This window comes from Ixodes scapularis, unplaced genomic scaffold (genome assembly GCF_016920785.2).
Source record: "Ixodes scapularis isolate PalLabHiFi unplaced genomic scaffold, ASM1692078v2 PGA_scaffold9__187_contigs__length_104089568, whole genome shotgun sequence".
Classification (NCBI taxonomy): domain Eukaryota; kingdom Metazoa; phylum Arthropoda; class Arachnida; order Ixodida; family Ixodidae; genus Ixodes; species Ixodes scapularis.
Window position 1 is genome coordinate 82,621,244 of NW_024609884.1, and position 129,878 is coordinate 82,751,121.

General features: G+C 46.2%; 2 protein-coding genes and 1 long non-coding RNA gene across 3 annotated transcripts; 1 reads left to right on the top strand and 2 right to left on the bottom strand.

The window, feature by feature from the left end:
- Window positions 1–1,697: 1,697 nt before the first annotated feature.
- On the bottom strand, window positions 1,698–3,856 carry LOC115315262. Its single transcript, XR_003917696.2, has 3 exons — window positions 3,820–3,856; window positions 3,465–3,612; window positions 1,698–2,698 (listed from the first exon to the last, which is right to left on the bottom strand). It is a non-coding gene; the product is annotated as an uncharacterized LOC115315262 (long non-coding RNA).
- Window positions 3,857–16,880: 13,024 nt separating this feature from the next.
- LOC115315266 (angiopoietin-related protein 7-like) lies at window positions 16,881–118,411 on the top strand. The gene is made up of 5 exons (XM_040220360.1): window positions 16,881–17,061; window positions 32,604–32,734; window positions 111,016–111,121; window positions 112,149–112,319; window positions 118,089–118,411. The coding sequence occupies exons 1-5, from the start codon at window positions 16,884–16,886 to the stop codon at window positions 118,409–118,411; spliced, it is 909 nt and encodes a 302-aa protein (XP_040076294.1). The 5' UTR covers window positions 16,881–16,883.
- A 1,413-nt stretch (window positions 118,412–119,824) lies between these two features.
- On the bottom strand, window positions 119,825–121,228 carry LOC121833808 (the record flags this gene model as incomplete). The annotated part of the gene is made up of 2 exons (XM_042287454.1): window positions 121,219–121,228; window positions 119,825–121,065 (listed from the first exon to the last, which is right to left on the bottom strand). Coding segments are annotated over exons 1-2 (1,251 nt in total), but the record flags the coding sequence as incomplete, so codon positions are not given.
- Window positions 121,229–129,878: the final 8,650 nt, after the last annotated feature.

A 129,878-nucleotide genomic window follows, 5' to 3' on the forward strand; every position in this document is an offset into this window, starting at 1 on the left:
TCGAATATTTCAGGAAGCTTCATCACATTCAACAAAATCTAAAAAATCCACTCTCTATAACGTCTGGAAGCACAGTTAAAAAGCTCGCCTGCTCCCAGACATTCCTTTCGGTGATGAATGAAGATCCTTGCATCAACATTTTAAAAATAGTGCTTCGTTATTTTTCAAAAAGACCGCATTTGAGGCTTAAAATCTGATCGAACACTAAAAAGCCTCACTAAGGGAATAAAAAAAAAGGTACATGCACTAACACTGTCTCAATCCCTGGTAGTATGTTGTGCGTGCTGATCGAATTTCGCGAATATATATTGCTTTGAACTTAGTGAAAACCTATGACTTTGAGGTATTTGAACACCTATTTCTCGTAAGAGGAACATTTATTTCTCTTTTTTATATTTATGTTTTATTAGTTTAAAATCACTGGTATGAATTACCCACAAAAGTCAAGTCGGCGCGCAGAGAGGTTGTTGCAAACAACACATGTCCAAATTGTGTGTCACCGGCAGACCTGCACGGTACGTATTAGAAGTAATCAAGTTACTTGTAGTCAATTACATTTTGAAGTTATTTTTTATCATTTGAATAAATTTATCAAGAAGTAAATACAAGTATCATTTGATTACTTTTAGAAGTACTAGTTTTACTTGCAACCGTCGCTATTTTACCCTCCCCTTTCTAATGGGGAAATGTGTTTTTACAAGATTTCTTCCAAGGAACCTTCAAATCAAGTCTCCGACAGGACGACTTTTTGCCGAATTAGTGGATTAAAAAGATGAGTAGTTTAGAGTTCGGTGCTTATAATACAATAATGGACAGTACGAAGACCCGTCTTCAAACCGGCAAACATATCTGTAGTTTTGAAGTTTTCAAGAAATCACAAAAGTAACGGTGCTTCTTCATGTAACGCCAATTAGCCTCTTTAAGTAAGCAAGTGATCTAATTCAATACATCTTAAGCAACAGCTATTGCAATTGTAAGCCATTACGTTTTTCGAGTAATTTGTACAAGGCTGAGCACCGGAAACCATTGAGCATGTTCTTGTCTCTTGTGTTGTCGCGCGTACCTTATTCTACTCTGGTGGGATCGCGGGCTTTCGGCGTGCACTTTCACGCGCAGCGACGTACGCCGTACGTGTAACCGTTTAACAATGCTTTCTGCAACCCTTGTGCGGCAGGTGTTAGGGCAGTTTCGCAACAGGGCACTTGTACAGCGCCGGCGCCTCAGAACCCTCTTCTTGATGGTAAAACGTTCGCGAGAGCGGAATGCGGACTTCCTTGCAAATGAACTGTGGACACGGGACATGAAGAGCTAATGAGACGGTGACACTCCTGTTTCATTATTTTGGGTGAACGTGCGTCCAAGCACATTTTTTTTTTTTTTTTAATTAAGGTGTAAAGAGTCTCTGTGGGGCCTGCGTGCCACGAAACCGATGCGTTTATATACGTATGTAAATATGTAAATGAATTTTTCTGTCTCCTTGCCAAGCTCCGCCCATTGGTTGAAGTATAAAGTGGTTTGGCTGTGGTGTCTGTGTGAAGAGGCCTTCATCTTTGAACCCAGTTTTCCAGCAGGTGGCGCCAGATGTATTGGAAATGACGTATTCCGGTTTTGCGTAAGCTGCTGTGCGGCGCTTGCACCCGTACTGGCAGAGCGGGAGTCGCCTTCTCGAAATGAAGGATCGTGACTCTCGTGGCTTCCAAGAAAATAAGAAAACATAAGAAGCAATAGAATCTATTGTTATCAGCTTTTCTTTCGAGACCAGTGAAACGGCATGACTCCAGATCCATGTCGCAATCTAGCGTTTGCTGCAGTTACGCCACGAAGCTTGAAAAGGCATGTGTACTCAGCGCCAGCTGCTTGAAGAAACAACTGAAATATCTTCAAAAGCTGCATTTTTGTATTGTCTAAGACGTCTTAGGACGGCGCCGCATAACCAAGAAACAAAGTCCCTGTTCCAATCCATTGTTTGAAGTGAGAACACGTCTTTCCAAAGTCGGCGACTCCTTTCAACGTTGCCGAGTACGCATTTCTTACCCGTATACGTAATCATCTCCGGACTAAAGTGCACCGTAAAGAAAACTATAGGTTTCGCAAGTTACATTTCGGATATACTTACTATAGTGAATTGCCTGGAGGTGTTTTACAGCTCTGTGAATACACTACGTCGCTTTTATCGAAATATTTTCAGAGTGTTAAAAGTATAGTATAATGAGAACTAATGAGGGGTTAGAGCTGCGAGATCATATTCCACCAGCTGAAGGCTCGCTCAGTTTGCCCTATGGCCTCAGCTTCGCTGTCTTCTCCCTACACTTTCCCGGGGAGGGTAAAGGGCCGATCCACCTGCCATCACATGTTCACTCGTGAGGTCCGTTAAAAGGTTTGTTACGTGAGACATGGACAACGTCAAGTGACACTCGCGTGGCGACCTTGACAAAGTGCGACTGGTTGCACCTCGTAGCTTGTAGAAAAATGATGGCGGAGAAGACGAAAGGGGAAACGTAGTTTCAAAGCAGTTTTTCACGTGTGCCGACCTTACGAAGTGGGGTTGCTAGAAGATCTTCGTCCCCAGCGTCGTAAGATTCTTCCGCACGAGTCTGTCTGTGACGGAGTTGTTGTTTCTGCTGCTATCGTAGAGCTTGAAAGCGTGCAAGATGTACAGCATACCCCGCGCCGCAGATAAACTCTGAGGGTGGCACATCTGAAATTCATGAAAAGATGGCTATATGGTATCAAAAGTGGTAAGGGGTTAAAGGGTGTAGAATAGGTAATACGGCGAGAAGTGCGTCTTGGCCTGGCCCGTGGTATTATAATGAAACGTCAGATATGGTACGATAACATCCCAGTTTGTATGGTTTCGTGCATGGACATCATTTCTGCTAAAGTGAAGTTCCGTGAGCCCGTTAGTTTGGGGGTGGTAGGCGCTGGATACGTTGTGCATTCTGTTAGCCAGACGCAAACGTTCCTCGAGTAGTTTCGCAATAAAACGAGTGCCTCGATTGCTTTTTTATGACTGGGGACGTAATCTCCACTGCGAGGCCAAGGGACCGGAAAATCGCCGCCTGCTCCGATTGGTCGGCGGGGCGGCGCTGACCAATCACAGCAGGCGTTGATGTCCCGGTTCCTTAATCCCGCTGTGTAGATTAGGGCCCCTCACCTGCTCCGTGTTGCATAAAAGTACTGCGAAAATAAACAAAGCACGTGCAAGGTTTTGGGCTGTGGCGGCTGGAACAAATGCTGTCTCGGCGTACATTGTGAGGCAATTTACGGAAACAATTACCCATCTTTTTTTTTTTTTTTTTTTTGCAGACAAAGGAAAAGGGCCGAAGAAATTGATTTCGATAGTCTTGAAGGTCGTTCGAGAATTCGTGGATTTCAAAGGGCCGGAAAACTGGGCGGTTCGGGTCTTGTGCAGTTGACATTAGTGAAATGCGCAAATGTATATTTGCCGATGTTGCGGTACATACCGTTCCAGAAGCATCGTAAGCGGAAGTATGTCTTTGCAAAATTAAGTTGTCCTGCGTTATGGTTGCCGTGGTATGCTTGCGTGATGTTTTCTAAAGCTTCAAAGGAACAACAAGTAGCCAGGGCCACCCATTTGGGTCGTTGTTCCATCTATAGAACAGAAACATCACGATAAGTAAATAAACTAGAGCGTAGTACGGCGTGACAAATCAAGAAAGTCACATCAAGCATTGTATCAATGACCGCATCCTCTGATAGGACACTTGAGCCGCTGCGATGTCAAATGTGTCTAATTTCTTATATTGATACTAGATCTCCTGGTGAAGATTTTGTAGGCGTGGTAAAAAAAAAAAATACCGTATCTCCATGTGGTGAATTATGTTGATTGGGGCGAAGCTCTGGTGGTGCTGATGATACTGATTTTATTGTCCATAGGTAGTGCTGATGGTGCTGATTTTTTATTGTTCATAGGTAGTGCTGAGTTCCGGGTTGAATTTCGACTTCATTATTACTCCTTTATGGTCGATGAAATGCAAAGCCAGTGGTTCTTCTAGCGGATCAGCTTGGATCCGCTAGAAGCCGTGGGAACGCATCTCCACCGCTTAAGTCAACGGTCCATGTCAGAAAGAGAATATGTGGTATGGATCGTGGTTATATACGCATTTGAGCATTTGACCGCAGCGCCCTCTCGCCTATAAACGTTGAGCCAATGCATGCAAAGTTTAACGCGATTATATACGCATTTGACTGCAGCGCCCTCTCCTGTTAGACGTTGAGCGGCTAGGGAGCGGAACTTGCTTTTCCCGCTCCCTTTACTCGAAGGAGTGCCTCTAGCACGTAGACATCTGCTTTGTTTCGTCACAGCGAAAACCCAACCCCAAAGTTGTGCTTGACTTGAGATAACTACACTGATGAAAAAAACAAAAAAACAAAAACGATTCAGGGATTTTTGGACAATGAACAGTCTAACTTACGAAATTTTTTGGTGGGATTTTCGTCGTTAAACCTTTCGTCTTGTTATTGTGTAATTACACTTCTCCGAGCCTCTAGATACGAGACTGAGTAACACGTCAGGGTGCTTTTGAATATCTCGAGGAGCTTCACCATATTAAACAAAATCTAAGAAATCTACTCCCCATCACCTTAAGAAGCACAGAAAAAGAGTTCGGCTGCTCCAGGAGCATTAATTTTGATCGTAAACGAAGATACTTTAACGAAGATACGTTATTTTTTAGAACGACCGCCTTTAAGGCGCAAAATTTGAATGAACACTGAAGGGCCTCAGTAAGGGGATGAAAAACGTCTATGCACCCACACTGACTCAATCCCTGGTAGTATATTGTGCGTGCTGATAGAATTTTGCGAATACACATTGCTTTGAATTGAGTAAAAACCTAAAAATTTAGTCAAAACGGCAACCCAAGCTTCAAGGAGAATGCAAGCAATGTTGTTCCACGCGCCGCACACGCACGTATTCCCCGTATAAAAGATTCGAAGTAAATAACCAAAATAAAGCGTTGACGAACGCGCGTGCGAGATGCCATTTGTTTTAAGCTTTTGCTTTAGAACAATTATTGCTGCAGACGCCGGCACGTTCAGCACGTGGGTGCATAGAGTTATAATGTACGCTAGAGGTTCACCTGGCGCTAGTGTCTATGCGACTTCCGTGACGCAAATTGAAGCAGACAGCAACCAGTCTACTTTTGCGGTGCTCCTGTGCATTCCTATGGGAAAACGAGCGTGCATTTTGTCTGTTCGCCCTAAAATAACATGGAACACTTTGGTTATTTCGGTCGTACCGAATATTATGTGTCTTAATTAACATTGTAAAAGTGTAATTGCTTTAGTTAGGGCATTTTTCTTCATCAGTGAGCGATGTTGAACTTCGCTGCATTTCAGTCCCAAACGTGTGTTCCGCAGCAGGTGTGTAAAAACAAGCGACGATTCAAAGCAAAATTACGATCAAAACGAATATAGAGTGTGTTCAAGGCTCGCCGGCATTCCGGTGACGCTTGTCTATTGATATGCCAGTCCTGTCACCATATGAAAATGATCCCGTTGTGCATGAGCGGATAAAAACCTTCAACGTAGAGAATAAAGTCCGTGGGATATGAAAGGTGTCTCTTCGTATCGTTTTCTCTGCCGGGCAGCTTTTATCGCGCACTTGTTCTCAAAGATGTCTAGCACGCGGGTGATATTTTGAACGTAGAACACGCAGCTTCGCTCAGGACAGAAAGAATAAAGCGGTACTCACTTATTTAAAATCGGAATAGATTACGTGGCCTTCAATTTATTTTGATCGTACATGCGCTGCGAGTTACTGATCCGGTGTTGCTGCTTAGTTCTTGCCGCCGCTCTTGATTTTCCAGATGTCCTTCGTTCGTTTGGCATGTATATCCCCCATGCTGGAAATCGCCGACGCCGCGTTCGCGCTAATAGTGTCCGACAGTGCACATAAATACACGTGCGAAGCCGTTTTAGCACCGTTTTTAGTGCGATGAATTCGAGAGAACAACGCCGTAACTGACCAATTCTTTCGTCGGCCTGACTGAGAAATGTTCCAAACTACCTAGTACGTACGAATTATTTGGGATATTTGCTCTTATGATCGAGCGCAGGGAGAAAATGCACTCACTTTTTCCCATAGAAATGCATTACCGGAAGTCAATTTTCGACTGGTTGCTGTCTGCTTCAATTTGCGTCAGCACACTAGCGCCACTTGAACCTCTAGCGTACATTATAATAACTCTATGCGTGGGTGTGGTGCGGCGCGTGGGTGCGGTGCGAGCGTAGAGTTTTTGGTCACGCATGCGAAAAATCCACGGGACCATAGCCATAAACAGCTTTGCCGTAAAATGACTGAATATATATATACTTCAATTTGAAATTTAATATTTAGCTAATTATCACATTACACAACACGCGTAGCCAAGAAATCTCAACATGCATAGTGCCGACACTCTAAGCGTAGCTCATTTAGTGGCTCTTGATCCTTCTGATCACCAAAGGGATATCTACAGACGCTTTGCAACAGCTGTGCATGAGCGCCGTCATAAACGACCTTTCGTTTTTGTTTCCTTTGATTCTGTTCACTTAACTTCATCATTACCACAGAAGGACCGGTTATTTTTATTTTAGTTCTCACTGTGCCTTTCTCACTAGCATTTTTCTTTGTGGAGCCTCGTCAACGCCCTCTTCAGTGACTCAACATCTCGTTAAGACAAGTGAAGATCAACAATGCCGGCTGTAATCTGGCGCGTTTGCAAAGCGTCTATACATTTACGCAAGAACATATTACCAGGTTGCACGTCCAAGGTTTCGTCAATTTCAGTTATATAAAAAAGTTTAAATATTTTTTTTAGATACTTTTAGTGTCCACCACATTCAGCCATTATTTAAAGAAAATTCAACATAGTTTTCGAATTGTAAAACACGCGTTTAATAAATCGAGAAAACAGCGCATGAAACACAAAGACGAGTAGAAGATGTGGACGGGACAAGCGTTGACTGACAACTCAAAGTTTTTGGTGAAACACCTAAAAACCAGCCACAGCAACCACCTCTAAAAATTATAAAAACAAAGCACTTAAGAACAACAAGATAGAAGCCTTAAGGCAGCACGCGGGAATGACAAGGTAAAATAAAAAGAAGTAGCACAAGGCCTTAGGGTCACGGAAGACTGAGGAACTCGTGAAGAATCTGTAAGTGCGCAGGCGAGCTGGTGATAGCTAATCATGTCGTGTAAAGGCCCGTTCACACTCTTGCGACTGACTTCGACCGAGAGAGACCAGACCGGTTTTTAAGCCTTTTACAACTTCTTAGGACCGGATGCGCTACAGCGGAGCTGGTCCTAAGAGATCGTAAGAGGTTTAAAAACCGGTCTGGTCTCTCTCGGTCGAAGTCAGTCGCAAGAATGTGAACGGGTCTTTACACGCGAGACTGTAGTTCAGAAAAGGAAAACACTTTGAGTGAAAGGAACAGACACAGCCGGAACGTCTCTAAAAAGAGACATTCCCTTCTGTGTTTGTTCCTTCGACTACGTGTGTTTTCTTTTTCTGCACCACAGCCTCAGGCGTTAAACGACATGGTTAAGGAACTCGATATTCTTTGAGTGGAAATGAACAGACGCCTGGTTGACGCAGTTATCTGTACTTGTATTTCAAAGGCCTCAAGCGATTTGTGTGCAGTCTCATCATACCTCCTGCCAATGACTTAAATAGTAATAAATCTGCCTGGTTTTGAGCTCAATGATCACTGTCTGGCTTGCAATTCAATGTCGGTTGTGGATATCCTCAGTAAGGATTCACCAAGTGAAAAAGTGGCGTTCAGTATGGATATAGATGACTTTTGTTTACTCGGCTCCCTGGGGGTTGCTTGATGGTAGCTATGGGTGAGTGCATTGAACGAAACGAAGCGGTTAGTTTTCAGAATGCTTGTGGTGTGGTGTGGATGATTTTATTGAGATCTTAAATTTCTACTTGCGGTCTATCTTTGTTTCGTTTGAAGGGAATTACTACGTGCAGAAGGAAGGTGTCTGAATTGGCTCCAGCGTTGCCCCTGTCCTTCGTGACATTTATTTAGCCTAGTCTGGCCGGACAATTTTCTTGGACATTAATGTTCTTAGACTATTTGAGTGATTCTGAATACCACTGTTGGTGTGCCTGTTGGTGATGTCGTGCTGGATGTTTTGAATTTCTTTCGATTCTTCTGCTCGTCTCTATGTTTGTTGCGCTGTTTTCTCCATTTAGTCACGAACCAACTCGCCTGCATCGCCACCTGAACACACGTTTAATGCCTGAACCATGTCTCAGTATGCTGATTCAAGTCAAATCCAAAATTATTAAAAATAAAACCAAGCCAGCATTTTTATTTCGAGCCCATCGCAGGTTTAAATTCCTCTGGCGTCACATCGACCCCAGATCGACTATGACGCCAAAAAAAAAAAAAAAAAAAACGTATATAAACGCCCCCCCCCCCCCCGTTCTATCAAAATAATATACAACATACCAGGATAGGAAATCGCACTACGGGAGTACGACTACACGATGTATTTCAGCAATACGGCTGCGAAACATTTGTATCGCGATCCTGGCCATCCGTGCAGCACACTGCACTGCGCTTGGAGTCTTCCGTACGGGAATCGAAACGGGAATGTTGATAAGTCTCAATATCCGATCAGCATAAAGAGTGTATGCTCTTCACACGGAATGTGCTTGTGGGCTGCACATTATAAAAAAGTGTAACACTCGGCTGTGACCAAAAAGCGGCACACAAGGGTCACTCTAATATAAGGGATGATCGTAGCAGTCCTTTCACAAGAATTAACGCATATGGAAGTCATAACTATTGTTATAATAATTTATACACAATCAGAACTAGGAACAAACAACCGACAGCAGATAAGTTCATCAAGGAGCTGAGCGGTAATCAAAGCCCGGACCATTAAATCAGCTGTCTGACATTTTTGCTTGGCGCCACGCCTGGTAGATGAACGAAGACGCAAGCAACTGGTTTAATTATAACTTGCCACCAAAAGTCGCCTGCGGTAGCCCGCGACTGTCGGCGGCGAGTGATGCTTAGTCCAGCATACTTAGTACGCAATCGACCATCGGCGCCCAGTAATACTAAGTCTAGCATACAAAGTTCGCAGGCTACAGTAGTTGGCTTTATTTAGTCCAGCAGCATACTTATTCCGCAGGTGACCATCGGCTGCGAGTCATACTTAGTCCAGCATACTTAGTGTGCTGGAAGGTATATTGGTGGCGATTCGTACTTAGTTTAGCATACTTTGCCCGGAGGCGTTACCGTCGGAGGCGAGTTATACTTAGTCCACAGGCGACAGTCGCCGGCGTGTTATATTTATGGTGAATTTCGCTCGCAGGTCTCGAGCGCTCGAAAAGCGCTCCATTTGGAGCGCGCATATTCCGCTCGCATATCTGGCTCGAGTTGGTCATCTTCCGCTCGTAGATCTCTGGCAGCGCCCGCTCCACGGAACGCCTCAAACCCTACTGAACTTGCTCTTCGGGATTTCACAGATCTTTCCGGAAGTTGACAGAGCGGCCCCCGTGATTTCCTTCTAAATCGGCAGTGCGCATGCGCGCCGAGGTTGGAGAGGTCGGCGGGCCGGTCGGGTCGTCGAGTTGGATCTGTTCGGGTGCGTCGGTTGTTTACGTGGGATTGTGACGGCTCGAACGCTTCTACCTCGCATAGATCAGGGATACAAAGCCGGGACTGTGGAGCGTGGTAAATCGTAAGCGCTGACATCTGTGATCGTGAGAGGAAGAACGAGAAAAAGAACGACAGAAAAGCCGGAGGCAGACGCAAGGTTAGGCCTGTTCCTTCCGCAGCCAATGATTCTTTACCTTTTTACACTGCATTCCGCCGGTATTTACCCGTGCAATAAAGCACGAAGGGATTGGGCAACGAGCGTGCAAGTGATGGTTTGTTACCTCTGTGTTTATTAAAGTCGTACCAGAAATCTGAACTCCACCGCTGGCAATCGCTGTCCGTGCCCCGCCGCTTCGAGGCGGCCGAAAGGTACGCATGTGACGGTGCCGAATGCGGACGTCTTCGTTATTTGTGACATGGGCGCCGTGGTACGTATAATTTCGCCCGGCCTGTGTCGCGTGTTATTTCTCCAGCTAAGCAGTGACAGTTGTCACTGGTCGTCGGAAAGATCAGTCGGCTGAGGCGTTGGAGGGCTTGTCAAGTTCGAGCAGCGGCCATTTTGAACGGCGGACGGGGAAGCGGTGGGGAGGGGTGTGAGGAAGGTCGCTCCAAAAATGCAAGTTTATCTTCCCCTCATTGATTCGGAGCGGGATTTTGCCTCCTTCGCGGATTTTGGAAAGTGTTCCGGATCTACGAGTGGAGTTCACCATTAGTCTGCAGATGACCGTCGACGGCGAGTAAACTTTGTCCAGCAAACATTGTCCGCAGGCGACCGTCGGCGGCCTGTCCCGGGAGACGCATTTATTCGTCCCTTGTAGGAGAGGAGGTGGTATTTCCCGTTTTTTGGCCAGCTCGGATCGTACGGCGTTTGCGGAAAGCAGGTGAAAAGAAAGGGGTGACAAGAGGGAGGGAGCAAAACCGTCGGGGGCGGATGGCATATTTACACTGTTTCATTGAAAAAGGCCGAGGAAGAATTGGGAGAGGGCTACCGGCTCGCTTTCCTCCTTGCTGAACTTTGCGAAGCGACGAAAGCCTTCGGATGTGCCCCTTGGATGCGTGCGATGCCCGACGGTTGCTTGATTCTTCCAAAGTTTCCTCTTCGTTTATGATTCCCTCGATTAAATTAAAGCTACTAGACTTCATGCCACCTTCTTCCCCCCCCCCCCCCCCCCCCCCCCCCCCCCCCAGTCATCAAAGTACCATTGCTCGGTTGTGGGTTGTGAGACCAACCAGCGAAAACGTAAAATAAGGTAGTGGGGCTGCTGAGGCGCCATCATGCTACACGGAAAGCCTCCTCTAAAGAAGAACATCACCTGCAACGTGGTTTGCGCCGGCGTCTCATGGAGCCAAAGGATCACGGCTGGATTGCCTGAAGCCGCAAATCCTCATGCCGGGCACCCCACGGACAAGTTACCACTTCGCCATGTTTCTCACGACTCTTATTGGGCCGTGAAGTGAAGATACTGCGTTGGCCGATGGCCACATTTGCATCTCAGAGGTTCAAGCAATTGAGGCGCATAAGTGCGCGCTCGATGGCTTGAAGCTGTTTCTCACGACTCTTTTTGGGCCGTGAAATGAAGATACTGCGTTGGCCGATGGCCACATTTGCATCTCAGAGCTTCAAGCCATTGAGGCGCATAAGTGCGCGCTCGATGGCTTGAAGCTGTTTCTCACGACTCTTATTGGGCCGTGAAGTGAAGATACTGCGTTGGCCGATGGCCACATTTGCATCTCAGAGCTTCAAGCCATTGAGGCGCATAAGTGCGCGCTCGATGGCTTGAAGCTGTTTCTCACGACTCTTTTTGGGCCGTGAAATGAAGATACTGCGTTGGCCGATGGCCACATTTGCATCTCAGAGCTTCAAGCCATTGAGGCGCATAAGTGCGCGCTCGATGGCTTGAAGCTGTTTCTCACGACTCTTATTGGGCCGTGAAGTGAAGATACTGCGTTGGCCGATGGCCACATTTGCATCTCAGAGCTTCAAGCCATTGAGGCGCATAAGTGCGCGCTCGATGGCTTGAAGCTGTTTCTCACGACTCTTTTTGGGCCGTGAAATGAAGATACTGCGTTGGCCGATGGCCACCATCTCAGAGCTTCAAGCCATCGAGGCGCGGAAGTGCGCGTTGGACTTGAATGCTCTTCTGACTGTCGTTGTGGCCATTCGGTGGGCCATGAGCAGCAATGTTAACAGAACGTTCTATCTTCTCCTGGATTTTGGCCATACCGATGCATTTCATTTTCTGTGTTTATTTCCGAAATGTGCAAATGTGCAGTGATGTTTTGCACCGATACGATTCGTGCCGGCATCAGAGTTCTGATCAGACATGTCACCAGGGGTGACGAAAACAGAAGGTAGCGGCGGCCATGTGACGACTCCGCGCATAAACTTCAAAAAGCGCCCAACTGTAGGATTTTGGTCTTTCGGAGGAACTGTGACGTTGGCGTGAGATTAATTCGTGAGCGTGCAGACGAGCATCGGAGCATCGGCAACGACACTTGCGAAAAGAACTGTCCATCTTTAATGGAACGTGTCGGGGAAGGGGGGGGGCGGGGGGTAGAAGAATAAACCACAACCCTAGAAAGGAACATCCCTAAAAAAACTCAGAAGGAAAATGAGAATATAATCTTGGGAGCGTATTGGTTATTGGACAAAGACGGTAGAAAGAATAACAAACTTAAGACAAAGGGATAACAGACACTTCGTCTTGGTCTTGCGGTGCTGCTGAGGCGGTTGGCAGAACCCACCGAGGACGACGACGACGCGCGCAGACGGCACGAGGTCGACTCTCGATCTGTTCTAATCTTGATCAAATGAAAAATTGGGCGAAATGGGGATTCCTATCTTAAGGTAACAGTGTAAGATCAACCACACAAAACGACACACAGGAGGAAAAACACACGCGCTGACTTACAACTCTTTTTATTATTATTATTATTAATTCGGAACAAAAAATGCAAGAGAGGTTAGCCAGAAAATGCATTCCAGCTGGCTACTCCGCATGGGAAGGGGGAAGGGAAAAAAGATAGCACAAGAAGGCATACGTCATGGGTCGCTAGACAAAAGTCAAAGTTCCGTTGTAGGACATTTGAGACACAAAACAAGACTTGTACAGTAACAGGAGAGGCCACCGCACCGGAAGGCTCTAATCGCACTGTACGTTCAACACATTCAGTCTTAACATAAATCGTAGAAATAATGAACAGATTCCTTATAGAGTCTGTGCATTGAAAAAGTAAATGAATGCGTGTTCATATTTCTACCGAGGTCAGCACTTACAACTTTGAGTTCTGCTACTTCATTGTTCTCCTCATTGGGCTGACTCCCGAAGGTTTCATGACCAGCAAAGTAGCACGAATACATGAAACACTTATAAATATACTTCGGTGGCGCTATTTTTTTTTTTAACTTAAATATAATTAATGTTTAAACATTTGTGATTATTTATATTTATTCCTCATATCCTCTCCCTATAAATAGAATCGTGCGAGTTCAACTGCCATTAAAAGAAAAAGAAGCCTAGAACTAGTTTTTGTCGCGGAGGGCTTATTTGCTGTGGGTGGTAACGAGGCCCCGGTGGCCTCGACCACGGAGTGTTATCGCGTGCCTTACTCCGGTGCCCTTATTTGGTCGCGGGGGCCGCAGCCTCCACCGTTCGTCAAGTTATCGTGAAACGGAGCATAGGCTTCACGAATGAATATGACCACGTGGCTTGTTCTAGGCAAAGACTGGAAGCGTGGTGAAAAGTGCGGCGGTGATGTGCGCACCTAGAAGTTAGCGCCTATCGATTGAATCACTGTGATCGTGTCGCTATTACCCTTCGCCCACCAGGGCTCACCTGTGACAGATGGTTGTCCTGACGACCTCCCCCCATCCCCATTCTTTTTTTCTTTCTTTTTTCATCTTTTTTCGCGCGTCGAACTTAGACTATTGTTTAAAAAAGACCTAGCCGCAGGATACATTAAAATACAATGCAATACTGCATTAAACGGAGGCCATAGGCCCTTTCCAAATTCCCTGCAATCTTGTGCCTCAAATGACAGTTCGCGTTTTGCCGTATTAATGGCGGCAATCGACCTGCGGTCTTTCGTGTTTTGCCGGGCACCATATCTCTCGTTTTCGTCACAAACGAGAATGGTTTTTTTTTTTTTATTATTTTTTTTAGTTAACTTTTTATGGATCTCTAAATTTCGACTATGACAAACATATAAGCGAAAAGAACGTGGCCTCAAAACTAACACTTACGCTGTGATAATATTTTATATATCAAGGGAATTTAGCGCCTATTATCGGCCGCTAATAGATTGACTGGACCCGATTTAGAAAGAGACGCTTCCGAGACTTTTGTATTCCATTCCTGCGTCGCATCGTAGTAACGTCTCGTATGTATAGGCCCCGCTTCAACCGCTCGGAGCACATTCAAGAAGTTTGAACAACAGTTAACACAAGGCCGCCAGTAGGACGGCACATATGCCATTCCTCAGATGATGATAGTGATCAAAGTGGCCAGACTGAATATCGGAAAAAGTCTATTACGCACAGAAAGTACGCTTCGATTCTGCGCTTTTCTTTTATGCGTTTGGTCTAGCCGTTGTTAAAAAAAAAGTGAAAGCCGTTTACAAGTTCCTGTAACGCCGAATGGGAGCGCAGCTCTTGAGGAGAAGGAGTGGAGGGTATATTCCTCCTCCTCTCTCGTGATCATGCCTGCTAGTCCTCCTCCCCTCCTGCTCCCCCTCCCTCTCCTTTACCACCTCCTCGTCCTTCAAGCTCCTCCCTTCCCCTCGCCTCCGCCTCCTCGTCTCTCCTCCCCCCTCCTCCACCTTCGTACTGCTTTCCTCCTTGCCGCTCAAGCCGGAAAGGGTCGCGTAAGAGCTGTGCTCTTACGCGACCCTTTCCCCCCCGAACCATACTAGACAATGAGGGGAGGAGGAGGAGGGGGAGGAGGAGGAGGGCAGAGGCCCGGGGGGTCACGTGACCTCGAGGGGACGGGATCACATGACCTTGGGCGGGCCGTCACGTGACCGGCGGGGGGAGGGGAGTCACCCCCCGGGGTCACGTGACCTTGGCGGGGGAGGAGGGGGGAGGAGGAGGAGGGGGAGGGGCGACGCCGACGCCGACGCCAACGCCAACGCCAACGCCGACGCCGCACAGGCTGGAAACGGGTCATGTGACCCCCTCCCCCCGAGGTCACGTGACCCGCCCGGACCATACTACACAATGAGGGGAGGAGGAGAAAAAGGGGGAGGAAGAGGAGGAGGAGGGGAGGAGGAGGAGAGGGAGGGGCGCGGTTACGCCGACGCCGACGCCGACGGCGACGGCGACGCCGACGGCGACGCCAACGGCGACGCCGACGCCGCTCAGGCTGGAAACGGGCCCCTAAGAGCTGCGCTCTAAAAAATGAAAGACGTTTACAACACCCTGTAACGCCGAATTGGAGCGCAGCTCTTGAGGAGAAGGGAAGAGAACTGAGGGGAGGTATACCCCTCCTCCCTCCTTCCCTCCTCCTTCAAGCTCCTCCCCTCTCCTCCCCTCCTCCTCCTCCTCCACCTCCCCCTCCTCTTCCTCTCCCCTCCCCCTCGTCCTCTCCCTCCTTCTCCCCCTCCTCTTCCTCTCCCCCTCCCTCCTCCTCCCCCCCCGCGCGGTGCATTATGGGACATTTTCCATAATGCACCGCGCGGTTACGCCGACGGCGACGCCGCTCAAGCCGGAAACTGGCGCCTCAGAACTGCGCTCTAAAAAAAAAAACACAAGGACAACGATCACCGTGACGATGTCCATTAGTGCGGCTTGACTGGTTTCATTTGATCCTTGCGCCGGCTGCATTCGGACTTAAAGAGAAACCGTGTTCGTATTACGGTTGCCGTATGACGTACTTCGGTTAGGCAACAAAAAAAAATATAGTTAAATCACAACTACAATTAAAAAAAAAAGTATATCACCATGAAAAAAAGGTTGAACTATTGGCACGAACCCCGAGAATTCTAGCGACTTCCAATCGGCAAATTAAGTGATCTGCTATTTGCCCCATATCAGCTACATTAAGGAGTCAACGTGGCGTCCGGCACAAAAAAAAAAAAAAAAAGAAAAAAAGAGGTCTATTTTCGATTCCAGCAACCTATAGGAGATTCACTATCGGGCAAATATGGCAGTCTAAAACAGATCGTGCCGTGCCCAAGAGCCAGAGCAACGCACATCGCTGGGGCATCGTCAAGCACGCGTCAGACTCAAAATGGTTTGCCCCGCTTTTTATCCTCCACGTTTCGAACCTGCGGCGATGTGTTGGCGTCAGCGAGCTTGCAGAGGCTTGACGTTTTTTCGAGGAAGCGACGAAAGGACTGCCTTCTTTCCTTCCAAGGTGCTGATGAACGTCGATAAACGCGGAATGTCTAGTTCACGCGGTTGCGTGGGTTGCCTTCAGAGCTACCTGAGTAACCACACTCTTAAAAAAGCCCGTGCGTCTACTTTCCCGCACAACTTACTGAGGCAGCTCCTCGAATGACGATGCGGAAACATGTTTAGACCAAAAAATGCAGTCTGAGTTGTGACATTAAGCAATGCAAAACGTCACGCTTGCAATGCTTAATGTCAGAACTCAGACTGCGTTTTTTTTTTTTTTTTTTGGTCTAAACAGATGTTTCGGCATCGTCATTCGCTGAGCTGTCTCCGTAAGTTGCGGTGATTGGCTCGCCGAGTGCTGTGCGGGAAAGTAGACGCACGGGCTTTTTTTAGAGTGCAGTTGATATCACAGTTACGACACACTTACCGAGACAACTGTTCTATCGCGCAAACCACCGACACCATGTAATCATGGAAGCCATTAGAGACGAGCAGAAATCTCGAATTGACCTGTATCGGCCAGTTACGTGTTTTCCCGATAGGTGTCGTCCGTTTTTGCTGGAGTCGCGTATAGACCTTTCCAAATCTCACCTTCTGGGCTCTACCATCCTTCCCTACCGGGCTGTGGAATGCGTTTTGAGCCTGGGCAGTAGCCATCTTCCACGATATAGAAAGCCTGCTTTAAAATCACAGCGGGCGCGCACTCGGAGCGCTGCCTCGTCTACCGTAGCAAACGTTAGTGATCTGATGAAACTTTCCATGGTGTCTTAACACGACGTACATCATCAAAGGCATTCTTCAAGTAAATTTTTTGTTGTACCTTTTTAGATGACAGAAGTGTGCATTTTATTTTCCCCCTGTTACGCTCTCAAGCTATATAAGACGGAAGGAACCGGGCTAAAAGCGTTAGTTACGACTTATGAGACCCTCTGAACCGCTGACAGGAATTCTCAACATGTTCGTAGCGGTCATTTTTATACCGGTTGTAGCCGCAAACGCCTTTACAGAAAGCAGATCGAAGCGAGTTCCGGAAATAAGCGAAAGATATACGCCGGTAAAAACCTACATGATATTTGACCCCTGCAATACCAACAAACGTAAGACCACTTTTTATATCGAACCACGTAAAACGAACAGTGTGTAGTAAGCAGCTCCATGGTTAATTGGAGCGTCAGATCGGGCGTGATGTCCCCAGTAGCACCCATTATTGTGCCGATGTTGGCGTCAGATCGAAAAGACTGTGCCAGTGTCTTAGGGACTGTGAACGTTTTTCTGCAACGGCCGTATTATTCGTCGGAGTCTAGGCCATTATTTTGCTGCCTTTTTACTCCGTTCAACCTCCAGCTGACATTACAGCCAAAGCTACAAGCACAAGCTAGCCCGCGCTTCTGATTTTGAGACATGCCTTTCTAACGCGAACACTCGTTCTGCATGCAGAAGAACCTTTCAAAGCCATGTCTCGTGTTCTCATGCTTGCGGCAGTGGCTGCAGTCTGAGCTTAAGGTGCAACCCCACGCTTGGTTAGGCCGATTCTGAACCAACAGATGGCGATGGGATCGCCTTCCAGACCTGTACATCAATGCAACAAATCGCGTGTGGTGGCGCTTCATTAAAGTGTAGTATAGAGTGACTTCATGCACACGCGCGCTTTTGCTTGAGTGGTGACATCTCAGCCATTTTTCCGCCCAATCGTTTTTTTTTTAATTTTTTTTATGCGTCTTGAAGTGCGTGCAATCCGATGTAGCTCAGCTCGAGCGCTTAGCTTTTGCTTTGGCCATTTTACCGCCCAAGTCACGCACCGAGTGCGCGAGATCGTCACGCGCTGGAGCATTCAGGGCACCAATGGATGTCTTCACCCTGAGACAGACATACATGTAGGCACCCTAGTGTAGTATTTGTCTATATCCTGAAATTGACACCCCTGGTCATTTGCTTGTCTTCTCTGCGCGAGCTTTCTGTGGAACGCGCAAGGATGCGCCAGTTCTCGTGCAACTGAGCCAGTTGCCTACGCTCCGAGCTCTCGTCTCCAACAAGTGTGATCAGAACAAAACGAGCAAATGGTTCTGAGCTAATGGTGAGACACGTACACGACAAAACAACCGACGCGTGAAAACTATAAGATTTCTTGTGCGTAATTAATACACCGCGGATTTCGGAGGCCAATTCCACATATTTCGATGTGATTAAATTTACATAACGGGCCGGCCCTTTTGTCGTGCTTGTGTTTGGCTCTTTATGAATCTCCAGAAAAACGTGATGACGTGATAGACGCGGGTTTCCAGAATATTAGCTTGAGGAATTAAATACCACAAAAATTAAATCAATAAACTATTTTTTAGGGGGTCGGGTGTCTCATTTAGTTAACTTGATCTTTATTTTGACCAAACCATATAAGATTAGAAAACAAAAAAATGACAATCAGGTGTATGTATTGTTTGATAAACACAAAGTAGGACTGGTGCGGGAGTCTTGCACTTAATAAAGTAATGCCAAGGTTAAGAATTCACTGAAAGCATTGAGTGATAAGAATTAATTTTTATATCAGTACAGTAATAAATTCAGTAACTGGCCAGGCAAAGATTCTGTGTCTGTGGCTAGCTTTTGCACAGAGTTTAAGTAATGTAACAGTCTTATCTTCGTGATTTTTGCGCCTGAGCAGTGGTGTGCAAAAATTAAAATATGAAAAAGGTGGAGTGTGTCGTTGTATTAAATATGGTGTAAGTGCGCAGATCACACGCTGATTGAGACTGAAACTGCGCTACATATTTCAATAACTTTGAGCGTACCGAAGCTAAGGATGAATCGAAAATTAAAGTTTGTTACACATATACTGCTCAGGCCGTGATGTTTCAATGTTCATAATACTTCATTACCTTTAGATTTTGTCCTTATTCCTTACAACAGAAAGAAGGAAATATTATAACTCTGAGCTGATAGAAAACGTCCTCCTACTAAAGGCTATCAATCATCTCGGCGCCGATTATAAGTATTCACTGCTTGCCAAAGGTCGTGTGCTGACAACAAGTTTTTTTCCACGCGTCATTTCATACAATCCAGTTGTTATTGACACACAACATTGTTTACCCACGCAAGCGACCACATGGGTGATTTGCAATCTGTGAAATATATTGCTCCTGGGTTACCTTGGTCGCTGATGCATGTTGCACACAGAAGAGCATGAGCTAGATTGAAGATGAAAACGAAAACAACAATGATAAGCAAGTGTGTAGTGATGTGAAAACTGAAGAATTGCACATATGCAAAAGGTACGCTTTGTTCCACCAATTACTTTACCAGTAAAGTATTTCGTTTTACCGTGCGCGCGAAGGCGGAACCTACAAACGGGAGCATGAATTACTCTTCCATTGAACAAGCGCACGTGCTCGATAGAGCCGTTCAAAGCAGAGCTCGCTTTTGCAGCGTTTGGTACGCTCAGACCTGAATTCACTAAGGCGTGAAGTGCTTTCGCCAAATTTAGAAGGCAATTGTAATCAATCATATTATTGCCTTTTTCAAAAAAGAGTGAGCCCATCTGTTCTCTTCTTTTTTTTTTTTTTGTTGCGTTAACGTGTTATTTTCTTATTCATATAATATTTTCTTTCTCAAGTCCGACAACTATACTCTGTTTCATCATAAGTAATTACCGCATAATCAAAGGTAAAAAAAAAAAAAAGAAACGCGCAAACACGCGAGCTTAAGCAAAAAGCAAATTGTTGTGTGTACGTTTATACAGCCGGAAGTTAGTCTGCCTCAGAGGGCGTCTGGTGTCTCAGCTGTAGATGAGCAATTTAGCCAGTGCGGTACAATTGATAGCTTGGGGTCTTTAACGTGCACCACGCAGTAGTGATACACGACCACACGCCGGTACGACGCTCATTCAGATCCAAACGGGCAGGGGTGGGGCTCACATTAAACATGAAATGTCACGGCGCATTCAAAATTAGTCGTTTGTTATCAGACAGCAGGAGTTTTGTACCGCTACATTGTTACCCGTTGTATATTATAAATTTACCCACTGCAGTACAAGCGTTAGCTCGGGTCTTTAACGTGCATCGCGCAGTAGTGATATACGATCGCACGCCGGTAAAATGCAGATGGGCGATTGAACCCGGAGTCCCTGCAGGTTCTGTAGCGTGAGCTCCGTGCTTTGAATTGAACTCGCACTCGCGCATTTCTCCACGTGCTTTGATCTGCGGCGCGCCGACATAAGCCTGGTTCACATGCAGCGGTTTTGGCCCTAGAGCGGCGCGATTTCTGCCGTCGCGGCGCTCTGGCCAGCACTAGGGTGCCTACATGTTTCCGCTCCGCTTTAGGGTGGCGCCAACTTCTTGTTACCCTTTCCCAGATCCTCTCCCACCGCCATTTTGACCCACTTCTTATTTCGCTAAACGTACACAACGTTGAGTTTTCGTAGTTTCGACACACCGGCAACACTGTGAGGCCACTTCCGTTTCCGTTTATAAGAGGAGTCGGACGAGTCGGAGGCTCAGCGGGATGGCGGTCGTCGTGGCTGTCGCTCTCTTTATTCGGGTGTTTCATACTTTGAAGTTGCGAGCAGGAAGTATGCGTTGCGTTTAACGAAACGTGAGTCCCCTCGACAAAATAGAACGCAACAGAGCGGCATTGCACGCCGAAACCTCGCCGTCGGAACGAGAGCGGTGGGCGCTCCCTCGCCCTAACGAGGATTAGCGGAGTAGCGCGAGCGCACGACTGGCAAGTGTGACAAAATGGTCGACGAAACAGCGGAGGTTGCCATGGTAACGAGGTAGGCAACACTGGTTTGTCGGCAACAGGTATCACAAACGTTGTCGCCACCCTAAACAGCGGAGCGGCGGAAACATGTAGGCACCCTAGCCAGCACCAGCGGTTGAGCGGCACGAGCGCCGCGACGGCAGAAATCGCGCCGCTCTAGGGCCAAAATCGCTGCATGTGAAACCCGCTATACTCGGCCAATGATCCCCTACCGCACTTGGTTTATCCTACAGCCACTAAATGAAATATGCTTAAAGTATCGGGACTCTTTTTCCCGATATTGTTGTGGGCACCGCCATATTTGTGCTTAGTACAAAGCAGACATAACTACCGATCGCCATGATTCAAAAGTGTGACTTCCCCAGCATTAGTTTTATTGTTGGAAGGCTCATGTAAGCATATTGCTTTGCTTCGCTGTGAACTGTTCAAAAATTTGTAGAGGACGGAAAAGAGTTTCCTGGTGATTTCAGATACAGCTTCAAATAACTGACAACCATGAATTTCAGCACCAATATCCGGAGCTGTTATTACTGTGAAGCGTAGCTTATTTAGTGGCTCTAGTTTAGCGCGACTGCACGGGCTTAAAAAGAGAACGAACCGCATGACCTTGCGCTCTTGGCACTACTTCAGTGGCTTCACAGTCCTTAACGTAGCGTTTTCTGCGCTCTGATCTAAGGTAAAGCGAAGCAAATATTCAGATCTTAGGTTTTTACAAGCCAACCTAGCAAAAATCAATTCGCACCCCCCCCCCCCCCCTAAAAAAAATAATAAACAAAAAAAAAATAATATTGGGGGTTTATTTTGACTAAATCGAGATCTTTTGACGTGCAACTGAAATCTCAGATCGACCTCCGTCAGATTCTATGCACTTCCGTCAGTATTCAAACCCGACAAATAGGGATTCATAGGCGAGCGCGTTGGATCAAAACCACTGAGACGTTTTAATGTTCTGTTTGAGTATCGCTGCCACCCAAACGCCACAAAGGTGGTTGTGAAACAAAATATTGTCGAACCACTCTGACAAGTACAGTTCGATTGCTAAAATGATTTCTGCAATTGATCAAAACAAAACAAGAAAAAGAAAACATTCACCTGTCTTTGCATACGTGGCGGAATCCCAACTGTCAGAATCGCTTTCATGGCACCCATTTCATTTGGATCACGTTAGGCACATGTACGGACGCACAGTAGAACGCGCGCAAAAGCAGCTGTGGTGCACCCGCAGTCTCGCGCTTGTTGTTCTGACATCTCTGGCTCGCCCACTACGGGCATCCAGGCATCTGACACCCTAACACAAGGTGCTCTTTCTGTCTTTCAGTGGTGTTCCTAGCGGCACACGACGGCAAATGCACATCAAGCTATCCTTGAACACGTGTCGCCATTTGCATTTTATATTAAAAAACTGAAACTTGCCTTAACTGAATGTTGAAAGTTTCAGATCTAATAATATTCTTCATGTGTGATATGGAAGTTCTGGAAAATTTAATATTGAAGGATGCTTCGTAATTTAATGTATCGTAATTTTGATTAGTTGATATGATTTCGTTTCATAAAACCGTAAAATATTACCATTTTAAACTTCATTTTTTATTTTAAAATGTACATTATTTGTACAGTTCGTTGCTTAATTTTTTAAACTCATTATATCCAACCAAACGCTCACGTTAACTATCGTGGACGATGGGACGTTATTTATTTATTTATTTATTTGTTACCTACGTTACCTACATTTCGCCCAGGGGGCATTGTTGTGGGGGGGGGGGGGGGGGTTAACTTACATATAAACGCAATAAATACACAAATGGAAATGCAAAACATATCAATACATGGTGACATCTGCTACAAGTAATACAATACGCAATCACACAAAAAAAGAAAAACCTGAACACGGCATACACGTATCTACTATAAGCTGCTAACATCAGCACAAAGAAAAACAATACATTAGTCATTGATTAATCTCGTGTAAGTAATGACTTGAAAGAGACAATCAAAAGTTTCATTCGAAGCCGGAACCACAGCTTCCGGGAGGCTATTCCAGTGATTTATTGTGCGTGGGAAAAATGACGCTTGAAAAAACGATGTGCGGCACGCTATTTATCGTATTTTCTTCGTGTGGTCTACTCTTTGGGGAACAAAAGTAGGGGGTTTCAGGTACATGTTCCCATAGGCATAGACTTCGGGGGAAGGGGGGGGGGGGTTAAAGCCCCCCCCGGGAAATGGAAAGTCTACGCCGCTGCATCTTCCTATCAATGCCGGTACGTTCACGAATCACTTTATTCAGAAAAGAGTACCTTGATTGATAACCTCCGGCGACGTTCGAGCGAGTCCCATGATAATGACTTCTTTAATGCCGTGACACTGATATCATAATGTTAAGAGTTGATAAAAAAACGGACAGAGAGATTTTGGATGGCCTCAAGTTTATTAATTATAAGGTCTTAGTGTCGGAATCCCATACTACACCGCATATTTCAAGAGGAAACGTACGTTAGAAACGTGTAGTATTTCTTTGACGTCACGAGGTGCGTGTTCAAAGTTTCTCTTTATAAATTTAACTACACGTTTTGCTTTCATTGTTATAGATTAAACATGACTATCCCATGTTAGGTTAGATGAAAAAAGTAACACCCAAATACTTCACATCTTTCGTCAAGGTAATCTGATCCGCATCTAGATCCGCCTGTATGGTTAGACGCTTTCTGCTAAAGCTGATACAATTACACTTTACAAGATTTAGTTTCATTTTCCATTTGTTGCACCATGAGAGTATTTGATCAAGAACAGTCTGTAAAGCGGCAGCATCGTTCTGGTTATTTATATCTTTGAATAACACACAATCATCTGCATATAATCTTATTTTTGAGGTCGTTCCGTAGCCTATATCATTTAAATAGGTTAAAAACAGAAGCGGACCAAGTACGGACCTTTGGGGAACACCCGACATTACTGAAATATAGTAAGATTTTGAGCCATTCATGACTACTTTTTGGGAGCAACCGATTAGATAGTCTGCTATCCAGCCAAGGACAGAATGAGGTAGACCTAAAGTTGCGAGTTTTAAAAGCAATAAAGAGTGTGGCGCGGTATCAGAGGCCTTACTAAATTCTAACATTATACAATGAACTTACTTCCCAGAATCAAAAGAAGAAAACACATCATACGAAAATTTGACCAACTAAGTGACGCAAGAGAAGCCTGCCCTAAAGCCATGTTGAAACTGGACAAAAAATATTTGTTTGGAAGTGATGAAACATGTTCGAGTAATACCTCTTTCAGACGGGCACCTAAAAGGACCTTTACGCCAAAGGCCTTTAGGATTTTCAAATGACCTTTACGTTTTGCCGTGCCAGACAGCACAAGTAAATGTCATTTAGACGATGTTTACAACGATTGAAGTCTCGTAGCTTGGTTCAAACGCATAAATCATCTTCACGCCAGAAAAAAATATTATTTTGGCGATATAAATATGTTTTAAGTTTTTCTGAAGCAAGCAATCTATTAAAAAAAGACAGAATGACGGGTTTAGTCGAGTGATTATAACAAAGTCCACTTCAAGCCCTAGCAAAGTGTTTTTTTGGCGATTAGCGGCAACCCTGGGAGTCTCCCGCTTTAGTCCTAACTAGGGACGCTAGTCCTAACGTGCTAACGTTGCTCAGTGCTCCCGCTCCTTTCCGTGCTTCTGCTACGCTTTTGCCCTGCCTTGTTCGGTTCAGCGTCGTGCTCGCGCTTGAGGTTCATCGCACCCGTCGGAGGTCCTCCAGACGATGCTCCCAAAGTCATACCAGCACCCAGGTCGCCTCAACGAACCAATGGAAGCGCGGCGACCCCTTCCTACTCGTGGACGCTCCTCTGTCGTTCGACGTATCGCACGACGCGAGAGTGAGATACAGAAATATATATGTTCAAAAAAACATTAAATATACACCAACTCATGTTTACAAACAAACCGGAGCGCCCGGAGCGCCTCTAGCGGACGCCACCGGCGCCGCGCATGCGCGATGGGGGTGTGGGCAAGAAGCGCGCCGTCGCCCATAAACAAACCATTGAAATGCGATGTTGTCGGCGTTGGTGTGAGTCCCCGCGCCCTTTTTCGCGTTCGAATTGTTGATTCTAAGTCTTCCTGGCGATGGCTGACTACTTGAGCGGCGTCAGCGAAATTAACGAGGCTCGTTACACCGCGAAATTCCGCGTGAATACTCAGACATCCGGCGATTCATTCCGCGTGGACGCCGCAGAATATACGCTAAAGCCTGATTCACATGATGAGATTTCGCTCGCAATTTTCAGGAGCGACGTCGCTCGGACTGCAAAAGCGTGAACCGTAGCTGAGGTGGTCGACGTCGATACTGAAAATCGCAAGCTGAATCTAACCAAGTGAATCAGGCATAACAAGTCGGTGATGGCCACTGGTAACAATGATCAACATCTTCTTGTATTTACTGTTTACGTCGGGCCTGCTTACCGACCTTCAAACTTAAATCTTTTGAGGCCTGTACTTCTTATTGCAAGTACCGGGCCCACGTTCGGTCTACAGGCCGGTGTCCTCTAAAAGAGCAGACGACAAGCAGAAACGGTTGAAAGAGCAGACGACAGTTCAAACGATCAGGCGACTGTTTGAACTTGAAGACGCACTGAACGTAGTCCGCAGGTGGTCCATACAACTTGACGGTTTTCCGGCGTTCATTTTGGAACAAAACAAATAAATCTGATGTCCAGAAGTATCAAACCCAAAATGCTTCCCGCCCGAGCAATCGTGGTCCGACGGCGTCTGGTTTTCCCTTTTCACGGCACATATCCACGTTCTCGGACGAACCGAGCGCATGAAAACTGACCTTCAAACCTTTCTTGACTATTTTGGTACAGCCCCAGTCGCAGCATTTTGACGAGAAGGCAGGTTTTTTGTCTGTTTCCTTTCAAAACAACACAGGAATACACATCTCACATGGGCACTTCCGCCCACAGCCCCGGACCGGAAGTGCGTCCGACGCGCCACCACCGCGCCGTGACGTAACAGAGATGAGTTCGTGTATATACAGTACTGATATTTATATAAGTAGAGAAATAAAAGCTAGATAACTATGGTAAGAAAAATCGAGAGGAGGAAAACCGAAATACCGAAGCGGACGACGCGAGCAGGCGACGACGAGGCCTACAAGATAGCTGGGGCCGTGAGTACAGAAAACTATTAGTAGAGCGAGGTTTGTACATAATATACGTGAAACACGCTCTTTTTCAATAATAAAAATGCGAACACATTGATTTTAGATATCGGCACGATGTTTTATTTCAATTCGCTTCTCTAGTGTATACCGCTGCTGACGAGAGTATAGGCCTTTTTGCAGCCGTAAAGGAGTTGCGGGAACTCAGGTTCACGAAAAGGACCTTTACGCTAAATGCCATTTGATTTGCCGTGTGACACTGCCTAAATGACATTTACACTAAAGGTCCTTTGGCGTAAAAGTCCTTTTAGGTGCCCGTCTGACAGGGGTATAAATTATCAGTTCAAGAGTCTTGCAACACACGCTGGTTAGTGAAATAGGTCTATAGTTGGAAACCGGAGAACGGGCACCACTCTTATGCACAAGAAAAAAATTCGCGAATTTCCATTCCTGAGGCAGCTTCTTTGACGATAGAGATAGATTGAACAAGACAACCAAAAACTTGGCAATAATGGGTGCAGAAGATTTCAAAACAAAACAAAGTATATGATCTGGCTCAGTGGAAGAGTTAGTGTTTAGCTCAGAAAGAAGTTTCAAAACTCCATCATACAATGATATCTGACAGCCTCAAAATTGCAAAAAGCTGGTTCCGAAAGTATGTTTCTTGTAGATACCACATAAACTGATTGAAAATAATAATTAAAACAGTTCGTTTTGTTGCCATCATTAATGACATAACCTTGTTCAGGTATCTTTGCCATTAGATTTTACAAACTTCCACATCTCCTTTGGACTACGCCCAAACTTTTCACCTAGAGAGGAATAAAAGGGATCTTAGGCACTTCTTATTTTCAGCATGATTTCTTTCCACAGAATATCTAGCTTGTTAAACATTTCATCCGTCCTCTGGCTTAGGTACCTCCGAAAGAGGCGACATCTTCGATTCAGTAAGCGCTTGATCTGAACCACGGCTTGCTGTGTCCTTTTTTACCGGAAACTATTTTTGACGGTTTGTGACAATCAATAAGCGGTAGTAATTTTTTTTTTAAATAGATTCCAAAGACCTTCAACACTGGACGTGTCTCTGATCGCCACAAACTCCTCAAATGTATCTTCCAGATTATACGTAATCAAGCCGCAATTACCTTCATCGAAAATGTACACCCTTCGAGGAGGGGAAAGCCCGACCATCGATCGTCCAAAAGAAACTTTAGCTAGGATACCGTCATGGTCACTTATACCAGAATCGGTAAGACAGATCGTACTAAGCTGGTGGAATTAGAAAAAAGCAAGTCAAGCGTTGATGCACAGTCCCCTGCAGGACGTGTGTGGATATGAACAAACTGATAAAGACCGTTAGTGGCGATCATAGTGCTAAATTCAAAGGGAAGTGCAGAGCGGCAAGTAAGCACGGGTGAATTGTTAGTCCACTGTATATCAGGCATATTGAAATCACCGCCCAATAAAAAAAATCGTATTTCAACTCAACATTGTATCAGAAAGTGATTTCAAGGGAGAAAGGCTGCTCCCACTGAGGCTACGATAAAAGGCACCAAACGAGATATGTTCACCATTGTGAAACATGACCTTGCACCACACAGTCTCACAATCAGCATCGGTTTCTACAGGTGCGCTTGGGAAGGATTTAACAACGAGTAGGATAACGCCACCACCATGGGTGTCCCGGTCGCGTTTGTACACTTGAAATGTGGAAGGGAAACCTTCAGCATCACTGACACTATCATCCAGCCAGGATTCAATGCCAATGATATAATGTGTGCTTCTACCGAGTCGATAACTCGAGAAATATATATATATATATATATATATATATATATATATATATATATATATATATATATATATATATATATATATATATATTAGTATTAGAGAGTGCGGTCTGTTAAAAGCTGAATAAGAAATTAAGGACTCAGAATAGTTGCAGTATTGAGACATTAAATATTGTTGAAAACAGTGATTTCATTTGACATTGACTTTATGACTAGGATACATAGAAACAAAGTTATAAACCGTCAAAAAACGGACCAAAACGTCATGCACGGTAGGGTTGCACCTTAAAAATAAGCTGAAACACTTTTTTGAAAAAAAAAAAAAAATCGGTTAGAGGTGAATTTGGTCGAATTTTTATCTCTTGAATTTATACATCACGTTCGTGTTCTCAGAAGATGCAACTAGTCACCAGAAGACACAAAAACCTCCGACCAGTTGTGACGTCCTATTAGTATCTTTGTTGCGCAAGGCCAAGCGTGTGTCGCTCGTGTGGGCAGCGCGTTGCAATTGCGAGCTTACCAGGTATATTTCCCCGCACTGACACCAGTCGTGACGTCTCTCTCTGATCTTGTTTTGAAAATAGCGAGAGTGCGTGTGTATAGCTTTGGTAGGCGCTGAAAATGTGCTCGAGAGGGGAGATTCCGAGAAATCCTAGTATGAAGTCAAGCCCCGGGAACAGAGAAGGGGGGGGGGGGGGGGGGGGGGGGGGGGCTTCAGAGGTGCTTTGAAAAATGAATTCCTGCAGCCTCCGTGCACAAAATTGAGAATTGAGAAATAATCTCGACCTTCGTGATCCTGGAAGCAAAACGGAAACGATTTATGCGTGTCTCGTCATATACAGAACCGCTTCAGTTTCCCTTTACATGAAAACAGAGCAAAAGGGCAGCGACCGCCGAAGTTTCCACACCAGGGCCTCTTATCTGTGCACTTGGTGAACAAGTCATCGAAGAATTCGTCTGCCGTGAATGGCTGACGCCCCGCTTGACCATGGCGCCAGCCAATCACGGTGGCCTAATTCCTCGTCGACGTTTTGCCAAGTGTCCAGATGAGAGCCCAAATAACTACTAACATAACTAAGGACCGGGCTAAATCTTGCCCCGTCACGCAGCCGGCGCTTCAAAAAGTACGGTACCTGTAAAAAGGGCTCCCCTTGTCGCCACACAGGCCGAACGGTGCTTTATAGGGATACTGAACCGAAATGTGAAGTTTCAAAACTAACGCCCAAACGGGCTTCCCGGGCTGTTACAGCGCCCAAATACGGGAATCATATGGATAAATGGTGATCGGATTGTTGTATTTCTTTGAACGAAGTTCTCTGATCGCGCCGATCGGACGAGCCGTCGTTCCGGAAGCAAACTGTGCGAGCGAGGCATTCTGGGAGTAGCCGTGTCGGAGCTGACGCATAATCTCTTGCTCCCTTTCTCTCTCTCTCTCTCTCTCTCCCTCTCCCGATCTTCACGGGACGCTATATTAGTTTTACTAGACCAAGTTTCCCCCACCGCTAACCCACCTCAACGAAGAAACCGCCACTGCGCCTGCGTGTCGGTGGCCTTGGCTGTGGAGTTCCGGGTAGCGAAGGGGTTTACGGAGGGGGAAACACGGTCTACTAAAACTCCCTATTGTTGGATGCTAGTTGCAGCGCGTGCTCAAAGCTAGCTCCAATTGAGGAACAACGATTCTGATTGTGTCAAATGGACGTTGATCGGAACCTGAACTTGTCTGTAGGTCTCGTGACGTCAGTGACATCAATTTTCCCGCCAAATTTAGCGTGGAAACTGAATAGGTGCATTGGTCACGTGACATCGATTCTCCCGCCAAATTTAGGGGGGAACTGAATTGGGGCATAGTTCACGTGATGTTAATGTTTCTGCTAAATGTAGCGGGAAATTTGAATTGTGTGAGGGTCATGTGACGTGCATTTAGCCACAAAATTTAGAGGGGAACCTCAAGTTTTTTATAGTTCCCGTGACGTCAGTTCATGGGGCATTAATTTTCCGGCCAAACTTAGCAGGTAAACTTTTCATTTACGCTCACGCCATAGCGAAACCGGGGAGCAGGCCCCTAAAAACTGCCGCAGGAAAAAAAAAAAAAAAAAAAAATATATATATATATATATACACATATAGGTGATTTCATCTCAAATCGGGCAGGCTAAAAGTGTCTCATTTTTAATCTTCACGAAAAAAATATATGTTTTGGGGGTATTTCTCAAATGAAGGAGGGCGCAAACCGCATGTTCTCCCGATTTTTTCTTCTCGAATTACGAGCCGTAGAAGCCGCAGTGGCAGAAACTATAGTGTTTCGCCTGCCGTCGCAGGTTGCGTGTTTGACACCCTCTGCTGACGCTGTTGTTTTCTCTACACCCTTTTAAATTTCCCCCCTAATGAATTATAAAGATACCTTGATGTATTCAAATATTTTGAGAAATTTGATTCTTTTCTAAAACACATGTCAAACTCGTCACTCCGATCGCTTTTCGATCAAATTTGACAGGTCATTACTTTGTCTGTACTTAAGGTAAATTTTCTTTCTTTGGCTCTACAGAAAGCCCAAAGCAAGCCCATTATAGATATAATAATATCATTATGATCTGTCGACTAGCCGCTCCGCCACCTTCACGTAAACGTTGTAAGAAATGACAAATGTTGAAAGTTTGAGGTCGATTTTCTCAAAAACCCCATTTTTGTAAATTTTTATTTTTTAAATTCTTTTAGACATATTAGTCGACTACAAGAAAAAACAGTCTAGAAATGTAATATTTTGGTTGTATGTCCTCTGTTTGAGCCGCAATCGCGTGAAATGTGTGAACATTTGTTATTTTTCACAACGTTTACGTGAAGGTAGCGGAGCGGCTATTCGGCAGATAATAATTATATTATTATATCTATAATGGGCTTGCTTTGGGCTTTCTGTAGAGCCAAATAAAGAAAATTTACCTTAAGTACAGACAAAGTAATGACCTGTCAAATTTGACCGAAAAGCGACCGGAGTGACGAGTTTGACATGTTTTTTAGAAAACAATCAAATTCCTAAAACTATTTGAATACATCAAGGTATCTTTTAATACCTATTAAATGAGGGGGAAAAGTTAAAAGGGTGTAGAGAAAACAATAGCGCCAGCAGAGGGTGTCAAACACGCGACCTGCGACGGCAGGCAAAAACACTAGTTTCTGCCACTGCGGCTTCTACGCTTCGTAACTCGAGAACAAAAAAATTGGGGAACTTGCGGTATGCGCTGTCATTCATTTGAGAAATGCCCCTAAAACATAAATTTTTTTCGTGAAAATTAAAAGCTGGACCCTTTCAGCCTGCCCGATATGGGAAATTTCATCTCAAATCAGGCAGATTAAAAAAGTATTAATTTTAATTTTCACGAAAAAAATATATGTTTTAGGGGCATTTCTCAAATGAATGACAGCGCAAACCGCAACTTCCCCAAATTTGTTGTTCTCGAGTTACGAAGCGTAGAAGCCGCAGTGGCAGAAACTAGTGTTTTTGCCTGCCGTCGCAGGTCGCGTGTTTGACACCCTCTGCTGGCGCTATTGTTTTCTCTACACCCTTTTAACTTTTCCCCCTCATTTAATAGGTATTATAAAGATACCTTGATGTATTCAAAATAGTTTTAGAAATTTGATTGTTTTCTAAAAAACATGGCAAACTCGTCACTCCGGTCGCTTTTCGGTCAATTTTGACAGGTCATTACTTTGTCTGTACTTAAGGTAAATTTTCTTTATTTGGCTCTACAGAAAGCCCAAAGCAAGCCCATTATAGATATAATAATATCATTATTATCTGCCAAGTAGCCGCTCCGCTACTTTCACGTAAACGTTGTGAAAAATAACAAATGTTCACATATTTCACGCGATTGCGGCTCAAACAGAGGACATACAACCAAAATATTACATTTCTAGACTGTGTTTTCTTGTAGTCGACTATATGTCTAAAAGAATTTAAAAAATAAAAATTTACAAAAATGGGTTTTTTGAGAAAATCGATCTCAAACTTTCAACATTTGTTATTTCTTACAACGTTTACGTGAAGGTAGCGGAGCGGCTAGTCGACAGATCATAATAATATTATGATATCTATAATGGGCTTGCTTTGGGCTTTCTGTAGAGCCAAAGAAAGAAAATTTACCTTAAGTACAGACAAAGTAATGACCTGTTAAATTTAACCGAAAAGCGACCGGAGTGACGAGTTTGACCTGTGTTTTAGAAAACAATCAAATTCCTAAAAATATTTGAATACATCAAGGTATTTTTATAATACCTATTAAATGATGGGGAAAAGTTAGAAGGGTGTAGAGAATACAATAACGTCAGCAGAGGGTGTCAAACACGCGACCTGCGACGGCAGGCAAAAACACTAGTTTCTGCCACTGCGGCTTCTACGGCTCGTAACTCGAGAACAAAAAATCGGGAGAACATGCGGTTTGCGCGCTCCATCATTTGAGAAATACCCCAAAAACATATATTTTTTTCGTGAAAATTAAAAATTAGACCCTTTTAGCCTGCCCGATTTGAGATGAAATCACCCATATATATATATATATATATATTCCTCCCCCTCTGCCTTACCGACCTGGAGGAAGAGGAAGAGGATATTAAGCCGGGTGTCTATGCTGATCATTTGTTTTCCAAAAATAAAAATTTTTAAAGTCGTTATTACGCGCTGTTGAGGCGTTTGAGAACATTGAAAGTAATGATGTTGGGGTTGCCAGTGGCCCTTTTCAAGGCGAAACAAAGTATAGGATGAGCTTTTCTTTTTAGTAAGAGTAAAAAGCACTGTGGTGTCTTTTGCCTTGCAGCTCTGACCACTTGAGACTAAGAATTCCTGGGGAGCATCAATGGACGCTCCCGGCAGTTTCTGCTACAGTTGCTCTGTTTGCAAAATTTATAAGGAACGTCTGCTTCACGCTTTTTTCTTTGCAGCTGGCAACCGAACAGTAAGCTGTGCCCAGTTACGACGGAAGGGATATAAAATTTCCGGAGATTATGTTATCAGTCTTCACACAAATTTCTATGTGAGTTGTGACATGGACACCGATGGCGGAGGATGGACAGTAAGTTTCAGCACTTATTTGGGAAGGTATACACATTCAAAGCCAGCACAAAGCGCGATTTCGTTCTTCATTTTAAAAGAAAATGACTATTAATGAGGCAATGCCACAATTTCGCAATCGCATGGAGCAGCAGCGCGTTACTTTTATTCCTTTTATTGTAGCGAAGGCGGTGCGTTTTTCTTTTTGTCTAGACACGTATGGCGATCAAATCAGTAGAACAAAAATCTTTATTTCTGTGCACCCCCTCCCTCCTTTTCCCCAACTGAAAAATACTTCAAACGCCCCTGGTTTTAATTTTCAAATAATTTGCGATGTGATTAGAACTTTCAAGGTCGGCCCTCACAATCATGGTTCCACGGAGTGCTTTAGTGATAGCAACTCGCCGGAGCAGGTGTAGAACTTTGTGGCCTATATATGATGCAAAGTCATCTATGCGCGACGCACATTCAAACGTTTAACCCGGCGTCGATTTTTGCTCGGTATCCAAGCGTACAAAGGCAGAGAGACTCAGCACTTCGGAGTGCTAAAGAAGCTTTAATCACACCGGGGCGAGACGGGCGAGACTTGTGTTCGACGTGTTGTGCCTTTTTTTCTGCGATGGTGCGCTTTCGTAAAAATTTTCACGTGTTCTCAAAGGGAAAAAAAAACAACTTCCGCGAATGACGACGAACGAGGAGAAAACATGTCCTCAGCACGCTGCCACCCAGCCTCTGCACCGCTCCAGTTAGTCGATTTTGGTACCTGCAAGATGGTCGTCCCGTAGCCTCACTCGCACAACTAGTTCGGCCAACTAGACTTCAGCCACATGACTCAGCTTGCGCACGACACGTCATGGTCGAACTTGTCAACAAACTATGATTTGTGGTGCGATTTTATCTTCACCATACAGAAAGAATGTGTTCCTAGATCTCTGTGCTCATCAAGACACGAAACTGTTCACCATGGATTTTTTGGGGGATATTTATCAGAGCCGCCCGTCCCAAGCGACTGCTTTTCCGGAAAGCACGCCGTTCACAATGTCCGGAAGCACGGCACGTGAAAACGAACCACAGAACAAGCCCTGAAGACAGCTATGTACTGCATGTGCTCAACAAAAAATATATAAGCGACATCGTAGCTAAGGTCAAAAGTGACCTCATAGGTTTTTGGCCTACGTGAGCCGCCTACGCTCAACATTTCAGCCACGCTGCTTAAAGGTGAACGGAAGTGTTGTCCACTCACGCCGCGGATGTCGCCGGACTTTATGCGGACTGCTTTTCGCTCATAAAGTATACTTCTTTCGATAGGGACACTCTCTTTCAGGGCCGTCTGACCGGCAACCAAGAGAAGCCCTGACTCTGCAACTAGCGACCAAAGATGAAAGTAGCGAGCATAACCAGCCTGAACTCTCATCAGTAACCTACAGCGACATCAAAATAACCTTCAAACCAGTAACCTTCAAAATAAAGAATTACCGTTGCGGGGCCAGACGGCGCCGCACCTAAATTTTTCAAGATGTTATCTTCGAACTTGCTACCAGCCACTCGCCGTTTGCTGAAGAGACTTTTCGATAGTGTAGTTGTCCCAAAGGAGAGGCGCCATGTTCTGATCATCCTCTGCAGAATAGAAAAGGGAAATCTGCAGACGAGCATCATTCCCTTGTTTCGACCACCTCGACTGTGCCCGTACATTTGAGCGTCTTATCAGGAAGCTCTCCTCAAATTCCTGGAGACGCCTGGCAGCCTGTTCGCTTCTCACAGTGGTTTCCGCCACAACCGTAGTTGTGAGACGACTCTGGCTACTGTGACATATTTTGTGAGCAAGTACATGGACGAACGCATTCCTAAGGACCTCATTCAACTCCATCTCAGTAACGTACTCGACACACAAGAAATAGAACTTCTCGCTTTGAAGCTTGCCCAGACCGGCTTCCAGGGCCCTATTCTTGTCGGACTCTCATGATTTCTCCGCGGTAACAACTGGCAAGTTGTCTACAGAGGAGCGCGTTCTGCACCGTTAATGGTCGAGTCTGCAGTTCCACAGGGCTCGGTACTTGATCCGACCCTGTTTCTGCTGTACTTTAACGACATTCCTAGGCACGACGTATGTCTTCTACTTCAGTATATATGCTGACGACACGCCTCTGCTGGCACCCATCCCATCGCCTACGGACTCATACTACCTGCAGATCTACTTGTCGGAAATATAGGGATGGATAGAAGCGCAGTACCTTCAAATAAGTTATCCAAGAGCGTGATCATCCTCTTCACGAATACCCAAACAAGGAAGGATAAGCCATTCTACATTTTAGCTGGTTCCGCAGTTTCTGTCAGTATGGGTAAGTACAGTGCTAATCACACTTGTCTATAACGCGCGAGCGTGTGGCTTTTTCCGGGGAGCGCTAGACTGGTGGCATTCGCGGAAACTAAGCTAGTCACGTGGTGCAACATGGAACGGCCCGCTCCAGGGGTGTCCTACGCACTCTATCAGCTGGCGGCGAATGCGGAAGGCTGCTCGCACGCTTTTTACAAACATCATTGCTCGAACAATAAACAAGCTAAAGCATGAAGGCGTATCAACGTTGTCGTCATCAAAAAACAAGAATATATCATAGACCACTTTACTTTTATCGCTTATCAAGCTGATAGAGTGGGCACGACACCCCTCGAGCGGGCCGTTCCATGTTGCGCCACGTGACTAGCCTAGTTTCCGCGAATGCCACCAGTCTAGCGCTCCCCGGAGAAAGCCGCACGCTCGCGCGTTATAGACAAGTGTGATTAGCACTGTACTTTAAGTTCATTGTACTTAAAGTACTAGTTAAGTGGGTTCAGAAAACTTGTACTTTACTTGAAGTACATTCTCTAAGTATGTCTCGTACTTTACTTAATGTATTTATTTCTAGTACATTCAGAGGGTACAACTCCCGACTTCAAAGTACATTACCCAATTCGATCTTGGTGAAATTAACCTCTTTTGGCCACTCGTGGTGTTTCGTTCCTTTTGGATAAATGTCTACTTCGTTATAGTGGCATGAATGGCTGACGATAAAGCAGTAGAAAACGGAACAAACTAAAGATTTATTGGGCGGCGAACTTGTTCCAGAAACGAGAAATAAGAACACACGTCGAGATGGCAGCAGAGAGCGCCGACGACGGCAGCAGCCAGCGACGGTGCGCCGGCTTAAAACCGCGTTCACACTTGCGAAGAGCCCTCTTGTCGCCGACCGAATTTACTGGGCGAGAAAACATGGCACCGTTCACATTTGTTGCCACCCGCCGCGTTCGCGCGGCTCCGGTCTCTCGCGGATATCAGAGCAGACTGCCCATAGCTCGAGTGGTCGAAAATAAGTCCCGGCGATAAGAGACGGCAATAGCTTCAGTTTCAACGACCGTCCACCCCATGGCGCTGCGTGTCCGGAGAATGGGAGCCTGGTCGACGCGCGCCAGCCAATGGGACCGAAGTGTGAAAGGTGCCGTTGGCTAGCTTTGCGCGTGTTTTCATAGCTGGGAGCTGGCTTGACTTGGAGAAGGATTTAAGAGCCGTTTGGCGCGGTTTCAAAGCTGATGACGTCGGCTCGCTCTATGAGACAGTTAATGCTTTCGCATTAAAAATAACGAGCAAACGGAGACAACGTGCGCCAATTTTACTCCACAGATCTCCTTTAAGGGCGCTGTCTTCGTTGCTCAGAGGTCTCTTATCGAACAGAGTTGAATACTTGAGTCTCGATCAGCATTTCTGCCAACACAACGATACCAGCGAGGCGGCGCCATTTGCATAACTTGGGAACTCCGATAACTTCGGCGGCAACTCCAACAACTCGGGCGGCTAGGCTGGCTCAGCCATGGTGTGACGCCGGCAAGCGCCATTTCCTCCTTGCATTCCGATTGGCTGCCGCGGATTGAAAACTTTTCTGCGCGGGAAGAATCCGCCCTGGACCAGTTGCTCCTGCGTACGAATATTCCATCGCCGGCGAAGGGATTCCCCACGGCGTCAATTTCTTCGCAGACCCGCCTGCTAATCCGCAAGTGTGAACGAGCCATATCAGCTGGTTATCGCGAGAGAGAATCTGTGATTTAATTGGGTTCATTACGGCACTCGGCTCTTTATCTACTCTGCTCGTCGTCTCGAATATTCGACCTAGAATGTTCGGGAAAGAATTAGAGCGGGACTGACTGGACAAGGTCACTTTGGCATCCTTATTGTTTACGGTCTGTGTAAGAGTAGGCGAATCTTCTAGATGAATGGAGAAGAGTATATTCTCGATCATGCACGCGGCATTACTCCCCCTTTAAAAGCGTACCACCCCCGATGCAACATATGATAAAACAAAACAAATTATTGGTAAGCTACAGTCTTCTGGAAAACGAAAAGTCTTCAGTGCTACCGAGCATAGAACGGCTTAGGTCTAATGACCTGAACCACCTCGGGTCGTAGTCGGCATTGTGATGATGTTTGTACTTCATTGGGCACCACTTCGTAGTTGAGCACCAGGGCGACGAAGTACCTTGTACGGTTCGAAGTACCGTTTGAACAGTTTTGCGCTGAAGTCGTGGCGACGAATGGCTGTCCACATCCACACCCTGTCTCCGGGCTGGAAGTGAACGTCCCAACGACGAAGGTTGCAACCTTCGTCGTTGGGACGTTCACTTCCAGCCCGGAGACGCTGGCCGCTACATGCAGCGGCCAGCGTCGACACGCTGCTGGTTTTGAATCCGGAGTCGGGCGAGCTGGAGGACTTCTTGGGCCCGTTGAGCAACCATCTGGGCGTCGTCGCTCCAATCGTCACCCGGCTCGTGGGGCAGCATAGTGTCCAGCATGGTCGTTACTTTTCGACCATGTACCAGCCTGAAAGATGTAACTCCAGTGCGTCTCTTGAACTGCCGTGTTGTAGGCAACACGGCAGTTCCTGCGTGTGCTCCATGTCGACATACATAGCGATCATGTCGGCGATGGTCTTGTTTAGACGTTCCGTCAGCCCGTTCGTCTGCGGATGGTACGCCGTCGAAGATGGCTGGTGTGGCTGAGCCGGAGGATCTCCTGAGTTTGCTGTGCCAAAAACAACGACCCTCAGTCTGTAATCAGTACATCGGGGCATCGTGCCTGAGGACGACAGCCTCGACGAAGAACTTGGAAACTTCCACAGCGGATCCCGACGGGAGCGCTTTTGTCTCGGCGTACCCTGTGAGGTAATTGGTCGCTACGATGATCCACACCGGTTTGCTTGCGTCGATGGTGGGAACGTTTCAAGCAAGTCCATTCCAATCTGCTTGAACGGTGTAGTCGGGGGAGTGATCGGCTGCAGGAGTCCTGCCGGCTTTGTCGGTGGTTTCTTGCGTCGTTGGCATCCGCGGCAGGATCGGGCGTAGAGGTGGACAGCCTTCGGGAGTCTGGGTTAGTAGTATATTTTCTGAAGTCGTGCAAGTTTTTGCTGTAGCCCAGATGCCCCGCCGTCGAATTGTCATGGGACGCTTGGAAGACTTCCGCTCGAAGACTCGCAGAGATAATCAGCAGCTACGTCAAATTAATGCTGCGAAAGTTCTTTTTTTCTATTTTTATTGTACCGTACACTTTACTGAACAGCAAGGTTTGTCAGGGATTGTGCAAAGACACGTAGAACTGCACTCCCTGGTCCCTCCAGATGTTCGATGAGTTCACGCAGCTCTGGATCATCACATCAAAGTGCTGCCATGTTGTCCACGGTCACCGCGCTGACAATAACGTCGTCTTCGTCGCTGTCGTCGGTGCGCTCAGACGCCAACTTGACTGGTGCCCTCGACAAACAATCGGCGTCGCTGTGCTTGCGGCAGAACTTGTAGACCACACTCACGTCGAATTCTGAAAGTCGAAGACTCCACTGTGCGAGATTTCCTGAGGGATCCTTCAGGTTTGCGAGCAAACAAAGCAAGTGGCTGTCTGGGACCACTCGACACGGCCTTCCGTTCAGGTACGGGCAATATTTCGTTATGGCCAAGACGATGGCAAGACAATCCTTCTCGGTCGTCGTGTAATTTCGTTCCGCGTTCAACAACGTCCCACTAGTGTAAGCGATCACGTGCTCAGTACCCTTTGTCGTTCGACCAGCACAGCGCCGAGTCCTGTATAGCTGGCGTTCGTGTGAACTTTTGTTTCGGCTGATTTGTTGAAGTGGCCAAGAACCGGTGGTGACTGCAGTCATTGCTTTAGCTCATCAAATGCCTGTTGTTCTTCTTCACCCCATTTGAAGTTCACGGCGTCGTGAGGCGCACGAGCGGCGAAGGAAGTTGGGCGAAATCCCGAACGCACCGCCGGTACTACGCGCAAAGTCACAGGAATCTTCGGACGGCCCTCTTGTCGGTGGGCGGAGGAAATGCCGCTACGGCGAGAGTCTTCTCAGGGTTAGGACGAACACCTTCGTCGCTCACAACGTGACCTAGAAACTTCAGTTCGCCGTAGGCGAACCAGGACTTTGTCGGCTTGACGGTGAGTCTGGCGGTCCTGATTGTTTGAAGAACGGCCCGAAGGCGTCGAAACTGCTCGTTGCAGTTGGCATAGAATAAAACGGCGTCGTCGAGGAAAAACAAGACAGCTCTGCCATTTAAGGTTTGCCTGTACGGTGTCCCTGACACGCTGGAAAGTTGGCGGCGCTGTGCACAGTCCGAAGGGCATCACCTTGAACCGATACAGTCCATCGGGCGTGACCAAGGCAGTCTTCTTTCGGTCCCGTTCATCGACTTCGATCTGCCAGTCGCTACTCTTCAGGTCCATCGACGAAAACTATCGGAAGTGGCGCAGCCGGTCCAGTGTGTCGTCGGTGCGAGGGAGTGGATACACGTCTTGCTTGGTCACCGCGTTCAGCCATCGATAGTCAACGTAGAATCGAAGCGTTGCGTCCTTTTTTTTTTCACCAGTACGACTGGAGAGGCCCACGGGCTGCTTGGCGGCTGGATGATGTCGTCGTTGAGGATTTCTTGCACTTGTTCATGAAGGGCCTTACTTTCCTTTGGGGAGACATGGTGCGGCGGCCGATGCACAGGGAGCTCATCCTCGTCGATAACGATGCGGGGTTTCGCAACTGTTGTCTGGAGTACTTTCGACGTCGACACAAAGCAGTCGCTGAATTCGGCGAGGAGGCCTCTGAGCTTTCGTCGTTCCCTGGCCCTAAGCTTGTATTAAAGTCGAGCTGCGTCGGTGGTGCACTGTACGGCTGAGATGCGAGGGTTCATCGGAGATAACGGCGATCTCGGCGGCGTTCCGGAGTTCATCGACGGGGCCTACAGCGGCCCCTTTCGTGAGGTACGTGCAGCGCCTCGTGTCAAAAATGTGTCACCAGGACCGCAGTGCGGCTCTACTGCAGTTCTGTTACGCCCCTTGCGACGCGTGTTCCTCTTCCGAGAAGCAGTTGGACGTCGCCTTCCAGAAATACTTCCCCGCTGGCGACTGCATTGGTCACTACGGGCACAAGAACACTCGTCCGCTGCGGCAGGTTCACGTGGTCTGCAAGGCGTCGGAGGGCGGCTACGTTATTTTGCCATCCCTCCGAAGGTAGGACGGGTTTTCGCAGCGTCAACCTATTCGCTTCAAGGTCGATTACAGCGCCGTAATCACACTGAAAGTCCATGCCAGAGATTACATCTCTCGCATAGTCCTGAAGGACGACGAATATGGCTGGACAGGTCTCCTCGGGAATTTCGACGCGAGCAGTGCACGTCCCGACAGGCGTGATGAGGTGTCCTCCGGCGGTACGTATTTGCGGGCCGCTCCAAGGAAGCGTGACTTTCTGAAGGAGGCGAGAGAGCTTCCCACTCAAAACGAAGTAATCTACTCTGGTTTCCACAAGCGCTGACGCGTCCATGACAATGTTGAGGTTGTTGGGCACCGTTGCAGAATCGCGGTTCCGATGCTTGTCACGACCAGAGCGGGGGCCCTATATGAGGTACTTGGAGGATCTTTCAGACGGTCGTCCTTGGCACCTCCACCTCGAAGGGTTGCCGGGCTTAGTTTCCCCGACGAGATTGGGGAGACAGGCATTCTCGGCGAGACCTACAAAGTGACGACGCCGGAAGTCGCGTTGAAAGCGAGCGATATCCTCGGCGGGGAGACAGCTCAGGAGATGTCCAGCGCCGTAGGTAGTGTTCGATGTCCCGAGTTCGCTCCCCAAGGCGTGGTCGAGGGTCATTGGGAGCAAACCCTCGCGGGCCCAGCTGTTGGTAGGTGCATCGTCGGTAAACTTGATCGGCTTCCTCGCCATGGTAGAACAGGAGGCGTTGGTCAGCCGTGAGACAAACGTGCGTCTTCCTTGGCGCCGGGAGTTCGGCTCGGACGTATGGAGCTTGTTCCTCAGTGCGTTGAGCGTAATGCAGCGTACGGACTTTTAGTCGAGGGTGCGCCGGGTGCTGCTACTCGCATGTTGCTGGCGGCGGTCATCGGCCCATGGCGGCGTAGCTCAGGGTTGGTTCCTCGGGTACCGCGATGCAGACGGGGACATCTGGTTGGAGCGCCCGTTGAACCTTCTCTCGGACTGCTTCGGTGACGGAGAGCGAAGCAGGACATTCGGCAGCCGGGTGTAACTTCTTCAGCTCCTCCCGATAGACGTCGCGGATCATCTCTCAGATATACGTGAGGCTGGAGCCGACGTTGATGCTAGAGAGCGCAGGAACAGCGACGTTCGGCAGTGGACGGCACGGGCTTGGAGGACACGCTCCATATTCTATGCTTTCTTTAGGAAAACATCGACGGTGGTAGGTGGGTTTCGTACAAGGCCACCAAAAATCTTTTTTTTTTTTTTTTTTGCTTTACGCCTAATGATTTTCAGTTGTTTTTTCTTCCGTCGCCTGGGGATCCGCGCGGTTGAATAACCGAAGAACGTCCTCGACAGGGCTCACCCTGCTTTCGTTTGGTCCTTGAGCTCTCGACAGTAGTTTCTTTTTGGTGCGTTTTCGTCGTTAATGGTTTGCGAAGCTCCGACGCAGCTCTGGCTTGAGGAAGTCCCAGTTTGTAAGCGACGCTTCATGATTTTCGAACCAGCGTCGCGCGGTTCCTTCGAGGAAAAAACAGACGTTCTGTAAACGCAGTTCAGGAGTCCACTGGTTGTGCAGGGTCACCCTTTCGTATTGCTGCAACCAGGATTGGACGTCTTCGTAGATCTCGCCCTGGAAGGTCGTCGGAATTCGAGTGGTGACTGGCAGGTAAATGACGGGAGGACGGAGGTGGGAGTCTGCGACGATTAGCTGCTCATCGTCGGCTTCGCCGACCACAACAGGTCTCCTTCGACAGTAGACCGAATTCCGGGGAAAACCTTGACCACGGCGGCTTCCTCGGGTCTCGGTCGTTTCCATGGGCGGTCTAGTTGAGCCGGGCACTGGGCTTGCGGTGCGAGACCTCAGGGAGGTAGGCTTCATGGGCTGCGTTACCTCTCACCTCCACCACAAATGTCACGAATGACAGGCGACGAGGCAGGAGAAAACAGAATGAACTAAAAGATTTAATGAGGGGCGAACTTGTGCCAGAAACGAAAAAGAAGAACACACGTCGAGAATGCAGCCGTGAGCGTCAACGGCGGCAGCGGAAAGCGAAGGTAGTACGTCGGCCTAACAGCAGGCTATTGTGAGAGAGAAGCAGTGAATTAATCTGCAATACGGCGCTCGGCTCTTTATATACCATGCTCGTCGTCTCGATTATTCAGCCTAGAATGTTCGAAAAAAAGTTATCGCGAGACTAACTAGACAAGGTAATTCTGGTCTCCTTACGGTTTACGCTCGGGGTAAGAGTGTGCGCGAATCCTTTAAATGAACGGAGTAGCCTATCTTCTCGATCATGCACGCGGCGATATGTGTTTCTTGGTAACTGTGGAGAATCAATACGAACTCTGGTATTTATTCTCCCCCGTTACTAAGTGGAATTATAGTAACAGAGGACACACATGCACCTTATGAATGACAGGTTACATAGTTCCTACGTGGACTAATTTTTCAATAATTCTGAGTAGTTGAAGAGCAGTGTATTTTAAATGATTACTAGCAGTAATTTCTTTTTTTTTTACGCCTCATTTACACGCACACCTCCGAAGGCCTGCCAGCTCTTCAGGGACACAATTAACATGGAGAACACAACCAGAACCTCTTCGTCTCCCTGGGCATGCCACTGCGCACGCCACTTCGAAGAGGGTGAAAGAGCTGAAGGGCACCACACATGAACGTTTTTTTGTTTTTTTTTGTATAGAAATTAGCTGCGGGCCCAAGCAGATATTATTATTATTATTATTTAAGAGGTGAATTAAATCTCACAACTTTTGGGCTGAAGTTCCATAATCCCGAGCAACACAAAAAGATAAATAAATTTCCCGTCAATTACCCTTTTTTAAGTAGGCGTAGTTGAACGTTTACATTATAAGACACGTGTGACATTCTCTAAAATACCAGAGCTTCATAATATCAGACAACCATGAGCAGAAGTGAAACGAAGCTACCGCCAACTTCTGATTATAAAATTTTGTATCGCCGAGAAACATCCCAAGACCAATATGGTAACGTTATCGGATATACTCAAAATGTACTCGGGGTAAATTTACTGGTGGTTTATTTTTCCTGTACAAGGAACACGTCTCCAAAATTCTGTCATAATTGCCTCTCAGCAAAATTATCGTGAAAATTTATCTTAGCCGTACAGCTCCAGGAACGTAGCTTTAAACGGGAGATTTGTATAAATGTTCTATAGAATTTACAGCGAAAAATGACGGTATAAACGGCAATTATACTGTCTAATTATTATTAACTAGAACTAAAAAAAAAAAAACGTATATTTTTATTCCTAGGACAAATATATATTTTGAATCGGGCCATATGAACATCTTTTAAAATGTTTTGAAGTTATGCTGCTATAATTAAACACTGTAATATCCCGAGGATAGTACGTGCAATGAACTTACATCGCGCACCAAAAGGTTATTTTCTTATTTTAATTTTAATTTCCCAGAAGGAAAAGAATCCTTGCGTAGAGCGCTTCATGTAGCTTGCATTAAAATAACATAAGCATATGGTAAAAATAGTCGCACACGCAGGAGAACATTGTATTCATCTTGAAATAAAATACTGCTGGCAAGCAATCCCGCAGACGAGACTACGCGTACTCACAACTGACGTTATAATGCACACACATGAGAAGAAGAAATTGAAAGTAGTGATGATCAAAAGACGAACAGAAACGAAAGGAATGAAGTAGGAAGCGTAAAAAAACAATGCAGAGCGCGTGTTAGTCGCCCCAAAGGAATGACGTATCTTTCCGAAGCTCTGCAACCCAACTAAATGCTACGGAAGTAGACTATCATCGACAAAGTCGCAGCCAAATTTGCTGCAGTTTTACGCCAATACTTGGCCCAGCCACCAACTCCAGCAGGACGTCCGATACCCATCAGCACGACCTCTCCACCATGCTGCCAGCTGGTTTCAAACCAGGCAATTTCCACCGTCATGACAGCATCCCTGTGCCAACCCGCCCAACCCTTGCCGCAAGGTATGCTGAGCTCTTGCAGATCGATGGTACGTTGCTACCTCGAACAAGTGTCCGAAGCAGACATGCACGCCTGCCTCGGATATCCGTTTTAAATGCAGCTTGAAACCTGGCCCGACCTTGCATTAATAAAGCCAGGCTTCGCCCACTCCTTAGCCTAACGCGGAGCCAACAGCCACCAATTTGCCACGAAAACTTCAATATAAAATTTAAAAAAAACAAAAAACAGAGCACCGACGTAGCAATAAATCACAGCGCGCCGGGCGACAATGACGTGGAAACGGCGTTGCCAGAAAGGACCCCTTCAACGGCAACTGCTGTCCATAATCCTTCTCCAAGTGAGCTTTCCCCTTAAGGCCCGCTCACACACTTACGTTTAGCGACAACCGTCTGAGGCAAGACTGGTTTTTAAGCTTCTTGGGACGGCTTACGACCGGCTTCATTGCTGCGCAGCTTATCATAACCTATCAAAAGAGGCTTAAAATCTTGTTTTATTATAGTCGGTTGTGGTCAAACGCAGGTGTGTGAACGGGCCTTTACTCTGATGGCGCTGCCTCGGTCTCGACGTTGCTATTCACTTTCACATAAACAAAGACACCGGCACCAACCACAACTCGCCCTACCCGTGAACGACCTTTGAAAAAAGGTGGCCAAGAGGGTACCCGTTATCGTAAATCCCGTCGTACGTACTGAACACACTCCGGCTTCACCCAAGCCGCAGAGTCGCCGCATAATCACCCTGCTGCTAAATACCAAACCAAGCATTATAGCCCTCCCAAAATATGGCTAAAGGAGGCCATCACATGCTCTGTCAGGCTCGATCCAGCAACGGTCTTCAATAAAACCTCCGAGGAAACCAACACAATTAAAATCATGGCGAAATTCAAAGTCATCACCCGGACCCTGCTTGGCATTCCCGACATTCATATGGCTGGGAAACCCCCTCTACCCATCCGGGAGTCGGCAACAACCAAATCTGCGGTGTCATTTATGGCATCAACAAAGGAGAGAACCGCGTTTCACTCCTGGCAGCCCTGGAGACTGACGGACCAGTGGGGATGGCAGCTCGACCAATGAGCCAGAAAGGCAAGACTGCACTCATCGCTTTCTAAGGAGCGTCTCTACCCAGACACGTCTGGTGGAGGCGCAGCATCCTGCAGGTATACCTTACAGGTCACGAGCTGTTACCTGCAGAAACTGTCATAAGATCGTCCAGAAGCCAAAACATCTGTCCTTAATCTCCAGTCCGCTCTACGTGCGGCAAGCCCAACGAAGAAACCATGGACGACGAAGGCAACGTTACCTGCTCTTCCCTCATCTTTGTCCCAGATGTGCCGAAAAGTGAATTCCTGGCCACGGACAACTACTGCCCAAGGAGATTCAATATCGTCCGCAAGATCCTAGAGATGGCGTGACGGCGCGCCAATCCCTCGGCGTATCAAGACAATCCTAAATTCCACCGACGAGTTACCACAAGAAGAGGGGGATTGGCAAACGGCTCGCACCACAGGTCTCTCTTCATACAACAATTACCATCCACCCTACCACGTAGCTCCGACTCTTCAAGGCCATCGCCGCCCAGATATCCATTTATGCACTGCCATTCGGAGAAACCCTAACCCTTCCGCATGGAAGCAAACGTTACCGGATGGAACTGCTCAGGTCTGCAGATACATGCAGCAGAACTCAATTCCTTGCATTTCAGCAGACCACACGGACGCTCAGACGCCTACCTCATACAAAAAGTCTACTGTACTACTATCAGGCTAACAGGCACCAAGTTTTCCGTGAACCCCTCAATACCGTCAGTTCGGGTGTGCCAATCCGGAGGCAGCATAGGACAAGCCATAATCTGCATAAGAAAACGTTGGTCACAACACAAGACCCACTTTCAACAATGGTGCACAAAACATAAGGAAATAATAGCCGTACGAACCTCAGTAAAACATTAATCTTATCCTGTTGTCCGTGTACCATCGATCTCGGGCTTCCTTCAAGGAACCCAAAGACCACAAATGAATTGCACAGCTCGACGGCCTTTACTCGAAGAGGCAGAAGATCATAGGGGGAAACTTCAAACTCCAACATACAGCGTGGGGCGGCGGCCACGACATCTCGACCTGCCAGATATTCTGGATTCGAAGACCCACAACCGCTACACACTGATCAACACCACAGCGATAAAGGCACGGCTGATTTGTAACGCACGGCAGAGACACAGTACTATAGACTCACCTGGACACAGTCCACACACAGTAAACCACACCTGGAAGTCGGATGCCGACAACCGTGGGAACGATCACCTGCACATCAGGATCCAACTCAATTTCACCGGATCGGCGGCCTCCCATCTCAGCAACAGGTTCGCATTCGTCGTCTACACGGATTTATACCGGAACCTACTCAAAACAGCAAACCACAGAGTCTAGGAGGCCATTCAGAGCCATCTGGCAGCGACCAAAAAGAAACAAGTAGAACTGGATACCCCCTGAAGATTATTTGTTGAACCTCTGGGCCCTGCGGCTGAGGACTTTAAAAGCTACAGAAGGGGTTAAAAAATGCGAGAGCAATGAGGGGGGTCAACGAAGACACGGAAGTTGCCCGCAAGTATGCGGTGCAGCTCGATGTGCAAAGGTGGCTGGAATTCAGTGCCTGGCTCTCGAAAAAAACGTCTCTCGAAAGCTAAGGGCGGTCAGTATAAGTCATGCTGGGCAAAACAAGAGATCGCGCAGCGATTTTCACGCTCGCACTCACGACAAAACACGGCGATGGAGGTAGTATAGCGCAAAAAGCTGGAGATTGACATGCTCTTCCCCCCGTCAACGACGACCAGACCCGGCCTCACCGGCTCTGGGGGACCAATACTAACGGCCAACATTATCGAAAAATATCAATTAAACTAACATTAAGCCAATAGAAAAATTGAGGGAGCTCTCACCTCAAGAAACCGAACACTGCTTTATATCGATAAGGACAGAATTATCACCGCCATGCTCCGAAACCTTTCCGAAGCCACAAGGACTCGGCTCCTCGAGGACAATAAACAGGTGTGCCGTACTAACATCATTCCGGAACAATTGAAACACTCCCCTATTTTACCAATCGCCAAGAACGGCAAGAAGGCCGACCAGCATAGCCAACTTCCGTCCAATTTCTCTCACCTTCTGCATTTGAAATCAGATGGAGAGAATGCCAGTTGATTTCCTCTCCTGACATCTGGGGCGGACGAAAACCTTTTACCCGACGTGGAGAGGATAGAGAACTGGCAGGCAGGAAAACCTCATCTTATCCTCCAGAGATCTCATACCGAAGACTCTTCAATATAAATTTATATCAACACACTCGTGATCGACGTCAAAAAAGCCTTCGACAAAAAAGCCTTGGGAAGTATATTCAAAGGACGTGTGCCCTCGGCCTCGGAGGCCGCGCCCTGAAGTTCATTAAATCTTTCCACGAGGCCCGCACCCTTCTGGTCCCGATCAGCAAACACTTGAGAGCACCGAGATCGAACAAAGTTGGAGTCTTACTGGGTTCAGCCCTTTAACCCCTTCTCTTCAATTTGGCCATGGTGCGTCTCCCTTAGTCGGCTCCAACAAAAACCCAACTTCCGTTTTACCATCTACAAGAAAAACGTTTTCATCTGGACAGTGTGTGGCGACGTTCCTCAACAACAACGTACCCTCCAACGGCGAATCGACATCGTGGTAAGTCACCTTCAAAGCGTAAGCTTAACCGCTTCGCAGGACTAGACAAACTGTGCCGTCATTGCCTCCAAACGGGAAGGAGACGTAAACATCAGCTCCACCATTCACACTGATCTTTGACAGCCAACCGATCTGATGAGAAGATGAGTTACGCCTCCGCCGAGGAATCCACTTCCACGAGGATGGCGCCATCAAGGCTTGGCTGACGACGGTGACCCAACAGTGCCAGGCAGAACTTAACGTTAGTAGAAGGGTTAGCGTCACGAGATGAGGCGGTGCCGAAGAGGTTGCTCACTGCGTGCTTAAAACCCTCTTCGTGTCTCGCATCTGCTACGGTGCCTCCCACTACCGACTTACTAACACATGGTAGAAACTGAAAATCCTCAACAACAACGCAGCTCGAATTGTTAACGGTCTCCCCCGTACACACCGCTAAACACGGTCAAGGCACACGCGAAGCTCAACCCGGTTCGAGAAACCGTAGAGGAAAGAGGACGAGCTCCCTGACAGCGAATCCTGCACTTAACCGCCGGACGACAGATTCTGGAGATGATCGGCTTGGATATCAGAGCCTTTCCCTTTCTTCCTGAGATTAACCCCCGTGGAGCGATGACAAGTGCATCGTGGACGACCGACCGGTACAAAGGGGAGCCGGGCGCGGTCGTCCTAATAAACATCATTGACAAGCTCCCGGTGCACTCAGACGTGGTTTTGTCTCCTCCCTAAACCGGCTTGTTCCGTCGCGGTTGTGATTCCCTGCCTAGGAATCTCCGTAACGGACGCATTGCACGGTGGCAGATCTGTTCAAGGACGAGAACCTTGCGCCATCCACCTTGCGCTGTGCACCCTTACAGAGGAAGGGGTTCGACCGAGAAAGCTCCATATTTTTACTAACTCTGCGGCTGTATTAACAAAATACCGCTTTCACCACTCCCCGAGCCAGCCAGTTAAGGCAATCTGTCAAAGGGCCTCCGACCTGTTTAGGAATCAGGCCGTCGACGTGGCAGCTGGAACGAGACTGATCTCCTTGTTTAATGCCCGCGAGCCCACACCTCGGCTCGGGCCAACGGTGTTGCCAGCCTTAATACGGATACATCTTCCCTTGTAAAATAAAATAACAAAAGTAACTCACACAAAACACACACTCAAACAAGTTGTCTACAATCTTAGTCATAGCCTGATCGGGCCGGTTGACTCTTGATCCTCGTGCTTCGGCGAAGCCAGGGACTCGAAACCTCAGCTCCATGTCGACGTTCGTCACATGAGGTATTCAATTCCGTTGGCCAGACGTTCGGGTTGGTGCGCTGCAGTACCTTTGGAGCAAACTGAGCGGACGTCTGGGCTGAAAGTTGCATACTGCGCTGCTCACTTCTGCTGTCTATCTCACCGTTTCTTCGTCCGGGCTGGAATCCTTCCGTGGTCTTTAGAAGATGCTGTCGATTTCTCCGAAGTGACCTTACGTCCTCCATGTTAACTCGATAGGAACGATGTGCCACATATCCTTCAACCCGTGCCTTCATGCTCCAGCCTTGGTCGTCGAGGATCCTCACAGTCTCGCCCTTTTGCAGCGCCTGTAGATGACTCGCGGTCCTAAAGTTCTGACTGTGCTTACGTACTTGGGGAGCCGGAAGCACCCCGAAATCTGAAAGTCGTCCAGGGAATCTCATTCTCATCAGCAGTTCGCAGGGAGCCCGACCGTCCTCCAACGGTGCACACCGGTAGTTTAGTAGGCCCACCCAGAAGTCCTCGTTCATATACCTCGTCTTTTTTATAAGCCTCTTCACGACCTGAACTCCCTTTTCCGCAAGGCCGTTGGACCTTGGGAACCTCGGGCTGAAAATAACCTGAAGAAAATCAAATTTAGCTGCAAATGTATTAAGTCACATGATACAAACTGAGGTCGTCCATCGGTACAGACTTCAAGAGAAATTCTATGACGTGCGAAAATCATTGCTAGTTTCTCAATTACTTGACGACGTTGTCTGAGGCATGTACTCCACTTCCGGATAATTTGAATACGCGTCTTAAACTACCAGATAAGACTTTCCTGCCTGCTCGTAGAGGTCTACTCCGATACGTGCCCATGGTTGACGTGGGACTTCCTTTTGTAGAAGGGGCTCGGCAGGTTGTCGGTATGCAAAATGTTGACACGATGCACATTTGCTGATTTTATCGGAAATGTCTGCGCTCATGCCAGGCCAATACATCAAAAGTCGCGCTCTAGCTTTGCGTTTGTTTACACCCAGGTGTCCCTCATGCAACCGTTGAAGCATTTCCTTTCTCATTGAACTCGGAATAACTACTTTGGATCCCCGCATTAGTATTCCATTAATGCAAGAGAGTTCCGGGGCAAATGGAGCCAGCGCTCCAGCGGCGCTGCGGTTGTTTTCAATAGCGTCAAGTACTTGCCGTAAGTCGACGTCCTGTGCCGTCGCTTCCGCTATCTTGGACACCGTTGCGTCACTGACAAGGCTGGTGAGGACGCTTGTCGCATGAATAGCAACATCCTCTAGTTCGCTTGTTGGGCAGTTGTCCCTGGTGGCCCATATCCGAGAGAGTGCGTCAGCCAAGAGCAGCTCTTTCCCGGGAAAAAACTGCAAGAACGATATCAACTGCATGAGCCTTAGAAAAAATCTCTGTAGTCTGGGAGGCATATTGCTCAGGTTCTTTTGGGATATCGCCAGTAGTGGTTGGTGATCTTTCTCTACGACCACTTGATACCCCGTGATAAAGTCTCGGAAACGTTCGCACCCGAAAGTTATACACAGAGCCTCTTTTTCTATTTGAGCATGCCGCGTTTCACTGTCTGTCAGTACGCGCGATGCATAAGCAACAGGGCGCCAGTCTTTGCCGTGAAGCTGCAACAGCGCTGCACCAACTGCAAAACTTGACGCTTCTGTCGATATCTTTGTTTTCTTTGATGGGTCAAAAATAGCTAGTACAGGGGCTGTCGTGAGCATTTTGCACAGGTCCCTCCATTCTTTGTCATAGGCGTATAGTCCACTCAAAAACGCTGTCACGCTTGATTATATAGACTACGCAAGCTTGTGTTTTTTCTGACAAATTAGGCAAATACTTTCCCAAATAATTTACGGCTCCCAACATCTGTTGTAATTCTTGCTTGCATGTCGGGGCCGGCAAGTCTGTGGTGCACTTGATCAAGTTTTCGTCTGGTTTTATGCCTTCATTGCTGATTATATCTCCAAGGAACCGTATACTTTCAACCCCAAAAACACATTTTCCAAGGTTGAGTGTAAGACCTGCGGTTTTTGCTGCCTGTAGGGCTGCACGTAGGGCTGCACGTAGGGCTGCACGTAGGCGCTTGTCGTGCTTTTTCTGTGAAGCACCCCAGATCAGCACATCATCAATATAGACACGCGTCCCCTCAAGCTCATCGAATATACGGCTCATAGTTTTCTGAAACACTTCCGGGGCGGAAGAAATTTGAAATTGCAGTATTAAGAAGCGATATCTGCCAAACGGCGAGCTGAACGTGCAGATTTTGGAAGTTGCATCGTCCAATGGAATTTGGTGAAGTCCACAGTTAGCCTCTAATTTGTTAAAGACTTTGGCACCCACAAGTTCGGCTTCCATTTCTTCTCGACGGGGCAGTTCATAGTGCTCGCGCCTTAAGCTCTGATTCACGTGCCGTGGGTCCATGCATACGCGGAGGCGTCCGTCTGTTTTTTTCTGACAATAACAAGGGGACTCACCCAGTCTGACGGCTCGTCCATTTTGGTGATGATGCCCTCGGCCTCCATGCGATCCAACTCAGTGCGTACAGGGGCCCGAAGAGCGTGTGGCACCCTTCTCGGCGGCAGAGCCACTGACCGTGATCCTTCTTTGAGAGATAAAGCGTAATCTTGTTTAGTGCACCCAAGTCCTCTAAAAAGTGAAGGAAATTCGCTCACGGTGTTCTGCTTGAGTTCATCGGATGCAGATACTGAAAGGACACGTGACACCAGTCTGAAATGCTCACATGCGTGTAGGCCTAATAAGGCAACCTTTCCTTTCTTCACGACGAAAAAATGAAAGCCGTTTACAACTCCCTGTAACGCCGAATTTGAGTGCAGCTCTTGAGGAGGAGGGAAGGGTACTGGGGGATCAGTTGACCTCGGAAAGGGGGGGGGGGGGGGGGGTTACGTGATCTCGGGGGTCACGTGACCTGGGAGATCACGTGACCTCGGGGGAGGGGGTCACGTGGGTCACGTGACGATGGCGTCATCAGTGATGATGACGATGACGATGCGGATGCCGATTACGTCATTGGCATCCGCATCGCCATCGTCATCATGACTGATGACGTCATCAGTGACGTCACTGATGACGTCATCGGCATCATCACTGATGACGTCATCGTCACGTGACCCCCCAGGCAGACTTGGACGTAGTTCAACTACTCTACTCAAACTACTGTAGTTTAACTACTTTTTCGAGTAACTTGGTAACTTTCAATTACAACTTGATTTGGGTAATTAGTAGTTTAATTTAACTACTTTTTTCAGGTAACTTCTACTCAAATTACTAACTACTTTCGAAATTATATAGTCCTAATTTTGCCACTCACGAAAGTTTGAGCGCAGAAATGAATAAGACGCCGGCATATGAAGTGGCATTCCCGAACAAGGGGCCCCCTTGTTCGGGAAGGCGTCCTTGGACCAAGGTGACGACGAGCAGCCGAGACATAACACCGGCACGCACGAACGAGGGAAGAAATGCTTAACAAGCCTTGGTCGGGTATTGATCTAATCCGGTAATGCACGCAGGCGCCGCGTTTCCAGCTGCAACCGTGAAAGACGGGGACACTCTGAGAGTTGTGTTTTTCGTGTTGTCTGTCTTTAGTGAGTTATGACTCGAGCGGTACGTTCCACGAGAGGCGCCATTGGAATGACCTCGCAGCTGGGCGCCTGTTCCCATGGTCGCCTTGTCGTCAGCGCATACGCCTTTGCAAAGCAATACGAGCGACGATGCCTTTTCACGTAATCCTTCGCGTCCTTTCGAGCATCCATGCCTGGGAGACCTCCTCTTTGTTGAAGACGATTCAGGCGCGTCAGAATATTGTAGTCGCCGGCGAGGATTGCGAGTTACCCTTGGGAGATCCTTTTTTGAGGCCCGGCGTCAGCGGCGAAGTATACTTCGGTTCATCTTCTGTTAGACCAAAACAATTTTTTTTTTTCAGTAGCGTAGCACTAGCACTTCAACGGGACGCGCAGTCGTCCGGATGATCTCATCGTCGTGGCGCGAGACTGGAACCCTTGACTGTCTGCTGCACTCGCTCAGCGTACTCTCAGAACGCCGTCGGAATAAAGAGGGGCCAGTTATAATAATGTCCACTTGACGAAGAAAAAAGAAAAAAAGGAGGAAAGTTTGTTATAAAAGACCCTCTACCCGAGGCAAACCTCACATGTTTCATCATGGACACCTAAGATACCGACACTCGCTTACCTGACCCTGCACAGCCTGTTTCTCAAATTCAACGCTGCCGTTCCATCCAGCCCGTCGGTGGAACGTCTATTTAGCTTGGCTGGGGACGTCTTTAGAAGGAAAAGAGGAAAACTCTCCTATCAAGAACTTTGAAAGTCAATTGCTTTTGCGAGCGAATAAACTATTTTGGCGAAAACGCAAGCCATAAATAGACTGTATTTATTTTAGGCTCGCAGGGTTTTTCATTGATCAGAACTGCTGTTCATTTTGCTACCACAAAAATATAAAAAAGTAACTTCGAAAGTAACTTCAAAGTAATTCGCTACTTTTTACAGTAGTTAGTAGTTTACTCAATTACTATTACGAATGCGTAATTTCTACTCTACTCTAATTACTTTTGGCGTCGATACTCAGTAACTTAACTTAACTACCTTTTTTGAGTAATTTGTACATGTCTGCCCCCAGGTCACGTGACCCCCCCCCCCCCTAGGTCCTCCCGAAGGAACCCGAGGTCCTCCCGAGGTCCTCCCGAAGGAGCCCGAGGTCCTCCCGAGGTCCTCCCGAAGGAACCCGAGGTCCTTCCGAGGTCCTCCCAAAGGAACCCGAGGTCCTTCGGAGGTCCTCCCGAAGAAACCCGAGGTGCTTCCGAGGTCCTCCCGAAGGAACCCGAGGTCCTGGGGGGGTCACGTGACGATGGCGTCATCAGTGATGATGACGATGCCGATGCGGATGCCGATGAAGTCATTGGCATCCGCATCGCCATCGTCATCGTCACTGATGACGTCATCAGTGACGTCACTGATGACGTCATCGGCATCCGCATCGTCATCGTCACTGATGACGTCATCGTCACGTGACCCCCCCCCCCCCCTAGGTCCTCCCGAAGGGACCCGAGGTCCTCCCGTAGGAGCCCGAGGTCCTCCCGAGGCCCTCCCGAAGGAACCCCAGGTCCTTCCGAGGTCCTCCCGAAAGAACCCGAGGTCCTCCCGAAGGACCTCGGGTTCCTTCGGGAGGACCTCGGGAGGACCTCGGGTTCCTTCAGGAAAATTTACCCATAATGCACCGCGCGGTTACGCCGACGGCGACGGCGAAGGCGACGCCGACGCCGCTCAAGCCGGAAACGTGCGCCTAACAGCTGCGCTCTAAAACGCGACAGGCTCTTTCTTTTCACCAACTTGCAGGGGTAATGTGACTGTTCCGAAATGTTGGATCACTCCTACTCCGTAGTTCGTAAGGAGTGTCTTGCAAGGGCTTGGCGCCGTTTTGTTACTAATCTTGCGGAAGAAAGAATAGGGCAACGAATTCGCCTGGGCTCCGGTGTCAACTTTCACGTGCACCACATGCCCTGCTAGATGCACCGCGATTACCCAGTCGTCTCAACCGGTTGACACACCGCCGACGTTGACAGACAAGATTTAAAAGTCGTCGTCGGATTCATCGGATGATCGCTGCTGGCTGTGTTCTTCGAATGGTCGAAGCTGACAGTTTACTTCTTGAATCGCTGGCTTTCGCCTGCAGCCTGCAGCAATGTGGTTCTTTTTCTTGCATATTCCGCATGTCTTTCCCCACGCTGGGCACTTTCTCGGCTCATGGCTTCTATTGCAGTAACTGCAGTGACCTTGTCTGGTACCAGTATTACGCTGCTCCCATGAATGCTTCTGCACAGCGGTGACCTTCACGTCCTTCTTCTCCCATCTTCGGTTTTGAAGTGCTGCCAACTCTGCCGCTTTGCAAAATTCAATCGCTTTGTGAAGCGTGAGGTCTTTCTCCCGCAGAAGCCTCGTTCTCAATTTCGTATCTGCTGTACCGCACACCAGCTGATCTCGCACCAAGGAATCTTTGAGCTCACCGATATTGTAGGTTTGCGCCTTCAGCTGTACGTCTCGCAGAAACTGCTCGAAAGGTTCGTCCTCTTGCTGTTGCCGTGAACGGAACACATAGCGTTTGAACGTTTCGTTCCGCCTTGGGGTGCAGTAGTCTTCGAACTTCGGCACGATGGCGTCGTAGTCTTCCTGCTCTTCTGCCGACAGGCCAAACGTGTTGAAAATGTCAATAGCTCCTTGGCCCGCCACGTGTAGAAACAGCGCTGCCTTCTGCGCCTTGGTTCGTGGCTTTGCGGTAGGCGTGGCCTTGAAATAGAGCTCGATGCGTTGCCGAAATTTCTTCTAATTTTCGGCGGCATTCTCCGACAGCACGAGGCGTTCTGGCGGCGGTAGTAGGCTTTTCATTCTGCAAGAAGCTTCAAGCTGGCAGGGGCGAATGAATGTTCACCTGAAGGCAGAGCAGGAAATATCGGCTTAGCAGGGCCGAACGTTCCATCCCACTTCTGACACCATGTTTAGGAATCAGGCCGTCGATGTGGCAGCTGGAACGAGACTGACCTCTTTTTTAATGCCCGCGAGCCCACACCTCGGCTCGGGCCAACAGTTTTGCCAGCCTTAATATCGATACACGACCTACTTGCAGCCGGAATAACAATCGAAGTGTTCCGGATGCCTGCCCACGCAGACATCCAGGGCAATGAAAGTGCTCACTTTATGGCCCACGCTCTGCCGGATTGGCCCCGCGAGCCGGGTAATGCGCATGGTCACCTATCAGAAGAAGGTTATTCTCTCGCGCCAGAGGACGGCGAAGATGACGAAGAGTTCGACTATGACCCCGAGGAGGCAAAACAACTCGTCAAGAAGCTTCAACACAGACTCCGAGGGCAGTCCTGACCCCGAGGGCAGCCCTGCACCCCCTGCGTAAGTCCGCTCCGGAGCGGAATGGGCAGGAGATCTATGGTGGTGCTCCGGAGGATAATCACAAACATCACTGCATGAGGGCGCAGACCACATTGAACAACTCCACCCATATTATCCCACTGTCATTTATTTCAATACCTCATTCTTCTATTGATTAAAATAACGTACTTTGGGACTTCCCAAAATTGGAAAAGTTTTGTCAAAAAAACAACCCGCCAGACGTCTCCAGCATGGAGGAATGTTCCCATCTTCCAAGCCCTCCTGAAAAAGGTTAGGCTGTCATGACCACGCTCGTGAATTTCATTTACGAGTCGGGGCTTGCCGCCTACCTATAAACCTTCTTAGCCCACTCATCTGCCCATACATAGATCCAGACACGTAAGCTACCGAAATCATTCCGACTCTCCCTCCCCCCAAAACCCAAAAAGCGCTCTGTGAATTTGAATCTGAATGCCAATGCAGTTTTAGCGAGTTTCATTACGTGTCTTTGGACCTCTTTCACGGCTTCTTATTTAGACCGCTAGGTGCTTTGAATATGTGATCCGCTCAAAACGGCTATCGAGCGAACCTGCCGCCACAGCTTTCTGTTCTAGCAGCTAAGTGCCCTCAATTTCGCTGGAGTTGCCAATAAAGAAGGCCATAAATAAACTTGCAGCAGGAAAGGACATGAAATAAACAAAACACAAAAAATAAAAATACCAAAAAATATAAAAAGGTTTAAAAATTAGGGAGTTTTAGTAGATCGTATTCAAAGGCCCGCTACCGGTACGGGCGCGTGGTACGAAGCATGCATCGAAGTGGCAGCGCGAGGTCCCGCTACAGATAGCGTGGCCTAGAAACACGATCTACTAAAACTCTCTATTTTTATCAACCCCACTTTGAAGGAAAAAATTAAAAAAACTTATTAATGATGGTTAAGATATACAGGTTTTTTTTTAAGCTTAACAGATTTGTTTAAAAAAAGCCGTGAAAGTTACAATTATGCCGCTTGTGGAGGTGAGTTATACGGCCAGGGGGGCATATAATATGGGGCTAATCGTAACGATCAGTGGTCTAATTAATTGAAATCCGTTAATTAACTTTTTAATTGATGAAAATAGAGATATGGTTCCAATTAGAAACTTGCTCAGCGTAATCGAAAACCACTAAATCAGTCATTTTCAGAAGACTTTGAGCGCGTGAGAACCTTAGTAGTGCATTAAAGTTACCACTCGTAGCGCAGGTACAAATCTAGCGTTTGCGATAAGGCGCCCGCGCGATTTTTTCGTCTCTTATCTAGCCCCGGCCTTGCATACCTGCTCCACGAGTGGTAACTTTAGTACAATACTACACTTCTCACGCGCCGAAAGTCTTTATGAAAATGACTGATTTAGTGGTTTTCGATGACGCTGAGCAAGTTTCTAATTGGAACCATATGTCTATTTTTATTAATGAAAAAGTTAACCAACGAATTTTTCGGTCGCGCACCAGTCACCTAGCTGTGTTTGGAGATTTGCGTTTGTCCTTTGTCCCTGTTGTTCCCCTTCTCCAGGGATTATTTTAATTATTTTCATCATTCTTGACCAGCTCGCTTGCACCTTTGCATTTAATTGCATTATAATCGTAACCTTAAATTGCAAGCTTCAACCTTGTTGGTGTTAGACTGGTGGCGGTTGATAAAACCTGTTCGCTCTACTGACGTCTAACCCCTGGTTAGCTCAGTTGGTAGAGCGCTCCACTTGTAATATAGAGGTCCCGGATTCCATACCCGGACCAGGCGGATTTTTTCGGTCGCGCACCAGTCACGTAGCTGTGTTTGGAGATTTGTGTTTGTCCTTCGTCACTCTTATTCCCCTTCTCCAGGGATTATTTTATTTTCATAATTCTTGTCCAGCTCGCTTGTACCTTTGCATTTAATTGCATTATAATCGTAACCTTAAATTGCAAGCTTCAACCTTGTTGGTGTTAGACTGGTGGCGGCTGATAAAACCTGTTCGCTCTACTGACGTCTAACCCCTGGTTAGCTCAGTTGGTAGAGCGCTCCACTTGTAATAGAGGTCCCGGATTCCATACCCGGACCAGGCGGATTTTTTCGGTCGCGCACCAGTCACGTAGCTGTGTTTGGAGATTTGTGTTTGTCCTTCGTCACTCTTATTCCCCTTCTCCAGGGATTATTTTATTTTCATCATTCTTGTCCAGCTCGCTTGCACCTTTGCATTTAATTGCATTATAATCGTAACTTCAAATTGCAAGCTTCAACCTTGTTGGTGTTAGACTGGTGGCGGCTGATAAAACCTGTTCGCTCTACTGACGTCTAGCCCCTGGTTAGCTCAGTTGGTAGAGCGCTCCACTTGTAATAGAGAGGTCCCGGATTCCATACCCGGACCAGGCGGATTTTTTCGGTCACGCATCAGTCACGTAGCTGTGTTTGGAGATTTGTGTTTGTCCTTCGTCACTCTTATTCCCCTTCTCCAGGGATTATTTTAATTATTTTCATCATTCTTGTCCAGCTCGCTTGCACCTTTGCATTTAATTGCATTATAATCGTAACCTTAAATTGCAAGCTTCAACCTTGTTGGTGTTAGACTGGTGGCAGCTAATAAAACCTGTTCGCTCTACTGACGTCTAGCCCCTGGTTAGCTCAGTTGGTAAAGCGCTCCACTTGTAATAGAGAGGTCCCGGATTCCATACCCGGACCAGGCGGATTTTTTTCGGTCGCGCACCAGTCACGTAGCTGTGTTTGGAGATTTGTGTTTGTCCTTCGTCACTCTTATTCCCCTTCTCCAGGGATTATTTTAATTATTTTCATCATTCTTGTCCAGCTCGCTTGCACCTTTGCATTTAATTGCATTATAATCGTAACCTTATATTGCAAGCTTCAACCTTGTTGGTGTTAGACTGGTGGCAGCTAATAAAACCTGTTCGCTCTACTGACGTCTAGCCCCTGGTTAGCTCAGCTGGTAGAGCGCTCCACTTGTAATAGAGAGGTCCCGGATTCCATACCCGGACCAGGCGGATTTTTTCGGTCACGCACCAGTCACGTAGCTGTGTTTGGAGATTTGTGTTTGTCCTTCGTCACTCTTATTCCCCTTCTCCAGGGATTATTTTAATTATTTTCATCATTCTTGTCCAGCTCGCTTGCACCTTTGCATTTAATTGCATTATAATCGTAACCTTAAATTGCAAGCTTCAACCTTGTTGGTGTTAGACTGGTGGCAGCTAATAAAACCTGTTCGCTCTACTGACGTCTAGCCCCTGGTTAGCTCAGTTGGTAAAGCGCTCCACTTGTAATAGAGAGGTCCCGGATTCCATACCCGGACCAGGCGGATTTTTTCGGTCGCGCACCAGTCACGTAGCTGTGTTTGGAGATTTGTGTTTGTCCTTCGTCACTCTTATTCCCCTTCTCCAGGGATTATTTTAATTATTTTCATCATTCTTGTCCAGCTCGCTTGCACCTTTGCATTTAATTGCATTATAATCGTAACCTTAAATTGCAAGCTTCAACCTTGTTGGTGTTAGACTGGTGGCAGCTAATAAAACCTGTTCGCTCTACTGACGTCTAGCCCCTGGTTAGCTCAGTTGGTAGAGCGCTCCACTTGTAATAGAGAGGTCCCGGATTCCATACCCGGACCAGGCGGATTTTTTCGGTCACGCACCAGTCACGTAGCTGTGTTTGGAGATTTGTGTTTGTCCTTCGTCACTCTTATTCCCCTTCTCCAGGGATTATTTTAATTATTTTCATCATTCTTGTCCAGCTCGCTTGCACCTTTGCATTTAATTGCATTATAATCGTAACCTTAAATTGCAAGCTTCAACCTTGTTGGTGTTAGACTGGTGGCAGCTAATAAAACCTGTTCGCTCTACTGACGTCTAGCCCCTGGTTAGCTCAGTTGGTAAAGCGCTCCACTTGTAATAGAGAGGTCCCGGATTCCATACCCGGACCAGGCGGATTTTTTCGGTCGCGCACCAGTCACGTAGCTGTGTTTGGAGATTTGTGTTTGTCCTTCGTCACTCTTATTCCCCTTCTCCAGGGATTATTTTAATTATTTTCATCATTCTTGTCCAGCTCGCTTGCACCTTTGCATTTAATTGCATTATAATCGTAACCTTAAATTGCAAGCTTCAACCTTGTTGGTGTTAGACTGGTGGCAGCTAATAAAACCTGTTCGCTCTACTGACGTCTAGCCCCTGGTTAGCTCAGTTGGTAGAGCGCTCCACTTGTAATAGAGAGGTCCCGGATTCCATACCCGGACCAGGCGGATTTTTTCGGTCACGCACCAGTCACGTAGCTGTGTTTGGAGATTTGTGTTTGTCCTTCGTCACTCTTATTCCCCTTCTCCAGGGATTATTTTAATTATTTTCATCATTCTTGTCCAGCTCGCTTGCACCTTTGCATTTAATTGCATTATAATCGTAACCTTAAATTGCAAGCTTCAACCTTGTTGGTGTTAGACTGGTGGCGGCTGATAAAACCTGTTCCTCTACTGACGTCTAACCCCTGGTTAGCTCAGTTGGTAGAGCGCTCCACTTGTAATAGAGAGGTCCCGGATTCCATACCCGGACCAGGCGGATTTTTTCGGTCGCGCACCAGTCAAGTAGCTGTGTTTGGAGATTTGTGTTTGTCCTTCGTCACTCTTATTCCCCTTCTCCAGGGATTATTTTAATTATTTTCATCATTCTTGTCCAGCTCGCTTGCACCTTTGCATTTAATTGCATTATAATCGTAACCTTAAATTGCAAGCTTCAACCTTGTTGGTGTTAGACTGGTGGCGGCTGATAAAACCTGTTCGCTCTACTGACGTCTAGCCCCTGGTTAGCTCAGTTGGTAAAGCGCTCCACTTGTAATAGAGAGGTCCCGGATTCCATACCCGGACCAGGCGGATTTTTTCGGTCGCGCACCAGTCACGTAGCTGTGTTTGGAGATTTGTGTTTGTCCTTCGTCACTCTTATTCCCCTCCTCCAGGAATTATATTAATTATTTTCATCATTCTTGTCCAGCTCGCTTGCACCTTTGCATTTAATTGCATTATAATCGTAACCTTAAATTGCAAGCTTCAACCTTGTTGGTGTTAGACTGGTGGCAGCTAATAAAACATGTTCGCTCTACTGACGTCTAACCCCTGGTTAGCTCAGTTGGTAGAGCGCTTCACTTGTAATAGAGAGGTCCCGGATTCCATACCCGGACCAGGCGGATTTTTTCGGTCGCGCACCAGTCACGTAGCTGTGTTTGGAGATTTGTGTTTGTCCTTCGTCACTCTTATTCCCCTTCTCCAGGGATTATTTTAATTATTTTCATCATTCTTGTCCAGCTCGCTTGCACCTTTGCATTTAAGTGCATTATAATCGTAACCTTAAATTGCAAGCTCCAACCTTGTTGGTGTTAGACTGGTGGCAGCTAATAAAACCTGTTCGCTCTACTGACGTCTAACCCCTGGTTAGCTCAGTTGGTAAAGCGCTCCACTTGTAATAGAGAGGTCCCGGATTCCATACCCGGACCAGGCGGATTTTTTCGGTCGCGCACCAGTCACGTAGCTGTGTTTGGAGATTTGTGTTTGTCCTTGGTCCCTGTTGTTCCCCTTCTCCAGGGATTATTTTAATTATTTTCATCATTCTTGTCCAGCTCGCTTGCACCTTTGCATTTAATTGCATTATAATCGTAACCTTAAATTGCAAGCTTCAGCCTTGTTGGTGTTAGACTGGTGGCAGCTAATAAAACCTGTTCGCTCTACTGACGTCTAACACCTGGTTAGCTCAGTTGGTAAAGCGCTCCACTTGTAATAGAGAGGTCCCGGATTCCATACCCGGACCAGGCGGATTTTTTCGGTCGCGCACCAGTCACGTAGCTGTGTTTGGAGATTTGTGTTTGTCCTTCGTCACTGTTATTCCCCTTCTCCAGGGATTATTTTAATTATTTTCATCATTCTTGTCCAGCTCGCTTGCACCTTTGCATTTAATTGCATTATAATCGTAACCTTAAATTGCAAGCTCCAACCTTGTTGGTGTTAGACTGGTGGCAGCTAATAAAACCTGTTCGCTCTACTGACGTCTAACCCCTGGTTAGCTCAGTTGGTAAAGCGCTCCACTTGTAATAGAGAGGTCCCGGATTCCATACCCGGACCAGGCGGATTTTTTCGGTCGCGCACCAGTCACGTAGCTGTGTTTGGAGATTTGTGTTTGTCCTTTGTCCCTGTTGTTCCCCTTCTCCAGGGATTATTTTAATTATTTTCATCATTCTTGTCCAGCTCGCTTGCACCTTTGCATTTAATTGCATTATAATCGTAACCTTAAATTGCAAGCTTCAGCCTTCTTGGTGTTAGACTGGTGGCAGCTAATAAAACCTGTTCGCTCTACTGACGTCTAACACCTGGTTAGCTCAGTTGGTAGAGCGCTCCACTTGTAATAGAGAGGTCCCGGATTCCATACCCGGACCAGGCGGATTTTTTCGGTCGCGCACCAGTCACGTAGCTGTGTTTGGAGATTTGTGTTTGTCCTTTGTCCCTGTTGTTCCCCTTCTCCAGGGATTATTTTAATTATTTTCATCATTCTTGTCCAGCTCGCTTGCACCTTTGCATTTAATTGCATTATAATCGTAACCTTAAATTGCAAGCTTCAGCCTTGTTGGTGTTAGACTGGTGGCAGCTAATAAAACCTGTTCGCTCTACTGACGTCTAACACCTGGTTAGCTCAGTTGGTAAAGCGCTCCACTTGTAATAGAGAGGTCCCGGATTCCATACCCGGACCAGGCGGATTTTTTCGGTCGCGCACCAGTCACGTAGCTGTGTTTGGAGATTTGTGTTTGTCCTTCGTCACTCTTATTCCCCTTCTCCAGGGATTATTTTAATTATTTTCATCATTCTTGTCCAGCTCGCTTGCACCTTTGCATTTAATTGCATTATAATCGTAACCTTAAATTGCAAGCTCCAACCTTGTTGGTGTTAGACTGGTGGCAGCTAATAAAACCTGTTCGCTCTACTGACGTCTAACCCCTGGTTAGCTCAGTTGGTAAAGCGCTCCACTTGTAATAGAGAGGTCCCGGATTCCATACCCGGACCAGGCGGATTTTTTCGGTCGCGCACCAGTCACGTAGCTGTGTTTGGAGATTTGTGTTTGCCCTTTGTCCCTGTTGTTCCCCTTCTCCAGGGATTATTTTAATTATTTTCATCATTCTTGTCCAGCTCGCTTGCACCTTTGCATTTAATTGCATTATAATCGTAACCTTAAATTCCAAGCTTCAGCCTTGTTGGTGTTAGACTGGTGGCAGCTAATAAAACCTGTTCGCTCTACTGACGTCTAACACCTGGTTGGCTCAGTTGGTAGAGCGCTCCACTTGTAATAGAGAGGTCCCGGATTCCATACCCGGACCAGGCGGATTTTTTCGGTCGCGCACCAGTCACGTAGCTGTGTTTGGAGATTTGTGTTTGTCCTTCGTCACTCTTATTCCCCTTCTCCAGGGATTATTTTAATTATTTTCATCATTCTTGTCCAGCTCGCTTGCACCTTTGCATTTAATTGCATTATAATCGTAACCTTAAATTGCAAGCTCCAACCTTGTTGGTGTTAGACTGGTGGCAGCTAATAAAAACTGTTCGTTCTACTGACGTCAAACCCCTGGTTAGCTCAGTTGGTAAAGCGCTCCACTTGTAATAGAGAGGTCCCGGATTCCATACCCGGACCAGGCGGATTTTTTCGGTCGCGCACCAGTCACGTAGCTGTGTTTGGAGATTTGTGTTTGTCCTTTGTCCCTGTTGTTCCCCTTCTCCAGGGATTATTTTAATTATTTTCATCATTCTTGTCCAGCTCGCTTGCACCTTTGCATTTAATTGCATTATAATCATAACCTTAAATTGCAAGCTTCAGCCTTGTTGGTGTTAGACTGGTGGCAGCTAATAAAACCTGTTCGCTCTACTGACGTCTAACACCTGGTTAGCTCAGTTGGTAAAGCGCTCCACTTGTAATAGAGAGGTTCCGGATTCCATACCCGGACCAGGCGGATTTTTTCGGTCGCGCACCAGTCACCTAGCTGTGTTTGGAGATTTGTGTTTGTCCTTTGTCCCTGTTGTTCCCCTTCTCCAGGGATTATTTTAATTATTTTCATCATTCTTGTCCAGCTCGCTTGCACCTTTGCATTTAATTGCATTATAATCGTAACCTTAAATTGCAAGCTTCAGCCTTGTTGGTGTTAGACTGGTGGCAGCTAATAAAACCTGTTCGCTCTATTGACGTCTAACACCTGGTTAGCTCAGTTGGTAAAGCGCTCCACTTGTAATAGAGAGGTTCCGGATTCCATACCCGGACCAGGCGGATTTTTTCGGTCGCGCACCAGTCACGTAGCTGTGTTTGGAGATTTGTGTTTGTCCTTCGTCACTCTTATTCCCCTTCTCCAGGAATTATTTTAATTATTTTCATCATTCTTGTCCAGCTCGCTTGCACCTTTGCATTTAATTGCATTATAATCGTAACCTTAAATTGCAAGCTTCAACCTTGTTGGTGTTAGACTGGTGGCAGCTAATAAAACATGTTCGCTCTACTGACGTCTAACCCCTGGTTAGCTCAGTTGGTAAAGCGCTCCACTTGTAATAGAGAGGTCCCGGATTCCATACCCGGACCAGGCGGATTTTTTCGGTCGCGCACCAGTCACGTAGCTGTGTTTGGAGATTTGTGTTTGTCCTTCGTCACTCTTATTCCCCTTCTCCAGGGATTATTTTAATTATTTTCATCATTCTTGTCCAGCTCGCTTGCACCTTTGCATTTAATTGCATTATAATCGTAACCTTAAATTGCAAGCTTCAACCTTGTTGGTGTTAGACTGGTGGCGGCTGATAAAACCTGTTCCTCTACTGACGTCTAACCCCTGGTTAGCTCAGTTGGTAGAGCGCTCCACTTGTAATAGAGAGGTCCCGGATTCCATACCCGGACCAGGCGGATTTTTCGGTCGCGCACCAGTCACGTAGCTGTGTTTGGAGATTTGTGTTTGTCCTTCGTCACTCTTATTCCCCTTCTCCAGGGATTATTTTAATTATTTTCATCATTCTTGTCCAGCTCGCTTGCACCTTTGCATTTAATTGAATTATAATCGTAACCTTAAATTGCAAGCTTCAACCTTGTTGGTGTTAGACTGGTGGCAGCAAATAAAACATGTTCGCTCTACTGACGTCTAACCCCTGGTTAGCTCAGTTGGTAAAGCGCTCCACTTGTAATAGAGAGGTCCCGGATTCCATACCCGGACCAGGCGGATTTTTTCGGTCGCGCACCAGTCACCTAGCTGTGTTTGGAGATTTGTGTTTGTCCTTCGTCACTCTTATTCCCCTTCTCCAGGGATTATTTTAATTATTTTCATCATTCTTGTCCAGCTCGCTTGCACCTTTGCATTTAATTGCATTATAATCGTAACCTTAAATTGCAAGCTTCAACCTTGTTGGTGTTAGACTGGTGGCGGCTGATAAAACCTGTTCCTCTACTGACGTCTAACCCCTGGTTAGCTCAGTTGGTAGAGCGTTCCACTTGTAATAGAGAGGTCCCGGATTCCATACCCGGACCAGGCGGATTTTTTCGGTCGCGCACCAGTCACGTAGCTGTGTTTGGAGATTTGTGTTTGTCCTTCGTCACTCTTATTCCCCTTCTCCAGGGATTATTTTAATTATTTTCATCATTCTTGTCCACCTCGCTTGCACCTTTGCATTTAATTGCATTATAATCGTAACCTTGAATTGCAAGCTTCAACCTTGTTGGTGTTAGACTGGTGGCGGCTGATAAAACCTGTTCCTCTACTGACGTCTAACCCCTGGTTAGCTCAGTTGGTAGAGCGCTCCACTTGTAATAGAGAGGTCCCGGATTCCATACCCGGACCAGGCGGATTTTTTCGGTCGCGCACCAGTCACCTAGCTGTGTTTGGAGATTTGTGTTTGTCCTTCGTCACTCTTATTCCCCTTCTCCAGGGATTATTTTAATTATTTTCATCATTCTTGTCCAGCTCGCTTGCACCTTTGCATTTAATTGCATTATAATCGTAACCTTAAATTGCAAGCTTCAACCTTGTTGGTGTTAGACTGGTGGCGGCTGATAAAACCTGTTCCTCTACTGACGTCTAACCCCTGGTTAGCTCAGTTGGTAGAGCGTTCCACTTGTAATAGAGAGGTCCCGGATTCCATACCCGGACCAGGCGGATTTTTTCGGTCGCGCACCAGTCACGTAGCTGTGTTTGGAGATTTGTGTTTGTCCTTCGTCACTCTTATTCCCCTTCTCCAGGGATTATTTTAATTATTTTCATCATTCTTGTCCAGCTCGCTTGCACCTTTGCATTTAATTGCATTATAATCGTAACCTTAAATTGCAAGCTTCAACCTTGTTGGTGTTAGACTGGTGGCAGCTAATAAAACCTGTTCGCTCTACTGACGTCTAACCCCTGGTTAGCTCAGTTGGTAAAGCGCTCCACTTGTAATAGAGAGGTCCCGGATTCCATACCCGGACCAGGCGGATTTTTTCGGTCGCGCACCAGTCACGTAGCTGTGTTTGGAGATTTGTGTTTGTCCTTCGTCACTCTTATTCCCCTTCTCCAGGGATTATTTTAATTATTTTCATCATTCTTGTCCAGCTCGCTTGCACCTTTGCATTTAATTGCATTATAATCGTAACCTTAAATTGCAAGCTTCAACCTTGTTGGTGTTAGACTGGTGGCGGCTGATAAAACCTGTTCGCTCTACTGACGTCTAGCCCCTGGTTAGCTCAGTTGGTAGAGCGCTCCACTTGTAATAGAGAGGTCCCGGATTCCATACCCGGACCAGGCGGATTTTTTCGGTCGCGCACCAGTCACGTAGCTGTGTTTGGAGATTTGTGTTTGTCCTTCGGCACTCTTATTCCCCTTCTCCAGGGATTATTTTAATTATTTTCATCATTCTTGTCCAGCTCGCTTGCACCTTTGCATTTAATTGCATTATAATCGTAACCTTAAATTGCAAGCTTCAACCTTGTTGGTGTTAGACTGGTGGCAGCTAATAAAACCTGTTCGCTCTACTGACGTCTAGCCCCTGGTTAGCTCAGTTGGTAGAGCGCTCCACTTGTAATAGAGAGGTCCCGGATTCCATACCCGGACCAGGCGGATTTTTTCGGTCGCGCACCAGTCACGTAGCTGTGTTTGGAGATTTGTGTTTGTCCTTCGTCACTCTTATTCCCCTTCTCCAGGGATTATTTTAATTATTTTCATCATTCTTGTCCAGCTCGCTTGCACCTTTGCATTTAAGTGCATTATAATCGTAACCTTAAATTGCAAGCTCCAACCTTGTTGGTGTTAGACTGGTGGCAGCTAATAAAACCTGTTCGCTCTACTGACGTCTAACCCCTGGTTAGCTCAGTTGGTAAAGCGCTCCACTTGTAATAGAGAGGTCCCGGATTCCATACCCGGACCAGGCGGATTTTTTCGGTCGCGCACCAGTCACGTAGCTGTGTTTGGAGATTTGTGTTTGTCCTTGGTCCCTGTTGTTCCCCTTCTCCAGGGATTATTTTAATTATTTTCATCATTCTTGTCCAGCTCGCTTGCACCTTTGCATTTAATTGCATTATAATCGTAACCTTAAATTGCAAGCTTCAGCCTTGTTGGTGTTAGACTGGTGGCAGCTAATAAAACCTGTTCGCTCTACTGACGTCTAACACCTGGTTAGCTCAGTTGGTAAAGCGCTCCACTTGTAATAGAGAGGTCCCGGATTCCATACCCGGACCAGGCGGATTTTTTCGGTCGCGCACCAGTCACGTAGCTGTGTTTGGAGATTTGTGTTTGTCCTTCGTCACTCTTATTCCCCTTCTCCAGGGATTATTTTAATTATTTTCATCATTCTTGTCCAGCTCGCTTGCACCTTTGCATTTAATTGCATTATAATCGTAACCTTAAATTGCAAGCTCCAACCTTGTTGGTGTTAGACTGGTGGCAGCTAATAAAACCTGTTCGCTCTACTGACGTCTAACCCCTGGTTAGCTCAGTTGGTAAAGCGCTCCACTTGTAATAGAGAGGTCCCGGATTCCATACCCGGACCAGGCGGATTTTTTCGGTCGCGCACCAGTCACGTAGCTGTGTTTGGAGATTTGTGTTTGTCCTTTGTCCCTGTTGTTCCCCTTCTCCAGGGATTATTTTAATTATTTTCATCAGTCTTGTCCAGCTCGCTTGCACCTTTGCATTTAATTGCATTATAATCGTAACCTTAAATTGCAAGCTTCAGCCTTCTTGGTGTTAGACTGGTGGCAGCTAATAAAACCTGTTCGCTCTACTGACGTCTAACACCTGGTTAGCTCAGTTGGTAGAGCGCTCCACTTGTAATAGAGAGGTCCCGGATTCCATACCCGGACCAGGCGGATTTTTTCGGTCGCGCACCAGTCACGTAGCTGTGTTTGGAGATTTGTGTTTGTCCTTTGTCCCTGTTGTTCCCCTTCTCCAGGGATTATTTTAATTATTTTCATCATTCTTGTCCAGCTCGCTTGCACCTTTGCATTTAATTGCATTATAATCGTAACCTTAAATTGCAAGCTTCAGCCTTGTTGGTGTTAGACTGGTGGCAGCTAATAAAACCTGTTCGCTCTACTGACGTCTAACACCTGGTTAGCTCAGTTGGTAAAGCGCTCCACTTGTAATAGAGAGGTCCCGGATTCCATACCCGGACCAGGCGGATTTTTTCGGTCGCGCACCAGTCACGTAGCTGTGTTTGGAGATTTGTGTTTGTCCTTCGTCACTCTTATTCCCCTTCTCCAGGGATTATTTTAATTATTTTCATCATTCTTGTCCAGCTCGCTTGCACCTTTGCATTTAATTGCATTATAATCGTAACCTTAAATTGCAAGCTCCAACCTTGTTGGTGTTAGACTGGTGGCAGCTAATAAAACCTGTTCGCTCTACTGACGTCTAACCCCTGGTTAGCTCAGTTGGTAAAGCGCTCCACTTGTAATAGAGAGGTCCCGGATTCCATACCCGGACCAGGCGGATTTTTTCGGTCGCGCACCAGTCACGTAGCTGTGTTTGGAGATTTGTGTTTGCCCTTTGTCCCTGTTGTTCCCCTTCTCCAGGGATTATTTTAATTATTTTCATCATTCTTGTCCAGCTCGCTTGCACCTTTGCATTTAATTGCATTATAATCGTAACCTTAAATTCCAAGCTTCAGCCTTGTTGGTGTTAGACTGGTGGCAGCTAATAAAACCTGTTCGCTCTACTGACGTCTAACACCTGGTTAGCTCAGTTGGTAGAGCGCTCCACTTGTAATAGAGAGGTCCCGGATTCCATACCCGGACCAGGCGGATTTTTTCGGTCGCGCACCAGTCACGTAGCTGTGTTTGGAGATTTGTGTTTGTCCTTCGTCACTCTTATTCCCCTTCTCCAGGGATTATTTTAATTATTTTCATCATTCTTGTCCAGCTCGCTTGCACCTTTGCATTTAATTGCATTATAATCGTAACCTTAAATTGCAAGCTCCAACCTTGTTGGTGTTAGACTGGTGGCAGCTAATAAAAACTGTTCGTTCTACTGACGTCAAACCCCTGGTTAGCTCAGTTGGTAAAGCGCTCCACTTGTAATAGAGAGGTCCCGGATTCCATACCCGGACCAGGCGGATTTTTTCGGTCGCGCACCAGTCACGTAGCTGTGTTTGGAGATTTGTGTTTGTCCTTTGTCCCTGTTGTTCCCCTTCTCCAGGGATTATTTTAATTATTTTCATCATTCTTGTCCAGCTCGCTTGCACCTTTGCATTTAATTGCATTATAATCATAACCTTAAATTGCAAGCTTCAGCCTTGTTGGTGTTAGACTGGTGGCAGCTAATAAAACCTGTTCGCTCTACTGACGTCTAACACCTGGTTAGCTCAGTTGGTAAAGCGCTCCACTTGTAATAGAGAGGTTCCGGATTCCATACCCGGACCAGGCGGATTTTTTCGGTCGCGCACCAGTCACCTAGCTGTGTTTGGAGATTTGTGTTTGTCCTTTGTCCCTGTTGTTCCCCTTCTCCAGGGATTATTTTAATTATTTTCATCATTCTTGTCCAGCTCGCTTGCACCTTTGCATTTAATTGCATTATAATCGTAACCTTAAATTGCAAGCTTCAGCCTTGTTGGTGTTAGACTGGTGGCAGCTAATAAAACCTGTTCGCTCTATTGACGTCTAACACCTGGTTAGCTCAGTTGGTAAAGCGCTCCACTTGTAATAGAGAGGTTCCGGATTCCATACCCGGACCAGGCGGATTTTTTCGGTCGCGCACCAGTCACGTAGCTGTGTTTGGAGATTTGTGTTTGTCCTTCGTCACTCTTATTCCCCTTCTCCAGGAATTATTTTAATTATTTTCATCATTCTTGTCCAGCTCGCTTGCACCTTTGCATTTAATTGCATTATAATCGTAACCTTAAATTGCAAGCTTCAACCTTGTTGGTGTTAGACTGGTGGCAGCTAATAAAACATGTTCGCTCTACTGACGTCTAACCCCTGGTTAGCTCAGTTGGTAAAGCGCTCCACTTGTAATAGAGAGGTCCCGGATTCCATACCCGGACCAGGCGGATTTTTTCGGTCGCGCACCAGTCACGTAGCTGTGTTTGGAGATTTGTGTTTGTCCTTCGTCACTCTTATTCCCCTTCTCCAGGGATTATTTTAATTATTTTCATCATTCTTGTCCAGCTCGCTTGCACCTTTGCATTTAATTGCATTATAATCGTAACCTTAAATTGCAAGCTTCAACCTTGTTGGTGTTAGACTGGTGGCGGCTGATAAAACCTGTTCCTCTACTGACGTCTAACCCCTGGTTAGCTCAGTTGGTAGAGCGCTCCACTTGTAATAGAGAGGTCCCGGATTCCATACCCGGACCAGGCGGATTTTTCGGTCGCGCACCAGTCACGTAGCTGTGTTTGGAGATTTGTGTTTGTCCTTCGTCACTCTTATTCCCCTTCTCCAGGGATTATTTTAATTATTTTCATCATTCTTGTCCAGCTCGCTTGCACCTTTGCATTTAATTGAATTATAATCGTAACCTTAAATTGCAAGCTTCAACCTTGTTGGTGTTAGACTGGTGGCAGCAAATAAAACATGTTCGCTCTACTGACGTCTAACCCCTGGTTAGCTCAGTTGGTAAAGCGCTCCACTTGTAATAGAGAGGTCCCGGATTCCATACCCGGACCAGGCGGATTTTTTCGGTCGCGCACCAGTCACCTAGCTGTGTTTGGAGATTTGTGTTTGTCCTTCGTCACTCTTATTCCCCTTCTCCAGGGATTATTTTAATTATTTTCATCATTCTTGTCCAGCTCGCTTGCACCTTTGCATTTAATTGCATTATAATCGTAACCTTAAATTGCAAGCTTCAACCTTGTTGGTGTTAGACTGGTGGCGGCTGATAAAACCTGTTCCTCTACTGACGTCTAACCCCTGGTTAGCTCAGTTGGTAGAGCGTTCCACTTGTAATAGAGAGGTCCCGGATTCCATACCCGGACCAGGCGGATTTTTTCGGTCGCGCACCAGTCACGTAGCTGTGTTTGGAGATTTGTGTTTGTCCTTCGTCACTCTTATTCCCCTTCTCCAGGGATTATTTTAATTATTTTCATCATTCTTGTCCAGCTCGCTTGCACCTTTGCATTTAATTGCATTATAATCGTAACCTTGAATTGCAAGCTTCAACCTTGTTGGTGTTAGACTGGTGGCGGCTGATAAAACCTGTTCCTCTACTGACGTCTAACCCCTGGTTAGCTCAGTTGGTAGAGCGCTCCACTTGTAATAGAGAGGTCCCGGATTCCATACCCGGACCAGGCGGATTTTTTCGGTCGCGCACCAGTCACCTAGCTGTGTTTGGAGATTTGTGTTTGTCCTTCGTCACTCTTATTCCCCTTCTCCAGGGATTATTTTAATTATTTTCATCATTCTTGTCCAGCTCGCTTGCACCTTTGCATTTAATTGCATTATAATCGTAACCTTAAATTGCAAGCTTCAACCTTGTTGGTGTTAGACTGGTGGCGGCTGATAAAACCTGTTCCTCTACTGACGTCTAACCCCTGGTTAGCTCAGTTGGTAGAGCGTTCCACTTGTAATAGAGAGGTCCCGGATTCCATACCCGGACCAGGCGGATTTTTTCGGTCGCGCACCAGTCACGTAGCTGTGTTTGGAGATTTGTGTTTGTCCTTCGTCACTCTTATTCCCCTTCTCCAGGGATTATTTTAATTATTTTCATCATTCTTGTCCAGCTCGCTTGCACCTTTGCATTTAATTGCATTATAATCGTAACCTTAAATTGCAAGCTTCAACCTTGTTGGTGTTAGACTGGTGGCAGCTAATAAAACCTGTTCGCTCTACTGACGTCTAACCCCTGGTTAGCTCAGTTGGTAAAGCGCTCCACTTGTAATAGAGAGGTCCCGGATTCCATACCCGGACCAGGCGGATTTTTTCGGTCGCGCACCAGTCACGTAGCTGTGTTTGGAGATTTGTGTTTGTCCTTCGTCACTCTTATTCCCCTTCTCCAGGGATTATTTTAATTATTTTCATCATTCTTGTCCAGCTCGCTTGCACCTTTGCATTTAATTGCATTATAATCGTAACCTTAAATTGCAAGCTTCAACCTTGTTGGTGTTAGACTGGTGGCGGCTGATAAAACCTGTTCGCTCTACTGACGTCTAGCCCCTGGTTAGCTCAGTTGGTAGAGCGCTCCACTTGTAATAGAGAGGTCCCGGATTCCATACCCGGACCAGGCGGATTTTTTCGGTCGCGCACCAGTCACGTAGCTGTGTTTGGAGATTTGTGTTTGTCCTTCGGCACTCTTATTCCCCTTCTCCAGGGATTATTTTAATTATTTTCATCATTCTTGTCCAGCTCGCTTGCACCTTTGCATTTAATTGCATTATAATCGTAACCTTAAATTGCAAGCTTCAACCTTGTTGGTGTTAGACTGGTGGCAGCTAATAAAACCTGTTCGCTCTACTGACGTCTAGCCCCTGGTTAGCTCAGTTGGTAGAGCGCTCCACTTGTAATAGAGAGGTCCCGGATTCCATACCCGGACCAGGCGGATTTTTTCGGTCGCGCACCAGTCACGTAGCTGTGTTTGGAGATTTGTGTTTGTCCTTCGTCACTCTTATTCCCCTTCTCCAGGGATTATTTTAATTATTTTCATCATTCTTGTCCAGCTCGCTTGCACCTTTGCATTTAATTGCATTATAATCGTAACCTTAAATTGCAAGCTTCAACCTTGTTGGTGTTAGACTGGTGGCAGCTAATAAAACCTGTTCGCTCTACTGACGTCTAGCCCCTGGTTAGCTCAGTTGGTAGAGCGCTCCACTTGTAATAGAGAGGTCCCGGATTCCATACCCGGACCAGGCGGATTTTTTCGGTCGCGCACCAGTCACGTAGCTGTGTTTGGAGATTTGTGTTTGTCCTTCGGCACTCTTATTCCCCTTCTCCAGGGATTATTTTAATTATTTTCATCATTCTTGTCCAGCTCGCTTGCACCTTTGCATTTAATTGCATTATAATCGTAACCTTAAATTGCAAGCTTCAACCTTGTTGGTGTTAGACTGGTGGCAGCTAATAAAACCTGTTCGCTCTACTGACGTCTAGCCCCTGGTTAGCTCAGTTGGTAGAGCGCTCCACTTGTAATAGAGAGGCCCCGGATTCCATACCCGGACCAGGCGGATTTTTTCGGTCGCGCACCAGTCACGTAGCTGTGTTTGGAGATTTGTGTTTGTCCTTCGTCACTCTTATTCCCCTTCTCCAGGGATTATTTTAATTATTTTCATCATTCTTGTCCAGCTCGCTTGCACCTTTGCATTTAATTGCATTATAATCGTAACCTTAAATTGCAAGCTTCAACCTTGTTGGTGTTAGACTGGTGGCGGCTGATAAAACCTGTTCGCTCTACTGACGTCTAGCCCCTGGTTAGCTCAGTTGGTAGAGCGCTCCACTTGTAATAGAGAGGCCCCGGATTCCATACCCGGACCAGGCGGATTTTTTCGGTCGCGCACCAGTCACGTAGCTGTGTTTGGAGATTTGTGTTTGTCCTTCGTCACTCTTATTCCCCTTCTCCAGGGATTATTTTAATTATTTTCATCATTCTTGTCCAGCTCGCTTGCACCTTTGCATTTAATTGCATTATAATCGTAACCTTAAATTGCAAGCTTCAACCTTGTTGGTGTTAGACTGGTGGCGGCTGATAAAACCTGTTCGCTCTACTGACGTCTAGCCCCTGGTTAGCTCAGTTGGTAGAGCGCTCCACTTGTAATAGAGAGGCCCCGGATTCCATACCCGGACCAGGCGGATTTTTTCGGTCGCGCACCAGTCACGTAGCTGTGTTTGGAGATTTGTGTTTGTCCTTCGTCACTCTTATTCCCCTTCTCCAGGGATTATTTTAATTATTTTCATCATTCTTGTCCAGCTCGCTTGCACCTTTGCATTTAATTGCATTATAATCGTAACCTTAAATTGCAAGCTTCAACCTTGTTGGTGTTAGACTGGTGGCGGCTGATAAAACCTGTTCGCTCTACTGACGTCTAGCCCCTGGTTAGCTCAGTTGGTAGAGCGCTCCACTTGTAATAGAGAGGTCCCGGATTCCATACCCGGACCAGGCGGATTTTTTCGGTCGCGCACCAGTCACGTAGCTGTGTTTGGAGATTTGTGTTTGTCCTTCGTCACTCTTATTCCCCTTCTCCAGGGATTATTTTAATTATTTTCATCATTCTTGTCCAGCTCGCTTGCACCTTTGCATTTAATTGCAATATAATCGTAACCTTAAATTGCAAGCTTCAACCTTGTTGGTGTTAGACTGGTGGCAGCTAATAAAACCTGTTCGCTCTACTGACGTCTAGCCCCTGGTTAGCTCAGTTGGTAGAGCGCTCCACTTGTAATAGAGAGGCCCCGGATTCCATACCCGGACCAGGCGGATTTTTTCGGTCGCGCACCAGTCACGTAGCTGTGTTTGGAGATTTGTGTTTGTCCTTCGTCACTCTTATTCCCCTTCTCCAGGGATTATTTTAATTATTTTCATCATTCTTGTCCAGCTCGCTTGCACCTTTGCATTTAATTGCATTATAATCGTAACCTTAAATTGCAAGCTTCAACCTTGTTGGTGTTAGACTGGTGGCGGCTGATAAAACGTGTTCGCTCTACTGACGTCTAGCCCCTGGTTAGCTCAGTTGGTAGAGCGCTCCACTTGTAATAGAGAGGTCCCGGATTCCATACCCGGACCAGGCGGATTTTTTCGGTCGCGCACCAGTCACGTAGCTGGGTTTGGAGATTTGTGTTTGTCCTTCGTCACTCTTATTCCCCTTCTCCAGGGATTATTTTAATTATTTTCATCATTCTTGTCCAGCTCGCTTGCACCTTTGCATTTAATTGCATTATAATCGTAACCTTAAATTGCAAGCTTCAACCTTGTTGGTGTTAGACTGGTGGCGGCTGATAAAACCTGTTCCTCTACTGACGTCTAACCCCTGGTTAGCTCAGTTGGTAGAGCGTTCCACTTGTAATAGAGAGGTCCCGGATTCCATACCCGGACCAGGCGGATTTTTTCGGTCGCGCACCAGTCACGTAGCTGTGTTTGGAGATTTGTGTTTGTCCTTCGTCACTCTTATTCCCCTTCTCCAGGGATTATTTTAATTATTTTCATCATTCTTGTCCAGCTCGCTTGCACCTTTGCATTTAATTGCATTATAATCGTAACCTTAAATTGCAAGCTCCAACCTTGTTGGTGTTAGACTGGTGGCAGCTAATAAAACCTGTTCGCTCTACTGACGTCTAACCCCTGGTTAGCTCAGTTGGTAAAGCGCTCCACTTGTAATAGAGAGGTCCCGGATTTCATACCCGGACCAGGCGGATTTTTTCGGTCGCGCACCAGTCACGTAGCTGTGTTTGGAGATTTGTGTTTGTCCTTCGTCACTCTAATTCCCCTTCTCCAGGGATTATTTTAATTATTTTCATCATTCTTGTCCAGCTCGCTTGCACCTTTGCATTTAATTGCATTATAATCGTAACCTTAAATTGCAAGCTTCAACCTTGTTGGTGTTAGACTGGTGGCGGCTGATAAAACCTGTTCGCTCTACTGACGTCTAACCCCTGGTTAGCTCAGTTGGTAAAGCGCTCCACTTGTAATAGAGAGGTCCCGGATTCCATACCCGGACCAGGCGGATTTTTTCGGTCGCGCACCAGTCACGTAGCTGTGTTTGGAGATTTGTGTTTGTCCTTCGTCACTCTTATTCCCCTTCTCCAGGGATTATTTTAATTATTTTCATCATTCTTGTCCAGCTCGCTTGCACCTTTGCATTTAATTGCATTATAATCGTAACCTTAAATTGCAAGCTTCAACCTTGTTGGTGTTAGACTGGTGGCAGCTAATAAAACCTGTTCGCTCTACTGACGTCTAACCCCTGGTTAGCTCAGTTGGTAAAGCGCTCCACTTGTAATAGAGAGGTCCCGGATTCCATACCCGGACCAGGCGGATTTTTTCGGTCGCGCACCAGTCACGTAGCTGTGTTTGGAGATTTGTGTTTGTCCTTCGTCACTCTTATTCCCCTTCTCCAGGGATTATTTTAATTATTTTCATCATTCTTGTCCAGCTCGCTTGCACCTTTGCATTTAATTGCATTATAATCGTAACCTTAAATTGCAAGCTTCAACCTTGTTGGTGTTAGACTGGTGGCAGCTAATAAAACCTGTTCGCTCTACTGACGTCTAGCCCCTGGTTAGCTCAGTTGGTAGAGCGCTCCACTTGTAATAGAGAGGTCCCGGATTCCATACCCGGACCAGGCGGATTTTTTCGGTCGCGCACCAGTCACGTAGCTGTGTTTGGAGATTTGTGTTTGTCCTTCGGCACTCTTATTCCCCTTCTCCAGGGATTATTTTAATTATTTTCATCATTCTTGTCCAGCTCGCTTGCACCTTTGCATTTAATTGCATTATAATCGTAACCTTAAATTGCAAGCTTCAACCTTGTTGGTGTTAGACTGGTGGCAGCTAATAAAACCTGTTCGCTCTACTGACGTCTAGCCCCTGGTTAGCTCAGTTGGTAGAGCGCTCCACTTGTAATAGAGAGGTCCCGGATTCCATACCCGGACCAGGCGGATTTTTTCGGTCGCGCACCAGTCACGTAGCTGTGTTTGGAGATTTGTGTTTGTCCTTCGGCACTCTTATTCCCCTTCTCCAGGGATTATTTTAATTATTTTCATCATTCTTGTCCAGCTCGCTTGCACCTTTGCATTTAATTGCATTATAATCGTAACCTTAAATTGCAAGCTTCAACCTTGTTGGTGTTAGACTGGTGGCAGCTAATAAAACCTGTTCGCTCTACTGACGTCTAGCCCCTGGTTAGCTCAGTTGGTAGAGCGCTCCACTTGTAATAGAGAGGTCCCGGATTCCATACCCGGACCAGGCGGATTTTTTCGGTCGCGCACCAGTCACGTAGCTGTGTTTGGAGATTTGTGTTTGTCCTTCGGCACTCTTATTCCCCTTCTCCAGGGATTATTTTAATTATTTTCATCATTCTTGTCCAGCTCGCTTGCACCTTTGCATTTAATTGCATTATAATCGTAACCTTAAATTGCAAGCTTCAACCTTGTTGGTGTTAGACTGGTGGCAGCTAATAAAACCTGTTCGCTCTACTGACGTCTAGCCCCTGGTTAGCTCAGTTGGTAGAGCGCTCCACTTGTAATAGAGAGGTCCCGGATTCCATACCCGGACCAGGCGGATTTTTTCGGTCGCGCACCAGTCACGTAGCTGTGTTTGGAGATTTGTGTTTGTCCTTCGTCACTCTTATTCCCCTTCTCCAGGGATTATTTTAATTATTTTCATCATTCTTGTCCAGCTCGCTTGCACCTTTGCATTTAATTGCATTATAATCGTAACCTTAAATTGCAAGCTTCAACCTTGTTGGTGTTAGACTGGTGGCAGCTAATAAAACCTGTTCGCTCTACTGACGTCTAGCCCCTGGTTAGCTCAGTTGGTAGAGCGCTCCACTTGTAATAGAGAGGTCCCGGATTCCATACCCGGACCAGGCGGATTTTTTCGGTCGCGCACCAGTCACGTAGCTGTGTTTGGAGATTTGTGTTTGTCCTTCGTCACTCTTATTCCCCTTCTCCAGGGATTATTTTAATTATTTTCATCATTCTTGTCCAGCTCGCTTGCACCTTTGCATTTAATTGCATTATAATCGTAACCTTAAATTGCAAGCTTCAACCTTGTTGGTGTTAGACTGGTGGCAGCTAATAAAACCTGTTCGCTCTACTGACGTCTAGCCCCTGGTTAGCTCAGTTGGTAGAGCGCTCCACTTGTAATAGAGAGGTCCCGGATTCCATACCCGGACCAGGCGGATTTTTTCGGTCGCGCACCAGTCACGTAGCTGTGTTTGGAGATTTGTGTTTGTCCTTCGGCACTCTTATTCCCCTTCTCCAGGGATTATTTTAATTATTTTCATCATTCTTGTCCAGCTCGCTTGCACCTTTGCATTTAATTGCATTATAATCGTAACCTTAAATTGCAAGCTCCAACCTTGTTGGTGTTAGACTGGTGGCAGCTAATAAAACCTGTTCGCTCTACTGACGTCTAGCCCCTGGTTAGCTCAGTTGGTAGAGCGCTCCACTTGTAATAGAGAGGTCCCGGATTCCATACCCGGACCAGGCGGATTTTTTCGGTCGCGCACCAGTCACGTAGCTGTGTTTGGAGATTTGTGTTTGTCCTTCGGCACTCTTATTCCCCTTCTCCAGGGATTATTTTAATTATTTTCATCATTCTTGTCCAGCTCGCATGCACCTTTGCATTTAATTGCATTATAATCGTAACCTTAAATTGCAAGCTTCAACCTTGTTGGTGTTAGACTGGTGGCAGCTAATAAAACCTGTTCGCTCTACTGACGTCTAGCCCCTGGTTAGCTCAGTTGGTAGAGCGCTCCACTTGTAATAGAGAGGTCCCGGATTCCATACCCGGACCAGGCGGATTTTTTCGGTCGCGCACCAGTCACGTAGCTGTGTTTGGAGATTTGTGTTTGTCCTTCGGCACTCTTATTCCCCTTCTCCAGGGATTATTTTAATTATTTTCATCATTCTTGTCCAGCTCGCTTGCACCTTTGCATTTAATTGCATTATAATCGTAACCTTAAATTGCAAGCTTCAACCTTGTTGGTGTTAGACTGGTGGCAGCTAATAAAACCTGTTCGCTCTACTGACGTCTAACCCCTGGTTAGCTCAGTTGGTAAAGCGCTCCACTTGTAATAGAGAGGTCCCGGATTCCATACCCGGACCAGGCGGATTTTTTCGGTCGCGCACCAGTCACGTAGCTGTGTTTGGAGATTTGTGTTTGTCCTTCGTCACTCTTATTCCCCTTCTCCAGGGATTATTTTAATTATTTTCATCATTCTTGTCCAGCTCGCTTGCACCTTTGCATTTAATTGCATTATAATCGTAACCTTAAATTGCAAGCTTCAACCTTGTTGGTGTTAGACTGGTGGCAGCTAATAAAACCTGTTCGCTCTACTGACGTCTAGCCCCTGGTTAGCTCAGTTGGTAAAGCGCTCCACTTGTAATAGAGAGGTCCCGGATTCCATACCCGGACCAGGCGGATTTTTTCGGTCGCGCACCAGTCACGTAGCTGTGTTTGGAGATTTGTGTTTGTCCTTCGGCACTCTTATTCCCCTTCTCCAGGGATTATTTTAATTATTTTCATCATTCTTGTCCAGCTCGCTTGCACCTTTGCATTTAATTGCATTATAATCGTAACCTTAAATTGCAAGCTTCAACCTTGTTGGTGTTAGACTGGTGGCAGCTAATAAAACCTGTTCGCTCTACTGACGTCTAGCCCCTGGTTAGCTCAGTTGGTAGAGCGCTCCACTTGTAATAGAGAGGTCCCGGATTCCATACCCGGACCAGGCGGATTTTTTCGGTCGCGCACCAGTCACGTAGCTGTGTTTGGAGATTTGTGTTTGTCCTTCGGCACTCTTATTCCCCTTCTCCAGGGATTATTTTAATTATTTTCATCATTCTTGTCCAGCTCGCTTGCACCTTTGCATTTAATTGCATTATAATCGTAACCTTAAATTGCAAGCTTCAACCTTGTTGGTGTTAGACTGGTGGCAGCTAATAAAACCTGTTCGCTCTACTGACGTCTAGCCCCTGGTTAGCTCAGTTGGTAGAGCGCTCCACTTGTAATAGAGAGGTCCCGGATTCCATACCCGGACCAGGCGGATTTTTTCGGTCGCGCACCAGTCAAGTAGCTGTGTTTGGAGATTTGTGTTTGTCCTTCGGCACTCTTATTCCCCTTCTCCAGGGATTATTTTAATTATTTTCATCATTCTTGTCCAGCTCGCTTGCACCTTTGCATTTAATTGCATTATAATCGTAACCTTAAATTGCAAGCTTCAACCTTGTTGGTGTTAGACTGGTGGCAGCTAATAAAACCTGTTCGCTCTACTGACGTCTAGCCCCTGGTTAGCTCAGTTGGTAGAGCGCTCCACTTGTAATAGAGAGGTCCCGGATTCCATACCCGGACCAGGCGGATTTTTTCGGTCGCGCACCAGTCACGTAGCTGTGTTTGGAGATTTGTGTTTGTCCTTCGGCACTCTTATTCCCCTTCTCCAGGGATTATTTTAATTATTTTCATCATTCTTGTCCAGCTCGCTTGCACCTTTGCATTTAATTGCATTATAATCGTAACCTTAAATTGCAAGCTTCAACCTTGTTGGTGTTAGACTGGTGGCAGCTAATAAAACCTGTTCGCTCTACTGACGTCTAGCCCCTGGTTAGCTCAGTTGGTAGAGCGCTCCACTTGTAATAGAGAGGTCCCGGATTCCATACCCGGACCAGGCGGATTTTTTCGGTCGCGCACCAGTCACGTAGCTGTGTTTGGAGATTTGTGTTTGTCCTTCGGCACTCTTATTCCCCTTCTCCAGGGATTATTTTAATTATTTTCATCATTCTTGTCCAGCTCGCTTGCACCTTTGCATTTAATTGCATTATAATCGTAACCTTAAATTGCAAGCTTCAACCTTGTTGGTGTTAGACTGGTGGCAGCTAATAAAACCTGTTCGCTCTACTGACGTCTAGCCCCTGGTTAGCTCAGTTGGTAGAGCGCTCCACTTGTAATAGAGAGGTCCCGGATTCCATACCCGGACCAGGCGGATTTTTTCGGTCGCGCACCAGTCACGTAGCTGTGTTTGGAGATTTGTGTTTGTCCTTCGGCACTCTTATTCCCCTTCTCCAGGGATTATTTTAATTATTTTCATCATTCTTGTCCAGCTCGCTTGCACCTTTGCATTTAATTGCATTATAATCGTAACCTTAAATTGCAAGCTTCAACCTTGTTGGTGTTAGACTGGTGGCAGCTAATAAAACCTGTTCGCTCTACTGACGTCTAGCCCCTGGTTAGCTCAGTTGGTAGAGCGCTCCACTTGTAATAGAGAGGTCCCGGATTCCATACCCGGACCAGGCGGATTTTTTCGGTCGCGCACCAGTCACGTAGCTGTGTTTGGAGATTTGTGTTTGTCCTTCGGCACTCTTATTCCCCTTCTCCAGGGATTATTTTAATTATTTTCATCATTCTTGTCCAGCTCGCTTGCACCTTTGCATTTAATTGCATTATAATCGTAACCTTAAATTGCAAGCTTCAACCTTGTTGGTGTTAGACTGGTGGCGGCTGATAAAACCTGTTCGCTCTACTGACGTCTAGCCCCTGGTTAGCTCAGTTGGTAGAGCGCTCCACTTGTAATAGAGAGGTCCCGGATTCCATACCCGGACCAGGCGGATTTTTTCGGTCGCGCACCAGTCACGTAGCTGTGTTTGGAGATTTGTGTTTGTCCTTCGGCACTCTTATTCCCCTTCTCCAGGGATTATTTTAATTATTTTCATCATTCTTGTCCAGCTCGCTTGCACCTTTGCATTTAATTGCATTATAATCGTAACCTTAAATTGCAAGCTTCAACCTTGTTGGTGTTAGACTGGTGGCAGCTAATAAAACCTGTTCGCTCTACTGACGTCTAGCCCCTGGTTAGCTCAGTTGGTAGAGCGCTCCACTTGTAATAGAGAGGTCCCGGATTCCATACCCGGACCAGGCGGATTTTTTCGGTCGCGCACCAGTCACGTAGCTGTATTTGGAGATTTGTGTTTGTCCTTCGTCACTCTTATTCCCCTTCTCCAGGGATTATTTTAATTATTTTCATCATTCTTGTCCAGCTCGCTTGCACCTTTGCATTTAATTGCATTATAATCGTAACCTTAAATTGCAAGCTTCAACCTTGTTGGTGTTAGACTGGTGGCGGCTGATAAAACCTGTTCGCTCTACTGACGTCTAGCCCCTGGTTAGCTCAGTTGGTAGAGCGCTCCACTTGTAATAGAGAGGTCCCGGATTCCATACCCGGACCAGGCGGATTTTTTCGGTCGCGCACCAGTCACGTAGCTGTGTTTGGAGATTTGTGTTTGTCCTTCGGCACTCTTATTCCCCTTCTCCAGGGATTATTTTAATTATTTTCATCATTCTTGTCCAGCTCGCTTGCACCTTTGCATTTAATTGCATTATAATCGTAACCTTAAATTGCAAGCTTCAACCTTGTTGGTGTTAGACTGGTGGCGGCTGATAAAACCTGTTCGCTCTACTGACGTCTAGCCCCTGGTTAGCTCAGTTGGTAGAGCGCTCCACTTGTAATAGAGAGGTCCCGGATTCCATACCCGGACCAGGCGGATTTTTTCGGTCGCGCACCAGTCACGTAGCTGTGTTTGGAGATTTGTGTTTGTCCTTCGGCACTCTTATTCCCCTTCTCCAGGGATTATTTTAATTATTTTCATCATTCTTGTCCAGCTCGCTTGCACCTTTGCATTTAATTGCATTATAATCGTAACCTTAAATTGCAAGCTTCAACCTTGTTGGTGTTAGACTGGTGGCAGCTAATAAAACCTGTTCGCTCTACTGACGTCTAGCCCCTGGTTAGCTCAGTTGGTAGAGCGCTCCACTTGTAATAGAGAGGCCCCGGATTCCATACCCGGACCAGGCGGATTTTTTCGGTCGCGCACCAGTCACGTAGCTGTATTTGGAGATTTGTGTTTGTCCTTCGTCACTCTTATTCCCCTTCTCCAGGGATTATTTTAATTATTTTCATCATTCTTGTCCAGCTCGCTTGCACCTTTGCATTTAATTGCATTATAATCGTAACCTTAAATTGCAAGCTTCAACCTTGTTGGTGTTAGACTGGTGGCGGCTGATAAAACCTGTTCGCTCTACTGACGTCTAGCCCCTGGTTAGCTCAGTTGGTAGAGCGCTCCACTTGTAATAGAGAGGTCCCGGATTCCATACCCGGACCAGGCGGATTTTTTCGGTCGCGCACCAGTCACGTAGCTGTGTTTGGAGATTTGTGTTTGTCCTTCGTCACTCTTATTCCCCTTCTCCAGGGATTATTTTAATTATTTTCATCATTCTTGTCCAGCTCGCTTGCTCCTTTGCATTTAATTGCATTATAATCGTAACCTTAAATTGCAAGCTTCAACCTTGTTGGTGTTAGACTGGTGGCAGCTAATAAAACCTGTTCGCTCTACTGACGTCTAGCCCCTGGTTAGCTCAGTTGGTAGAGCGCTCCACTTGTAATAGAGAGGTCCCGGATTCCATACCCGGACCAGGCGGATTTTTTCGGTCGCGCACCAGTCACGTAGCTGTGTTTGGAGATTTGTGTTTGTCCTTCGTCACTCTTATTCCCCTTCTCCAGGGATTATTTTAATTATTTTCATCATTCTTGTCCAGCTCGCTTGCACCTTTGCATTTAATTGCATTATAATCGTAACCTTAAATTGCAAGCTTCAACCTTGTTGGTGTTAGACTGGTGGCGGCTGATAAAACCTGTTCGCTCTGCTGACGTCTAGCCCCTGGTTAGCTCAGTTGGTAGAGCGCTCCACTTGTAATAGAGAGGTCCCGGATTCCATACCCGGACCAGGCGGATTTTTTCGGTCGCGCACCAGTCACGTAGCTGTGTTTGGAGATTTGTGTTTGTCCTTCGTCACTCTTATTCCCCTTCTCCAGGGATTATTTTAATTATTTTCATCATTCTTGTCCAGCTCGCTTGCTCCTTTGCATTTAATTGCATTATAATCGTAACCTTAAATTGCAAGCTTCAACCTTGTTGGTGTTAGACTGGTGGCAGCTAATAAAACCTGTTCGCTCTACTGACGTCTAGCCCCTGGTTAGCTCAGTTGGTAGAGCGCTCCACTTGTAATAGAGAGGTCCCGGATTCCATACCCGGACCAGGCGGATTTTTTCGGTCGCGCACCAGTCACGTAGCTGTGTTTGGAGATTTGTGTTTGTCCTTCGTCACTCTTATTCCCCTTCTCCAGGGATTATTTTAACTATTTTCATCATTCTTGTCCAGCTCGCTTGCACCTTTGCATTTAATTGCATTATAATCGTAACCTTAAATTGCAAGCTTCAACCTTGTTGGTGTTAGACTGGTGGCAGCTAATAAAACCTGTTCGCTCTACTGACGTCTAACCCCTGGTTAGCTCAGTTGGTAGAGCGCTCCACTTGTAATAGAGAGGCCCCGGACTCCATACCCGGACCAGGCGGATTTTTTCGGTCGCGCACCAGTCACGTAGCTGTGTTTGGAGATTTGTGTTTGTCCTTCGTCACTCTTATTCCCCTTCTCCAGGGATTATTTTAACTATTTTCATCATTCTTGTCCAGCTCGCTTGCACCTTTGCATTTAATTGCATTATAATCGTAACCTTAAATTGCAAGCTTCAACCTTGTTGGTGTTAGACTGGTGGCAGCTAATAAAACCTGTTCGCTCTACTGACGTCTAGCCCCTGGTTAGCTCAGTTGGTAGAGCGCTCCACTTGTAATAGAGAGGTCCCGGATTCCATACCCGGACCAGGCGGATTTTTTCGGTCGCGCACCAGTCACGTAGCTGTGTTTGGAGATTTGTGTTTGTCCTTCGTCACTCTTATTCCCCTTCTCCAGGGATTATTTTAATTATTTTCATCATTCTTGTCCAGCTCGCTTGCACCTTTGCATTTAATTGCATTATAATCGTAACCTTAAATTGCAAGCTTCAACCTTGTTGGTGTTAGACTGGTGGCGGCTGATAAAACCTGTTCGCTCTACTGACGTCTAGCCCCTGGTTAGCTCAGTTGGTAGAGCGCTCCACTTGTAATAGAGAGGTCCCGGATTCCATACCCGGACCAGGCGGATTTTTTCGGTCGCGCACCAGTCACGTAGCTGTGTTTGGAGATTTGTGTTTGTCCTTCGTCACTCTTATTCCCCTTCTCCAGGGATTATTTTAATTATTTTCATCATTCTTGTCCAGCTCGCTTGCACCTTTGCATTTAATTGCATTATAATCGTAACCTTAAATTGCAAGCTTCAACCTTGTTGGTGTTAGACTGGTGGCGGCTGATAAAACCTGTTCGCTCTACTGACGTCTAGCCCCTGGTTAGCTCAGTTGGTAGAGCGCTCCACTTGTAATAGAGAGGTCCCGGATTCCATACCCGGACCAGGCGGATTTTTTCGGTCGCGCACCAGTCACGTAGCTGTGTTTGGAGATTTGTGTTTGTCCTTCGTCACTCTTATTCCCCTTCTCCAGGGATTATTTTAACTATTTTCATCATTCTTGTCCAGCTCGCTTGCACCTTTGCATTTAATTGCATTATAATCGTAACCTTAAATTGCAAGCTTCAACCTTGTTGGTGTGAGACTGGTGGCAGCTAATAAAACCTGTTCGCTCTACTGACGTCTAACCCCTGGTTAGCTCAGTTGGTAGAGCGCTCCACTTGTAATAGAGAGGCCCCGGACTCCATACCCGGACCAGGCGGATTTTTTCGGTCGCGCACCAGTCACGTAGCTGTGTTTGGAGATTTGTGTTTGTCCTTCGTCACTCTTATTCCCCTTCTCCAGGGATTATTTTAACTATTTTCATCATTCTTGTCCAGCTCGCTTGCACCTTTGCATTTAATTGCATTATAATCGTAACCTTAAATTGCAAGCTTCAACCTTGTTGGTGTTAGACTGGTGGCAGCTAATAAAACCTGTTCGCTCTACTGACGTCTAGCCCCTGGTTAGCTCAGTTGGTAGAGCGCTCCACTTGTAATAGAGAGGTCCCGGATTCCATACCCGGACCAGGCGGATTTTTTCGGTCGCGCACCAGTCACGTAGCTGTGTTTGGAGATTTGTGTTTGTCCTTCGTCACTCTTATTCCCCTTCTCCAGGGATTATTTTAATTATTTTCATCATTCTTGTCCAGCTCGCTTGCACCTTTGCATTTAATTGCATTATAATCGTAACCTTAAATTGCAAGCTTCAACCTTGTTGGTGTTAGACTGGTGGCGGCTGATAAAACCTGTTCGCTCTACTGACGTCTAGCCCCTGGTTAGCTCAGTTGGTAGAGCGCTCCACTTGTAATAGAGAGGTCCCGGATTCCATACCCGGACCAGGCGGATTTTTTCGGTCGCGCACCAGTCACGTAGCTGTGTTTGGAGATTTGTGTTTGTCCTTCGTCACTCTTATTCCCCTTCTCCAGGGATTATTTTAATTATTTTCATCATTCTTGTCCAGCTCGCTTGCACCTTTGCATTTAATTGCATTATAATCGTAACCTTAAATTGCAAGCTTCAACCTTGTTGGTGTTAGACTGGTGGCGGCTGATAAAACCTGTTCGCTCTACTGACGTCTAGCCCCTGGTTAGCTCAGTTGGTAGAGCGCTCCACTTGTAATAGAGAGGTCCCGGATTCCATACCCGGACCAGGCGGATTTTTTCGGTCGCGCACCAGTCACGTAGCTGTGTTTGGAGATTTGTGTTTGTCCTTCGTCACTCTTATTCCCCTTCTCCAGGGATTATTTTAACTATTTTCATCATTCTTGTCCAGCTCGCTTGCACCTTTGCATTTAATTGCATTATAATCGTAACCTTAAATTGCAAGCTTCAACCTTGTTGGTGTTAGACTGGTGGCGGCTGATAAAACCTGTTCGCTCTACTGACGTCTAGCCCCTGGTTAGCTCAGTTGGTAGAGCGCTCCACTTGTAATAGAGAGGTCCCGGATTCCATACCCGGACCAGGCGGATTTTTTCGGTCGCGCACCAGTCACGTAGCTGTGTTTGGAGATTTGTGTTTGTCCTTCGTCACTCTTATTCCCCTTCTCCAGGGATTATTTTAATTATTTTCATCATTCTTGTCCAGCTCGCTTGCACCTTTGCATTTAATTGCATTATAATCGTAACCTTAAATTGCAAGCTTCAACCTTGTTGGTGTTAGACTGGTGGCAGCTAATAAAACCTGTTCGCTCTACTGACGTCTAGCCCCTGGTTAGCTCAGTTGGTAGAGCGCTCCACTTGTAATAGAGAGGTCCCGGATTCCATACCCGGACCAGGCGGATTTTTTCGGTCGCGCACCAGTCACGTAGCTGTGTTTGGAGATTTGTGTTTGTCCTTCGTCACTCTTATTCCCCTTCTCCAGGGATTATTTTAATTATTTTCATCATTCTTGTCCAGCTCGCTTGCACCTTTGCATTTAATTGCATTATAATCGTAACCTTAAATTGCAAGCTTCAACCTTGTTGGTGTTAGACTGGTGGCAGCTAATAAAACCTGTTCGCTCTACTGACGTCTAGCCCCTGGTTAGCTCAGTTGGTAGAGCGCTCCACTTGTAATAGAGAGGTCCCGGATTCCATACCCGGACCAGGCGGATTTTTTCGGTCGCGCACCAGTCACGTAGCTGTGTTTGGAGATTTGTGTTTGTCCTTCGTCACTCTTATTCCCCTTCTCCAGGGATTATTTTAATTATTTTCATCATTCTTGTCCAGCTCGCTTGCACCTCTGCATTTAATTGCATTATAATCGTAACCTTAAATTGCAAGCTTCAACCTTGTTGGTGTTAGACTGGTGGCAGCTAATAAAACCTGTTCGCTCTACTGACGTCTAGCCCCTGGTTAGCTCAGTTGGTAGAGCGCTCCACTTGTAATAGAGAGGTCCCGGATTCCATACCCGGACCAGGCGGATTTTTTCGGTCGCGCACCAGTCACGTAGCTGTGTTTGGAGATTTGTGTTTGTCCTTCGTCACTCTTATTCCCCTTCTCCAGGGATTATTTTAACTATTTTCATCATTCTTGTCCAGCTCGCTTGCACCTTTGCATTTAATTGCATTATAATCGTAACCTTAAATTGCAAGCTTCAACCTTGTTGGTGTTAGACTGGTGGCAGCTAATAAAACCTGTTCGCTCTACTGACGTCTAACCCCTGGTTAGCTCAGTTGGTAGAGCGCTCCACTTGTAATAGAGAGGCCCCGGACTCCATACCCGGACCAGGCGGATTTTTTCGGTCGCGCACCAGTCACGTAGCTGTGTTTGGAGATTTGTGTTTGTCCTTCGTCACTCTTATTCCCCTTCTCCAGGGATTATTTTAACTATTTTCATCATTCTTGTCCAGCTCGCTTGCACCTTTGCATTTAATTGCATTATAATCGTAACCTCAAATTGCAAGCTTCAACCTTGTTGGTGTTAGACTGGTGGCAGCTAATAAAACCTGTTCGCTCTACTGACGTCTAACCCCTGGTTAGCTCAGTTGGTAGAGCGCTCCACTTGTAATAGAGAGGTCCCGGATTCCATACCCGGACCAGGCGGATTTTTTCGGTCGCGCACCAGTCACGTAGCTGTGTTTGGAGATTTGTGTTTGTCCTTCGTCACTCTTATTCCCCTTCTCCAGGGATTATTTTAATTATTTTCATCATTCTTGTCCAGCTCGCTTGCACCTTTGCATTTAATTGCATTATAATCGTAACCTTAAATTGCAAGCTTCAACCTTGTTGGTGTTAGACTGGTGGCAGCTAATAAAACCTGTTCGCTCTACTGACGTCTAGCCCCTGGTTAGCTCAGTTGGTAGAGCGCTCCACTTGTAATAGAGAGGTCCCGGATTCCATACCCGGACCAGGCGGATTTTTTCGGTCGCGCACCAGTCACGTAGCTGTGTTTGGAGATTTGTGTTTGTCCTTCGTCACTCTTATTCCCCTTCTCCAGGGATTATTTTAATTATTTTCATCATTCTTGTCCAGCTCGCTTGCACCTTTGCATTTAATTGCATTATAATCGTAACCTTAAATTGCAAGCTTCAACCTTGTTGGTGTTAGACTGGTGGCAGCTAATAAAACCTGTTCGCTCTACTGACGTCTAGCCCCTGGTTAGCTCAGTTGGTAGAGCGCTCCACTTGTAATAGAGAGGTCCCGGATTCCATACCCGGACCAGGCGGATTTTTTCGGTCGCGCACCAGTCACGTAGCTGTGTTTGGAGATTTGTGTTTGTCCTTCGTCACTCTTATTCCCCTTCTCCAGGGATTATTTTAATTATTTTCATCATTCTTGTCCAGCTCGCTTGCACCTTTGCATTTAATTGCATTATAATCGTAACCTTAAATTGCAAGCTTCAACCTTGTTGGTGTTAGACTGGTGGCAGCTAATAAAACCTGTTCGCTCTACTGACGTCTAGCCCCTAGTTAGCTCAGTTGGTAGAGCGCTCCACTTGTAATAGAGAGGTCCCGGATTCCATACCCGGACCAGGCGGATTTTTTCGGTCGCGCACCAGTCACGTAGCTGTGTTTGGAGATTTGTGTTTGTCCTTCGTCACTCTTATTCCCCTTCTCCAGGGATTATTTTAACTATTTTCATCATTCTTGTCCAGCTCGCTTGCACCTTTGCATTTAATTGCATTATAATCGTAACCTTAAATTGCAAGCTTCAACCTTGTTGGTGTTAGACTGGTGGCAGCTAATAAAACCTGTTCGCTCTACTGACGTCTAACCCCTGGTTAGCTCAGTTGGTAGAGCGCTCCACTTGTAATAGAGAGGCCCCGGACTCCATACCCGGACCAGGCGGATTTTTTCGGTCGCGCACCAGTCACGTAGCTGTGTTTGGAGATTTGTGTTTGTCCTTCGTCACTCTTATTCCCCTTCTCCAGGGATTATTTTAACTATTTTCATCATTCTTGTCCAGCTCGCTTGCACCTTTGCATTTAATTGCATTATAATCGTAACCTTAAATTGCAAGCTTCAACCTTGTTGGTGTTAGACTGGTGGCAGCTAATAAAACCTGTTCGCTCTACTGACGTCTAGCCCCTGGTTAGCTCAGTTGGTAGAGCGCTCCACTTGTAATAGAGAGGTCCCGGATTCCATACCCGGACCAGGCGGATTTTTTCGGTCGCGCACCAGTCACGTAGCTGTGTTTGGAGATTTGTGTTTGTACTTCGTCACTCTTATTCCCCTTCTCCAGGGATTATTTTAATTATTTTCATCATTCTTGTCCAGCTCGCTTGCACCTTTGCATTTAATTGCATTATAATCGTAACCTTAAATTGCAAGCTTCAACCTTGTTGGTGTTAGACTGGTGGCGGCTGATAAAACCTGTTCGCTCTACTGACGTCTAGCCCCTGGTTAGCTCAGTTGGTAGAGCGCTCCACTTGTAATAGAGAGGTCCCGGATTCCATACCCGGACCAGGCGGATTTTTTCGGTCGCGCACCAGTCACGTAGCTGTGTTTGGAGATTTGTGTTTGTCCTTCGTCACTCTTATTCCCCTTCTCCAGGGATTATTTTAATTATTTTCATCATTCTTGTCCAGCTCGCTTGCACCTTTGCATTTAATTGCATTATAATCGTAACCTTAAATTGCAAGCTTCAACCTTGTTGGTGTTAGACTGGTGGCGGCTGATAAAACCTGTTCGCTCTACTGACGTCTAGCCCCTGGTTAGCTCAGTTGGTAGAGCGCTCCACTTGTAATAGAGAGGTCCCGGATTCCATACCCGGACCAGGCGGATTTTTTCGGTCGCGCACCAGTCACGTAGCTGTGTTTGGAGATTTGTGTTTGTCCTTCGTCACTCTTATTCCCCTTCTCCAGGGATTATTTTAACTATTTTCATCATTCTTGTCCAGCTCGCTTGCACCTTTGCATTTAATTGCATTATAATCGTAACCTTAAATTGCAAGCTTCAACCTTGTTGGTGTTAGACTGGTGGCGGCTGATAAAACCTGTTCGCTCTACTGACGTCTAGCCCCTGGTTAGCTCAGTTGGTAGAGCGCTCCACTTGTAATAGAGAGGTCCCGGATTCCATACCCGGACCAGGCGGATTTTTTCGGTCGCGCACCAGTCACGTAGCTGTGTTTGGAGATTTGTGTTTGTCCTTCGTCACTCTTATTCCCCTTCTCCAGGGATTATTTTAATTATTTTCATCATTCTTGTCCAGCTCGCTTGCACCTTTGCATTTAATTGCATTATAATCGTAACCTTAAATTGCAAGCTTCAACCTTGTTGGTGTTAGACTGGTGGCAGCTAATAAAACCTGTTCGCTCTACTGACGTCTAGCCCCTGGTTAGCTCAGTTGGTAGAGCGCTCCACTTGTAATAGAGAGGTCCCGGATTCCATACCCGGACCAGGCGGATTTTTTCGGTCGCGCACCAGTCACGTAGCTGTGTTTGGAGATTTGTGTTTGTCCTTCGTCACTCTTATTCCCCTTCTCCAGGGATTATTTTAATTATTTTCATCATTCTTGTCCAGCTCGCTTGCACCTTTGCATTTAATTGCATTATAATCGTAACCTTAAATTGCAAGCTTCAACCTTGTTGGTGTTAGACTGGTGGCAGCTAATAAAACCTGTTCGCTCTACTGACGTCTAGCCCCTGGTTAGCTCAGTTGGTAGAGCGCTCCACTTGTAATAGAGAGGTCCCGGATTCCATACCCGGACCAGGCGGATTTTTTCGGTCGCGCACCAGTCACGTAGCTGTGTTTGGAGATTTGTGTTTGTCCTTCGTCACTCTTATTCCCCTTCTCCAGGGATTATTTTAATTATTTTCATCATTCTTGTCCAGCTCGCTTGCACCTTTGCATTTAATTGCATTATAATCGTAACCTTAAATTGCAAGCTTCAACCTTGTTGGTGTTAGACTGGTGGCGGCTAAAAAAACCTGTTCGCTCTACTGACGTCTAGCCCCTGGTTAGCTCAGTTGGTAGAGCGCTCCACTTGTAATAGAGAGGTCCCGGATTCCATACCCGGACCAGGCGGATTTTTTCGGTCGCGCACCAGTCACGTAGCTGTGTTTGGAGATTTGTGTTTGTCCTTCGTCACTCTTATTCCCCTTCTCCAGGGATTATTTTAATTATTTTCATCATTCTTGTCCAGCTCGCTTGCACCTTTGCATTTAATTGCATTATAATCGTAACCTTAAATTGCAAGCTTCAACCTTGTTGGTGTTAGACTGGTGGCGGCTGATAAAACCTGTTCGCTCTACAGACGTCTAGCCCCTGGTTAGCTCAGTTGGTAGAGCGCTCCACTTGTAATAGAGAGGTCCCGGATTCCATACCCGGACCAGGCGGATTTTTTCGGTCGCGCACCAGTCACGTAGCTGTGTTTGGAGATTTGTGTTTGTCCTTCGTCACTCTTATTCCCCTTCTCCAGGGATTATTTTAACTATTTTCATCATTCTTGTCCAGCTCGCTTGCACCTTTGCATTTAATTGCATTATAATCGTAACCTTAAATTGCAAGCTTCAACCTTGTTGGTGTTAGACTGGTGGCAGCTAATAAAACCTGTTCGCTCTACTGACGTCTAGCCCCTGGTTAGCTCAGTTGGTAGAGCGCTCCACTTGTAATAGAGAGGTCCCGGATTCCATACCCGGACCAGGCGGATTTTTTCGGTCGCGCACCAGTCACGTAGCTGTGTTTGGAGATTTGTGTTTGTCCTTCGTCACTCTTATTCCCCTTCTCCAGGGATTATTTTAATTATTTTCATCATTCTTGTCCAGCTCGCTTGCACCTTTGCATTTAATTGCATTATAATCGTAACCTTAAATTGCAAGCTTCAACCTTGTTGGTGTTAGACTGGTGGCAGCTAATAAAACCTGTTCGCTCTACTGACGTCTAGCCCCTGGTTAGCTCAGTTGGTAGAGCGCTCCACTTGTAATAGAGAGGTCCCGGATTCCATACCCGGACCAGGCGGATTTTTTCGGTCGCGCACCAGTCACGTAGCTGTGTTTGGAGATTTGTGTTTGTCCTTCGTCACTCTTATTCCCCTTCTCCAGGGATTATTTTAACTATTTTCATCATTCTTGTCCAGCTCGCTTGCACCTTTGCATTTAATTGCATTATAATCGTAACCTTAAATTGCAAGCTTCAACCTTGTTGGTGTTAGACTGGTGGCAGCTAATAAAACCTGTTCGCTCTACTGACGTCTAACCCCTGGTTAGCTCAGTTGGTAGAGCGCTCCACTTGTAATAGAGAGGCCCCGGACTCCATACCCGGACCAGGCGGATTTTTTCGGTCGCGCACCAGTCACGTAGCTGTGTTTGGAGATTTGTGTTTGTCCTTCGTCACTCTTATTCCCCTTCTCCAGGGATTATTTTAACTATTTTCATCATTCTTGTCCAGCTCGCTTGCACCTTTGCATTTAATTGCATTATAATCGTAACCTTAAATTGCAAGCTTCAACCTTGTTGGTGTTAGACTGGTGGCAGCTAATAAAACCTGTTCGCTCTACTGACGTCTAGCCCCTGGTTAGCTCAGTTGGTAGAGCGCTCCACTTGTAATAGAGAGGTCCCGGATTCCATACCCGGACCAGGCGGATTTTTTCGGTCGCGCACCAGTCACGTAGCTGTGTTTGGAGATTTGTGTTTGTCCTTCGTCACTCTTATTCCCCTTCTCCAGGGATCATTTTAATTATTTTCATCATTCTTGTCCAGCTCGCTTGCACCTTTGCATTTAATTGCATTATAATCGTAACCTTAAATTGCAAGCTTCAACCTTGTTGGTGTTAGACTGGTGGCAGCTAATAAAACCTGTTCGCTCTACTGACGTCTAGCCCCTGGTTAGCTCAGTTGGTAGAGCGCTCCACTTGTAATAGAGAGGTCCCGGATTCCATACCCGGACCAGGCGGATTTTTTCGGTCGCGCACCAGTCACGTAGCTGTGTTTGGAGATTTGTGTTTGTCCTTCGTCACTCTTATTCCCCTTCTCCAGGGATTATTTTAATTATTTTCATCATTCTTGTCCAGCTCGCTTGCACCTTTGCATTTAATTGCATTATAATCGTAACCTTAAATTGCAAGCTTCAACCTTGTTGGTGTTAGACTGGTGGCAGCTAATAAAACCTGTTCGCTCTACTGACGTCTAGCCCCTGGTTAGCTCAGTTGGTAGAGCGCTCCACTTGTAATAGAGAGGTCCCGGATTCCATACCCGGACCAGGCGGATTTTTTCGGTCGCGCACCAGTCACGTAGCTGTGTTTGGAGATTTGTGTTTGTCCTTCGTCACTCTTATTCCCCTTCTCCAGGGATTATTTTAATTATTTTCATCATTCTTGTCCAGCTCGCTTGCACCTTTGCATTTAATTGCATTATAATCGTAACCTTAAATTGCAAGCTTCAACCTTGTTGGTGTTAGACTGGTGGCGGCTGATAAAACCTGTTCGCTCTACTGACGTCTAGCCCCTGGTTAGCTCAGTTGGTAGAGCGCTCCACTTGTAATAGAGAGGTCCCGGATTCCATACCCGGACCAGGCGGATTTTTTCGGTCGCGCACCAGTCACGTAGCTGTGTTTGGAGATTTGTGTTTGTCCTTCGTCACTCTTATTCCCCTTCTCCAGGGATTATTTTAATTATTTTCATCATTCTTGTCCAGCTCGCTTGCACCTTTGCATTTAATTGCATTATAATCGTAACCTTAAATTGCAAGCTTCAACCTTGTTGGTGTTAGACTGGTGGCGGCTGATAAAACCTGTTCGCTCTACAGACGTCTAGCCCCTGGTTAGCTCAGTTGGTAGAGCGCTCCACTTGTAATAGAGAGGTCCCGGATTCCATACCCGGACCAGGCGGATTTTTTCGGTCGCGCACCAGTCACGTAGCTGTGTTTGGAGATTTGTGTTTGTCCTTCGTCACTCTTATTCCCCTTCTCCAGGGATTATTTTAATTATTTTCATCATTCTTGTCCAGCTCGCTTGCACCTTTGCATTTAATTGCATTATAATCGTAACCTTAAATTGCAAGCTTCAACCTTGTTGGTGTTAGACTGGTGGCAGCTAATAAAACCTGTTCGCTCTACTGACGTCTAGCCCCTGGTTAGCTCAGTTGGTAGAGCGCTCCACTTGTAATAGAGAGGTCCCGGATTCCATACCCGGACCAGGCGGATTTTTTCGGTCGCGCACCAGTCACGTAGCTGTGTTTGGAGATTTGTGTTTGTCCTTCGTCACTCTTATTCCCCTTCTCCAGGGATTATTTTAATTATTTTCATCATTCTTGTCCAGCTCGCTTGCACCTTTGCATTTAATTGCATTATAATCGTAACCTTAAATTGCAAGCTTCAACCTTGTTGGTGTTAGACTGGTGGCGGCTGATAAAACCTGTTCGCTCTACTGACGTCTAGCCCCTGGTTAGCTCAGTTGGTAGAGCGCTCCACTTGTAATAGAGAGGTCCCGGATTCCATACCCGGACCAGGCGGATTTTTTCGGTCGCGCACCAGTCACGTAGCTGTGTTTGGAGATTTGTGTTTGTCCTTCGTCACTCTTATTCCCCTTCTCCAGGGATTATTTTAATTATTTTCATCATTCTTGTCCAGCTCGCTTGCACCTTTGCATTTAATTGCATTATAATCGTAACCTTAAATTGCAAGCTTCAACCTTGTTGGTGTTAGACTGGTGGCGGCTGATAAAACCTGTTCGCTCTACAGACGTCTAGCCCCTGGTTAGCTCAGTTGGTAGAGCGCTCCACTTGTAATAGAGAGGTCCCGGATTCCATACCCGGACCAGGCGGATTTTTTCGGTCGCGCACCAGTCACGTAGCTGTGTTTGGAGATTTGTGTTTGTCCTTCGTCACTCTTATTCCCCTTCTCCAGGGATTATTTTAATTATTTTCATCATTCTTGTCCAGCTCGCTTGCACCTTTGCATTTAATTGCATTATAATCGTAACCTTAAATTGCAAGCTTCAACCTTGTTGGTGTTAGACTGGTGGCAGCTAATAAAACCTGTTCGCTCTACTGACGTCTAGCCCCTGGTTAGCTCAGTTGGTAGAGCGCTCCACTTGTAATAGAGAGGTCCCGGATTCCATACCCGGACCAGGCGGATTTTTTCGGTCGCGCACCAGTCACGTAGCTGTGTTTGGAGATTTGTGTTTGTCCTTCGTCACTCTTATTCCCCTTCTCCAGGGATTATTTTAATTATTTTCATCATTCTTGTCCAGCTCGCTTGCACCTTTGCATTTAATTGCATTATAATCGTAACCTTAAATTGCAAGCTTCAACCTTGTTGGTGTTAGACTGGTGGCAGCTAATAAAACCTGTTCGCTCTACTGACGTCTAGCCCCTGGTTAGCTCAGTTGGTAGAGCGCTCCACTTGTAATAGAGAGGTCCCGGATTCCATACCCGGACCAGGCGGATTTTTTCGGTCGCGCACCAGTCACGTAGCTGTGTTTGGAGATTTGTGTTTGTCCTTCGTCACTCTTATTCCCCTTCTCCAGGGATTATTTTAACTATTTTCATCATTCTTGTCCAGCTCGCTTGCACCTTTGCATTTAATTGCATTATAATCGTAACCTTAAATTGCAAGCTTCAGCCTTGTTGGTGTTAGACTGGTGGCAGCTAATAAAACCTGTTCGCTCTACTGACGTCTAACCCCTGGTTAGCTCAGTTGGTAGAGCGCTCCACTTGTAATAGAGAGGCCCCGGACTCCATACCCGGACCAGGCGGATTTTTTCGGTCGCGCACCAGTCACGTAGCTGTGTTTGGAGATTTGTGTTTGTCCTTCGTCACTCTTATTCCCCTTCTCCATGGATTATTTTAACTATTTTCATCATTCTTGTCCAGCTCGCTTGCACCTTTGCATTTAATTGCATTATAATCGTAACCTTAAATTGCAAGCTTCAACCTTGTTTGTGTTAGACTGGTGGCAGCTAATAAAACCTGTTCGCTCTACTGACGTCTAGCCCCTGGTTAGCTCAGTTGGTAGAGCGCTCCACTTGTAATAGAGAGGTCCCGGATTCCATACCCGGACCAGGCGGATTTTTTCGGTCGCGCACCAGTCACGTAGCTGTGTTTGGAGATTTGTGTTTGTCCTTCGTCACTCTTATTCCCCTTCTCCAGGGATTATTTTAACTATTTTCATCATTCTTGTCCAGCTCGCTTGCACCTTTGCATTTAATTGCATTATAATCGTAACCTTAAATTGCAAGCTTCAGCCTTGTTGGTGTTAGACTGGTGGCAGCTAATAAAACCTGTTCGCTCTACTGACGTCTAACCCCTGGTTAGCTCAGTTGGTAGAGCGCTCCACTTGTAATAGAGAGGCCCCGGACTCCATACCCGGACCAGGCGGATTTTTTCGGTCGCGCACCAGTCACGTAGCTGTGTTTGGAGATTTGTGTTTGTCCTTCGTCACTCTTATTCCCCTTCTCCAGGGATTATTTTAACTATTTTCATCATTCTTGTCCAGCTCGCTTGCACCTTTGCATTTAATTGCATTATAATCGTAACCTTAAATTGCAAGCTTCAACCTTGTTGGTGTTAGACTGGTGGCAGCTAATAAAACCTGTTCGCTCTACTGACGTCTAACCCCTGGTTAGCTCAGTTGGTAGAGCGCTCCACTTGTAATAGAGAGGTCCCGGATTCCATACCCGGACCAGGCGGATTTTTTCGGTCGCGCACCAGTCACGTAGCTGTGTTTGGAGATTTGTGTTTGTCCTTCGTCACTCTTATTCCCCTTCTCCAGGGATTATTTTAATTATTTTCATCATTCTTGTCCAGCTCGCTTGCACCTTTGCATTTAATTGCATTATAATCGTAACCTTAAATTGCAAGCTTCAACCTTGTTGGTGTTAGACTGGTGGCAGCTAATAAAACCTGTTCGCTCTACTGACGTCTAGCCCCTGGTTAGCTCAGTTGGTAGAGCGCTCCACTTGTAATAGAGAGGTCCCGGATTCCATACCCGGACCAGGCGGATTTTTTCGGTCGCGCACCAGTCACGTAGCTGTGTTTGGAGATTTGTGTTTGTCCTTCGTCACTCTTATTCCCCTTCTCCAGGGATTATTTTAATTATTTTCATCATTCTTGTCCAGCTCGCTTGCACCTTTGCATTTAATTGCATTATAATCGTAACCTTAAATTGCAAGCTTCAACCTTGTTGGTGTTAGACTGGTGGCAGCTAATAAAACCTGTTCGCTCTACTGACGTCTAGCCCCTGGTTAGCTCAGTTGGTAGAGCGCTCCACTTGTAATAGAGAGGTCCCGGATTCCATACCCGGACCAGGCGGATTTTTTCGGTCGCGCACCAGTCACGTAGCTGTGTTTGGAGATTTGTGTTTGTCCTTCGTCACTCTTATTCCCCTTCTCCAGGGATTATTTTAATTATTTTCATCATTCTTGTCCAGCTCGCTTGCACCTTTGCATTTAATTGCATTATAATCGTAACCTTAAATTGCAAGCTTCAACCTTGTTGGTGTTAGACTGGTGGCAGCTAATAAAACCTGTTCGCTCTACTGACGTCTAGCCCCTGGTTAGCTCAGTTGGTAGAGCGCTCCACTTGTAATAGAGAGGTCCCGGATTCCATACCCGGACCAGGCGGATTTTTTCGGTCGCGCACCAGTCACGTAGCTGTGTTTGGAGATTTGTGTTTGTCCTTCGTCACTCTTATTCCCCTTCTCCAGGGATTATTTTAACTATTTTCATCATTCTTGTCCAGCTCGCTTGCACCTTTGCATTTAATTGCATTATAATCGTAACCTTAAATTGCAAGCTTCAACCTTGTTGGTGTTAGACTGGTGGCAGCTAATAAAACCTGTTCGCTCTACTGACGTCTAACCCCTGGTTAGCTCAGTTGGTAGAGCGCTCCACTTGTAATAGAGAGGCCCCGGACTCCATACCCGGACCAGGCGGATTTTTTCGGTCGCGCACCAGTCACGTAGCTGTGTTTGGAGATTTGTGTTTGTCCTTCGTCACTCTTATTCCCCTTCTCCAGGGATTATTTTAACTATTTTCATCATTCTTGTCCAGCTCGCTTGCACCTTTGCATTTAATTGCATTATAATCGTAACCTTAAATTGCAAGCTTCAACCTTGTTGGTGTTAGACTGGTGGCAGCTAATAAAACCTGTTCGCTCTACTGACGTCTAGCCCCTGGTTAGCTCAGTTGGTAGAGCGCTCCACTTGTAATAGAGAGGTCCCGGATTCCATACCCGGACCAGGCGGATTTTTTCGGTCGCGCACCAGTCACGTAGCTGTGTTTGGAGATTTGTGTTTGTCCTTCGTCACTCTTATTCCCCTTCTCCAGGGATTATTTTAATTATTTTCATCATTCTTGTCCAGCTCGCTTGCACCTTTGCATTTAATTGCATTATAATCGTAACCTTAAATTGCAAGCTTCAACCTTGTTGGTGTTAGACTGGTGGCGGCTGATAAAACCTGTTCGCTCTACTGACGTCTAGCCCCTGGTTAGCTCAGTTGGTAGAGCGCTCCACTTGTAATAGAGAGGTCCCGGATTCCATACCCGGACCAGGCGGATTTTTTCGGTCGCGCACCAGTCACGTAGCTGTGTTTGGAGATTTGTGTTTGTCCTTCGTCACTCTTATTCCCCTTCTCCAGGGATTATTTTAATTATTTTCATCATTCTTGTCCAGCTCGCTTGCACCTTTGCATTTAATTGCATTATAATCGTAACCTTAAATTGCAAGCTTCAACCTTGTTGGTGTTAGACTGGTGGCGGCTGATAAAACCTGTTCGCTCTACTGACGTCTAGCCCCTGGTTAGCTCAGTTGGTAGAGCGCTCCACTTGTAATAGAGAGGTCCCGGATTCCATACCCGGACCAGGCGGATTTTTTCGGTCGCGCACCAGTCACGTAGCTGTGTTTGGAGATTTGTGTTTGTCCTTCGTCACTCTTATTCCCCTTCTCCAGGGATTATTTTAACTATTTTCATCATTCTTGTCCAGCTCGCTTGCACCTTTGCATTTAATAGCATTATAATCGTAACCTTAAATTGCAAGCTTCAACCTTGTTGGTGTTAGACTGGTGGCGGCTGATAAAACCTGTTCGCTCTACTGACGTCTAGCCCCTGGTTAGCTCAGTTGGTAGAGCGCTCCACTTGTAATAGAGAGGTCCCGGATTCCATACCCGGACCAGGCGGATTTTTTCGGTCGCGCACCAGTCACGTAGCTGTGTTTGGAGATTTGTGTTTGTCCTTCGTCACTCTTATTCCCCTTCTCCAGGGATTATTTTAATTATTTTCATCATTCTTGTCCAGCTCGCTTGCACCTTTGCATTTAATTGCATTATAATCGTAACCTTAAATTGCAAGCTTCAACCTTGTTGGTGTTAGACTGGTGGCAGCTAATAAAACCTGTTCGCTCTACTGACGTCTAGCCCCTGGTTAGCTCAGTTGGTAGAGCGCTCCACTTGTAATAGAGAGGTCCCGGATTCCATACCCGGACCAGGCGGATTTTTTCGGTCGCGCACCAGTCACGTAGCTGTGTTTGGAGATTTGTGTTTGTCCTTCGTCACTCTTATTCCCCTTCTCCAGGGATTATTTTAATTATTTTCATCATTCTTGTCCAGCTCGCTTGCACCTTTGCATTTAATTGCATTATAATCGTAACCTTAAATTGCAAGCTTCAACCTTGTTGGTGTTAGACTGGTGGCAGCTAATAAAACCTGTTCGCTCTACTGACGTCTAGCCCCTGGTTAGCTCAGTTGGTAGAGCGCTCCACTTGTAATAGAGAGGTCCCGGATTCCATACCCGGACCAGGCGGATTTTTTCGGTCGCGCACCAGTCACGTAGCTGTGTTTGGAGATTTGTGTTTGTCCTTCGTCACTCTTATTCCCCTTCTCCAGGGATTATTTTAATTATTTTCATCATTCTTGTCCAGCTCGCTTGCACCTTTGCATTTAATTGCATTATAATCGTAACCTTAAATTGCAAGCTTCAACCTTGTTGGTGTTAGACTGGTGGCGGCTGATAAAACCTGTTCGCTCTACAGACGTCTAGCCCCTGGTTAGCTCAGTTGGTAGAGCGCTCCACTTGTAATAGAGAGGTCCCGGATTCCATACCCGGACCAGGCGGATTTTTTCGGTCGCGCACCAGTCACGTAGCTGTGTTTGGAGATTTGTGTTTGTCCTTCGTCACTCTTATTCCCCTTCTCCAGGGATTATTTTAATTATTTTCATCATTCTTGTCCAGCTCGCTTGCACCTTTGCATTTAATTGCATTATAATCGTAACCTTAAATTGCAAGCTTCAACCTTGTTGGTGTTAGACTGGTGGCGGCTGATAAAACCTGTTCGCTCTACTGACGTCTAGCCCCTGGTTAGCTCAGTTGGTAAAGCGCTCCACTTGTAATAGAGAGGTCCCGGATTCCATACCCGGACCAGGCGGATTTTTTCGGTCGCGCACCAGTCACGTAGCTGTGTTTGGAGATTTGTGTTTGTCCTTCGTCACTCTTATTCCCCTTCTCCAGGGATTATTTTAATTATTTTCATCATTCTTGTCCAGCTCGCTTGCACCTTTGCATTTAATTGCATTATAATCGTAACCTTAAATTGCAAGCTTCAACCTTGTTGGTGTTAGACTGGTGGCGGCTGATAAAACCTGTTCGCTCTACTGACGTCTAGCCCCTGGTTAGCTCAGTTGGTAGAGCGCTCCACTTGTAATAGAGAGGTCCCGGATTCCATACCCGGACCAGGCGGATTTTTTCGGTCGCGCACCAGTCACGTAGCTGTGTTTGGAGATTTGTGTTTGTCCTTCGTCACTCTTATTCCCCTTCTCCAGGGATTATTTTAATTATTTTCATCATTCTTGTCCAACTCGCTTGCACCTTTGCATTTAATTGCATTATAATCGTAACCTTAAATTGCAAGCTTCAACCTTGTTGGTGTTAGACTGGTGGCGGCTGATAAAACCTGTTCGCTCTACTGACGTCTAGCCCCTGGTTAGCTCAGTTGGTAAAGCGCTCCACTTGTAATAGAGAGGCCCCGGATTCCATACCCGGACCAGGCGGATTTTTTCGGTCGCGCACCAGTCACGTAGCTGTGTTTGGAGATTTGTGTTTGTCCTTCGTCACTCTTATTCCCCTTCTCCAGGGATTATTTTAATTATTTTCATCATTCTTGTCCAGCTCGCTTGCACCTTTGCATTTAATTGCATTATAATCGTAACCTTAAATTGCAAGCTTCAACCTTGTTGGTGTTAGACTGGTGGCAGCTAATAAAACCTGTTTGCTCTACTGACGTCTAGCCCCTGGTTAGCTCAGTTGGTAGAGCGCTCCACTTGTAATAGAGAGGTCCCGGATTCCATACCCGGACCAGGCGGATTTTTTCGGTCGCGCACCAGTCACGTAGCTGTGTTTGGAGATTTGTGTTTGTCCTTCGTCACTCTTATTCCCCTTCTCCAGGGATTATTTTAATTATTTTCATCATTCTTGTCCAGCTCGCTTGCACCTTTGCATTTAATTGCATTATAATCGTAACCTTAAATTGCAAGCTTCAACCTTGTTGGTGTTAGACTGGTGGCGGCTGATAAAACCTGTTCGCTCTACTGACGTCTAGCCCCTGGTTAGCTCAGTTGGTAGAGCGCTCCACTTGTAATAGAGAGGTCCCGGATTCCATACCCGGACCAGGCGGATTTTTTCGGTCGCGCACCAGTCACGTAGCTGTGTTTGGAGATTTGTGTTTGTCCTTCGTCACTCTTATTCCCCTTCTTCAGGGATTATTTTAATTATTTTCATCATTCTTGTCCAGCTCGCTTCCACCTTTGCATTTAATTGCATTATAATCGTAACCTTAAATTGCAAGCTTCAACCTTGTTGGTGTTAGACTGGTGGCAGCTAATAAAACCTGTTCGCTCTACTGACGTCTAGCCCCTGGTTAGCTCAGTTGGTAGAGCGCTCCACTTGTAATAGAGAGGTCCCGGATTCCATACCCGGACCAGGCGGATTTTTTCGGTCACGCACCAGTCACGTAGCTGTGTTTGGAGATTTGTGTTTGTCCTTCGTCACTCTTATTCCCCTTCTCCAGGGATTATTTTAATTATTTTCATCATTCTTGTCCAGCTCGCTTGCACCTTTGCATTTAATTGCATTATAATCGTAACCTTAAATTGCAAGCTTCAACCTTGTTGGTGTTAGACTGGTGGCGGCTGATAAAACCTGTTCGCTCTACTGACGTCTAGCCCCTGGTTAGCTCAGTTGGTAGAGCGCTCCACTTGTTATAGAGAGGTCCCGGATTCCATACCCGGACCAGGCGGATTTTTTCGGTCGCGCACCAGTCACGTAGCTGTGTTTGGAGATTTGTGTTTGTCCTTTGTCCCTGTTGTTCCCCTTCTCCAGGAATTATTTTAATTATTTTTATCATTCTTGTCCAGCTCGCTTGCACCTTTGCATTTAATTGCATTATAATCGTAACCTTAAATTGCAAGCTTCAACCTTGTTGGTGTTAGACTGGTGGCGGCTGATAAAACCTGTTCGCTCTACTGACGTCTAGCCCCTGGTTAGCTCAGTTGGTAGAGCGCTCCACTTGTAATAGAGAGGTCCCGGATTCCATACCCGGACCAGGCGGATTTTTTCGGTCACGCACCAGTCACGTAGCTGTGTTTGGAGATTTGTGTTTGTCCTTCGTCACTCTTATTCCCCTTCTCCAGGGATTATTTTAATTATTTTCATCATTCTTGTCCAGCTCGCTTGCACCTTTGCATTTAATTGCATTATAATCGTAACCTTAAATTGCAAGCTTCAACCTTGTTGGTGTTAGACTGGTGGCAGCTAATAAAACCTGTTCGCTCTACTGACGTCTAACCCCTGGTTAGCTCAGTTGGTAAAGCGCTCCACTTGTAATAGAGAGGCCCCGGATTCCATACCCGGACCAGGCGGATTTTTTCGGTCGCGCACCAGTCACGTAGCTGTGTTTGGAGATTTGTGTTTGTCCTTCGTCACTCTTATTCCCCTTCTCCAGGGATTATTTTAATTATTTTCATCATTCTTGTCCAGCTCGCTCTTACCTTTGCATTTAATTGCATTATAATCGTAACCTTAAATTGCAAGCTTCAACCTTGTTGGTGTTAGACTGGTGGCGGCTGATAAAACCTGTTCGCTCTACTGACGTCTAGCCCCTGGTTAGCTCAGTTGGTAAAGCGCTCCACTTGTAATAGAGAGGTCCCGGATTCCATACCCGGACCAGGCGTATTTTTTCGGTCGCGCACCAGTCACGTAGCTGTGTTTGGAGATTTGTGTTTGTCCTTCGTCACTCTTATTCCCCTTCTCCAGGGATTATTTTAATTATTTTCATCATTCTTGTCCAGCTCGCTTGCACCTTTGCATTTAATTGCATTATAATCGTAACCTTAAATTGCAAGCTTCAACCTTGTTGGTGTTAGACTGGTGGCGGCTGATAAAACCTGTTCGCTCTACTGACGTCTAACCCCTGGTTAGCTCAGTTGGTAAAGCGCTCCACTTGTAATAGAGAGGTCCCGGATTCCATACCCGGACCAGGCGGATTTTTTCGGTCGCGCACCAGTCACGTAGCTGTGTTTGGAGATTTGTGTTTGTCCTTCGTCACTCTTATTCCCCTTCTCCAGGGATTATTTTAATTATTTTCATCATTCTTGTCCAGCTCGCTTGCACCTTTGCATTTAATTGCATTATAATCGTAACCTTAAATTGCAAGCTTCAACCTTGTTGGTGTTAGACTGGTGGCGGCTGATAAAACCTGTTCGCTCTACTGACGTCTAACCCCTGGTTAGCTCAGTTGGTAAAGCGCTCCACTTGTAATAGAGAGGTCCCGGATTCCATACCCGGACCAGGCGGATTTTTTCGGTCGCGCACCAGTCACGTAGCTGTGTTTGGAGATTTGTGTTTGTCCTTCGTCACTCTTATTCCCCTTCTCCAGGGATTATTTTAATTATTTTCATCATTCTTGTCCAGCTCGCTTGCACCTTTGCATTTAATTGCATTATAATCGTAACCTTAAATTGCAAGCTTCAACCTTGTTGGTGTTAGACTGGTGGCGGCTGATAAAACCTGTTCGCTCTACTTACGTCTAGCCCCTGGTTAGCTCAGTTGGTAGAGCGCTCCACTTGTAATAGAGAGGTCCCGGATTCCATACCCGGACCAGGCGGATTTTTTCGGTCGCGCACCAGTCACGTAGCTGTGTTTGGAGATTTGTGTTTGTCCTTTGTCCCTGTTGTTCCCCTTCTCCAGGAATTATTTTAATTATTTTCATCATTCTTGTCCAGCTCGCTTGCACCTTTGCATTTAATTGCATTATAATCGTAACCTTAAATTGCAAGCTTCAACCTTGTTGGTGTTAGACTGGTGGCGGCTGATAAAACCTGTTCGCTCTACTGACGTCTAACCCCTGGTTAGCTCAGTTGGTAAAGCGCTCCACTTGTAATAGAGAGGTCCCGGATTCCATACCCGGACCAGGCGGATTTTTTCGGTCGCGCACCAGTCACGTAGCTGTGTTTGGAGATTTGTGTTTGTCCTTCGTCACTCTTATTCCCCTTCTCCAGGGATTATTTTAATTATTTTCATCATTCTTGTCCAGCTCGCTTGCACCTTTGCATTTAATTGCATTATAATCGTAACCTTAAATTGCAAGCTTCAACCTTGTTGGTGTTAGACTGGTGGCGGCTGATAAAACCTGTTCGCTCTACTGACGTCTAGCCCCTGGTTAGCTCAGTTGGTAAAGCGCTCCACTTGTAATAGAGAGGTCCCGGATTCCATACCCGGACCAGGCGGATTTTTTCGGTCGCGCACCAGTCACGTAGCTGTGTTTGGAGATTTGTGTTTGTCCTTTGTCCCTGTTGTTCCCCTTCTCCAGGAATTATTTTAATTATTTTCATCATTCTTGTCCAGCTCGCTTGTACCTTTGCATTTAATTGCATTATAATCGTAACCTTAAATTGCAAGCTTCAACCTTGTTGGTGTTAGACTGGTGGCGGCTGATAAAACCTGTTCGCTCTACTTACGTCTAGCCCCTGGTTAGCTCAGTTGGTAGAGCGCTCCACTTGTAATAGAGAGGTCCCGGATTCCATACCCGGACCAGGCGGATTTTTTCGGTCGCGCACCAGTCACGTAGCTGTGTTTGGAGATTTGTGTTTGTCCTTCGTCACTCTTATTCCCCTTCTCCAGGGATTATTTTAATTATTTTCATCATTCTTGTCCAGCTCGCTTGCACCTTTGCATTTAATTGCATTATAATCGTAACCTTAAATTGCAAGCTTCAACCTTGTTGGTGTTAGACTGGTGGCGGCTGATAAAACCTGTTCGCTCTACTGACGTCTAACCCCTGGTTAGCTCAGTTGGTAGAGCGCTCCACTTGTAATAGAGAGGTCCCGGATTCCATACCCGGACCAGGCGGATTTTTTCGGTCGCGCACCAGTCAAGTAGCTGTGTTTGGAGATTTGTGTTTGTCCTTTGTCCCTGTTGTTCCCCTTCTCCAGGAATTATTTTAATTATTTTCATCATTCTTGTCCAGCTCGCTTGCACCTTTGCATTTAATTGCATTATAATCGTAACCTTAAATTGCAAGCTTCAACCTTGTTGGTGTTAGACTGGTGGCGGCTGATAAAACCTGTTCCTCTACTGACGTCTAACCCCTGGTTAGCTCAGTTGGTAGAGCGCTCCACTTGTAATAGAGAGGTCCCGGATTCCATACCCGGACCAGGCGGATTTTTTCGGTCGCGCACCAGTCACGTAGCTGTGTTTGGAGATTTGTGTTTGTCCTTCGTCACTCTTATTCCCCTTCTCCAGGGATTATTTTAATTATTTTCATCATTCTTGTCCAGCTCGCTTGTACCTTTGCATTTAATTGCATTATAATCGTAACCTTAAATTGCAAGCTTCAACCTTGTTGGTGTTAGACTGGTGGCGGCTGATAAAACCTGTTCGCTCTACTGACGTCTAACCCCTGGTTAGCTCAGTTGGTAGAGCGCTCCACTTGTAATAGAGAGGTCCCGGATTCCATACCCGGACCAGGCGGATTTTTTCGGTCGCGCACCAGTCAAGTAGCTGTGTTTGGAGGTTTGTGTTTGTCCTTTGTCCCTGTTGTTCCCCTTCTCCAGGAATTATTTTAATTATTTTCATCATTCTTGTCCAGCTCGCTTGCACCTTTGCATTTAATTGCATTATAATCGTAACCTTAAATTGCAAGCTTCAACCTTGTTGGTGTTAGACTGGTGGCGGCTGATAAAACCTGTTCCTCTACTGACGTCTAGCCCCTGGTTAGCTCAGTTGGTAGAGCGCTCCACTTGTAATAGAGAGGTCCCGGATTCCATACCCGGACCAGGCGGATTTTTTCGGTCGCGCACCAGTCACGTAGCTGTGTTTGGAGATTTGTGTTTGTCCTTCGTCACTCTTATTCCCCTTCTCCAGGGATTATTTTAATTATTTTCATCATTCTTGTCCAGCTCGCTTGCACCTTTGCATTTAATTGCATTATAATCGTAACCTTAAATTGCAAGCTTCAACCTTGTTGGTGTTAGACTGGTGGCGGCTGATAAACCCTGTTCGCTCTACTTACGTCTAGCCCCTGGTTAGCTCAGTTGGTAGAGCGCTCCACTTGTAATAGAGAGGTCCCGGATTCCATACCCGGACCAGGCGGATTTTTTCGGTCGCGCACCAGTCACGTAGCTGTGTTTGGAGATTTGTGTTTGTCCTTTGTCCCTGTTGTTCCCCTTCTCCAGGAATTATTTTAATTATTTTCATCATTCTTGTCCAGCTCGCTTGTACCTTTGCATTTAATTGCATTATAATCGTAACCTTAAATTGCAAGCTTCAACCTTGTTGGTGTTAGACTGGTGGCGGCTGATAAAACCTGTTCGCTCTACTGACGTCTAGCCCCTGGTTAGCTCAGTTGGTAAAGCGCTCCACTTGTAATAGAGAGGTCCCGGATTCCATACCCGGACCAGGCGGATTTTTTCGGTCGCGCACCAGTCAAGTAGCTGTGTTTGGAGATTTGTGTTTGTCCTTTGTCCCTGTTGTTCCCCTTCTCCAGGAATTATTTTAATTATTTTCATCATTCTTGTCCAGCTCGCTTGCACCTTTGCATTTAATTGCATTATAATCGTAACCTTAAATTGCAAGCTTCAACCTTGTTGGTGTTAGACTGGTGGCGGCTGATAAAACCTGTTCCTCTACTGACGTCTAACCCCTGGTTAGCTCAGTTGGTAGAGCGCTCCACTTGTAATAGAGAGGTCCCGGATTCCATACCCGGACCAGGCGGATTTTTTCGGTCGCGCACCAGTCACGTAGCTGTGTTTGGAGATTTGTGTTTGTCCTTCGTCACTCTTATTCCCCTTCTCCAGGGATTATTTTAATTATTTTCATCATTCTTGTCCAGCTCGCTTGCACCTTTGCATTTAATTGCATTATAATCGTAACCTTAAATTGCAAGCTTCAACCTTGTTGGTGTTAGACTGGTGGCGGCTGATAAAACCTGTTCGCTCTACTGACGTCTAACCCCTGGTTAGCTCAGTTGGTAAAGCGCTCCACTTGTAATAGAGAGGTCCCGGATTCCATACCCGGACCAGGCGGATTTTTTCGGGCGCGCCAGTCACGTAGCTGTGTTTGGAGATTTGTGTTTGTCCTTCGTCACTCTTATTCCCCTTCTCCAGGGATTATTTTAATTATTTTCATCATTCTTGTCCAGCTCGCTTGCACCTTTGCATTTAATTGCATTAAAATCGTAACCTTAAATTGCAAGCTTCAACCTTGTTGGTGTTAGACTGGTGGCGGCTGATAAAACCTGTTCCTCTACTGACGTCTAACCCCTGGTTAGCTCAGTTGGTAGAGCGCTCCACTTGTAATAGAGAGGTCCCGGATTCCATACCCGGACCAGGCGGATTTTTTCGGTCGCGCACCAGTCACGTAGCTGTGTTTGGAGATTTGTGTTTGTCCTTCGTCACTCTTATTCCCCTTCTCCAGGGATTATTTTAATTATTTTCATCATTCTTGTCTAGCTCGCTTGCACCTTTGCATTTAATTGCATTATAATCGTAACCTTAAATTGCAAGCTTCAACCTTGTTGGTGTTAGACTGGTGGCGGCTGATAAAACCTGTTCGCTCTACTGACGTCTAACCCCTGGTTAGCTCAGTAGGTAGAGCGCTCCACTTGTAATAGAGAGGTCCCGGATTCCATACCCGGACCAGGCGGATTTTTTCGGTCGCGCACCAGTCACGTAGCTGTGTTTGGAGATTTGTGTTTGTCCTTCGTCACTCTTATTCCCCTTCTCCAGGGATTATTTTAATTATTTTCATCATTCTTGTCCAGCTCGCTTGCACCTTTGCATTTAATTGCATTATAATCGTAACCTTAAATTGCAAGCTTCAACCTTGTTGGTGTTAGACTGGTGGCGGCTGATAAAACCTGTTCGCTCTACTGACGTCTAACCCCTGGTTAGCTCAGTTGGTAAAGCGCTCCACTTGTAATAGAGAGGTCCCGGATTCCATACCCGGACCAGGCGGATTTTTTCGGGCGCGCCAGTCACGTAGCTGTGTTTGGAGATTTGTGTTTGTCCTTCGTCACTCTTATTCCCCTTCTCCAGGGATTATTTTAATTATTTTCATCATTCTTGTCCAGCTCGCTTGCACCTTTGCATTTAATTGCATTATAATCGTAACCTTAAATTGCAAGCTTCAACCTTGTTGGTGTTAGACTGGTGGCGGCTGATAAAACCTGTTCCTCTACTGACGTCTAACCCCTGGTTAGCTCAGTTGGTAGAGCGCTCCACTTGTAATAGAGAGGTCCCGGATTCCATACCCGGACCAGGCGGATTTTTTCGGTCGCGCACCAGTCACCTAGCTGTGTTTGGAGATTTGTGTTTGTCCTTTGTCCCTGTTGTTCCCCTTCTCCAGGAATTATTTTAATTATTTTCATGTTCCATGAGTTTGCACGGTATGCTTGTTAGTGAAATTGGTCTAAATTTGTTGAGACAATAGGTGTTACCTGACTCGTGCAGAGGAACCACCTTCCCCACCTTCTAGTCGTTCGGGAGCGTACAGATTCCAATGACTGTACACAAATCTTTGATAATATTATAGAAGAATACACTTCGATGTTGTTCGAAAATTTGGGATTAATGCCGTTTGCACCTGGAGAAGAGGCAAGCTTCATATTTCTGGTTAATTTGCATATACCTGCCCAGTCAATAACTATTGGATTCATCGGGAAGAAATCATGAACCGGAATATCGGAAATTACAGCCGGTGTAATGTTAACAAAGGACAATAAAAATACAGAGTTTAAAACAACACACAACTCTCCCTAGGAACGACCAGTTCGCTTTCAGTAGTAAGCTCAATCAGTTTCTTTTCATTTCCGTTCACCACGTGCCAAACTTTGGGTAGATTGGTTTCCAGTAGCGATGGGAGGGTTTGATTAAAAAACGCAATTTTGGCGACGGTCAAAACACGCGCGTACTCTTCTTCTGCACGACGATAAGCTGTCCATGCACCCTTCTTTGGTCATAGATAGCTTGGCCCGTCGAAAAAGACTCTTTTCCTTGTTCAGTAATTGTTTCAATGATGGCGTAAACCAAGGTGACTGCGAGCTTCTAATTTTACGAAGGGGTAATGCCTGTGTCATACGGGCAACTTGAATGCCCTTTACAACGAATGACATTTGAGCGGACGGCCAATCAGCGCGCGACACTCCGGGCGTAGCGCATTCCACGCGCGAAAGATTGCGAGCTGATTCGCCGATCACGCAAATGTCATTCGTTGTAAATGGCATTCGATTTGCCCGTGTGGCCCGGGTATTAGACACGACTACAACCAGAGTGCTGACTAAACTATGAACTTTGAGTCGCCTCCACTGACGGTGTCCAACCGACCCGGGATATGCCGCTCGAATATATATTTAAGCGTCAAGGTAAGTGCCCCAGAACCGAAGACCGTCATTGCCAGACGACTTCAACGTGTCTGTGTGCTTCCCCGAATCGGGCGGGCGAGAAGCGGATGGTTTTTAACTTAAATATCAAAAATACATTTTACTAAGCATAAAGAAGCCGGAAGCAAGCTTACTTTCGCGCTTACTTTTCAATCCGATTCCAGATAATCCAACGTCGGTCTTGGGACGAAGAGGATGAAGACAAATTCGAGAAATCCGAAAAAGAATATGAGGAAGGATTTTACGGAGGCGTATCTTCGTACTGGATAGGCAAGTTATATCAATCATTGTGTATTTGCTTCTTCGAAAATGCCACCAGCAGATGATAACGAAAACATGCCTAGAATCCCGGCAAACTCCTGTGAACGGAGGTTACATCCACATGTTTCAAGGTGTCAGGTGCCATCGTGACATCACGTCACATGGTAACACGCGATGTGGTAAACCTTCCCGCTGAATTTAGCTTGGAACATATAACGTCCGTCCCGTCGTATCTGTCAGTTACGTTACATGTTTCTCTACAGTCACCCCCAAACAAAACAAAAAAAAAGTCTTAAAAACATATTGCGTTAACAAAAAAAAAAATAAAAAAACAGGTTTTTGAATTAAACAGAAAATAGCAAACGTAGAATCGTATTTTACGAGAATTTTCATCTTGATCATGAGCACAAACAATTATAGAACAATGATTATAGAACTATTATATGCTCTCACTGCTTTAGGAGCGTATCATTATATGTGAAGTATCGTGCATTGAAGAAACAGGTTAATCGCTCTACTTTTAGTAAAATATTTTTTTCTTCCGAATGAACTTTCTATAAATTGGTTTGATCTGTGATTGTAGTCAATGCCAGGTCAGTAAAGTCAATAAAGTCAGCGAGACTTTGCCAACGATTGCGGGCTTTTAGACTCAAAACGAGATGCTGATTCCTGCAGCTTTATTAACTTTACTGACGCCAGGCCAGTAAAGTTAGCGGTGATTTCCGGTTAGAAATTTTATGCTGATTTCTGCAGCTTATGTTACAAGCGAGCTTAGGCCTTGCATCAGTCATAAAGTAATCCATGGCAAGAAGAGTTTTGAGCTATACTTCGTTTCAGCTTCGGTCCAGACGCAGCCAAAGCTACCAGCGCGAGCTCCGGGCTTTCAGCATCCCTGCCAAGCACGCGCGCTCGTGCAGTGCAAGCCCTGTTCTGGACATCGGCTGCGTCTGGACCGAAGCTGAAACGAAGTATAGTTTTATCTTGGAGGGTGTGTTGGTGTTTTATTCGTAAACGTATTTTTTACTTCTCACTAAAGGGAATGAAAATATTCATGCCCTCACGACCCATCCAAATAACGGACAAGTTCTCAGAATCGAACTGACAAAGCAGAATAAAGAAAAAATTATTGTAAGCTACGGTAAATTTCAAGTCGGTTCCCAAAGCGACGGCTACATGCTGACCTACGATGGTTACTGGAGCCCTAATGGTAAATGTCGACATTTTCATCATGCCTCTCGCATCGTCTGCAGTGCTGCGTTATTCGTTTGGTGCTGGAACTTTAGAAAGACGTTGTGCGTGAGGTTAGATACAAATTAAAAATTTAACACCTTACCTGAATGGCTTAGTTAGGATCCATGGTGTGAGCTTTAGTAATACTAGCGTGAACCGCGTCTGTCAGTGCTGGGTTAAGGAAGGGAGCTAAGCAGGCTGCAGCCGAGGGCCCAATTTCTAAATGTAGAGGAGGGGGAATCCTTAATTTAATGTGTTTAAATGTAACCAAAGATAATTGTACGAGGAGCCAGGGCTTTGTTATGAAGCAATTTCGTTTAGTTCAAGTTACACTGCAAGGGATTCAAATGCAGGGACTTGCCACCTTGCTGCATTTGCTGATGGGTAAACGCGGAGACTTTTAGCCTAGTTTTCTCTTCATCACTGGTACCTAAATGGTGACGGGAAAGGCGCTTCTTATCACCTTGTCTGAGCAAGAGCTGATTGCGCTGAAAGAAAAGCTCATGGCACTCTTCGAAAGACACAACCAGATGCGCGTCATTCCGCCAGTTGCGACCTCTGATCTCTACTTTGTTAAAATATACAAGTACTCGTACACACGTAGAAAAAAGGTAATAAAATGATTGTAACTGCAGCAGTTGATGGCCCGCTATGACCGATACCACTTTACTAGTTGTTTCACATCAGACACGAAACAGCAGGATTCAACGTGCTTGTAAAGAAAATGCCTAAATATCTAAACTCGCTAACCTCCTTAAAAACAATCTCATCAACGTCGTGTCTTAAAACTAAAGGTGGTTTCGTGTTGACTATCACACATAGACTTCTCTAAGATGATTTTTTTTCACTTTTCATTTCATTTTACTAAACACATGCAGAAAGGATTTATTAAGTAGCTGTAATAATAACTAAAACGTCGTCCTTATACAAAGCGCAATAATAATAATAATAATAATAATGACTTTATTTTCAGTGCCCAAAAACAACCTCAGCGGTCTTCACTTTGGTGCACCTGTTAAATCCTAGAAACACGTTGGTATATTACCATCACCCAAAAACAAATAAACAAACAAAATGTTATCAGTAAATTACAAGGTTATTCAACTGATGGCGGTACAATGAAATGGATGTACAGAAATCGAGGTGCTTTGGAGCAATGCTGTTGTATAATGTCTGAATCCGAGAAAGCGGTGAAGTACAACAAGGTGAACGTACATCAAAGCATACGGGATGTCTAGTATGGCGTAATTTAACATGAAAATTAACTTTGCTGAGCATTGATGGCGAATCAATTACACTATTCACAACCTTATGCAAAAATACAAAATCATTAATCGTTCGCCTTTCAGACAAGAGTGTAAGCGAAAATGACCTAAGTATGTATTCATAGTCATAATAACAGCGCCTTTCAAAGTACCTATCGTAAACAATACGAATCAATCTTTTTTGAACATTTTCGATGGTCAAGGCCTGTGCCCTAGATATTGAGTTCCATATTACCGAGGCAAATTCCAAACGTGACCTAACTAAATATTTGTAAAGATGTAACAAACAATGAGGCCTCCTGAAATTCTTCGACAAACGTGATATGATTCCCAGAACTCTCATAGAACTTCCTACCACAAAAGATACATGATTTCTAAAAGACAAGGCACTATCAACGTACACGCCAAGATCCTTCACACACAGTACACGTTCAATTGGCATGATATCAAGATGATAAGTAAAACTGAAAGGCACATGGCGTCGGCACAAGGATAGGACCTTTGTTTTTGCAGGATTAAGCAATAATAGATTTTGTTCACACCACTGAAAAATGAGGGACACATCACGCTGTAGGATCTCGCAGTCCACAGGAGAGTGAATCATTCTAAACAACTTGATATCATCAGCAAAAAGTAACAACTGGGAACTCTGGACACAAGATACTATATCATTTATAAATATCAAAAACAAGAGAGGGCCCAGGATTGACCCCTGTGGAACACCTGACGTTGAAAAGTAACTATGGGAATAACTATCAACAACGCGAACAGAGTTCAAACGGAGTGACAGGTAACTCTGGAACCACTGACATAACTCTGGGGATAGACCATATAAAAATAATTTATGCAAGAGTAATTTGTGACTGACCTTATCAAAAGCTTTAGTCATATCAAAGTATATTGTGTCTACCTGCCCCCTATTTGTAACAAATGGAGCGCAAAAATCAAGAAAAGTACACAAATTAGTCTGGACAGACCTACCACTCAGGAACCCATGCTGCAAAGGTGTTAATTTTTGACGGAAATAAAAGAGCATCCGGGTATGTACAACAATCTCGAAAACCTTAGAAAACCCACAGAGCAGAGAAACAGGACGATAATTCGTAACAACCGAGGCATCACCACTCTTTAAAATCGGAACAATAACTGATTTCTTCCAAAGAGATGGAAAGACCCCAGAACTAAGCGAAAGATTAAATATGTGCTTTAAAATGGGAATAAACAAATCACCGCATCCTTTGATTATAAAACTCGGTATACCATCAACACCACTTGAAAACTTTGGTTTTAATTTTCTTATCGCTTCCGCAATTTCGACATGATCCACTTGTACGGAATGCAAGAAGTCATGACAGCTCATCTTATCGTCACCAGGCTGGAAAGACCCGTGGCAGCTAGTGTAACATTTGCTAAAATAATCGGCAAAAATATTTGCAACGTCATCAGGCGACGAATGATAGGCCGGTGTGTGCACTACATCATCACGTAAACAGATGCCTCGACTTGCATCGCGCGTGTGGTGTTTTACAAACTGCCAGAACTTTTTTGGTCGACGAATCAAGCTATTCTCAACGCTATCGAGGTGAAAACGTTTATCACGCTTGAACAATTTTTTTGCTAAAGCACGATATATGCTAAATTTGGTGTACCAAAGTGTATAACCAGTATTTTTGAAGAGTCTGAAAATGTTCTTTTTTGCGCAGGTATACTTTAAGTTCTTGCGAAAACCAGTTAGGATAGATGGAAATTTTGTTTATGTTTTTAGGCACAAAGCTATCGATAGCATCTTTAGTAACTGAGGTAAGCGTCTCGCTAACGCGATCGACATCCGACATAGCAAGAACATTGCTCCAGTCAAAATTCTCGATAGATCTATAAACACTCATATAATCACCTTTCGAAAAGCAATAATTTGATGGCATACACGATACTCGTGACCTGAAGGGAAGATAAAACTGGACAATAAAAGGTGGATGAAAAACATCGATCTGTACAAGGGGATCGAAGGCAGGACTCAAGTTTAAAATCGGTATATTCGAAAGAGCAAGATCAAGAATATTTCCTACGCTATTTTTTATCGTATTGTGCTGTTCGAGCCCGCAGAAGTTTATAAAAGATAATAACGAAGATGCTTTGTTAGTTGTGATGCTGTTGCTATTCACATTTTGAAGTGCCCAGTCAACACCTGGTAAATTAAAGTCTCCATATATTTGCACACGATACTTATCAAATTAATTTGTTTTCTGATTGCCTCAAAATGCTCCGCCTCAAAAAGAGGCGGAAAATAATACGTACCCAAAAGATAATTAAAACCGTCACTTGCATTAATTTCCACCCATACACATTCCGAGTAAGATTCAAGGTCAAACCTTCTATGCGAGGCAACAGAGACTTCACAGGCAATCAAAACACCACCGCCTAGCTTCTGCCCTGTACAAGAATAGTCTCTATCTCGGCGATATACATTGAATTTCGGACTGAAGTAATTAGTGTCTGGTAAACTATTGCAAAGCCACGTTTCAGAAAGACAAAAAATATTGTGCGGAGAACCTACCAAATTTGACATAAACTCGGCAGCCTTCGTACGTAAGCCTCTTACATTCTGATAGAAAACACTAACCTTCTGGGCCATTTCCACTATCTACCTCGCTAACAGGGTGAACACGAGAGCTGTCAAGTCGGCCAAAAAACTGATGAAAAATGCTGCCCTCTGGCCACACTTCAGGATTGTTGATAGCATTAAACATCATCCGGAGAAGGACGGATTTTATCCGGAATGTTACCTATCATATCGTTAATACATAAAAGGGAAATAAAAAAGGCCCTAACACAGATTCCGGCGAGACACCTAAGCTAGGCAACATTTCCAAAGAGGCAGCCTCCTAAGTAAAACCAATAATCAAGTCGAGTAACAAAAAATTTGGCAAAGCTTCGCAAACTTCTATGGCTGCATGGTATACGTAATGATCAGTATAATTTTAGAATGAAGAGACACACAGATTTCCACCCTCCGGCCCCTGATTGGCTCTACCGAAATTAAGGAGTTCACATACACTCGGACAACGCATTGAGTGTATGTTCTACTTTTAAGCGGTCCAGCTTTTTTATCAGCTGTAATGCCAGCCATGCGGACAGAGAAAAATAAAATGCGATCAACGAATGAACATGTCCCCCTGGCATAAGCGTACATAACGAGCCGGGAGTTCGGATACTCGACTTCTTACCCAAGACTTTTGCTTCGAGAACACGGATCAGCCGTCTGCATGTCTGAGTACGGAAAACAGACTCTCCCGTAGCATGAGGAGGGCTCTGGGATTGTCCGAAGTGATCAGCTAGGTGGCCGGAAGTTGCGGCCGTTACTTCCGACGTTACTTCCGAAAGACTGTACAAAAGTCTAAAACGCTATATGTCACCGAAACTAAAGCTAGTGTGGAGGCGAGCTGGTTCAATGCTGACTTGTCAACCCAAGAGCGGGGGAAAACGTAACGGACAGCACAAAGCTTTAATTTGGAGCTTTGTTTTTGTCCGTCCCGTTTTTCCTCCGTTTCTGGAATGTCACTATAGGCGAAATGTGTAGGCGTGCTGCCTATATGTTGTATTGGTGGAACACTTGATTTCAACCACCTTTTGTCCAAACCGCGTTGATATTTGAGGTAAAATAAAATGTGTCAATCAATCAATCAATAAATCAAGCACTCAATAAACCAATCAATCAATCAATAAAAGTCTTTTTGCGCCAAACACTAAATGGTGAAGCGTAGGAGCGGCGCCAGTTAATGTATTTGAAGTCCAAGGCTTCCTTTTACCGTTCTATTTGCAAACTATTTGCGATTCTAAGCATCCCGAGTTCTTTGACCACACACAGCTTTTCTGATTGGAAACGATGAATTGAAAATTGTTGCGGACGTGGATACACTGTCAAATACCCTACCTCTATGACGCTTAACTGCTCCAGCCTCCAAGTGTCGATGCAATGTTCCCTTGTTCTCAGTATAGCGGTATTTACCAGCAATGCATGTGACTAATTGGCACGATAAGTCGGGAAATAAACTAATAATTGTTGATTAACTTTTTTATTAGTGAAAGTAAACATGGTTTCCATTAAAAACTTAGAAATCGCAAATGTAAATCTTTTCATGCATATTTTCGCACCGCCGTGCCTCGCGCCTGCTGCACGAACGGTAACTTTGGCAGATCCCCGGATTTCCCACGCGTGCATAAAGTATTTCTAAAGTCGACTGATTTAGTAGTAGCTAAAAAAGTAAAATAGTAAATATTAGTTAATTACCATACTTATCGCAACGATTATCCCCCTGCTTTATGTCCCCCTGGCCGTATATAACTCACCTGCATAGACCCCAATAATGCAGCATTCACAATTTTTTGTTTTTGTTTCTTTAAACGTGTAAAACTTTAAGCAGCCTGTTTAGCAGTGTTACAGTGGTCACCCTCATTGAGTCCTTTACATTGTGTTTGCGCAGGTACTGAATACGACGGCCTGGCGTTCCACAACAGAACCAAGTTTTCCGTCATGAAACAGAACGAGAGGGTAGACAGTTGCTCAAAATCACGAAGAAGTGGTGGCTGGTGGTATCCGCCTTTTGGTTGCCTCTTTTCGAATCTTAATGGGCGTAAATTCAAAAGTAGTGTTCCGCAAAATAACATGGGCCATGGTATTACCTGGTACAAAATAGGCGATATGAGTTCCCTCCAAGACGTCTACGAAAGTGTGGAGATGAAGGTCAGGGATGCCGATTATAAATTCTGCACGGGCGAAATGGCCACTATGTTCTCTTACACCTAATGTCCGTAGTAGTGCAAAAAGAACTAACTCGAGCCGAAGTTTTCATTCACCTGTGAGTTTCTCGCTTTCTTAATTTTATCTGCGAACATAAAAAAATAACATATGAATAAAATACTACTTCTGAAACACAAGAGGCTTGTCACGACACTCCCGGCTCTTGCTCAGGTTCACCCCAAAATTATGTGGCTCTGCCCAACTAGAGGGTACCTTTCCATTGCCAGATGAGATTCGAGCCAAATTTCAAAAGTGCCGTACAACATGTGTTCATACAGCGGCATTTGGAGTTATTAGGAAGTTTTCGTAGACCGTTTTCGCCGTCACGGCAATGCCCTCCGCAACCCGCTACAAAACCCGGAACTCTACAGTCAAGGCTACCGGCGCGCAGGCGCAGTAGCAACTTCTTCGTTGCGGAGGGCTTAGCGGAGGGGGAAACGCGGTCTACGAAAACTCCTTATTTGCGCATGTTCTCGACGGCAACGTGGTCCACGCTGCGTTATTTATGACTTGCGGTTTTTGACGTGGACCACGCACTAGTGAAGACCTAACATTTATTACCACGATTCTTAATTAAATAGCAGAATATTTGACTTAAAATAGCGTCTGGTGTCTATTGTACAGGGGACGTCAGGGGGAATGCAGCACGGCTGACAACCTGTGATTTACAGCGATAAGACAGTGATAGCTGTTAGTGGGACACTTCGTGGTTTTGCGCTGTCTAATGCGCTCCATATCGATGCGGGCCATTTCCGGCACTATGCCAAAAACATTCCATGGACCGCTGATGACGAGGTAACAAGCAAGAAAGAGAACATCCATGGCCATGCTAGGTAGCAAGATAGCATGCATGGTTAGTGAAACAGTCCCCGCCGGGCATCCGGCGGGGGCTGTTTCATCCGGTAACTCGCTTGCAAAAACTTAGATCCGGTAACTCGCTTGCAAAAACGGGCGATACGATTTATAACATTTTCGAAAAACACTAACCCTAGTAGACCGCTTTTCCAATCGCTAAACGTGTTGCCATTTAGTTGTATTTACAAATTAAAAATAGCTCAAACAGTTCGTAAAATCATAGAGTCTAATAATCCCCTCTCTTTGAACATATTTCAATTCAATTCAATGTTTATTTAATGAGATGAAGATTTTAGCCCCATACTTTGGGGCCGGCTACTTCAATGCTAGTAATGGGGTAAAGTATGATATGATATGTTCAATAATTATGAAATCTGGGCATAATGAATAACAAAGTAAACTATGAACGTGCTGCGTTGATATCACAAGCAAGTGCACTTTGAGAAGTACGATATGTACAGTATTATACAGTGGTATAAAATATGTGCAATTAAATCCTGCTATACCAGTAACTCGTAATCATTGAACTTAATATTTGGCTTCTATCTTTGAGTCCTTCAGAAATGCAGTTAGTGAGGCTAATGCACGCTTTTGTTTCTTTAAGTCGGGCCAAGGGCCTAGAACTTTGGCGAGAGAAAATGGACGATTGTCGAGTATCCCGAGACTAATCCGTAAGCGGGCGCGCCACTGATCATATCTCGGACAGTCCATGATTAAATGCTCGACGTCTTCGACCGGGTTGTCGCACTTGCAACTCGGTGTCTCTACTTGTTTTATCCGGTGAAGGAAGCTTCCCGTGTATGCTACCTGAAGTCGTAGGCGATGGATAAGAGTGTCGATTGACCTGGCTGAATAGGTGTACACTGGGCAACGGAGGTCCGGATCGATTAGACGGATCAGGCTGTCTTGTGGGATGCTGCTAAGCCATTCATCGTGAGACATTCGCTCACGTAGTCGACGGATGTATCTTTTGGCGTCGCTCTTTGTGAAAGGTGTAAGGTGGACGTTGTTGCTTGAATGGGCTGCGGTAGCCAATTGGTCAGCTTGGTGATTTCCTGAAACTCCGGTATGCCCGGGGACCCACTGTAGCTGAACAGTGTTGCCAAATTCGGTGGCATCAGAGAGTTCTAAGTAAATTCTGTGTACAAGGAAGTTGTGTTCACTACGACTATTCATAGTCTTAATAGATTGCAAAGCTGCCTTTGAATCAGTACATATTACCCAAGAATTCGCTGCCGAGTTGTTTTTTATGTACGTTGCAGCCGCGAGTAAAGCATGTAATTCCGCAGTGGTTGAGGAAGTAGGATGCGATAGTCGAAAGGATGACCAATGGTTAAAATCAGGCACAACAAAGGCTGATGTCGATCCGTCTTCAGTGGTTGATCCGTCAGTATACACGTGGATGTCATCTTTATATTTTTCTTCCAGATGTGAAAGAGTCAATGTTCTTGCAATCTGTGTGTTAACTGATGTTTTTGTTTGCATGCCTGGAATGTCCATGCTGATCTCCAGTAAAGGTAGCGTCCAGGGTGGTTTACAGATCTCTTGAATCCAGTTAGGTTGTTCGGGAATCCATAATGGAAGAGAATTCAATGTGGAAAGAAAGTTTGTCCCTTTGCGAGTAAAAATATCATTGAACAGAGGCCGCGTGGAGAGTCGAAAGAAATTACGACATATCTCCGGTGTTCTTAGAATATGTATAGTCGGCTCTCTTGCCGTAACGAGTACAAGCCCGCTGGATGTTGATCGCGGTAAACCTAGGCATACTCTTAAGCTTCTTGCTAGCATGTAGGTAAGGCGAGACTCTGATGTCCGGGAAAGTCCGTTTAACACCGGAATGGAATATGCAATCGCTTGTCGTATTAGCGCCGTGTGGAATGAGAGCATCGCATCTATTGATGCTCCCCATCTTGCCCCCGCAATGCAGCGAAATACATTAATCACACAATTAATTCTACTCTCTAACATGTCTAAATGTTTGGACCAAGATAGAGATTGATCTATAATTACGCCAAGAAATCTATAGGATTTAACCCTTTGAATTGATGCTCCGTTGAGATCTAGCCTAAGCCCAGGGAGTTTCTTTCTTGTAAATGGCAGAAATGCTGATTTCGCGGCAGAGAGTTCCATTCCTCGTTCTTTTAGAAATCTAAAAGTGGTGTCTAAGCCCGTTTGTAACTTATTCTTTAGGATATCGCGAGATGAACCAGAGATCCATATACATATGTCATCCGCATAGATCGATATTTTTAAAGGTGATTCAAATTTCTGCGGTAGCTGTGCCATTACTGCATTGAAAAGAGTAGGGCTCAGCACGCTGCCTTGGGGTACTCCATGGTGTATTTCATGTCTCATGCTGTCCCCATCGTTGGTTTTTACTATTATGTTCCTACAATAAAGAAATTCTTTTATCCACCGAAGCATCCGTCCACGTACTCCAAGCCGTACGAGTCCTTCAATAACGTGAGCATGGCTAACAGTGTCGAATGCTCGACGTATATCTAGGAAGAGTGCAACTGTAAAGTTTCCATTGTTGCTTTCGTGTTCAACGGATGTGGTGAGATCTAAAATGCCATCCATTTTGCACCTTCGAGGGCGAAATCCTGTTATCTCTTCGGGGAACGCTTCACTTGTTTCGAGCCACCACTGTAAGCGATTATGTATCATCTTCTCAAGTAGTTTACCGACGCAACTTGTTAAGCTGACAGGACGGAATGAATCTAAATTTAACGGCGATTTTCCAGGCTTTAGTAGTGGAACTACCTTAGCCAGCTTCCATGATTCAGGTATCTTTTCTGTTCTCCAAATTTCATTATATATTTCAAGAAGTGCGGCAGTAGCGGCAGGGCCAAGATTGGAAAGAGCGTCATAGGTGACTTTATCAAGACCAGGAGCTGTTGATTTTCGAATACTTTGTAACGCGCACTCCATTTCACAAGTGTTGAATTCACAGTCTAGGTCTGTTTGCACTGAGTGCAGCTCTTTCGTGTATGCACGAGTCGCTTTCTCGTAAGAAGAACGGTATTCTATAGAGGACACCATATCACTTTGTTGCGTTAGCAAAGCACAATATTCATTCGCAATTACTACCTCCGATGTACCTCGAAGGAGAGCTAGAGCCCGGAAAGGGTATTTTTGTATTACTGGTGTACGGAGAGAACGAAGTATCTTCCATACCTTCGGTATCGGAGTGAATGGAGTTAGAGTACTGCTGAACTTCTTCCACCGGCGAATGGAGAGAATTTGTAGCTCTCGTCGTATTAGTTTGTGAATGTGTTAGGCCTCATTGTAGTCCTCAACACGGCCAGATCTTCGATAACGGCGTTCTGCTCTGCGCCTTATTGCCCTTAATTTTTCGTATTCGCCATTGACGCCGACGTGTCCACTGGGTACGTTCACAAGACGCGTTGCTCGTTCACAATTGTTTAAAACGGAGATTGCAAATTCCTCGGGTTCCTTTACATTGGGAAGGTTGTGAGGGTTGAAGTGCCTGAACATTTTCCAATTCGTAATCCGAACTCGATAATGCTGTCCACGAACATCGAAAATTGGGTGTTGAATGAGAATTGGGAAGTGGTCACTGCCTCGGGTTTCTCTATCAGTCGTCCATGTCGCTTGAGGTGAAATGTCGGGAGAACATAGTGTCAGATCCAAATAGCTGCAATAGGTATGGCCCCGGACGAACGTTGGGGACCCGTCGTTGAGGACACAGATGTTGTTCTCGTCCATATATTTCCCGATTAGATTTCCACGTTGATCGCAGTGATCACTCCCCCACATAGTGTGGTGGCCATTAAAATCTCCACATATTATGTAAGGAGTAGAAATGTGGCTGAAAATTGCAGAGAATTCCGAATGGGTTTGCGGAGTCCGAGGTTCAATGTAGACGCTCACTATATGCAACATTGTCTCACCACATCGTACCTTGCAAGCAACAAATTCTGGAACTTCTGTAGTTGACGAAAACACGGGCACAGATATTATATCTCTCCGTACCGCCAATAACGCTCGGCTTTGGCCGTGTTGGCGAGATGACTTGTATAGTACATAATTTGAAAGACGAAAATCATCATCTACTCTAGCTTCTGATAATGCAAGTATTGGTATATTATATTGTGCAACAAACTGACGAAAATCGCCTGACTTTTTCCGTAATCCATTCGTGTTCCACTGAAATATTCCTGTGTGACTGTATATGTCAGGCATTGGAATACTCCTCATTCATAGTTGCACGTGACGACATAACTAACCTTTCTAGAGTAAATGGCGCTGTTACTTCCGGTAGGTTGTTGGCTGATGGTACAGCATCAAGTATAGCCCGGAGAGCTGTAAAAAACATGGGTACCAGTAAATGTTCAACATCACTCGATCTTCGGGTCTCCAAGTATTGCGGATGATGTTCATGTCGATGAATGCCTTTTCTTAGAGTGCGGGGAGCTGGCACTGGTGTGATCGCTGCTTGTCTGTCTCCTCCAGCAGCCTGACCAGAAGTAGACGTGCGTTGGTGTGATATCTGGCCTTGTTGTTGGCGACGCTTTAGTGCGTCCGAGTACAATGGCCTGGGAGGTTGTTGAGACATCTGGACTTGCTGTGTTGATCGAGGAGGTCGAGGAGGGAGTGGAGGTGGGTGGGGAGGAGGCAAAGGGACAGGAGGTGGGCGTATAATTTCTAGGTTTGGGGACGGGGAGCGGTTGTTTTTTATCGGTCCGTTCAGGATCTCGTGTTTTCTGGCTGCAACAGCTGCTTTTTTATGAGGACAGCCTGAATACGAAGCACAGTGTTCTCCTCCGCAATTGGCACATTTTGGGTTGGTTTTGTTCATGCACTCCTTGTAGCTGTGCGGCCCTGCACACACCTTGCACCTTTGTTGGCCACGACAATGTCTTGCAATGTGTCCATGCCGTTGGCAGCGGAAACACTGTGTCGGGATGCCGAAGTATTCCATCACCGGGTGGCTTGTGAATCCCAGGAAAACCCGGGAGGGCATCGGCTGATCCTGCGGGAACTGTAGCAGGACACTTTCCGTTGGCTCTTGCTCCATGGAGCCGTCTTCTTTCCTTGAGTATGAATTTTGCCGCTGGACCGCGACGACACCAGCATCTTTTAAGTAGTCGAGTAGTTCAAAGTCTGAATATTGGACTGGGATATTGTTGATCTTGCCAACATTACGGGTGTACGACTCGGAGACGGTCACCGACACGTCTATTCCGACTAGGGATTTCATCGCAAGTAGTCTATTTGTCGCGTTTAGTGATGCCACATTGACGGTGATAGTGCCATCCTTTCTTATGCGTGGGGCGAGTACCTTCTCTTGCGATACTGCTACAATTTCTTTTGCAATCTTGTTTGGATTGATTTTCCAGAAAGAAGCCCCGTGTTGCTTTGGCTTGATGATCAAGGGGATACCAGCTGGGCGGTTTTTTCGCACGGTGACTTGGGTGAAATCAGTCCCGTCCTGAATGTCATTGTTTTCCTCATTAATCGAGTAGGTTGACGTTCTTGCATCCATATTTTCTTGAGGGAGTTGCAAGCATTGTTTCTTCAATGGGATATCATTATTGGAATCTTCATTCGCCGTTGGCTGGCCTTGTAATGGTAAATGTGGTTCCATGCCTGGAACTTGGCTTGTGGTAGCCACGGCATCCATGTTAGTGCCCGGGGTCAAGGTTTCAGGAACCGCGTCATTGAGGCGTGGCGACTCGGTCGCTAGTTGTCGCTTTTTAGCCGACAGGGTACCTTTGCAGCGTCCAGGGACTAAGTTATTGTTCGCGGTAGCCAAAACGATCGGAATAGCGTGAAATAATTCAAGCTTACAGGAGGAGCGAGAAATCGGTGCTTCCTGATCCGATCGTCGTCGTCGTTTCTGAATATATTTCGATCTCCCAGGAGACAAACGAGGGCTGCAGCGAATTATATGTTTAATTTACCGCCATGCCATAATGCATATGGACAAAGGCTGATAGAATTTTGTGGTGCTGTAGTTTGGAATGAGATACCTATTATTATAAAGTTGGAAAACAACTTTCTGCCCTCCTTCGTGATTATGAAATGCAGTTAAGCTAATTACTTTCTAGAACGTGATCTCTTGTTTTTTTGCGCATTGTATGAGTCTATTGTATTCTGCCGCTTTTTGAACCTATATTACGATTGGACCCCGGACTAGCCTGAACGGCTATGGGTCCGAACAGTTTTTGTGTATTTTGAAAGCAAGTTTGAAAATAAAGCATTGAATGAATGAAGGAATGAATCTGGCAGTGCAATGAGATAGGTGGCCATGTGACCCAGAATTAGCGCACACAATTCTCGGGAGAGACGCAGATAAAAGTGACTTAGAATCTGACGATGCAATCTGCATCAGAAAGCAAGGGGAAAGCAAGCACGGCAGTGCCCCGTCAATGACCCTGACAGATTCCGAGTTTTATTTTCTGAACGAATAGCTGGAAAGATGGCATTACTAGGGTGTGTTTGTTTCAATAAACCTTCACTCGAGAGTGCACTTAGTCTTGTGCACTTCCTAGCCCGGTTTATTCGGCGCCTTTCTTTCAACGCGTGTTAATATTTCCACCAAATTGACGTACGAAAACACGCTTCCCTCTTACGCAGACCGGTGAAATGCTCTTTACTTAACATACCCTCATTGGTACCAAAACGCTATGGAATATTCGTTCGGTGAGTTACTCGGTTTAAGACTAAACTACGATGCAGACTCTATGGTGTGCACACGCACCTCTACCGTTCATTCAGTTAATCTTCTCCGAAATGAAAACTTAGCGGCACCGACGTCACACCTCAGCTTTCTCTGTGTTTCACCTTACGGGTTGCACATATGTTTATTTCATTTGCAGTACGCTGTAGTAAAACGCTATCTCCAATTTCGTGCAGGAACGTTTTGAAAAAAAAATATTTAACTTAAAGACCTGTGTGTTTCATGTTGAAGGGTCGTCTGAAGAGAGCGTTGCAACTGAAAACATGGGGTCTTGAACTTGTATCCGGCAGCAGTAGAGCGCAATATCCCGTGGGTTGCATGGATGCTTAAACCTTCATTTAGGCTAGTTCACACACATGCGACTGCTTACAAACGAGTACATTACGATGAATTGTGAGAGCTTACGACGAGATAACACACTGGCACACTTGCACGCTGGCGCCGTCCTGGAGGTGGCTCTAAAACTGCATTTCACTAGAGTGAATGTTTCGCAGCATTTACGAGATCTAATGTACAATGTGTGATCAAAATATTCCTGGACTAATTTTGTAGCATAAAAGTAGAGTAATGAAATAAGTTTACACTGGCTTAACACAACACAAAAATAACGACAACGCAGACGTTTCGCCACCTATCCGGGTGGCACCAACAGTGTGAACTGGCCCGGTGGTGGGGAGGGTCAAAAGCAGTCGATTATAATCCAACAAGTCCCCGTAAATCAGGAACTCAAACCGTAACCGTAACCAAAACCGAAAACCGTTTAGGTACGAACTTTTTTTCAGGAATCGTAACCGGAACGAAACCGCTATTTGAAATCGATAAAAACCGTAACCGTAACCGTAACCGAAAATTATTTACCGGTACCCGGTTTTAACCAATATCAACCGAAAAACAAAATATTAGTTTTCCTCAAGTTTGACCTGGAGGAGGGATTTTGAAGTGTCGCGGCCATTTGACGGAATTACTCTGAGTGAGTGGTGCATGTGGTAATGCATTTCCGTTCAATCTAACTTTAGGACTAAGAATACTTAGTTGGTACAGTGGTCGAGCTTATAAAGAAAAAATATATTTCTAAATCTGCCACACTCCTACATCGCTACGTGTATTCAGTACGTGTCGCCTTCAGGGTATTAACTAATAAGTTAGAATTATCAGATGTCCATCCAACTCCGTTCTATAGAAACCACCGATGTCCCTTACATGCAGTAGCCAGTATGTAGAAACGAAGCACGTTCATCATGCAGAGGTGGCGGAATTGACCATCATGCAGAGCTGACGGAAAAGAAAACCTGGTATTCATTTAGCCCGAAACTTGTCGCGAGTGACGATTCTGAAACGACACAGAAAGAGAAAAAATGTCAGAGGTTTGACCTTGGCGTTTCGTATGATAGTATATGCTCGGGCTGAGAGCGGCGGAAGGACCGAGGAAACTTCCGAAGTGTTTTCGAGTTTTTTTCTTTTCCTTCTCGTGCCGAGAGCCTTTTTTCAAACCCAGTGGCAGCCAACGGCACTGCCATGCATTTCAGCATGACAAGAGAAAAAGCCAGGGAGAAGGACACCCCGTCGTCGAACGCGCCAACGCACTTGGCCGCCGATGACGGAGCCGCCCTCGTCCAACAGACATGGGTGCCATTTCTGCCTTCTTCGCCTCAAAGGGTATAAAGCGCTGAAAAAACACGGACCGAGACACGAAGAAAACAACGACACAGGGCGCACTGTGTCGTTGTTTTGTTCGTGTCTCGGTCCGTGTTTTTTCGGCACTTTATATTCTTTGCAATGTGCCAACTGGCCCAACTAAGCACATTATTGCCTTCGCCTGAACCTTGGGAGCTGCCCTGCATCCAATCCTCGCAGAACTCTAAACGCAAGCTATTCGAACGTCAGCACAGTGAGCTCAAACATCCACAGACGCGCCAAGAGATCGCTTCCATCATCGACGGAGCCCTCCCCCTGCTTCCGCCGGAGGTTTGACTTCTACGGGAATCACTTCTACCACAGCCACCAACGCGATCCGACTACTTCCGGCAAAGCCCCCTCCCCCCCCCCCCTCCCCCCCCCCCCCCCCCCCCCCCCCCACCCGCCCATTCCCGAAGCGAGGGTCCGTCAGGTCCGCGACATTCTGCGCGACCTTGCCCAGAACAGCAGAAGTTTGTCACGAGAGATGTCCACGAGATCCAGCATCTCCACCCGTATAAGGTTCTACTGAGATGCAATGCTCTCCGAACACCAGCACCTCATTTTCGATAAACTGGAACTCTTCCACGTCGTCGCGAGAGGAAATTGGAGGACGGCTATTCTATCCCAGACGTCTAGGCTCGAGTCCGAGGTTTTAAGAGAGCTCCCCCGACCAGCTAGCTACCCAACCAGCCTCGACACGGACGCCACACGTCTCGTGTTCCCGCGAACACAAGCTACCGCCCAGGCACCAAGTCCAAGAGGCCCCCTAATCCTAAGTGAGTCCGGCAGGCACCCTGAGTCTTCGAGACCCAACAGTGCCGTCATCGACGGCACGGTCGTCTCCTCGACGCTCTTGGACGTTTTCCTGGTCGAGGACGTTCTAGCCCATGCATTTTGCGAGGTTGGCGTATCGGCCGACCTTGACCGTGCTTGATCTTGAACCGAAGAAAACGACCCATTGGATACGGACTCGACGACCACCGCCACCGAGTAAATCCTGAGTCCCTAATCTGGACACTTCGCGGAAAAGTCGGCGAGAAATTCGGCGGCTATGATTAGCCGGCGCGAAGGTCAAGTGTGGCGTTGGCCAATCGCGGCCGCCAAATTTCTCGCCGTCGTTTTCGCCAAGCGTCCAGCTTAGGGCCCCTGGAGTGGCTCAGCAGGACCGACAGTGTGATCGAGTATACCACGCCGGTGACGACTGCTTTGACACATATGATGGCAAGGAGGAAAACCACACCAACGCAAAGGAACACACTACAGATAGACAAAGCGACATCAAAGACTCCGAGTCGGACCTGGGTAGCTCTGCCTACAAGCGAAAACGGCGGGACCTCAGCCGCCAGTCCACCCGACCAAGTAGGCACCTCAAGTTGACTGGGCAAAGTTTAGTGAGGCATGTAGTTTTCACTAGTTTTCACGGGCCGCCCTACTTCGGCGCACTGGCCATTCGCCGCACGAAGGCTTGTTGCTTCACAGCCCGCCCCCCTCTCCCTGACCAGGTCCCCACGATCGATGCCGCCGTAACCAACACGTTGGCGGTATCATCGAACGCTCCTCACGTGGTCCGTACCTCAACCCCATCTTCCTCGTATCCAAGTCAGCCACCGAGTCCCACTTTGTTTTAGACAACGCCGCACTTACTCCTTACCTCCAGGCACCTCAGTTCCGCCTTACTCCGATGCCCCAGACCACCAAAGTAAACCCGCTCCCGCCCCAAGCGTATATGGTGAATCACGCTTCATCCCTCCTCCCCTAACGTGACTATATTTACAGTAGGCCGCCGTTACTGCCGTTTTTGCCGTATGCCCTTCGTGATACACCCGGCGCCGTTTTACAGGCAGCTCTTGGCAACAACCAATGCCAAGGAAAGGCGCGCGCGTGGGCTCTGCAGGCTTGGTCTCACATAGACAACTTCTTGTGCGCCCATCCCGACCCAGACAAGTTGGCGTCTGTGGTGGGCCTCCTCATTGAGGACTTGCTACGGTGGGGATTTCACTTCAACCTAAGCGACACGAGCAGAGCCCACGCGACGCATGGGTTTTCTTGGGTTCAAGCTCGACACAGCCGATGACACCATTTCGCACACACCAGAACGGCTCCGAGCCATTCCTCGTGTCCTTCGCTCGCTGGAGCGCCGCCCGCTTCCCCTCAAGGCGCTCCAGGGGGCAGCGGGCTACTTGGCATTTTACTTTTCTTTCTATGGCTCTGGGTTTTCTTTTCTTTTTTTCTTCG

Bases quoted from the DNA above. Each gene is read 5' to 3' on its own strand.
- LOC115315266 (XM_040220360.1), top strand. From the start codon at position 16,884: ATGAGACCCTCTGAACCGCTGACAGGAATTCTCAACATGTTCGTAGCG. The intron at 17,062-32,603 runs GTAAGACCACTT...TTTTCTTTGCAG, and splicing joins CCCCTGCAATACCAACAAAC to CTGGCAACCGAACAGTAAGC. The intron at 112,320-118,088 runs GTAAATGTCGAC...GTGTTTGCGCAG, and splicing joins TGGTTACTGGAGCCCTAATG to GTACTGAATACGACGGCCTG.